The sequence below is a fragment of the Oryx dammah genome, unplaced genomic scaffold, assembly GCF_014754425.2.
Source record: "Oryx dammah isolate SB20612 unplaced genomic scaffold, SCBI_Odam_1.1 HiC_scaffold_26, whole genome shotgun sequence".
Taxonomy (NCBI): Eukaryota; Metazoa; Chordata; class Mammalia; order Artiodactyla; family Bovidae; genus Oryx; species Oryx dammah.
In genome coordinates this window covers 68,260,804-68,380,181 of record NW_024070210.1, presented here as the reverse complement: position 1 = coordinate 68,380,181, position 119,378 = coordinate 68,260,804, and the positions used below count along the sequence as shown (strand labels likewise).

The 119,378-nt window shown below is 42.6% G+C and overlaps 1 protein-coding gene and 1 long non-coding RNA gene across 2 annotated transcripts; one reads left to right on the top strand and one right to left on the bottom strand.

The window, feature by feature from the left end:
* Window positions 1-4,250: 4,250 nt before the first annotated feature.
* RASGRP1 (RAS guanyl releasing protein 1) lies at window positions 4,251-81,459 on the bottom strand. The gene is made up of 17 exons (XM_040226969.1): window positions 81,365-81,459; window positions 76,934-77,118; window positions 38,969-39,074; window positions 29,877-29,939; window positions 29,385-29,516; window positions 27,373-27,526; window positions 26,247-26,420; window positions 25,123-25,239; window positions 23,386-23,661; window positions 21,880-21,960; window positions 18,625-18,729; window positions 17,704-17,813; window positions 16,809-16,953; window positions 16,050-16,086; window positions 15,235-15,387; window positions 14,048-14,433; window positions 4,251-6,814 (listed from the first exon to the last, which is right to left on the bottom strand). Exons 1-17 carry the CDS (start codon window positions 81,397-81,399, stop codon window positions 6,680-6,682), a joined length of 2,394 nt encoding a protein of 797 aa, XP_040082903.1. The 5' UTR covers window positions 81,400-81,459; the 3' UTR covers window positions 4,251-6,679.
* LOC120853231 lies at window positions 29,479-30,386 on the top strand. Its single transcript, XR_005718743.1, has 2 exons — window positions 29,479-29,574; window positions 29,665-30,386. It is a non-coding gene; the product is annotated as an uncharacterized LOC120853231 (long non-coding RNA).
* Window positions 81,460-119,378: the final 37,919 nt, after the last annotated feature.

Sequence of the window (119,378 nt, the reverse complement as noted above, 5' to 3'; positions counted from 1 at the left end):
CTTATAGTATATAAAGAGAAAAAGATGTAGTCATATAAATTTTTTCAGTTCTACTTTAAAATCTGTAGACTCCTGGTGTATTAACAACTTTCTGTAGTCTAACCAACTCAAAAGAGAGAAAGCTGAGTACCTGTGGACAAATGGATTTGGCAGTGTTACTCTTGTTTTACAGTAAACCCATGGTAAAATCTAAAATGTTAAAATTTTAAATATTGTGTATACCATAGTCTTGGACATGTCTTTTTCAAGCTAACCCTTCAAAGAAATTTGTTCAGGAGAGGAAAACATAAATTTTATTTGTAAACTTAAAAAAAAATTATATTTATTGAAGAGAGAATTTCATTTGTGATAGTTGAAGAAAGTCTTTCCATATAAGGAGCTATGAACTCTGAAAAATGAATAACTTAAAAATATATAAGCAAAGACCGCTGGAGTAAAATATTTCAAAAAATTATTAGTTAAAATATTCATTTAAAAGCTTTAGATTTCTGGTTCATTTCTTTTCAGGAGCTTTAGTCACTGATACAGAATGGGTTTACAAGTATATTCAGCTTTTTTTAAAATCACTAATGGTAGAAAGATTAGTTTATTAATTTCTGTAGGATTTCTTTGTACCTGCATAGGCTTGCTGTTGGGTTATCTGCTTCTCACTGTAAATCTTATCCAAGTTTAGCTCTTGGCTCCTGGAATCATGCTCAAGCTGGAACCACTCTTATTTACACATTCTTAAAAACTTGACTTGAATGAAAAGTAAAGTGGTCCAGACCCTAATATCTTTTTCTTTCCTGTGGGGTAGAATTTTCATGATAATCTCTTTGCAAAAACTTCTTTTGTAGAAAATTACTCAGTAATATCTAGAATAGCAGGTAGTTTGGGGCCTTAATATTATAAGTCATAATGTGAAAATGCTTTATAAATTGAGTGCAGTCAAATGTAGAGTATGGTGAATGGCACTTCTATGCTTCCTGAAATCCAACACTTTTTTCTGTGCTATCTCATCATCATTCTTTTTGCCTAGTTCTTAATTTTATTTTTTCCTGCCACCTCATTTTCCCTCCCCACTTTTCTTCTCCCTGCCTTGGTCTATCCTGTGGTACCTGATAGCACCTACAGACATATTATTGGGAGTATCTAGATTAAAGAAGTAACTGATGTCTACCCATGCATAACTACTGCACCGTTACACATAAGCTCTCAAAGATGGAATGAGGTATTTCCTTTTAACCCGTTCCCTTGTTTTTTGCAGATCAAGGAAATCTTGCCTCACTAAACAGAAAAAAATGTTTTAAACCATGACTATTTCATTACCTTTTTGTATGTCAAAAGAAGGTATGGCTAACACCCAAAATATTTGAGATGGAAAATGTTCTGAGCAGTGATGCAATCTGTTCCTTGTCAGGGACACAGGGGTGGAAGTATTTGGAATGGGAATTGGAGACAGAGGAGGGGAGGTAGTTTAATCTCTCCTCTTAAGGGGCAATTGTTATCGTAACTTGATTATTTTCTATGAAGTGTTTAAGTGTTGAATTATTTTCTATGAAGACTTGAAAAGACACGAAAGGCAAAGGAGAAAAGGAAAGATACTTTGCATTTGAATGCAGAGTTCCAAAGAATAGCAAGGAGAGATAAGAAACCTTCCTCAGTGATCACTGCAAAGATATAGAGGAAAACAATAGAATGGGAAAGACTAGAGATCTCTTCAAGAAAATTAGAGATACCAAGGGAACATTTCATGCAAAGATGGGCACAATAAAGGATAGAAATGATATGGACCTAACAGAAGTAGAAGATTTTAAGATGTGTTAACAACACACAAAAGAACTATACAAAAAAGATCTTCATGATCCAGATAACCACAATGGTGTGATCACACACCTAGAGCCAGACATCCTGGAATGTGAAGTCAAGTGGGCCTTAGGAAGCATCACTACCAACAAAGGTAGTGGAGGTGATGGAATTCCAGCTGAGCTATTTTAAATACTAAAAGATGATGCTATGAAAGTGCTGCACTCAGTATGCCAGCAAATTTGGAAAACTCAGCAGTGGCCACAAGACTGGAAAAGGTCAGTTTTCATTCCAATCCCAAACAAAGGCAATGCCAAAGAATGTTCAAATTACTGCACAATTGCTCTCATCCTACACACTAGCAAAGTAATGCTCAAAATTCTCCAAGCCAGGCTTCAACAATACATAAACCACGAACTTCCAGATGTTCAAGGTGGATTTAGAAAAGGCAGACGAACCAGAGGTCAAATTGACAACATCCATTGGATCATAGAAAAAGCAAGAGTTCCAGAAAAACATCTGCTTTCTTGATTACGCCAAAGCCTTTGACTGCATTGCTGCTGCTGCTAAGTTGCGTCAGTCGTTTCCGACTCTGTGCGACCACATAGATGGAAGCCCAGCAGGCTCCACCGTCCCTGGGATTCTCCAGGCAAGAATACTGGAGTGGGTTGCCATTTCCTTCTCCAATGCATGAAAGTGAAAAGTGAAAGTGAAGTCACTCAGTCCTGTCCAACTCTTCGCGACCCCATGGACTGTAGCCTACCAGGCTCCTCCATCCATGGGATTTTCCAGGCAAGAGTACTGGAGTGGGGTGCCATTGCTTTCTCTGTTTGACTGGGTGGAGCACAACAAACTGTGGAAAATTATTCAAGAGATGGGAATACCAGACCACCTGACCTGCCTTCTGAGAAATCCGTATGCAGGTCAAGAAGCAACAGTTAGAACTGGACATGGAACAACAGACTGGTTCCAAATAGGAAAAGGAGTACGTCAAGGCTGTATATTGTCACCCTGCTTATTTAACTTATATGCAGAGTACATCATAAGAAATGCTGGACTGGATGAAGCACAAGCGGAATCAAGATGGCTGGGAGAAATATCAATAACCTCAGATATGCAGATGACACCACCCTTACGGCAGAAAAGTAAAAAACTAAAGAACCTCTTGATGAATGTGAAAGAGTGAAAAAGTTGGGTTAAAAGCCAACATTCAGAAAATGAAGATCATGGCATCTGGTCCCATCACTTCATGGCATATAGATAGGGAAACAATGGAAACAGTGGCAGACTTTATTTTCTTGGGCTCCAAAATCACTCCAGATGGTGATTGCAGCCATGAAATTAAAAGACGCTTACTCCTTGGAAGGAAAGTTAGGACCAACTTAGACAACATATTAAAAAGCAGAGACATTACTTTGCCAGCAAATGTCCATCTAGTCAAAGCTATGGTTTTTCCAGTGGTCATGTATGAATGTGAGAGTTGGAGTATAAAGAAAGCTGAGCACCGAAGAGTTGATGCTTTTGAACTATGCTGTTGGAGAAGACTCTTGAGGGTCCCTTGGGCTGCAAGGAGATCCAAATAGTCCATCCTAAAGGAAATCAGTCCTGGGTGTTCTTTGGAGAGACTGATGTTGAAGCTGAAACTCCTAAGGCTTGACTTAGGCTACCTGATGTGAAGAACTGACTCATTTGAAAAGACCCTGATGCTGGGAGATTGAAGGCCTGAGGAAAAAGGGAGAGGATGAGACGGTTGGATGGCATCACTGACTCAATGGACATGAGTATAAGTAAGCTCTGGGAGTTGGTGATGGACAGGGAAGCCTGGTATGCTGCAGTCCATGGGGTCGCAAAGAGTTGGACATGACTGAGGGACTCAACTGAACTGAACTGATTGAATGCATTCCACTGTGGAGTCTGAGTGACTAGAATCCCCCTGTTCCCCTTCTTTGGTCTAGTTAAACAAAAGTTGCCTGGGGATTAAGGAAAAATCATGGCTATCTTTAATTACTCTAAATGATCACTAATCATGAGCACAAATGAATTGCGCTGGGTGATCTGTATACTAGATTGAACAATCCTTTACCAGTTCCATCCACAGTTTCAAAGTTTCTCTTTTCTTGCTAGTTTTCTTAGAGTTGTGGATTTAAAGATGAAAGCCATAGAGAAATGACCACTTCAGACTTGTCTCCTTCAGTGTTAAGTGTTTATGGACTTAATATTTGGGGATCATATTTGGAGATCACTGTCATTATGGAATAAGATGGGAAATGATTTGAATATTTTTATATGTTACTAGTTCATGTTATATATTTAGAAATGTATACTGAGTAATTAGTTGCTTTGCTTTTCCTTTCAGGGCGACTGGTTTGGTTAATAGAATTAGGGAGTGGTCTCAGCTGTTGATTACAGTAAAAATTCAGATGAAGCATCTACATGTTTATGAACTAGAAGAAACACAGGACATCTTTGTTGTAGGGATTCTACTGTCTTTTATCATATAAATATTACACAAAGAAAACTTATATTAGGTATCAAAAAAAAAAAAAACCACCTTTACAATCTGTACATTTGTTTTTTTCCCCTTGCAGTTCTTTTACATTATACATCTTTAAACAGAAATTCACAAGTGCCCAGTAAAACAGGAAATCAATTACCAAAGAAAAGAAGTGACACTGTTGTTAATGAAACAAGATTTGTCCCTGTTTTGACGGATAAATATATGCCCAAAGTTATTTCAAGTTGATACAAGATACACAAATTTGTACTGTAGGCTTGACAAAAAAATTTGTTCCAGATTATTTCTGTAGATTCCACTAATCCCACGTTGCTCAGAGCAAATAATACTGATTTATACACTATACTTCTTTGGCCCTTGCTGGACTGTAAAGACCTGTGGAGAAACTACTGCTTCCTGTCCATTTCAGTGATAAATTCTGGAAGGCCTGAGACCTTCTAGCCATGTTAATTAGACTAAGGAGACAGTGACCTTTTGAATTCCTCTGGATTACAAATTTTTTACACACACTAACCTGGGCTCTGTATTTTGGATGGGATATAAGAAGAGTGAAAAAAATTCAATGGTGTTTTATAACTCCACATAAAGAAATTGAGCTATACTGTCTTTGGTTTGTATCAGAGGAAATGAATAAGTGAAGTATTTTAAGGATGACTGTAAACTCATTTGTTCAATATAAGGTAAGTAGCAAAGTACTTCCTACACGATTATATACCAAGTAGTGGACCTAAACAGCCCTGCCATGGGGATTTCTGAGTTTGGATGTAGAAAAAGGTAAATTTGTGTGTACAGTGCTCTTTTAAAACACTAAACACTAAGTGAAAGCTAGTTATTTGCTTTTTCACTAAAGCTCAGTACAAGGGGGTATGCAAATGGGAACAGGTCTTTCATGAAAGAAACTTCTTAAATGGTCCAAATCCTCCCAGGAAACTATACTGCATATATAGTTTGTTTCTGACTAAGACTTGGTGTTGCCAGTTTGGAACTTTTGGTTGTTGAGATTATATTCTTGGCAGTTGGTCAGCTTGTGTATGAATTTTAAGTTAGCTCGGCATCAGGCATCCAACCATGGAAGGTAAGCTCCCAGCCAAAAGAAAATGATCATATGAATTTTTTTTTAGAGAAATAGAGTCTGACAGAGAAGTTTGTGAACAGTTGCCCAGATAATTAATTGAGCCCATTTATCATTAACATTCATTAATAGAAAACTCACAGGACTCTCATGATTTTGCCAAACAATACAATTTACATTATAAGTAATTTCTTATATTGTAACAAACTGAACTTTGTGAATTTGTATACATGACCAAAAGTCTAAATCACTTCCACATCTGGAGGAAACAGAATTCCAAGCCACATGCATGTCTGATGTTGTATATACACAATATGTACATATGTACATGCTGTCAGCTATTATTGAAACCTCTCATCCAGTTAGCTTATTCTAAATAGTATTAATAGTGAAGACAGTACAAGCACAAATTCAGTTCAAAAAAGTTACTTCAAAAAAATGGCACATGTAAGTTAAGCAGACTTTTTTTTTTAAAAGCTATAAATTCTTAATTCTATCCATTGTAGATTATGTAAGGGGCAAATATGTTTGTGTTATATTTATTTTAGCCAATTAGCCAGCCATGTATGAGGTGGTAATAGCGACGTTTCCAGGTACTTAATTTGGCTATTTTATGATGAGTGTGAGACTAAAATTGAGTTGACTTGTAATTGGATAATGTCATGTTGTTTAATAGCTCCTTCCTGTCCCCATCCCCAAATTTATGGCTACATCTCTAGAAGTGCTCTTCTAGGTACATATCCTTCTTTGTGTAAGAATATAGTGAGGAAGGAAGGGAAAAGGCAAATTGATTAGATCTGAGGTAGTGAAGTGGGAACCAGATTCGTAAAGAATGCTGAAATACAGAGGAAGTGATTTTCCTTTTGGAATGTGGATATTTTTCCATCATAAGCAAGTTTTGGATGGAACAATGCCTCAGAAAAAGCCAGGGAAGGAAACATTCATTTTCCAGGGATTTTAGTTCTAAGGAAGAAGCAGCTGGACAGGTCATGTAGAAGAAGCTACCTTGTCAGAAAACTATAGTCATGTTTTCACCATGCTTTTGATATTAGTCCCAAGGGGAGAAAAAGTTTGTGGAATGAATGGCAAATATTTTGCATTCTTCAGCCTTCCTCCCTTTGATTCAACTGACTGGAAGAGAAAACCTTACTGCACAGTAAGAATCTTTTAAGTAAAAAAGTAGCTCCTTTTCTTTAAAGTACCCTTTTAAAAGCCAGTCAGTCTAAGGTTCTCCGGGTCTTTGTGTTGAGGTTTAGGAAATGAGATCTCTGATACACTCTACAGTTTGTGTTTCTTGAGTTTCTGGGCTAAGAACAGTCACCCTGCTCCATCTGAGCCAAGACATGATTGTTTCTTGCAAGTTGGAGGGTTTCTATCTTCTTCTGTGCATATTTCAGTTGGATCTTTAGAGCATTATTATCTGCTTTCAGAGTATTTATTTCCTAAAAGAAAAGGAGAATGAGGTATGTTAATAAAGCAGCAATAAATGGCAGATTAGTTACATCAGGAGTACTACACTTGACTGGCATCTTTTCACTGTAGCTGCGAAACTGTTTTCAAGGTAGTTATTTTGCCCTGAATAAAAACTAAGTTAAATACTTATCAAATGATCATGTGTATCAGTTTTATTATATTACATCTTTGTTATATCAAAGATGTGAGTGGCTAACAGGCAGAATAAACCATTCATGGGCAATAGATGGATAATAAAATCTTTGAATATTGTGTAGCAGACTTAAATGTGGCAGAAAAAGTCTTGGTCAGGTTTGAGGTATGAAAGCAATGACTTTGGAATATACTCTGTGTTATTACAGTTCACATGGGAGATTACATACATTATCATGTACTACATATTTTCTTCAAATCATTGAAAACTAACAGACTTGATAAAGGTGAGAATTTTATCCCATCTCCTTAAACTGGGATTTAATTATCTAATTTGCAGTGATTTAGTTACAGAGGCAGCCATTGATTTCCAATGTTACAAATAGAAATTCAGTTTTTATATGGCTGAGTAATATTTCATTGTGCATATGTATTGATATATGTATATGCATTTACACACACATCTTTATCAACTCATCTGTTGATGGACACATAGGTTGCTTCCATATCTCGACTATTTAATACTGCAGACACTGGGGTGCATGTATCTCTTTGAATTAGTGTTTTCATTTTCTTTGGATATATACCCAGGAGTGGAATTACTAATCAAATGGTAGTTCTTTTTTTAGTCTTTTGAGAAGTCACCATAGTGTTTTCCATAGTGGCTATACCAATTTTCATTCCTACCAACTGTGTACAAGGATTCCTTATTTCTGCACATCTTCACCAGCACTTGTTATTTTCTTGATCACAGTCATTCTAACAGGTATGAGATGATATCCCATTGTGGTTTTGATTTTCATTTCTCTGATTAGTGACATGGAACATCTTTTCATGTTCCTATCAGCCATTTGTATGTTTTGGGGAAAAAACCTATTTAGTTCTGGTTTTTAGATTTTGTTGTTGGTATTGAGTTGTATGAGTTATTTAAATATTTTAAAGAACCCCTTATTGGATACATCATTTGCAAATATCTTCTCCCATGCAGTAGGTTACCTTCTCATTTTATTGATGGTTTCCTTACTCTGCAAAAGCTTAGTTAATGTAGTCCCATTTGTTGATGTTTGCTTTTGGTGTCATGTCCAAAAATTCACTGCCAAAGACCAATGAGAAAGAGCTGCTTCCCTACTTTTTTTTTCCCCTAGGAGTTTCATAGTATTAGGCCTCATGTTTGTCTCTGATCCATTCTGAGTTAATTTTTATGAGAGGTGTAAGATGGGTGTCGAATTTCATTGCTCTGCATGTGCTGATCCAGTTTTCCCAGCACCATTTGTGAAGAGACTATCCTTTTTGCCTTTGGTGGTGATCTGGGCTCTCGTCAAGTATTAGTTCACTGTATCAGTTCAGTTCAGTCGCTCAGTCGTGTCTGACTCTTTGCAACCCCATGAATCACAGCACGCCAGGCCTCCCTGTCCGTCACCAACTCCCGGAGTTCACTCAGATTCACGTCCATCGAGTTGGTGATGCCATCCAGCCATCTCATCCTCTGTCATCTCCTTCTCCTGCCCCCAATCCCTCCCAGCATTGAAGTCTTCCAATGAATCAACTCTTCACATGAGGTGGCCAAAGTATTGGAGTTTCAGCTTTAGCATCATTCCTTCCAAAGAAATCCCAGGGTTGATGTCCTTTAGAATGGACTGGTTGGATCTCCTTGCAGTCCAAGGGACTCTCAAGAGTCTTCTCCAACACCACAGTTCAAAAGCATCAATTCTTTGGTGCTCAGCCTTCTTCATAGTCCAACTCTCACATCCATACTTGACCACTGGAAAAACCATAGCCTTGACTAGATGGACCTTAGTAGGCAAAGTAATGTCTCTGCTTTTGAATATGCTATCTAGGTTGGTCATAGCTTTCCTTCCAAGGAATAAGCGTCTTTTAATTTCATGGCTGCAGTCACCATCTGCAGTGATTTACACAGGTTTAATTCTGGGCTGTTGTTGGTTCCACTGGTCTATGTGTCTGCTTTTGTACAGTGTTTTTGCTACTGTAGCTTTGTAGTATATAACTTGAAATTAGGAAGTGTGGTACCTCCAGCTTCTTTCATCAGGATTACTTAGGTTATTCATAGTCTTCCGTTGTTCCATACAAATGTTAGGACTTTTTTTCTATTTCTGTGAAGAATTCCATTGGTATTCTGATTCAATCTGTAGATTGCTTTGAGTACTATGGGCATTTTAACAGTCCTTTTAAAAAATTGACTTTATTTACAGTGTTTTGTTAGTTTCTGCTATAAGCAAAGTGATTCAGTTATATACATATATATTCTTTTTCTATTCTTTTCCATTATGGTTTGTCACTGGATATTGACTATAATGCTCTGTGCTACACAGTAGGACCTTGTTGTTTATCTAATCTATATGTAATAGTTTACACCTGTTAATTCCAAACTTCCATCCCATCCTTCCCCCACCCTCTCCCTTGGCAACCACAGGTCTGTTCTCTTATGTTTGTCATTTAGGTCATATTTTAGACGCCACTGCTACTGCTAAGTCACTTCAATCGTGTCCAACTCTGTGCAACCCCATAGACGGCAGCCCACCAGGCTCCCCCGTCCCTGGAATTCTCCAGGCAAGAACACTGGAGTGGGTTGCCATTTCCTTCTCCAGTGCATGAAAGTGAAGTTGCTCAGTGGTGTCTGACTCTTTGCAACCCCATGGACTGCAGCTTACCAGGCTCCTCGGCCCATGGGATTTTCCAGGCAAGAGTACTGGAGTGGGTTGCCATTGCCTTCTCCATTAGATGCCACATGTAAGTGAATTTTTTTTGTGTTTTTCTGACTGACTTCATTTAGCTATGATAATCTTTAGGTCCATCCAAATAGCATTATTTCATTCTTTTTTACACACACACACACATATATACACACATACCACTATATCAATACCTCATCTTTATCCATTTATCTGTCAATGGATACTTAGGTTGCTTCCATATCTTGGCTGTTATAAGTAGTGCTGCTGTAAGGTGGTACTTCGTTGCAGTTTTGATTTTCATTTCTCCAATAATTGTTTCATGATGATGAGCATCTTTTCATTTACCTGTTGGGCATCTGTATGTCTTCCTTAAAAGAATTTAGGTCCTCTGCCAGACATTTCAACAGTCTTAATTCTTCTGTCCATGAACACAGCATGTCTTTCCATTTGTGTCTTGGGTTTCTTTCTGCAAAGTCTTGTAGTTTTCCTTGTATAAATCTTCCTTGGTTAAATTTATTCCTAAATATTTTGTTTTTGATGCTATTGGGAACAGGGAAGTTTTCTTTTTCAGATGTTTCATCCTTAGTGTGTAGAAACAACTGATTTCTATAAGCTGGTTTTGTATCCTGCAGTTTAACTGAAAATGTTAGCTGTGACAGTTTTGTTTGTTGATGTTTAATCTTTGGGGTTTTTCTATATATGGACTCATCATCTGCAAGTAGTGACACTTTTGCTGTTACTTTTCTGATTTGGATGACTTTCAGTACTTGAATAAATGGTGAGAGTGGGCATCTTCGTCTTGTTCTTAATCTTGGTGGAAAAGTTTTGAAATTTTCTCCACTGAGTATAATGTTAGCTGTCAGTTTGTTATATATGGCCCTTATTATGTTGAGGTATATTCCTTTTATCCAGTCTGAGCAGGGTTTTTATCATGAAAGAATGTTGTATTCTGTCAAATGTTTTTTGCATCTGTTGAGATGACCACATGATTTTTCTTTCATTTTACTAATGTGATATATAGTACATTTATTGATTTGCATATGTTGAACTGTATTTGCATCCTAAGAAATAAATCCTATTTTTCATAGTGTATAGCATCTTTTTGATGTGTTCTTAAAAAAATCAGGTTGCTAATATTTTGTTGAGAATTTTTGCATGTATACTTGCCAGTAACATAGGTCTATAGTCTGTGTTTCTTAGTGTTCTTATCTGACTTTGGTATTAGGGTAAAACCACCCTGATGGTTTGAAAGTATTCTATTTTTTAGAAAGCTTTTAAGAAGGACCAGTGTTAATTCTTTGAGTGTTGGGTAGAATTTTCCAGTGAAGCCGTCTGATCCTGGGTTTTCTGTGTTGGGAGGATTTTGACTACTGAGTCAATGCCTTTGCTTGTTATTGGTCTGTTTAGATTTTCTGTTTTTTTCTGGATTCAGTCTTGGTCATTTCTGGAAATTTAGACATTTGTTCTAGGTTATCTAATATGTTGGCATATTCATAAGTTTCTTATGGGTCCATGGATTTGTGCAGTAACAGCTGTAATGTTGCCTTTTGTTTTTTTAATTTTACATATTGAGGCTTCTCTCATTTCTTCTTAGTGTGAATAAAGGTTTGGCAGTTTCACCTTTGGTTAGGGAGCCTGAAGTTTTGGTTCATGATGGTGCAACTTTTTTTTTTAAGGCAAACAGTCTTGGTTAAATGATTATTCACAACTGTTAATTTTGTTCACCTTTTTTTTTTTTTCTCCTGGTCTCTCTTTTTCTTCCTGATAGCAGTGAATCAGCATGGAGTAGGCTAGCCAACTCCCTTGGCTTCACAGCCCTCTCTGAGGGCCTATGTAGTACTTTGTGAAGGACAGGTGGGTAGAAGTCTACTGGGTGTTGAGGTATAAGATGCACAGTCACTTTTGTTTATGAATGACCCATATGATTGTAAATAAAAGGGGAGATTTAAAAAGGAGTAACACACTACCATGATGCCAACGTCCCTGGGTTTTGAGACTTTGAATCTCGTGTTCTTACCTTGCTTATACTGTACTGATTACCCCCCAAAATATGGGGGTGATTTGAGATACATGAGTTACTTCTCAACGTCAGTCACCTAGATAGCTGTCTGTTAGCTACTGTGTAGTACTGAGTATTTGCTATGTGCAGGGTAACTGTGTAGTCATGTCACACTCTTTTGCAACCCCATGGGACTTCAGCCTGCCAGATTCTTCTTGCTGAGAAAGCCCATTGACAGAGGAGTGGAGTGGATTGCAGTTTCCTTCTCGAAGGGATCTTTCTGACCCACAGATCAAACCTTCATCTCCTGCATTGGCAGGCAGATTTTCACTGAGCCACCAGGGAAGCCCCAGGTACTGTGTTACATGGTGATAGAGGTGGGTATAGTATCAGACTGGCGATTTGAATCTAAGAGGCATTGTATTCTCTGTTATCCTGTGCTGGTTTAGAGGTATAAACATACTTATTGGCAGCCCACTCCAGTATTCTTGCCTAGGGAATCCTGTGGACAGAGGAACCTGGTGGGCTGCTGTCCACAGGGTCACAGAGAGTCGGACACGACTGAAGTGACTTAGCAGCAGCAACAGCAACATACTTACAATATTAATATGTATTGTACATTATTTTAATATTAAATATTATTTTAAATACTCTAAGACAAGGATAAAAATAGAGTTTACATGCTCTGGTATTACTGGGTGGGAATTAGTTCTGGACCTAACTTACTTATCTGAAATCTTTCTACCACTCACTCCTTGCAGCAAGAAGTCATTGTTGCTACCTACATTACTCCTTTTCATGAGCATGTAAAATGTCAGGATCTGAAGCAAGCTGTAGAGAGCATGGACAGCTTCTGGCTCTCTGTGCTTTACAGAGGACCAAACAGGTCACAGAGTGTAATAGCAGCAGTAAGAAATAGTTTGGACTAGGAGCCCAGATGTTTGTCACCAAGACTGAGATTCTTTCTACTTTATCAAGTTCACTTTTCAGAGTTTCTTTCATTGTTCTTAAAAGTTGATTCTGGCCATTTTACCCCTAGGGAGAGCTCAGGGTAGCCCACATTGTGCCACCTTCTGTTTCTTAAAGCATGTCCTAAATATTCTGAGTGAGAGTACTTTTCATCCGGAAAATCTGTTATTTTATCAAGTGTGTGCCTCCTAATATTATGTTCTTTGTTCTAGGCACCAAACCAAGAGTTTCATCTAACTTGTTTCTTTGATTCAATTCCTGGGGGTCTAACAGGGAAAGTGCAACACTGAGGACCAGGTAGGGAGTCCTGAAACCCTAATGTTGGTTTTGTGTTTGCACTGATAGGCCTCCAAAAACACATTGCTGACCTTGATGTTCTGGGCGTAAAAAGCAGACAGGCCTTCTCCCCTTTAATAAGGTGAATGATAATGTTGGAGCTCGTGTGTCCTTGCTATCTCTAAAATGACTAAGTTACCTATCTTTGTAAGAAGCTACCGTCCCATGACAAGAGATCTGTCTAGCCAGCTCTCACTCTGAGCTTTGTATTCTACACAAAAAGCAGTACATTAGTGATGACCCTACAGAATTATTTGGACAATGACCTGCTGTCTCCAGTTGTCCTAGCTCCTACTTTCCTTCCTTTCTTTTTTAACCTTGTCTTTTCTCATGCTTCCATTACGTACATTATAATTAGGACATTATGAGCCTAATAGGGAAAAAAAAAAACACCTCTTGGTACCACAGCTGTTACCAATTAATAGATTATATTGCTATATATAATAATCAACTGTGCCTTTACCAGCTACTGTTGATTTAGCTATTTTAATGTATAAATATATAAATCAGTACATCTCCTTAAGTTTTAGAGGGAAGCTCCCTCACTTTACATTAAGGAGAAGGCTTTCTGTGCAGTGAGCTAAATAGTCTTTCGATAGCATGATGTTCACTTCCCTTGTTTTAAGAAGATGCCCGGGTAACCTTCATGAAGTACTCCCCTCCGCAAACATAACTCTGAATAATGTAACAAAGACTTGTAGGGAGGGAAGATTTAGGCAACTTGCTTTCAAGTCTAGAGAAAGGGTGTGGTGTCACCACAGTAAAGCTGATCAGTAGAAACTGGTTTTCCTCAAGGAGCCTGCTGTGAACAGAGCTTTGGACCTTGGTACCAGCACTTTGAGACTGTACCTTTATGGCAACAGGGAGCCCTGTCTATCCTGTCCTAGATATGTAATACAAACCAGGGCCCTCATTGGTTTCTTTGAGACAAAGCAGAATCCTTTTCTTACCTTTTTCCCTTTTCTTCCCCTTTATCTTTCTAATAGTCAACCTGGTTGGAACCTTCAGTTTACATGTTCTTCCCTGGTTAGCCCCACTTTCTCAGAGTCTGAAAAAAAGAAAAAGGAAGGTACCTGTTCCAGCTCTTGGTATGTTGGGAGCCTGAGGTGACGGAGCTCCTCCTTTGATTTTATGAAGGATTCTTTGTTCTCCCACTTGACGAAAGCCCGCTTCCTGACCAAGACTGGGCTGGGGCACGGAGACGTAGGGCTGGGCAGCACATACAGAGTATCCTGGGCTGTCCTCCTTGGGGACGACAGCACAAAGTGACTGGAAGGGCTCTCACTGCCAGGCCAAGACAGTGCTTCAGTCTGGGTGGCCTTATGGGTGACAGTCCTCTTCAGCCGAACAGAAATTTTCTGTGAGGATACCCCCATGAGCATGATGGTCCGATCCTTACTCTCCTCACTGTGTTCCGCAGCCTCCCCGTTAGGAAATGTGAAAGGTCCTTCCTCAGGTGCTATAGGAAGAAGACATGTTGGTACTTTAGCTTAGAAAAGCAAGCACTCACAATTTACACATTAGTATCAATTGAGGCTTTTGCTACAGGTGTCCACGGGCCCAAAGTGGACTTACTTTCAGGCAGCCAGTTTAGGGAGTGAGGCAGCTGAAATCCAGAGGCCTTGCTGGCCAAGCTATGGCTGTTGGTGTCAGGCTTCATCCACCATGAGAAAAGGCCATCCTTAAAGGCTCCTTTCCTGTTGGTTGCTTTCTTTTGCTCCCCAAAAGGCAGAGTGCCTAAGATTCCATCCCAAGCTTTTTGTATGTCTAGGAATTTGATCTAAATCACAGAAGGGTTTACTGGGCATCACTGTTACCTACTAACTTGTGGTCAGTTTTTTCATTACAAGCAGACCTTTCCTTAGAGCACTTCTACATCAGTGTTCATTTGTTGCCCATAGTACACCCATGTTTAAGTTACCCATTCTTCTTCCCGGAAGTTCTAGGGAAGTCTCAGAAGTCCTAGCATCACTACTGGACAAAGCTCTGGGGACAGATGGCCTGCGGGTGCAGCCCCTTCCCAGGCTTCAGTCTGAGGCCCCAGACCTTCATGCTGTTCTCTGCCACCTTTCTCCTAACAACGTCTGCATTGTGTGTGACAGAACTGTGGGGCCCACAGGTGACAAGGAACGCTTAATAACACAAGGTGCATAATATAGTTTCCATTATGAGTAGGAAGGATAGAGGTAATCTTTCCTTTCCGAAAACTATATTCTTCCGACCAAGTTTTCCAAGAGGAATGTTCCTAGTGCCTGCTTACCATGGAGCAGATCTTTGGCTCCCAAGGAGCAAAGGTTGGACGTTGGCCCCACAGAGGTGCTGATCTCTGTGGGAGCTGTTGAGTTCTTGGCTCGCTTCTTGCACTCGAACACAACCAGGTCTTTGCACTGCTTGTGGCAGTTCATCCCACAGTCTGTGGACAAGACAGCCTGGTAAGGAAGTCCTTCAGTTTCTCCTCCAGCATCTCAAAGCCATACCCAGGTACTGTTCCTGACACATATGCCTTTCCTAAGTTCTGGAGCTTGGGCACCTAACATTTCTAATGAGCTTAGCATTCTTACTGGGTCACCCCTGGATCTCCCTTACGAGTCTGAGAATCAGAAGTGGCACCCTGTTAGAAGGGTGTCTTTTTTGGTCATCCTGCACATACTGCCCACTCTAAGGAGACTTCTAGAGACCTCTTTCTTCCTTTCAGTTAAATGTCTTTGCTCCTTTACTCTTGAACTTTTCTAGTCACAAGGACAGCTATGGTAAAAGGAAAGCTGACAAGGGCCTTTGGTAATCACTTATTTTCTGTTTCAAAAGTGATTCTGTGCCTGTCTTTGGAGACCCATGACCACATGAGAACATAATCTAGCAGTCACCCCAATTTCCAGGGCAATGCAGGCAAAGAGAGGATCTTGTAACAGAGGCTGCATAACTAGTCACTTAGGGATTCCTCTCTTTATGGTGGCAGTCACTCTCAGGGGTGCTCTAGGGAAGCCAGTTAGGGGATGAGGCTATGAGTCAAACATGCCTTATAGGAGAGCCCCTAGGACTAGGGAAGACAACATGCTGGACAAAGCTGAGCCTTACCTTTACACCGATACCCTTGTTTTATCACTCCCCAGAGCTGTGAGACAAAGAGGAGATGGTTAGAATGTGCTGCGTGTCCATCATCTTACCTGGTATGAACCTAGACACTGAGATCCATTCTTTTATTTTTCTGCATTCTCTGCCTCAAATGGGAGGGAAACCTCATTTATCTCTCATGTGTCTTTATTCCTCCTGGTCTTAAACTTAAAACAGGAAAAGTTTGTGCCAATCAGAGTTAAGTGTTTAAGAAGCTTATTACTACAGTGGGTTTATGACACAGGTCTGAAGTGGGTAGATCACAGGACAAATAGGATTCTTGAGACTCCAAACTAAAGGGCAAGAATATAGAATCCTGGGGTCAGGGAATAAGTTTAGGAGGAAACTGTTGGTCAGGGATGGGGCAGCCACCCAGGTGACTTCTTTTGAAGGGGGAAGGATGTCTCATATTTCTATTTTCTAACATCTAAAACAGCATATGGATATAATACTTAAAAAGTATAGCCTCAATTCAACATTTCCTTACCATTTTATTTGAGGCCCCACCTACCAGAGGCAAAAATAAGTCAGGAAGAAATGGGAAAAGATGAGTGAAAAGTAAAACCCACGCATTTAAGGACAAGGTTACCATAGGTGTTTCCTTAGACTCTAGGCTGGGACAAGTTGATAAAATGTGTGTGAGGTCTGTGCCTGATTAATCTCTTAAACTATCTCATATTCCTCCCCGAGTTCAACCCTGAAGCACTCTTAAGAACAACTCACAAATCCAGCACAGTTGTCACAGAAAGTGGGCTTCAGGTAGGTGGTCTCTTGGAAGTTGTGAGGAAAACCCAGGCCCAACTTGGAGTATATGGAGCTGGCCCTCATGAAGTAGGCTGTGATCTCGTCTCTGCTGATGAGGCCTTCCCTGCCAGCAAATGAAAAATGAGGTGTGAGTAGGGTTGGTACACAAGGCTCCTTGTAGGCTTAGAAACTCACTCTCTTTGTATCCTTGAGGGGTAGTACAGTATGTATTACCTGACAGTTACTTCCAGCAGCCCTCCTCTTAATGAGGATGCGTAGGTTGCATGTAATAATTAGGTAAGATGACACTACAAGAGCAGGTTTGGGTCTAACTAATTTAACCACTCTCCATTAAGACTTTAAAAAGAAGTGATGGAAATGTGAGTATAGGGAGACAAATACCTTATGCTGTAGTTTCTGGCTTTAGACAGTACATCTACGTAACGAACCCACCAATCAAACGTTTAGTTTCACACACAGAACCACCAACATAGAACTTATGTAATCTTGAGAAAAGTAAATATGCAAAATATTAATAAATATTAGTTTCTCATGATCTGTAAGGAAAGCAAGAAGGGATTTAAACTTTTTCTTAACTTTTTTTTTTTAGTTGACTGTTCCTAAACCAGCAGTTATGGAATCTTCAACTCAGGCATTTTAAAAAAGCATGCCTTTTTCTTATGGTCCACTGTGGTCCAAACTGAAGCCAGACAGGCATTTGCTTGATGATGGCTCTCTTAGTTCCAAAATTCATTCAGTGACCACAGTAGCATATGTAAACATATCTGAGTTTATAGATTCTTCTGGCAGAACATTCATGAGGCATTCTCATCACCAGGCTCATAACCACATATTCTCATGCACAAACTCTCACCTGTCTTTGTCCATCACACAGAAGGAAAATGGAAAACTTGCAGCAATCTTTTCAAATTCTTCCTGGGAAATGTATCCATCCTGGTCATGATCATAGTTCTTGAAGACAGACTGTGAAAAAAGGTGTTTCTTTGGTGATTACTGAGAGAGAAATCAATCATAGCCAAATGATGAAGAGGCTGGAACGCCTGAAAAAGGCCTCTCCTCAGTCCTGAGTGACAGGAACAAGGAAACCTGCTCCTTAAGCTGCTGCAGAGACTTGGTGGGTCACATCCCAGGTCTTTGGCAGGCACCAGCATCTAGAGGGTGGCTAGGTGCTTTCAATCCTATTAGCATGTCAATAGGCTGCTCCCCCGGCCCCCCACCCCCGCTCACTGTGCCCATAGTGCACCACGCCGAGGGACGTTCCCCCCCCTCCACTCTGCCCTCCTTTCACTGCACAGCTCAGGCGGCAGTGTAGCTTCTACTAGCAGCCTAGTCTAAAGTGCTCCCATCACTTGCTGGCTTGTACTTTTCTTGTTACACCAGAATAGTCCACAGGATAAAGAGAAATATGAAGGCATGTAGCACAGTGAATTGAACCAAGCAGTGCCAAACTTTTTAGATTCTCCTTATCACCTTTAACTTAAAGCTTTTCTAACCCCTCTCTGCCTGCAGATCAACTGACAGCCTTTAAATGTATGCTCTCTTGCTAGGCTTTTAAGAGGTACACTTCCCTCCATGAGGCCCAAGTGTGTTGGCAAAATGTAACTTCTGAACTGTTCTGCAGCCACAATATGAGAAGTGGTTCCCTGTGCTCACGTAGGAAAGTTCCAACTTTCTTACCCTTTTTGTTTCTACCGCTGTACTCCCCACCCGACCCCCAGAACTAAACCAGGCAGTACCTTGCTTTTTGCCTGCATGGAAACATGGCTGTACTTACATCTACCATCCTTTGGACGTGTTTGCTTATGGTCTTTGGATCAGGTTTGGGAGATACTCCAGAGGCCCAGTCCACTACTACTGGTGGCTTTGAAGGTGTTAGTGGCTAAAATGAAATATTTAGAGAAATCCCAATAACTATAATGCAGTCTTATAACCTACAGCTCGCTCTTTTCCCATTACCTGGTAGTTGCATCTGTGGATACCCCTCAACTATGCAGTGGCAGGGAGCAGAGGGCCCACATATAATCGAAATCTAGAATAGTTCTTTCTCCATTAAACTTTTTATTGAAGCTATTGACAGAGTAAAGTAGTAGTTCATTTAGATCTCCTCCCTGTAAAGCAACTAGAGAAAGAACGAAAAAATAAAATTGATAAACCTCTAACCTTTAGCCAGACTCATCAAGGAAAAAAGAGAGGGCTCAAATCAAAGTTAGAAATGAAAAAGGAGAAGTTACAACTGACACCATAGAAATACAAAGGATCATAAGAGACTACTACTACAACAACTATATGTCAATAAAATGGACAGCCTAAAAGAAATGGACAAATTCTCTGATACAATCTTCCAAGACTGAACTAGGAAGAAATAGGAAATATGAGCAGACCAATCACAAGTAGTAAAATTGAAATGGTGATTTTAAAAACTTCCAACAGACAAAAGTCCAGGACCAGATGTCTTCACAGGTGAATTCTATCAAACATTTAGAAAAGAGGTAACGCCTATCCTTCTGAGGCTCTTCCAAAAAATTGTAGAGGAAGGAAGACTCCCAAGCTCAATCTATGAGGCCACCATCACCCTGATACCAAAACCAGACAAAGATACCACATACACACAAATATTACAGGTTCATATCAAATATAGATGCAAAAATCCTAGATGAAATACCGAGTTGGCCAAAAAGTTCATTTCCATAACATTTTATGGAACAATACAAATTTTTTGGCCAATCCAATACTAGCAAACCAAATCCAACAATATATTAAAAGGATCATACAGTAAGTAGGATTTACAGCAGCAGTACAAGGATTCTTAAGTATCCACAAATCAATGTGATACATCATGTAAACAAACTGAATAATAAAAACCATATGATCATCTCAACAGATGCAGAAAAGGCTTTCAACAAAATTCAACAGCCATTTCTCATAAACTCTCCAGAAAGTGGGCATAGGAACTTACCTCAACATAATAAAGGTCATATATGACAAATGCACAGCTAACATCACTTTCACTCACTGGTGAAAAGCTGAAAGCATTCCCTCTAAGATCAAGAACAAGACAAGGATGTTCACTGTCACCACATTTATTCAACATAGTTACGGAAGTCCTTGCCATGGCAATCAGAGAAGAAAAAGAGAAAAAATCCAAATTGGAAAATCAGTAAAACTATCACTGCAAAGGACATGAAACTACACATAGAACGTCCTAAAGATTCTACCAGAAAGCTAGAGGTTGTCAATGAATTTGGTAAAGTTTCAGACTACAAAAATCTCTTGCATTCCTATACACTAATAATGAAAGATCAGAAAGAGAAATTAGGGAAACAATACCATTTACCATTGCATCAAAAAGAGGAAAATACCTAAGCATAGACCTACCTAAGGAGACAAAAGACCTGTATGCCAAAAACTGTAAGATGCTGATGAAAGAAACTGAAGATGACACAAACAGATGGGAAGATAAGCCATATTCTTAGATTGGAAGAATCAGTATTCTTCAATGACTACCCAAGGCAACCTACAGATTCAACACAATCCCTACCAAATTACCCATGGCATTTTTCACAGAACTAGAACAAACAGCTTTAAAATTTGTATGAAAATACAAGAGATCTCAAATAGCCAAAGCAATCCTGAGAAAGAAAGAATGAACTGCAGGAATTGGACTCCTTGACTATAGGCTATACCACAAAGCAACAGTAATCAAAACAGTATGGTACTGGTGCACAAACAGAACTATAGATCAGTGAAACAGAATAGAAAGCCCAGGAATAAACCCACACAATTATGATCAATTAATCTATGACAAAGGAGGCAAGAATAAACAATGGAGAAAAGAGTTTTCAGTAGGTAGTGCTGGGAAAACTGGATAGCTACATGTAAGAGAATGAAATTAGAACATTCTCTAACACCATACACAAAAATAAAATGGATCAAAAACCTACATGTAAGTCAGATTCTATAGAACTCCTAGAGGGAAGCACAGACAGAATACTCTTAACATAAATCACAGCAATATCTTTTTTGATCCACCTCCAGCAGTAATGAAAATAACAAATGAGACCTAATTAAACTTAAAAACTTCTTCACAGCAAGAAAACCACAAAACCACCAAAGACAACTGAGAAAATGGAGAAAATATTTGCAAACAAAGTGACAAGGGATTAATCTGCAAATATACAAACAACTCATGCAGCTCTCCTTAAAAACAAACCGTGTATATATTATATAAAAGGCAGAAGATCTAAATAGATCTCCAAAGAAGACACAGAGATAGCCAAAAAGCACATGAAAAGATACTCAACATCACTTATCAGAGAAGTTTGAATCAAAAGTACTTTGAGGTATCACCTCACACTGGTCAGAATGGCCATCATCAAAAAGTCTACCAACAATAAATGCTGAAGAAGGTGGGGGGAAAAGGGCGCCCTCCTACACTGCTGGTGGGAATATAAATTGGTACAGCCATTATAGACAATAGTATAGATATTCCTTAAAAACTATAAAGAGAACCACTATATGATCCAGCAGTCCCACTCCTAGGCATATATCTGGAGAAAACCATACTTTGAAATGATATATGCACCCCAGTGTTGATTGCAGCACTGTTTACAATAGCCAAGACATGGAGGCAACCTAAATATCCACAAACAGATGAATGGATACAGAGAAACAACTGATGTGAGGATGCTTTATAATCAACAAGAGGGCAAGGTCACTCCAGCCCACCATGCTATATCCCTTCTCTAACTAGTAAACTACTGTCAGATTCTCCCACTTCTGACATTCATGGCATGTTGTTATTTACTGTTCACATATGAGTCTTAACCCCTTGAGTACTGTGCAGGCTCTTTATGGTCAGGAAATATTCCTCATATGTACTCAAGTTTTCCGTATTCCTAGCACAATGTTAGGCATATAATAGAAACAATATGCTTCTTAAACTGAACTAAATTCTGTTCCAACTTGTAAAGTTGATGAGCAACTTGTAAAGCACCTGTTACATATGGGAGGCTTAATATGAAAAACTCACTGGGGCTTTGTGATTCCTGGGTTCCCGGGCATAGGAAAGTTCGTAGATTTCATCTTCAGTGTAGTAGAGATCTAGGGATAACTGCCAAGCAAAGCAGAACAGAGTTAATTGCTAGGATGCTGTTTGCCAGTGCTTCTTTCCTGGTGTTCCCTCTTCCAGGCTGTAAATTACTTGTTAAAAATTCACAAAGTTTTGGGGATATAACATCTACTCCTGGAGTAGGGCAAGCATTAGTTCTTCAGAATGTTTTTAAATTTGGAGAAGTTTCTTTTAAACTATAGTTAAATAGCTAAGCTTCTATGTAGAGCTTAGACCAAAGGCCCTATCTGGTCAGATGGTCCACACCTCAGGTGTTCTCTCCCAAAGCAGACTGAAAGGACAGTTTTCATGGCCAGATACTATTAAAATTTGATTCCAGCAACAGAATTCCATCTAGATGACATTATCAAATGATATTAACAGTTTTATATATCTTAGAACTTTAAAATTTTAGAGGACAGCAGTCTTAGAAATAATCTTGTTCTTAACCCAATTCTATGGATGGACTTCAGGGGGTTAAGAACTCAAAAACATGCACATTTTTTTGAGTGTGGTTTATGTATGTTTGGGGTAGAAGAATGTTCACTGCTTTCCTCACAAAATTTGTGATCCAAGAAAATTAAGATTGTGCCTGTTTTCTCAGATGTTACTGTCTTAAAGATAAGACCAGCCACAGTCACCTGGCCAATTAGTAAAAAGGCCGGGATTAGATACTAGCTGAATGCAAAGCCTGAGGAACTATCAGAATAGTCCCCTGAGGTAGGAAGAGGCTCCAGTGACTATTCCATGGTGCAAAGAAAAAGGAAAAAGAAAAAGCACAGATTAAAAATTGTACAATTTTAGTACTGAAAGAGAAATGAGAAGTCATCACAGAGATGAACCCCTCTGATTTCACAGAGAAGGAAATAGAGTTCTGTGCCCACAGTCACACAGCTGGTCAACTACAAAACCACAGTCTGGAAGGGAGTTCATCTGCTCGCACACCGCACCACGACAGGCACTCACCTGCCCTGGGCTTGAATGTCTCTGGAATCTAAGCCAGTGGTGGCAGGACCCAAACAATGAACCTGTTCTTGTTTTTTTTTTTAACTCACTGACATGTCCCCCCAATCCCCACCGTTTTTTTTTTTTTTTTTTAATGAAAACCCACTGTCTCCAACTCTTACCAAGGCTTGTATCCTGATTTGCTATCAGCTCCTCCCAGACAGCTTAGGACTGGCTTTTCTATGGGAAGGGAGTACTCCTAGAAGTTCAAGGAGCACAGCCCTGGAGCCCCACCACCTGGGTCTAAGATCAGGCTCTGCTGCTTAATAACTTGCAGCCTCTGCCAAGTTACGTATTTTTGCCTCAGAATCCCCCTCCGTAAAATGGACGTAACAGTGGTATCCACTTCACAGTTTTGTGAGGCTTCCCTGAGCTGATATATGATAAGGAAGTGCTAGTAATCTGTCTCCCACGGAACCTCACCGTCAGCAGGTGCACCAGGTCCTTGTTGGCCTCCAGGGGCGGGGCCACCTCCTGTAGCTGGACTAACTCATTGATGTGGTTGTACAGGGCCAGCAGCTTATGGACGTTCACCTTCCCCTCCTCCAGGTAGTCAGGCATGGCTTCGTACAGGGAGATGAGGTCCTTGAGGTGCACCCCCAGGATGGGGATCTTGAAGTGGGTGCACTCCCCATAAGCACGCCGGTAGTTGTCATAGTTTCTGCAGGAGGACAGCAGCTCAGTCATCTCACCTAGAACCTACAAAACAGAAAAGGAGAGCTGGTTACAGGTACCCTCCAGGCAGGCTCTGCTGTCTGCAGCAGCCACCTGTTTACTCTCAGCCCCTACCATGATCACACCTGGTCCCTGATGAGTCAGGCATGGGGCGATCCATCTCAGGGTGCAGGTCCTGACTCTCCAGTGACAACTCCAACTTAACGTTACATGTCACGGAGCAGACTTACCAAGCGCAAGGTGTACTTTACTTCATAGCTGGAAAATTCTAAGTAAGGTTTTAACATTTTTATGTTAAAGTTGTTCTTTTAAAAAATAAGTGATACAAGCACATGATACATTTTTTTTAAGGTGCAAGATTATACAGTGCATGGCAAGTGTCCCTCTGAACTCTGTCCGCAGTCCCCTTCCCTTGTGTCTTCCAGAGACAAGTGAAGTGTGCTGCCCACAGCTGGCGTACATTAGTGTCTGTGATTCTCGCTGCCCACAGCTGGCGTACATTAGTGTCTGTGATTCTCTCCCTGTCACCTCTGTGATTTGGAACAATATGTGCCTCTTCAGTTGTTCTGCCTGGTCTCAGCCAGCACGATCAAAAAACTAAAAGGTGATCAGATCACTGGAAGGTGTGGGTGGAGTGGCATCCTTCAACCCCAGTGTTGTGAGAGCAGGGATGGTTAATAAGAGACTTCCTGAAAGAAGGGTGAGCACCTGGGAAAAACAGATGGGGCAATGAGGCTAAGATATCTCTTCCCTAAGAAGACAGTCTCCTGTATCAGCTCAGAGGTGGGGGCTGGGGTTTGAGTTTAGTAAGAAAGGCCAGATGAGATGAAATACTCAGAGCAGTCATCATCAAACCCATATGATATATAGCTGCATTTGTATCTGCACTGTATCATAATGGTTTATATGTATAATAGTCCTGTATCATAAAGGGTTAGTCCCTATAAAATCTAATGTAGGAAAGTACATAGGACACTTAATAAATACCAATAAAATACCACCTATTACAAAATTGTACCTGAAAAGCTTATTTCCAACTATCTGGGAAAGTTCAACTTTCCAGAATGTCACTCTCCAGGGTTTCTGGCTAGTTAGATTTCTAATGTGTCACTATATAACCTTACTTGACATGCAAACTGGTCACTGAACCACCACTGTTCCTTGCTCAAGCAAGGGAGTCAGTACTAAAGATGGTGGCTCTGGACACTCAGTGGCCAGTGAGCATGGAGAAGAGGCACATGTTGTTCCAAATCACCAGCGGGAATGGGGGCGGTAACACTGGCCAGACTGACTCAGTCACCCACAAATCTGTGATGTCCCCACCCTGAGGGTTTTCTTAAGGGCTTCTCTCCTGGGTATTCTGCCTGGTTAAGAAAGGGATGGTGTGGCTTAGAAATGGTCTCTGGGTTGCCCCTCAAGGAGGAAACACTGACACTGGTCCTAGGAATGCTGCTGAAGGGCCCTAGAGGAGACAGGAGCACTGACCTTATTGATTTCATGCGGGACATGTGAACTTGTCTCCTTGAGCCTGGAAATAGAGCTGTGACATAACCCTCCGATCACGGCCATCAACGTATTGAAGTTCTGCAGCTGATGGAGCTTCTGTGACACAGAAAACATGCTAGCAGAGTCACTGTACATGTCAGTTACATGGGAGCTTGAGGCTGTCTCTTGTCTCTGTGCTATGAGTATTCCTAATTCTGGCCAAAGGCTAGTGATCAGGTATTTCAGTTTTCCAAACATTTCTTTTCTCAGGCTTAGTTCCAGACCAGCAGATTCCAAGTCTAGAAAAGCATTCCATCTTCTTCCTTTCATTTCAGCTGGTCTGCAGACCACTCTCTACATCAGTGGTTTCTAAGAAACACAGATTCTGGACCCAAGGCCTGATGTTTAGATTCCCTGGATTTGGGGCTGAGCTTTAGGGATCTATGATTTTAACATACCTTTAGTTAATATCAGAGCAGGTGGTCCATGTACCACACTTTAAGAAACACTGGTTTAAGAACATCTAAAGCTAGAAAAATATATCATTCAGTGTAATCTTTTATATCCTTTATCCCAAAGTAACCAGACTGCTTTATTTTTGAGGGCAACACCATGGCTTAAAAAGACTGTAACTAACTGGGATAGAGTGCTAGAGTCTCTGTGAAATTTCAGATATGTATTCACAGTATCTGCTTTTCTCTCATCAAATGCTTAAAACCTACTCCTTAAACACTAAACCCAGCCATTCAACATAACTTGGGCTTACAGACCTAAATCAAGCTGGCCCAGCTATACTGAAATCTGAATTACCCTTTCCTTTGCTAAGTGGACCATATTAGGTAAAACAAAGTTGGCTGGTAAGCATCTTCTGAAATGTGTTAAAGATTTAAACAGAACTAAAGCTGTACCCTGACTCTGAAGATCGCCTACGTGGCCCTCTCCATACTGATCTCATGTGGGATGTAGAAAAGTCATCACATGGAGATCTGAGAACAGGTGAAGGTGCACAAACCCCACCAGGAGATTCATGAGGGGAAAGCAGCTCTCAGGGACAGGCTACGCTGAGGGGAGAGGGAGTAATTTACCTGGTAGCCCAGGCCTCAAGTCTTCATCCAGTCACTCACCTGAGCCACCTGGATGAACTTGATGAAGACTTCAGCTCGGAGCTGGGGGGTGGGGCGGCTGAGAACCATCAGCTGCACCCACTGGGAGATGCCGTTGCACAGAGCAATGGACCGCTCCATGGTGGGGTTCTCCTTCACACAGCTATTCACGAGGTAATTCTGATAATCAGAGAACTGGGGAAAAAGAGACTCATCAGCACTGTGCTCCAGCATTCCTGGAGACCTGAAGGACATGCTACCTCTGCTGAGCTGATGACCAGAATCTGCTAAGGGACAGAGGAGCTCTTGGGCCTCCTCTCCTTTCCTGCTGACAAGGATGGCAGGAAGGACATGTTTCTTATTCCACCCACAGCATGCCCCTCTACATCAGAAGTCATTAGGCATAAATGGATGTGTACACATACTAGTTAACGCAAATATCATGCTGAGCAGATATGGATAGGATCTTGTTTAAACTCTAAAGAGTACAGTATAAAAGAAAAATCTCAGTACTAGTTCCAGCTCTGCTGCTGAAGGGGAAGAACAAAGATAATCTCACAAAATCTATTATGTCTCTCTCTCTCTCCAACGAAGCTCTGTTGGCTTCAACAGAAGTGAGTTCTCTTGCAGGGAGCTAGTGTTCTTTGGTATCACATACAGAGTTTCAAGGAGCAAGGTCTCAGTCAGCAGAGTTTATCTCTAGGATCAGGGGTGACTGGGGCCATGTCAGCAGCACTTCAAGAGTTTAGGTAAATTCTGAACTAGACCAGTAGCATCTGATTTATTTTGAAATTTCCCCCAGCCATCCAAAGCCTATTCTAGAATGAATTCAAACTCTTACAGGACTTATCCTCATTTGCGGGGAGGAAAATTTTAAAGAAAATTTCTGTAAGACTAATGATTATCAGGGGAAAAGTGTGTGTGTGTGCATAGTACTACCCGGACTTGGAGGGTGGAGCGGGGAGCAGAGCAGGAGGAACACAGCCCAGTAGTGTGCCCTGACTTGCCCAACTACACACAGGCTGACGGGAAAGCCCACCAGCCCAGACAGGACTTCAGGGGGAGGAGGTGGGCGGCCTGTTGAATTCCTCTGCTTACTCTCAGAGCTGTCGCAGGGCAGCTTTTCTCCAGCCCTGTGGGTACATACCGATATCCTCCGGAAGGACTTGAACTCCAGGTAAGTGAGGTGCTCAGACAGTTCTTCTGGCTCCAGATGGTCAAAGAGCAGGGAGACTTTCCGCTTCTTGCTGGTATTTGATTTTATCCTTTGGGTCAGTTTTCTGGACCAGTCACGTGAATTGCTTTTGTGAGTAAAAGTGAAAAGGGAGAAGACGGGGAAAAAGAATAAATCAAAATTGCTTTTCTAATGCAAGTAAATCCATGAACGTTTCTCACAAGAATATGCAAAGCACCATTAGCTAACTTTCCAGGGCCAAAACAATGCATTAACAGTGTCCTTTAATCAGCTTTTCCTGTGGTGACAGCTAGGGAGCCTTGATGGTTCCCATGAGCCTTCTGAATGTGCCATGGGAACTGGGTAAAATGTGCTGATCTTAAGGAAGTGGGAACGACGCAGCCCTGGTCACGGTGCCCTGGCCTTCAAGTCCTGGCCCCGTCACATATGTTCTCTCCATGTCCACTGTGTGTTCTTTCATCTCATGAGGGTGATGGGGACTCTATCTGGTTGGGGGCAGTTTGGGGGCAGTTTCCATGCCAGAAGAGCACAGAGAGAAGATGCCATGCTGAGGAATCCTGTGTAGGAACACACGGTCCCTCTGGGCAGACTTGTGACATTTTCCTCAAATGTCCCCAGGAACTGAAATGACCAAGGAAGCCTTGGTAACTCTAGAGCTGGCCCCACACACATTTTCTTGTGATCAATCCACATATTTCTTACTCAGTTTCCTTCACTAAGGAAGCAAAGAGAAAGGTAGCAGGTTGCAGACTGTGTTTCCCAAATGGGGATTGCTGAGAACCTTGTCTCCTGACAAAAGGGTTCTATGGTCAGACAAGTTTGGGAAATGCTACAAATTCTGCAGCCCTTTTAGCCAAAGAGCATATTACAGACTCTTGAGATGCATTGCAAAAGGGAAGTTCAGTTCACTATTTCTCACGTATATCTGGTCAGGCAACATCCCACTGACTAATTCTAATTCCTAAAGAACATAATGTGGAAAATATTGGTAGAGGAAAGTCAGCTAGGGGTGTATTGGGACAAGGAAGTCAGGGTTTCAAAACTGCCCCAGGCCCTGTGTGCTGCATTTTAAAAATGAAGATGTTGCTATTGCAAAACCTTTTATCTTTCATGTTGTTACATTTCTAAGGAAAGAAGTTCAGAGAGTCCAACCTGTGAAGGAGATTTAAGTGGGACTCTGGTACGTGATTTGGAAATCATTTCTATGTGGCCGTGGTACAAGGCACCAGGGGCTCTCATAGTCCAGCTTCTGCTGTCATTAACTCAACTAGCTCTGTATCCCCATGAGCCAGTCTTGCTGAGCCCCACTTTCCCAAGATAAAAGCATCTTTAAAATATATTTCAGCACTAGAATTCTATATCCTAGGGATCTGTATTATTCTAAAATAAAGCAACCACATTATGAAAACCTTAGCAGAAAATGAGTGTACTCTCCTCCCCCCAAATTAGGACAGGCATTCATTTTTTTCAGTCTGGGACCATCTCATAAATAAGAAATCCCAAGGAACAATATGAAATATTCCTGAGTACTCTTCCACCTCTTCACAGATTGGAGTGTCTCTCGCAGATGTACCATGTATGTTATAAACCCTCTGCGGGATCCATTTTCTAGCAGTATCTTATGTATTTGTAAGTTCAGGGTGCCTCCAGGCATTGGCTGCTGAAGAAGCACCAGTTTAGTCACTGCACTTTCAGTTTCTTTGGATTTGTACAAATTTTAATCAGCGTCTTGCTACCTGATTTCTTTTTCACTGAGACTTTTTTTCCTGCTCTCAGATATAAGCCACATGCAGCATTATCACCAAGGACTTCTCTTCTTTTCTGGTACATGGCAAGCTTTTTTCTTTGGTAAAGCCACTGAACCTGCCTGAAGGCTTCTTGGGTCACAGCAGGACACACAGCCTTGCTGAGCAGCGTGGGTTATATTACAGGAGGGAGGTGGTTTCGAAAGATAGGATACTCACATTTGTGTTGTGTCAATCAGGTGGCAGTGGAGCTCCTCGCCATTTGCTTTCACCAGTTCCTGAAACTCCTCCATGGTGCTTGCCAAGCTGGTATCCATCTTAAACATGATCCAGAATTCTGTTATCCAGTACCTACATGGTGGGAGTCACAAAACATAAGCCAAAACTGAAGCCAAGGACTCACATTTTGGTAAGTTCTTCCCACAAGGACTCAGAAAAAGACAGGGGCTGATTTGTCCTATATTCCTGGAAATAAAGACTTATATATTTCTCTCTACAGAATATAAGGAGCTGGAGTTGGGGTAGGGGGGAGAGAAGAAAACCCCACTGACAATCAGCTGTGGGTCCCCATACCTGCCCATATCAAATGCTATGCTTTGCTAAAGTGAATCATAATCTGAGAAGCCATGACAAAAGATTTAGGCCCAACAACATGGGGTTCTTTTGCTTCACCCCACCCCACAAAGTCCCAGATGTATGCAGAAATGTTACCTTACAAAATAGCAGATCTTCAGGCAAAGCCCTGGTGAATTCTTTGCCAAGGCATCCTTATAGGTAGGGCTGTGGTTAAGGGAAATGGAAGCCTCTGTTATAGAAACCAAGCAACTTCTTATCTTTGGAAGATTTGCTAAAACTGCCCTCCCCCAGCCCTCCTAAAATTTTCTTTTAATTAAAATGTTTTCTTACATCTCTGGACCTAGGATAAAACCAACTTGATGTGTGTAGCTGTACGCTTATTATCACCTAGAAGGGCGAAGTTTGTGACTTTATCTAGCCCATGCTAAAGTGGCTTATGGAAGAATGCCACAGCATCTCCTCTACAGAAGGAGGAAGTCACCAGCACAGCAAGGCACGAACAAAAAGATCTGGAAGAAGTGAAGAGGGGCCTCTGCCCACAGCCAAGACTAGGAGTCTAGTCTGCCAGAGAAAACAAGCTAAAAAGAAGAGCCCCTTTCTAGCAACTGATTTAAAACAAAAAACACCTTATGCAGTGAATTAGAAGGAATAAATATTCAGATATAATGAAAATTCAAGCAATAATAGGAAAATGATATGCATAGAGGGTGTCAGTAGACTGATCTTACAGGTTGTAATGGCAAGTCAGAAAAAGTCATGTGAATGACCCAAATACAGTTGGAGAGCATGTGAAGGATCAATATCATTGGGAATATTCCATGAGAATGATGCCATCCTAAGAACACAAAAGAACAGCAAAGGTCCACCAAGTTCACATGTCTCTAGTGATATATGGAAAGAATATACATTTATTGCAAAGGTCAAAGAAATGCAAAATCCAATCCAGTGATGAAGCTGTGTGGTTGTACTCTGTTCTATCAACATACTGAGGAATACTATGTGGGCTGTGTGCTATAGAAGCCACTGCCCTTTTTCTCCTCTTAAAAACCACCAGAACTCCGTGAATTCCAGCAGGTCACTGAGAGGACTCCACTGAGCAGCCAGTAGATGTCCCAATTAAGCAGGGCTGAGCAGTCTTCATTCAGTGGGTATGCATGTTTTAAACCTTGGAAAACACAGATGTAGATATAGTAAAGTAAAAGACAGTCTAAAGCTTATTACTTTTTTTTAATTAGGGAAGAGTCTGTGTATTTTGAAATCTTACATACCTGTAGTATTTAAGAGCATATTAGAATGATAGCTGTGAAACTTCAATTTGGAATATATAATTAAGGCTTTACACTTAAATTTTAAATTCAAACCTTACTAAGTTTATGCATAGCTTTGAAACACCTAAGATGTCAGCTTTACTGTTTATAATTTTAATCTACTGAAGTTAGAAGCTTATTTAGAATTCAAAAAGGTCCTTGAAATAGTTTAAAAATCTAAAATATAAAATTCATAATTATATAAGTATATACCTATCGATAATTACTTTAAATGTGTATGGAATAAATGTTTCAAACAAAAGACACAGAGTGGCTGAATGAATACAAAGGCAAGATCCACATATATGCTGCCTACAAGACATGCACTTCAGAATCAGACTGAAAGTGACGGGATGAAAAAAGGTATTCCATGCAAATGGAAATTAAAAGAAAGCCATGGCAGTGATACTTATATCCGACTTTAAAACAACGACTGTAACAAGAGACAGGAGGACATTACAGAGTGACCAAGGGGTCAATCCAAGAAGAGGATATAATAATTAAACATATATACACCAAACATAAAAGCACCTAAACATACACAGGAAATGTCAACAGACATAAAGCAAGAAATTGACAATAAAACAATAGTAATAGGGGATTTTAACACTCTTATATCAATGAACATCATCCAACAAAAAAATCAGTAGGGAAACACTGGCCTTAAGTGAAACATTAGCGTAGGTGTGTTAAGATATACAGAGAACATTCCATCCAAAAGCAGCAGGATACATACATTTTTCAAGTGCAAACAGAACATTCTCCAGGACAGATCACAAGCTAGGCCACAGAATGAACCTCAGTAAATTTAAGAAAACTGAAATCATACTCACCATTTTTTCTGACCACAATGCTGTAAGATTAGAAATAAGCTATAGAAAAAAAAAAAATCACAAATGTGTGGAGACTAAATAATATGCTACTATACAACCAATAGATCACTGAAGAAATCAAGGAACAAATAAAACAAGACCTGGAGACAAATGGAAACAAACCCACAAAATCTATGGGGTGCAGCAAAAGCAGGTCCCAGAAGGAAGTTTATAGTGACACAAGCTCATCTTAGGAAACAAACAAACAAAAATTTCAAATAAATTACCTAGCCTTAAAGGAACAAGAGAAAAACAAACACAACCCAGTTAGTAGTAGGAAAGAAACTTATAAGATCAGCAGAAATAAATGAAACAGAGGCTAAAAACAATAGGAAAGATCAATGAAACTAGGAGCTGTTTTTTTTTCCAAAGATAAAACTGATAAACCTTTCTAGACTCTTAAAAAAAATGGAGAAGGCCCAAATCCAGAAAATCAGAGATGACAAAGAAGTTACAATGAGTACCAGAGAAATGCAAAAGATCATAAGAGATTACTACTATATGATGATAGATTTGACAACTTAGAAGAAATGTACAAATTCCTAGAAATGTACAATTTCCCAGGACAGAATCAGGAAGAAATAGAAAATATGAGCAGACTAATTACCCATAACAAAACTGAGTTAATTTAAAACAATACAATGAACAAAAGTTCAGAACCAGATGGTTTTACAGGTGAATTCTACCAAATATTTAGAAAAGAGTGAACACCTATCCTTCTCAAATATTCTAAAAAATTCCAGAGGCAGGAATACTTCCTAACTCATTCTATGAGGCCAGCACCACCCTGATACCAAAATCAGACAAAAACTTCACATAAAAAGAAAATTACAGGCCAACATCACTGATAAAAATATGATGAACACAGATGAAAAAATCCTCAACAAACTTTAGAAAATCAAATTCAACAGTATATTAAGAGAATTATATATGACAATTAATTTGAATTTATCCAGTGGGTACAAGGAAAATTCAGTCTCCACAAATGAGTCAGTGGGATATACCCTATTGAAAAATTGAAGAATAAAAATCATATGATCATCTCAATAATGCAGAAAAAAATATTTGAGAAAATTCAACATCCTTTTATGATAAAAACTCTCCACAGTGTGAGTAATGAAGGAACATATCTCAACATATATGCCATATATGACAAGTCCATAGCTAACATCATACTCAATGGCTGCATAGCTTAAAGCATTTCCTCTAAGATCAGGAACAAGACAAAAGATGCTCACTCTTACCACTTTTATTCAACATGGTAGTAGAATCCAGCCACAGCAATCAGACGGTAAGAAGAAATTAAAGAAATCCAACTTGGAAAGGAAGAATTTAAAACTGTCACTGTTTGAAGATGACATAATACTATACATAGAAAAGCCTAAAGATGCCACCAAAAACTACTAAAGCTCATCAATAAATTCGGTAAAGGTGCAGGGTACAAAATTAATATATTGAAATCTGTTGAATTTCTATATACTAACAAGGAACTATCAGAAAGAGAAATTGAGAAAACAGCATCATTTACAATCATATCAAATAGAGGTAAAAGACTCATACTCAGAAAACTTTAAGACACGGATGAAAAAAATTGAAGATGACAGAACAGATGGAGAGGGATACTTATGTTCACGGATTAGAAGAATGTTGTTATGATGACCATACTACCCAAGTCAGTCTACAGATTCAATATAATCCTTATCAAAATACAAATGGCATTTTTCACAGAATTAAATAATTCTAAAATTTCTATGGAAACACAAAAGACCCTGAACAGCCCAAATAATCTTGAGAAAGAATAACATAGGTGGAGTTATCATGCTCCCTGACTTCAGACAAACTACAAAGCTACAGTCATCAAAATGGTATAGTATTGGTATAAAAACAAACGTAGATCAATGGAACAGAAGAGAGAACCCAGAAAATAACTTTGAAACTTACAGTCAATTAATCTAAAACAAAGGAGGCAGGAATATACAATGGAGAAAAGACAGTCTCTTCAATAGATGTTACTGGGGAAACTGGACAGCTCCATGCAAAAGAATCAAACTGCACTATGCAGTCACACCATGCACAAAAATAAATTCAAAACTGATTAAAAACCTAAAGGCCCCCAAACCATTGAACCTATAGAGGAAAACATAGGAAGTATGCTCTTTGGATATGTCTCCTCAGGCAAGGAAAACAAAAGCAAAAGTAACTGGGATTATATCAAACAAAAAAGCTTTTGCAAAATGAAGGAAACTATCAACAAAAAAGAAAAGGCCACCCACTAAATGATGGAAATATCTGCAAACAATATGTCCAACAAAGGGTTAATATCCAAAATATACAAATAACTCATACAATATTAAAAAAAAAACCTGAGGATCTGAATAGACATTTTTCTAAGAAGACATACAAATGGCTAACAGGCACATGAAAAGATGCTCAGCATCATTAATCATCAGGAAAATGCAAATCAAAACCACAAAGAGATCAACTCATACCTGTTAGAATGGCTATTATAAAAAAGACAACAAATGACAAGTGTTGGTCAAGATGTGGAGACACTGCTAGTAAGAATATAAACTGGTGCAGCCACTATGGAAAACAGTAAACAGGTTCCTTAAAAAATTAAAAATAGAACTCCTGGGTATTTATCTGAAGAGAAGAGATATATGGAGCCCTATGTTCAATGAAGCATTATTTACAATAGCGAAGGTATGGAAGTAAACTAAGTGTTCATCAAGAGATGAATGGAAAAAAAATACTTGGTGTACACAAACACAATGGAATATTACCCAGCCATAAAAAATAACAAAATTTTGCCATTTGCAACAACATGGATGGACCCAGAGGGTACACACTAAGTGAAAACAGTCAGAGAAAGAAAAATACTGTACTTCATTTATACATGGAATCTAAAAACACTAAACAAATGAATATAATGAAAATAGAGTTATGTGTACAGAGAACAAACAGGTGTTTGCCAGAGGGGAGGAAAGAAACAAGTGAAGGAGATTAAGAGTTACAAACTTTCATTTGTAAAAATAAATGAGTCATGGATATGAAACACACTGTATGGGGAATACAGTCAATAATTATATAGTATCTTTGTATGATGACATGTCATAACTAGACTTATTGTGATCATTTTGAAATGTACGTGTGTGTGTTAGTTGCATTGTATCCGACTCTTTTAGACTCCAGGGACTATATCCTGCAAGGCTCCTCCATCCATGGAATTCTCAAGGCAAGAATACTGGAGTAGGTTGCCATTCTCTTCTCCAGGGGATCTTCCTGACCCAGGAATCGAACTCACATCTCCTGCATTGCAGGTGGGTGCTTTACCATCTGAGCCATAGCAAATCACTGTTATGTGACAGGAACTAACATAACATCATAGGTCAGTGATACTTCAAAAACAAATAAAGAAAAAGAAATCAGATTTGTGGTTACTAGAGGTAGGTGGTGGAAAAAGGGGGGAATGTAGGAAGGCACTCAAAAGGTACAAACTTCCAGTTATAAGACAAATAAGTACTAGAGATGTAATGTACAACATGATAAATATAATTAACAATGCTCTATAGTATATGTGAAAGTTGCTAAGAGGATAAACTCTTAAGTAATCATCACAATAAAACTTTCATCTATTTTCAATTTTGTATCTATATGAGATGATAGACATTCACTAAACTTATGAATCATGCTTTAAACCTTAAACATTTATAGTGCTTTAAGTCAACTTTATCTCAAAAAAAGAAACCTGGAATAAAAAATAAAATCCAAGTTGCAGTTTAAAACCATTGTAAGTATTTAATTAATTGGCATTATTTTAATTAACCAAACATTTTTAAAGGTCTCTTACAAGTGCTTAGAGGGACAGTCTAGACCTATGGAAAGAACAGATTTGCAAGATAAACTTGAACCCCTAAAGAAAAACTATGACTGTGAAATTTGTACTTTTCATAAAAGGAGTTTAACTTAAGAAACCTAACTTTTGATAGACTTACTGCTTATAAAATCTATCCTTAAGGGCATGAAAACCAAACAGAAACACAGAACATAAAACCACACACACATACACACATCAACAAAGATAATCAGTATAAAAAATAAGCCCAGGTAAATTTCCTGAAGTGAACGGTTCCAATCCTTGCCTTTCTTTGGGCACAAAAGGGAGGAATGAGAATGAGATGGTTTTATGTTTCTTTATGACACATGTTACTCATCCCTTCAGTGCAAAGAGAGTCAAGCATAAGGCATATTCAAGAGAAAAATGTTGTAGAGTCTGTATTTTTATTATTTGATCTAGTAGCTGAAATTTTTAAGTTCTTCCTTATGAATGAGGAAGGCACACAAAAAGAGCCACTTTTCTTCCAAAACAATTGGGTGGACACATAAGTCAACACGGTGCCTCTTACTGTGGAGTCTGTCTTCTTCCTGGTTGCTCCCCATCCTTCTCTTCACATGCCTGCTCCCCTGTGCACAGTGCCGGCCACACTGTGTGCATCAGGATCTGTGAGCCCCGTTGGTCTTCATCTGCAGGCCAAGCCTGTGGGCACACAGAACGTCCCTCAGGAGGGCAGAGCCCGCCAAGGTCACAAAGAGCATGCCACAGTGGGGCCACCTGCGCGAGGCAGGCACTGCTTCTCACTTGAGGAGATGAAGCAAGCAGCAGCACGTGCAGGCCACGACTGAGGGTCAGGCGTCTGCGGGGGCAACCGTCACTGTTCGCTGGGAGCTTCAGGCGCCACATCTTCATAGGCAGTGCTGTGGCAACAGAGTGCCAGGACAGTTCCGACCGTACCTTACAGGCATCCACACTATGCGAAGCACATTGGTAAACTTTCTCCCTCAACCATGGAAAACCAGGAAACAACAGGAAACGATCCAAGCTTTTTTAATGGTCCAGAAAAAGGACCCCTCCAGTCTGGTGTGGGTCTGGCATGGAGGAGAGAGGGTTTCTGAGAGAGCTGAGGACGGAGCAGGCAGGGCACACTGGGTAAGCTGAGGGTCCACCATCCCCCTCTATCTGCAGAGGCTCTGAAGCAAGGTCTCATTTGCTTCTTAGGAAAGTAACTGCAGGGCTGGATAATAAAGGAGGAGGTGGCTGTGCCGATGAGCAGCCCCGCATGGGACAGAGGCCAAGGAGAGAGACTCTGGGGCCCAGAGGAAGGCGGAGGCATGGGAATGGAGAGGAGAAGAGAGCTAAGAGTCATTTCTGAAGCAGGAACCCTGGGATTGGGTGATTGGCTCCGTGGGAGGTGAAAGGCAGAGAGGATCGTAAGGGCTTTGATGTTGCTGCTTCAGGCCATCAGAGGGGCAACGGCATCATGGACTGAAATTGAAAATGAAAATACAGGTGTCAAAGCAGAACTAATGGGGTAGTAGTAGTGGAGGTGGCAAGTTAAGTTTTGAGTATATTAAGATTGAAGTGTCTATAGGACAAAAGAGTCCCAACATTTAAAAAAAATGGTTTGAGTTAGAGAAATATGGACTTGAAGGTCATCAGAGGAATGGTGGTGGAAATCTTGGTGATAAATCACCCAGGGAAAGTATAGAGTGAAGAAAACCAGAATGCTATCTCATTTTGAAGAGGTTCTCAAAGAAAAGTCTGGATGGAGAGCTGGAGGCGGGTGTCCCAGGAGAAGGGAGACCCAGGAAGGTGCAGTCCAGAGCCCTGGAAGGAGTTTGGAGAGGTGGGGTGCTGTCAACGATATTTCTACCGGGAGGTCTCTATAAACAAAGATGGAAAATAAGCTACTGGGCTTGACAACCAGGAGGTCACTGGTGACATCAGAGGAAAGTCTGAGTACAGGGGTGGAGGCCACAGTTGGGTGAAGGAGTAAGTGGGAGTTGAGAGATGGGAGATAGTGAGCGTGGACTATTTTAAGAAGTTTGTGCATCACATTTCTAACCCTAACAATGGAATGAAGGGGAGGCAGGGTTGAGAGTTTATTTTTAGGTTAGGGAGATGTGAATGAGTTTTAGACTGAGGGGCAGGTGCCACTGAAGATGCAGGATTTAAAAGGATAGGAAAGAGGGGGAGATAAACTATAGAGAAAGATTCTGCAAAAGTGGAAGGAAGGATAGCAGGGAGGAGGACTCTGGGTCCACAGTGGGGGCCACAAGTTAGTCCTTGGAGAACAGTTTTTTCTTTGGGTATTTAATTCCTGACACTACTGAGGACTGCTGGTACATGGGGTTCCAGTATGGTTTTAGAACGCTCTGTAGATTAGACATCCATTTATTACCTGTACCTCTCATTACGTGGACTCCTCCAAAGGCCACTGAAATGCCACTGAAAACGCCTTCTCTGAGAGGTTTATAAGCAGGCTTAGGGAATGGATTCAGTCCTGATGGCTTTTATGCTTTTGCTGAGTGCCATGAGATGAAAAGGGAGGGCTGGGGAGAGTGGTAAAGAATTAGAAGAGCTCTATAGCATGACTCAGTGCCCAGAACCTGGGCTTCAAGGTGCTAAACAGTCTCACCCCATCTATAGCCCGCAGTGTCATCAGGCATCAGAAAGAGAGAAAGCAGTCGTTTTGCCCACCCTACTCAATTTACAGCCCAAAGAAGGTCAGAATCCAGCAGGGTTTGCTTGGCACAGCCAGTGCCTCAGTCTAAAGCAGAAAGGCACCAGCTGCCCTGGTGTCAGGAAGCTCTCTTCAAAACCTGGGAAGGTTGAAGAATTAGACAGGAAAGCCAGAATGCAGCACCCGTGTCAATTTGCATGTGATGAATATGAATTTTGATTAATCTTCGGGAAAAGTATTTTTCACTAGCAAGAGCAAACGAAGAAGACCGTGTCTGCATGTTAATCTCTTTGACCTGTTCCCAGAAAAATCAGCATCAGTAACACTGCCTTGTCCAACAGAAGACACATATGCACACACAACACATATCCCCAGACACGCACGCCATTCCCTGAAAGGACACACGAACCCATTCACCACTCAGGGTTATGCCAAACCAACCAAAATGAAAGCATCATTTAAATTTCAAGATGCTTCTGAATCAATCCTATTTGCGGATTGCTGCCAGGCACTGAGCTAAAGGATATAGAGTGATAACTTTTTGGAGCAGTTCAGCAGAGGAAATGAGAATTCGGTGCATGGTCAGCATGACTTGCAACAGTTGGTTACTTCGACACAGGTTTCCGTCTGCATCTGAAAACACAAAGAGCAGCATCTGAGCAAGGCCCCAGAGAGGAATTAGTTACCCGACGGGGGACACCTGCCAACTCTCATCGCTCGTGGGGGAGACCAGAGTGCAGGCTCTGCAGGCACAGTGCCTCCTCCCTGGCCTTCGGCACGGCACATCCCTCGCTTCTTTGCTTTTCTTATCCTCCTGCTGCATACTCCCCTTCCCCAAATGCCTGTTTTGATGCTCATTAATCGCCCTTCGAGAAGGCGGCAGGATCGTGGGGAAGTGGTACCATTTGCACAGGTACACGTGAGTCTGCTGAAAGCAGAAGCAGATCCAGGTTTTGGGGCTCCCAAAGGGCATATGGTCGGGGGAGGAAGAAGTTCCTTCTAGGATCCCAGTGAAACGAGTTATAGTCTTAATAGACCACAGTTAAAACCTAAACTGCACAAAAACATATGACCATATGAATGCATTTCTAGGGCTGGCCCATGATCTTGGAAGGGCTTGTGCCAGTGAGGGGACCTAAACTGCAAGTCTCCCTAGTTTCATGGGCAACGTGTCTCTGGATGGGCATAAAGGAGGAAGACTATGGGCAAATGTGACTTTGGGAGATTATGGGTGGGTTTACAAGTACCTATGATGATCTGTATCAAAGAGCATGGGTAGCTTCTTAATTGGGCTTCCAAATTCCACTGGTACCAGACAGCAAGATTTTTTCCATACACTGGCACTGGGTATAAAGATTCCCCCTAGAGTGGTTTTCAAAATCTTTTAACACTTGTGGGAGGAAGTGTTAAGGGCTGGTTGTTCACAGACGTCTATTCTCTGTCCTTCACCATGGACTGCATTGCCAGTTCCCTTGCCAGTTAATCTACAGTTGGGTTCAGCCATTGGGAAGCATCAGCAAGAGATGGGAGGAGAGGGAAGTCAGGATATTTTTCTCCTTCCTTCTCTGCTTTGGTACCACTTTCCTGACAGCTGCTACAGGTCTCTTCGATAAATGATTACACTGTTTGGCCCCTCTTTCAGGGCTCCAGCTCTCACTGGGATCTAAAACTATTCCTCTCCTTTGACTTTAGTCCTAAGGATGGTAGCAACCTTTGGCTGTTGACAGTCTCTGGGTATCTGGGTCCAGTATCTCAACTGCACTCTGTGTAAGTAGTGCCCCTTCATTAAAGTGTATTCACTTAAACCATATGAATTCTGTTCCCTCTTGGGAACTTTAATGATTCAGTGGAAAATATCAAATTAAAGAATATACATGAATTTTTTAAAATCATTTTTTGCTCTTTAAAGCACATTATACAAAAGGGGTTGTCACTTTCATTCTTTCTAAGTGTACCAAATTGTAAATGAAGGACACAGTCCATCTGGGCTCAGAATTCAGAAGTCCTGGCTCATCCTCAAATGATGATCTAAAGTCATAGTTCATTGACCACAATAACTACATAGTTCATTAACTACTTGCGAAAACATAAGGAACCCTGATGAGATCACTCCCCTTCCCCTCACCAAATCCACCAGTTCACCTGCATTCTGTCACTCTTATTTCTTGCCTTCCTCTGTAACCATGGAAAGCACTTCAGAAGGCAATGCCTCCACTGAGCTCTGAGGATCTTTTTCTTAAGGACAGTGACACCATCTTTGTCCACTTTCTCTCCTCCAATATCAACTTTTCTCTCTCCTGGTTTACTTCCATTGGCATTTAAATATGCACCAGAACCTCCTATTTAAAACAAAATGAAATAAAGCAAAACCTGAAACCCTTGTCCACTCTAGCCATCTCTCAATTTTGCTCCCCCTTTCAGTAAAACTTCACTGTCATCTATTTCTCATCTCCCACCCCCTTTCAACCATTCCATTTTTGACTTCTACTTCCATTATCCCAGTAAATCTTTTATTTTCAGGGTCACTGATCAGGTCCATATTGCTATATCCAAGAGTTCATTCCTCTGTCCTCATCTTACTCTATGATTCAAGCTGCATTCAATCCAACCCAACCCAAGCTGACAGCTCTGTCCTCCTTCCTGAACACTCTCTCCTCTTGGCTTCCTCAGCATCACACTCTCTCAGCTTCTCTCTGTGGCTCTTGTTCTGTCTCCTGTTCCTTTGCTGAGCTCTTAAATGTCACCATGCTGTGGCTTAGTCCTCCCACTTCTTTTCCTTTTCTAACAATTTTTAAAAATTAAAACTTAAGTTTTAAATTTAAAAAATTAATTTATTTCTTCTAGGCAGAGAAATTCATCTATAGTCCTTTGGGATAAAATACCACTGATATGCTTGTGACTGCCCAACAGACATCTTCAGCCTTACTTGGTGAATCTATATAGATGTCTAATTTCAGACTTAACTCATCCAAGCAAAATTCTTGACCTCTCCCTTCCCCAGTTCACTTCTCCTCCATTCTTCCTCATCTCAAGAAATGGCACCACAACCATCCTTTCACTTACCCAAACAGAAAACCTAGGGGTCACTCTTTATTTCTCATTTTCCCTCATATCCAATCCATTAGTGAGCCTTGATTCTACTTTCAAAATAGGTCTCAAACCTCTCCATGTTCCCGCATCCTTGCCACCATTCTAGTTGTAATCATCACCATGGAGACCTACTTGACCTCCCTGTTTTTACTCTCATCCACCTACCCACCATCTGTTTTCCACAAAGCAGCCAGGAGTGAGCTCCTAAAACCCACAAATCAGGTCATGTACGTAATATGCTTCAATGGAGCCCATTACCCTTGCAATAAAGCACCGACTCCCGACTGCAGCCCACAGAGCTCTCCCCGTTCTGGTCCCTTTCAGTCTTCTGTTTCATTCCATACCATGTTACTCTTCTCCGTACTCCTGTCTATACCTCAAACACGCCAAGCTTATTCCCACTTTGCATGTGTTCTTTCCTTCAGTGTGGCCTTCCTTCCCTTGGACCATTCACGTCATTCATGTCTCGGTTTCGATGTCACATCCTCAGAATGGTGATCCTTGAACTACCTCTGTAGCCATGACCCTGCCCGAGCTTCTTCACAGCACTTACCAATGATCTGAAGTTATCTTTTTTATGTGTTTAGTTTTCATTTTTTGAGTCTCCACTAGAATACAAGCTTCGTGAGATCTGACCTTGTCTGTTTTTTTCATATCCATATCTCTAGGGTCCAGAACAGTGCAGATAACATGCAGTTACTTACAGAGTAAATGAGTGAACTATACCAAATAGGAGACCCCTTAACTTTTCATGTTGCTTTGGATATTGTGTTTGCTTTTTTCATTAGCTATTTCATTAATGATATTTAATTGTTGTTGTTATTCAGTTGCTAAGTTGTGTTCAACTCTTTTGCAACCCCAAGGACTGTAGTCCGCCAGGCTCCTCTATCCATGGGATTTCCCAGGCAAGAATACTGGAGTGGGTTGCCATTTCCTTCTCCAGGGAATACTCCCAACCCAGAGATCTAACCTGCTTCTCCTGCTTAGCAGGCAGAATTCTTTACCACTGAGCCACCTGGGAATGCCCAATGATATATAATATACACACTTATTTTCTTCTTGACCACAGCTTATAAAGTTACAATTAACAAAGTTATAATTTGATAAATCATTTTTAAGAAGTATTTATCTAGCCTGTTACAGTTCTGTAAATCTTTCATTACTTGTTCTAAACTTACCCTCTGGTGAGAGAGGGTTAGTACCACTAACTCTCTGTTTTCTGGCCCACATAATTTCTGTAATATATATCTCTTGCCACAAAAATTCTGTAAAACAAAACATCCCAAAATTCAGTGATGGAAAACAGTGATCTTTTATTTTTTCAAGTGTCTGTAAGTTGGCTGGGGGCTGGCTGATATTGGCTGGGGCTCCTCCCCTACATGCCCCCAGCTTCCCTGGACCAGTGGGCTAGCCATGGTGTGTTTTCATGGTGATGGCAGGGTGCTGTAGGGTAACTGGAACTGTCCAAGGCCTCTATCCTAGCCTTGGAATGGGCATGCTGTCACTTCCCCTTTATTCTGCTGGTCAAAGAAAGTCACTGCTGAACCTCCAGGCAAAGGGCAGGAACCTCAAAGTCACATGGACAAGATCACTGACATGGAGAAGGCAAAAAACTGGAGGAGGGGACAACAATCCACTCTGCCACAATTATGGGATGTAAGTTTTCAATTCGGCATCTGACAACATAGCTGTTATAATGCACCTCTCCTCACAGAAGCAGGAGTGTTCCTGTCCCCATACATCATGGCACAAAGCAGGAAGATCTGAAATGTATTTGTAGGGCACACATCAGAATGTTCACAGGAGTCACGGACACAGTCGCAGACACACTCAGTATGGACAGAATCTAAAACCGGTTCTCTCAACTGCTCTTTGTGGTTGGCAAGCATCTTTCCAAGGACTCTCACGTATTAGGAAAAGGGGCTTAGATGTGTCCTGAGTCAGATCAAAACATATAGAAAGATATAGAAAGATTTAGGGACCCAAATAGGTTTATTATGGAGAAGACTCAGGAGCGGTATTAACGTTATCTTCAAATATTTGTAATGCTATGTGTAGGTGGAGGTTTAGACTTCTTCTGTAGGGCCACAAACTGGGGAACCAGAGAGGATGAGTAGGAAAAAATGACAGGAAAGAGAACTGGGCACAACACAGGGTAGAAAAGTTCTAACCCTGAAGCCTGCCCAACAGTGGAGCCATTCCCCTCACAGACGCATTCAAGAGGAGGTGGGCCAGGACATTTAACCACATCACTGAATCTGGCTTAGCAGCTGCTATTTACTGAAATGAAAGTAAAAGTGTTAGTCACTCACTTGTGTCCAACTCTTTGCGACACCATGGACTGTATGCACTGTAGCCTGCCAGGCTTCTCTGTTCCTGGAATTCTCCAGGCAAGAATACTGGAGTGAGTTGCGATTTCCTTCTCCAGGGGATCTTCCTGACCCAGAGATTGATCCTGGGTCTCCTGCATTACAGGCAGATACTTTACTGTCTGAGCCCTTAAGTCCTACTCAATACCAGGGACTCTGCTAAGTACTTTAACAATTTTACTTCTAATTCACACAACACATCTAATGGTGTCGGTCCTGCTTATAATTTATAGCTGAGAAAATCAACAGACAGAGAGATGAGTTCCTTTGTTCTGTCTGGGTCAAAGAGACTACAGGTGGAGGAGCTAGGATCTGGCTGCTGGTTGGTTTGATTCCAGATCCCCAGCTCTCCACGACACTGCACAGCCATTTGTCAGAACAGGGAATTCAAGTATGAAAAAGCGGAAATGGCTAAAGTATAGATAAGCTTTATGATCTCTTCCAGTCCTGAAGGCTACAAGACTAAGAGATGCCATTGGCATATTGGATTGGAACCAATTAATGCACATTTGAAAGGACAGCTTTTTGCATCTGACGATTTCTGAAAAGCTCTCCTATATGCCTTGGTGGATGGGCTCTGATCATTCAAGTTGCCTTTAAAATAAGAAGGGTGCTGTGCCTAAGACTCACAGTCATAGTCACTCTCCACTTTTACCTTGCACTCTCCTCTTCCCCAGGGTTCTGTGATGCCCCCACCCCCCACACTTTGGGCATGTTAATCCTCACATGTTCTGTGGGAGGGCGGGCTGGCAAATGGTAAGGCTGGGAGGGAGTGACTCATCCAGCAAAGGGAGGCAGAGACAGAGGAGAGAAGGTGCGTCTCGGCATCTCAGCTGACACCCCGCTCCTCTGTGCCCCCTTTTCCACGGGAGAACGTCCTGGTGTGTGCATTTGCCCTCGTTCCCACCACTGCCTCTCCCTGATGTGACCTTCAACATCTGTATGACTGCATCAAGGAGGCACTTGCCTCCTGCCCTCATCTCAGAGAGCAGCGCTTCTTCCTTCTTGAGGGGAAGAGCCTCCCTCTGAAAGGCAGATCTCAAAGTGGGTGATCCAGGGGATCATCTTCCAGTCTTCTGGATTTTATTTTGATAGTTTGGTATAAATGCTATAAGCTGATTTAAATATTTCAGTGAATAATTTAATTTTGTTTGCAGCTTTAGGCTTTTGAAAAACACAGGGTGTCATACTAAAACTTCTAATAAGTGAAATGTGCAATGCATAATAAAATGTGCGTATTTTCTCATTTCCATCTGCTTCTCCTTCTACTTCAGAGGAAGCCTGCTCTAAAAGGTTAACCTCAGTGGGACATAAAGTGTCAGCCTTACGTACTCCATCACGCGACCTGAGGAGCAATGTGTGCTGCTAGTCAAAGACCCACCCGACCTGTGGCCCATCTGCTCCACAGAACAAACAGGAAAGCCATGTGGCTTCTAGAGACATCTCTCTGTGAGCCAAAAACGGGGTTTCCATCCTTCGATTCAGTGCTGGCAGCAGCCACGCTTCATGGGATCCAAGCATCTCAGGGTGGAAATGACTCTAGCTACCTTCCACCTCAACCTTCTAACTGATGCACGACCCCCTCCCCTAAAGGCATCACAGGTAACAGGCCCTACCTGTACCCTTCCAATGACAGGACACAACTCTCTAACTACTCCACAGAGCAACTTTTCACTCTATTTCAATTAAAAACATTTTATCATTAACTGACTCAGTGCAAGGTATGGTCCTAGGTACCAAAGGAGGTATGAAGAGCTACAAGAAAACCCTTGTCCCCGAGGAGCCCAAAATCTAGTGGGGAAATAAGACACACACTCAAGATACTTGAACATCATCTCAGGCGGTCTATGCTAGAGGTGAAACCCATGGAGACCATGCTGAATTGGTGGTAAAGTTCTGGGGAAGAAGAAACCCTATCCAGTTGTGGTAACTCGGGAAGCATCTCTTGATATCTGAAGTGAGGTGACCCAACGTTTCAAGAGGCCATCTGGTCCAGCCCTCTGCCTCTCGGTTGGCCTGTGGACGCTGTTCTTCCTTTCTGTGGTTTGATCTTAAATAAGCTGTTTGCCTCCCAGGGTGACTGTCTTCTCCCTGGTGATAAGACTCCTGTGAGAACAAAAAACCTGCAAAGGGCTGCATTCTAGGCCCCACTTCTTGCTGACAAACGGTGGGGGCGACTTTCCTATGTGATGGCTTATCTGGGGGGTGAGGTGGGAATGACTCATTGCAAGACGGACATAGAACATGTCCACACCACAGAAACTCCAGATCAGAGTCTCTTCTCCCCCTCTGTTTTGGTTACCATGGAAATCTCTTGAGTGTGAAAGGATTTGGTAGCTCAGTTGGTAAAAAATCTGCCTGCAATACAGGAAACCCTGGTTTGATTCCTGGGTGGAGAAGATCCCGTGGAGAAGGGATAGGCTACCCACTCCAATATTCTTGGGCTTCCCTAGTGCCTCAGATGGTAAGAATCCGCCTGCAATGCAGGAGACCTGGGTTTCATCCCTGGGTTGGGAAGATCCCCTGGAGACGAGAACGGCTACCCATTCCAGTATTCTGGCCTGGAGAATTCCATCAACTGAGGAACTTGGCAGGCTACAGTTCAAGGGGTTGCAAAGAGTTGGACACGACTGAGCGACGTTCACTTTCAAAGGCAGAAAGTCAGAAATTGGTATCCCGAGGGTAAGAAAGCTGTCAACACTGGGTAGGGGCGGGGTGCTGGGCTTAGTTGCTCAGTCATATCTGACTCTTTGCGACCCCATGGACTATATCCCGCCAGTCTCCTCTGTCCATGGAGATTCTTCAGGCAAGAATATTGGAGTGGGCTGCCATGCCCTCCTCCAGGGCATCTTGCCAACCCAGGGATTGAACCCAGGTCTCCCGCATTGCAGATGGATTCTTTACCAGCGGAGCCACCAGGGAAGCCCACACCAGGTGTGCTGAAACCAGAGGCCAGAAGATGGTAACGGGAGAGCTTGTATCAGAAAGCTGGGGGGCAGGGTTAGATCTAGAGCCTAGAGCAGGGCTGCCTCTGCTAATGCAGATCAGTAAGTCCAGAGACAGAAGAGGCTGCTCCACATAGAACCTGCCAGGTACACCCAGAGTTCTGAAGGGACTCCAAGGCGATACATGTTCCAAAGAAATGAACCCTACTTGACAGCAAGACTGTTATACTCATCAAATCCTGTCTGGAGAGCATAGAGAAACTGGCAAGCTGGAAACAAGTTTACTGGTATGTTGTTTGCTTGATGGATGGATGTTTTACAGCCTACAGCTGCAGCTGGGGCAGGCAGTGCATGTGAAGAAGAATGTGGTGGCACTCACATACTTTGAACTCTCAGAGCTTCTGCTACCGGAGCAGCTTACGCCATGTATCAGTACCACCTTAATCTTTGTTTGTTTCTGGTCCTCAGCCCCTCCAGATTTGTGGGAAGACTACAATTAAGAGAAAGTAAGTGATTTGCTATGAACGGAGTCTCACTTCACAGGGCAGGTGTGCTAACCAGTGTGGCTGCTGCTGGGGACGCGCTGTTTAAACAACGGCTGTCCTTGAAGAGTGAGGGGGACTCTGACTTGCAGTGTTTGCAGATTTCTGTGGTGTTAACGTTCCCACTAAGGCCAACTCCAAGCCATCAGTATGAAGTCAGAGTGGGGAGCTGGGAGGAGATGCTGGCAGGTGGCTTTCAGGCCGGGTGCAGCTGCTCCTAGATGCCATGGCTGCCACTCGCACCCATGGACCTGGGGTCAGCTTCCTTCCTACCTGGGCATCTCGTTCCCAGTGCTCCCAAATTCACTTTCCTCCTGATCTCGTGCCCTCTGGGCTTGCCTGGGATTAACTGACCAGCTAAACTCTATCACTGCAGGCCCTGGGAGGAGAGGAAGACATACGGGAGCACCCTTTTAGATGTCTTCATTGTAACAGTGACTTCTTGGAGTGCTTACAGCTCTCACCCAAGGATGAGCATTTTAATGTCGAGTGGAAATCTGGGACAAGGGAAGTGCCCAGCTGCCCATGCCTTGTTCTGGGTCCCTCTGGGGTAACTTGGTACATCATACCCAGACCCATAGTTGAGTACCCAGACCACATGACTGAGAAAATGTAGGTCTAGTTGGAATATTTTCCATTCCTTGGCCCAATACACTGTCCAGGAGCTCTGAAGACCTTGGTTACAAGTAGGTTTTAATCACTTATTTGCACTGACTGGCGGACACCATGATGTAGACAATACAAGGCCTCTATTTAACCATGACCTGCAATTTCACACTTTTGCAACAACCCTTCAAGCAGCATCCCACCCAAGTGGGAAAGGGCCGGTGGGCTCATGTCTTCTCAGTGGGGCTGCTGACAGTCAAAGCCAGGGATACAGAGGACAGGAAAACCTGGCTCATCGATCCTTGATTTCATCTAATCAGGCTTCTCTCAACTAGTGTCCCAGATAGGCCGACCTGGATGCACGTTGTAAAGGAAAGGGACTGTATTTGCTTCCCATGAGTTTTTGGATTTATTCACTGCCAGGGCTGGGGAGCAGGAGGTGGAGAGGGCGTTCAAGTTGCCTAGCATCTGGCTAGACACACCCATCCATGTACACGTACAATACATGTACATGCACAACACGTGCACACACAGCTGCCCCTGACACCCCCAGAGGCTGGAGAACCCTTAAACCCACCGCTCGTCCTGACCACACGAGGGCTATCATGGGCACCATTTGGCTAGCATGACCAGACCCTGGAGAGCCTGTGGCCAGTGGCTGCACAGTGAAAATGCCCAGTCCCCTGAGAGCTCACAGCCCCCATGTGGCCCACCTCTCTCTCCTCTTGCAACAGACTCTCCACTCCCTCAGCCAAACCAGTCAGCCCTGGGGACGGTCCTCCCTGGGCATGGCTCTTCTTCGAAGCATGAAGCTCTATGTAAAGGATGACCTAGATTTCTTGGATGAGCGACTGCAATCTATAAATGTCTAACCATGCGCACAAAATCGCCTGAAGTGGAAAAGAGCTTTTAGCTCTATTGCCTTGACTGAGCCAGCCAATGGCCTTCCTTGGGGACTGCAGCCTCCATCCGGACCATCAGGTCTCAAGAATGAGGGGTCTGGGAAAAGTGAGGGAAGCTGCCCTCTTCACTTCTGCAAACTGGAGACAGTCTTGGGTGTGGGCGTGGGGAGGCTGCACCAGCACTAACAGGCAAGCGGTGGAAAGATGCGTGACAGGCGCTGGGCGGGCCCGTGTTGGGACTCTTGGACGAAGCTGTGACCGCACATTCTAAGAGCCGCTTTGGAAGACAGCACCAGCTGAATACCCTGGGTGGTATGTTCCTGGGGAAAATCGGATTATCTGGCTAGGTAGAGACGCTGGGATTTGAGTCCTTGGTGAGCTGCTGTCAACGTAGCCTACTTGGCTCACGGGGTGACTGTTCCCTGACAGGAATGTGCCTGGTGGGGAGTGGACGGCAGTAGGGCCCCAGCTCAGCTTCCCAAGGAGGATGCAGAGAGCTGCCCACAGATGGCTGGAGGCAGGCCAGCCCGGGAGGGGATGGACCCAAGACAAAGACACAACACAGAGGAATCGGGCAGGGCGCACTGTGCGCTCTCTTGCTCACTGGAGCGCGCTCGTATTGCTGCAGTCTTGTCTGCTAAACCCTGGGCCTTTTTCGGGGCATGTTTGTTGACAGGCTGAATAGGTATTAAGAAGCAACTTGGGAATGTTCCAAACATTGACTCAGTGAAATAACACAAGGCCTGAGACTTACTGGATAGCCATGAACTCAGCCTTCTTCAGAAAGTTTTTCTCAATATTGACTTGATCCTAACAGCAACCTAGATAACCTCATTCCAGTGTATCACAACAGGGCTGACAACACAGTCTCACTGCAAACTCTGCTTTCACCATAGAAACTGTCCTTGGCTCATAATTCTCTGCAGTGAACAGTCCTGGACAAAAACCATCATTGCACCACCATGTAGTCAAGAGAACTGAGCAAAGCCTTCTGTAATCAGAAGTTATTCTGAAAGCCTCCTCACCCCTTCGTTGGTTGTAGTTAGGATTAGATTACCTTTGATTAAATATAGAAAAATGCTTAGTAATCCATTAACCACTGTAACAGTGGTGACTATCCTTACTTCTCTTGCTGGATTTGGAACAATGTTTTGTTTTTCTCTTTGCTCCTGTTAGGCTTTGGGTATTCCAGAGTGGGACAAGGATTTTTCATGAAATACTTCTTTATAACCAAAACTGAAAGAGGGATCCACAGCGGGTGGTCACACTGTGCCCATGAGATGGGGCATGGTTTCCTCTAAGCATGGTCCCCATCCATGGCCAAGGGAGCAGGGGCGTCCGAGTTTCTTTCCAGTTCTAGGTTCTAATGCAACCTGTCCCTCAGGCCCTCAAGACAGAAGGATTTCTCAGGGTTTACTGAGGCACTGGAGGGAAATCTGCATGAGGGCCCAGGAATGACTTTGAAACAGAGAACTTCACAGGTGGGAAAGGAATCTCCTACTACAACTGAAGCAAAGGAAAACAGCAAACTGCCCTTCAGTCAAGTGCCAAGAGCCAAATAAGAAAATGCTTCACACATCCCCAGTCAGGAAGCAGGGCTGTGCCACCGACTTACAGACAGCAAAAACGCAACACTGAAACTCTCAGGGCTGGTGTCAACTGGAACACGCAAGAGCCAGGAGCCGTGTCTGGTACTGCTGGAAGAAAAACATCTAATGGGAACAGATGAACTACATTCAAAGTCTCACCTGACTCTCCCTTGCTCACTGTCTCTCTGTTTCTCTTTTTGTTAAACACACATGGAATGTTTCCTGGGTACCAGGCACTATCCCGAGAGTCTTCACATGTGTCAGCTCTACGAGATAGGTGGTACTGTCATCTGATAGATGAAGAAACCGGGGTAAGGTAACTTGCTGGAGTTCAGCTCCTAGGCAGCAGTCCTGGGATCTGCACCCAGCTCCCGGCCCTGGGAGAGCTCTGTCATCTCCAAGCCTCCACGTGCTCACTTACAGAGGAAGAGCTTGATAGCATCTTGCTTCCATCCCTCTCAGCAGAGAGATAATCAGGAGATCCATCAAGATAAGGAAAGCGCTTTGATATCTTTTGGGGAAAAACAAGGTCCTGAACTAAGTCCAAACCACTTGATATCTGGGTGACTGGAAGGTCACAAATGCCTACGCCGCCTGACAGTCGTCACGTAGCGCCCAAACCTTCACTGCACTGTTGAAGTTCTAACAGTGCACATTTATGAGCGCTTTCTCTCCTCACAGGTTAGCTCATCTCACACCAACTCTGCGGGATGAGTACTATCTTTATTATTTGATAGATAAAGAAACAGAGAAAGGTGAGGTGAGCTGCTTAAAGGCACACAGTGAGTTAGAAGTGGTGAAGCTCTTTGACTCAGCCCCACCCTTGCCGCTGTATCCTCCCGTCAGTCACTCTGGGTCATGAAGATTAAAGGCACCTCCTTTCTGGCTCAGCTCTGGAGGGTTCTGGTGCCAGTGAACCTGGGAAAGTAGCTCAGCATCCCCTACGCCTGTGGGTGGCAAGGCTATTGCAGTGTAAGTTCTGATCGTTGTTTTGTTTTTTCCTTTTTTGTAGTACAAGTGCCTGACCTAAGCTTTGATTGCCGAGGCATCCATTTCAAAGAGGCGACCTTGGAAGATGGCTATCTTGCAAATAAATGCACTGCCAGCCACAAGACTAGATAAAAAGCCAGGCTGCTGATTGGCTCTCCACGCCAGGCTCCTTGGTTTTAGAGACTGTGGTTGATTTCAATAACTGACCATTGAGCTACTTGTTTTTTCCTTTCATCATGCTTTAAACTCCAGCCCTTATGTTTAAAGTTCACCAATGAAGAGAGAGATCTGCCCCCACCCTCAATCCCAATAAATGCAGAACCCCTGGCCTCTTGCTCCTCTTTTTCTTTCCTTCCTTCCCTTTCTCTTACCCTCCTCTCTCTCTCCCCCCACCTTGCTGTGTGGACTGCCTCTGGCATGCTGTGTAATTTCCAGGTCTTGTAAGTAATAAACTTTTATTTTTTCAAATTTTCCTGATGGCTATTACTGAACGGTATCTTGTACTCATAATAAGAACCAAAAAGGCTGGTCCAGCCACAACACTGGTAACTGACAGGCTGAGACACGCACAAAACAGCCGTGACACAAGCATTCTAGTTTTCGCCACACTCACGCTGCTGTTTCACACGTGAAGAAGCAGACTCAAGGCAGGCAAAAAGAACCATCGGTGGTCTCACAGTTAGGAAGTGGCAGCAAGTGGCTACAAATGATTGTTCTGGTTACTTTCTCCAGGAATACAACAGTACTATTATATTTATAATATAAAATATAATATTATGTCAATATAAATATAGGACTCAGCCCTATGTTCTGAGTCCAGGGCTGTAGTCTCTGGCAGACCTGCACTGCCTTCTAAATGAGGATCCTCTGAGGATAAGGACAAGGGTTTCTTGACTTCCTGTCAGTTCCCTGCAGTCTCCAGTCTCCTGCTGTGCTTAGAACTGGGCCATTTCTTTCACCCAAATCACAGGGCAGTAGTCTTATCTACATCCACGGTAGACATGTTCCAGCACCCCCAGTGGATGCCTGCAAGCAAAGATAGTACAAAACCCTAAATACAGCACGTATGCTTTTTCCTATTCCAACAGCTGGGCAGAGTCTGCAGTGTGGATCTGCCGGATGATTCATGTCCCGGGCAGGACAAAGCAGGACAAAGTGTGAGGTTTCATTACCATACTCGGAATGGCATGCAATTAAAAAACTAAAAATAGAGTTACATATGATCCTGCAATCCCACTCATGGGCATATATCTGGAGAAAGCTCTAATTTGAAAAGATACATGCACCTCAGTGTTCATAGCACTATTTACAACAGCCAGCACACGCAAGCAGCCTAGATGCTCACTGATGGATGAATGGATAAAGAAGATGTAGTGTGTACAAACACACACACACACACAATGGAATATTGCTTGGCCATAAAAAGAATGAAATAACATCATCTACAACAACATAAATAAACCTTGAGATTATCATACTAAATGAAAGTTAAGTCAGAGAGGGACAAATATCCTATGATATCACTTATATATGAAATCTAAAAAATAGATACAAAATGAACTTACTTATAAAACAGAAATAGTCTCACAAATTTATGGTTACCAAAGGTGAAACAGGAGGAGGGATAAATTAGGAATTTGGGATTAAGATACACGCACCTCAGATACACACCACCATATATAAAATACATAAACAACAAGAATTTACTGTATAGCACAGGGAACTGTACTCAGTCTTTTGTAATAACCTATAAGGGAAAAGAATGTGACAAAGAATATGTATATATATGTTAGTAGATACATAAATAACTAACTCACTGTGCTGTATACCTGAAATTAAAAAGATATTGTAAATCAACTATATGTAAACAAATTATAGAGCACATATTAAAAATGTCACATAAAAATAAAATAAAACCTACAAATTGCTTATTTCTGGAATTTTCCATTTAATATTTTCAGACTGTGGTTGACTGTGGGTAACTGAAACTTCAAAAAGCAAAGTCTTGGATAAGGGCGGACCGCTCTGTGTAAGAACAGATGTTGACTAGTAGCCAATGATAAACACAGAACAGTATCAGTTCAGTTCAGTTCAGTTCAGTTGCTCAGTTGTGTCTGACTCTTTGCAACCCCATAAATTGCAGCACGCCAGGCCTCCCTGTCCATCACCAACTCCCGGAGTTCACTCAGACTCATGTCCATCGAGTCCGTGATGCCATCCAGCCATCTCATCCTCTGTCATCTCCTTCTCCTCCTGCCCCCAATCCCTCCCAGCATCAGAGTCTTTTCCAATGAGTCAACTCTTCGCATGAGGTGGCCAAAGTACTGGAGTTTCTGCTTTAGCATCATTCCTTCCAAAGAACATCCAGCACTGATCTCCTTCATAATGGACTGGTTGGATCTCCTTGTGCACTTATAGGAAGAGTTAAATGTCTTTGGAAGAAAGATGTAGTGAGGGTTTGTGTTTTGGAGATGTGAGAGAATACAAGGAGGTGATGGTAAGGGAATGACCACAGTTTTTAGAAGAAAGGGTCAAAAGAAATCAAGGAACTATAAGGACAAAGCAGGACCTAAGATTCAGGCTCTTTGTTCAACCTGTGTTAATGCCACTGGCACTTAACTCCATTTACAGATCTAAACACAGCAACCCCTTGACTTGGTGATAATCAAGAGATTCCCAGGTATCTTTACGGGTTCTCAACTTTAAAGTCACTGTACAACAGAACAAGCCTCCTCAAGTGAGAAAAGCTTAGACTACAGTTTAAAAACGCTTCCTGGGCCTGCAATCTTGAAAGGAATTCCCAAATCATCCACTGAAAAATTGACATTTTCGAGACTGAAATGGCAAAGGAAGATGCCTGAAGAAGCTGATATCCTAAGTGTTTGTGAGATCTAACAGGCTGATGCCAAGGTTTCGTGGCTTGTGTCTGATCAGCAGCTTGTGGTCAGCTCTGAAGTCTGCTCTGAGCAGAACAGAGCAGGAGGGAATGCCAAGGGCAGGCTCACCAACCCCACATGGCACTGAAAACGCCATCAAACAGCCAAACACACCTGAACTCAGCACTTCCCATCACACGATTCTTCCACATGCTCGGCCACATCTGACCATCGCATCCACTGAGGTGGGCAGGGACACAGCCACTTGGCAGATGAGAGAGGCACAAGGACAGGGCTGATGCTCAGGCTGTCTAAGTGGTGTCTGTGCGGACAGACGGGCCTGTGCTGTTCCAGTTAGTAAGCATTTTGAATGTCACCCTGGATGAACAACTGGCCCATGGAAAACATCACCAGCAGGGACAGGGCTGCTGCTCCAAGCTCAGATGCTCTCATCACAAGTCCAGGATCTTTGCTCTAAGACAGCTGTGCCTGGTACTGAGCGGGGTGCAGATAACCAAGGTCCTATTCTAGCAACCGTCCAGAAGCTTCCAGCTATAACATGGTACAGAACACAAGAAGGGCCTGGAGGAAGGTACGAACAAAACACTAAGGCAGTGTGGGGGAAGGGGAAAGCTAGATCTGACTAGAAGAAACGACTTAACTTTCATGGAGAGGTGGCATGTGAGGTGGGTCTTGAAGGAGGGGGTCAAACCTTGACAAACTAAGATGGAGGTAAAGACATTCTGGGTGAGGGAAGAAATGGTTTCTACTCTTGGAGATGAGAGAGTTCAAAGTATATCCAGGAAAGGATTGTGAAGCCAGCTGGGTTGAATCAGAAAGCACCTGTAGGTAGGTATGGAAACATGGGTCAGGGTCAAAGTGTTGGGGACCTAATATACCAAAGTGGGGAGGGGCCCTTACTCTGATCTTTAAAATTCTGCAAAAGCAGATGGTCTATCCACACAAAGAAGAAGGCAGCAAACTCTCACCCAGTAATCTTTTAAAACTGCAGGTAGTCGTGTCTTACAACCTGAGCCCTAAAGGCTCGTTTCAAGGTGGATCATTTCTAAAGAGCCTAGAACCTTAGTTTCTTTTTGCATCTTTTCCCTAATTGCATTGCTACCAAGGGAATGCTACAGAGTATGTGAGTAGGCGTGTGAGTGTGTATGTGGGCATGTATGCATGCTTGCTGCTACAGTGAGGTCATATCAGAGCATGAAATAAAGGCTGGTTTTGCCTAATTTTGCTGTAATTCAGGAAGCTCAGTTACTTGAAGTTAATTTTCCTCCCACACTTTGCCAGCATGAGCATCTTAACTCTCAATTTCCTTCCTCGTCATCAACCTTCCCAGACTGCTTTAGAAGCCAAGGAACCATACAGAAGGCCATCTGATTACAAGAGAGCCATGACTCTAGGGCTTCCCAGATCTGTCACAGGGATGCTGGCTCGTCCACTTTCAATCAAATTCAGACCCCAAAATGTACAAGACATCAGCAAAGACGGGACTGAACGTTGGCAAGGTTTGGCTTCAGATGCTTGACTAAGAGTTTGGTCACAGCAGGGTCAATATTATTATTTCATCTTTGTCCCCTCCTAGGCACCAGCTGGCAGCTGTGACCCTGATTCATGCTCGTGAGTCAGGTAAAATTATGACCCCATAGCCATTTTGGATGAGTCTAGAGCAGACGGATAAGCAGGAAACACTTCAAGGCTTTCCTCACTTAGTGTTCCCCTTTACCTCCCACCTTTCCACACACCTGGTCACCTGTGGAACCCATAGGAAAGATCTATCTGTGTTAAGGTATTGAAGACTTCAATTTCCCTTCACTCGTATTTGCATAATAATCTGTCATTCTGAGAGAAGATAACATAATGAAAAAAATCCACCAGGTCAAATTTTCGGCTTTAGTGGGTGACTTTGTTTTGTTTTTCTAGTGAGGTGGCCTTAATGTTAATGGAGAGTTTCAGGGCAAAAGAAAAAAAAAAAATCAAAGGTTTTCTATCCTAGGATGAGTATGTTCAGACTTATCCAGAAGCAAGTGAATATATTAAATCTGACTCACATTTCAAGTGAAAAGAGCTTAAAAATAAGACAAAACAAAAAAATAAACCAAATGACCTCCCTCAAAATAAATCCCAAGGTCTTATCTCTTATCTATTCCATCAAAATATTCAGGGATGGACATAGAATTTATATTTTAAAAAATCTCTCCAAAGGTATGATGGTTGCTCAGGTTTGCTTAGATTGCTTTAGACCACTTAAGTTTATTCCTTGCTAAGGAAGGGGCAGGTCTGCAAGCTACTAAATAACCTTTGAAGACATTTCTAATTTCAGCAGTCAATGGTGAGGCCTTCCAGTTGTCATCAGGACTCATGGGAAAGTGAAGTGAAAGTGAAGTTGCTCAGTTGTGCCTGACTGTTTGCGACCCCATGGACAGTAGCCTGCACCAAGCTCCTCCATCCATGGGATTTTCCAGGCAAGAGTACTGGAGTAGGTTGCCATTGTCTTCTCCAGGGGATCTTCCCGACCCAGGGATCGAACCCAGGTCTCCCGCATTGTAGACAAACGCTTTACCATCTGAGCCACCAGGGAAGTACTTAACAAATAGGTGATCTGGTGCCAACATTTACGGACTCCTCAGTGAGGACTGGTTAGTTCTAATTCATAAAGCACAATCAGAACCAGATCAGAAATCAATCTGGGGGACTTCCCTCGTGAATCAGTGGTTAAGACTCTGTGCTCCCAATGCTGGGGACCTGGCTTTGATCCCTAGCGAAGGAACATGCCACATGTGGGATTCCACTAAAGATTCCACATGGTGCAACAAAAGATCAAAGATCCCATATGACACAACTAAGACTTGCCACAGCTAAATAAATAAATAAATAAATTTTAATGAAAGAAATCAATCTGGGGTAAACCAGAGGACCACAAAACTGTTCTGACCCAAGGGAGTTCCTACTGTTTAGCAAACCCCTCTCTTCTTCGGGCTTGCACAACCACAGTCTAAGGGGATATTTTATCTCTGAAGCCAGAGATCAGGGCCCTGCATACACTCCAACATAAAGATGCCCATTCTCCCAGGCCCTTCCACAGGCTTTGCTGATTAAGGGTCTTTGCCTATCTGGGACATCTTCTCTCTCCCCTCTGCCCTGGAACCCTGGGAATTGTCCACTCTTCTCGGGCATCAATGTAGGGATGACCCTGCTCTTTGGTGTTGAGTCAGGGGCATTTTATCCACAGTAGGAAAACATGTTTTTTTCTCCCTTTTCCACCACCCAATTCTTGGGCCTTTTACCACTCATAATATTTCTGCCAGAGAGACGACCCATGAGGAAGTGAACACCAGTCATTTTATACTATTTCAGCCACTCCAGTAAAACAACTGGAACAGATTCAAAAGTATGATTAAAATGAAACGTGTGGGTTCTTGGTCAGTTTCAATGAACCTCTCTTCTGCACCAGCGTTGTTTCGCGAATTAACTTTCAAGGAGTTTGCCATTTCACCTCTTTGGTTCTCGTGGTGCTTCATAGAGCATTTCACTAGCACCAGATCACCTGATTAAACAAGGATGTTCTTGGTAGAGTCTTAGTTATCTCCCCAACCCTGCCAGTATTTATCGGAAGGAGGGGCTCTGGTTTCTGAGTCACTACACATTTTGTTCCTCAGATCTTGGCCCTCACTTATTTGATCAACACACAATCACAGAGGAACCCAAAGAATTAAACCAGAGGTGAAAGAGAAGTTAGTCATTGCTATCTGGTAGGCCCTGAAAAGTCTTGGCTTTGCCTTCTAGCAAGCTCTACCACACGGGACCGGATGTGAAAAGATTTCCTCTCACTTGGAAGTCCTTACAGAAGGAACTTTTTATGCTAGCCAGTTTGCATGTTTGTTTGTTTTTTAAATAACTTTTTCTATCTTATTGAGGTACAGTGAAAAGCATATGTTTTAACATATAGTTTTATGTCTTCTGACAAATACTTACATCCTGATAACCCAAACCCCTCTCAAGATTTAGCATATTTCTATGACCCAGTAAGTTCCCTTATCTTCCTGGTCAGTTCCTCCTACTCACGCAACCATAAAACTATTTTTCTTTTTTTCTTTAAATCATAAGTTAGTTTTACCTATTTTAGAACTTCATATATTGGAATCATACAGTATTTTTTTGTGTGCAATGCTTCTTTCACAAAGCAAAACATTTTTGCAATTAACCAGTGCTGACTCTTTCAGTGGTTCAATCCTTATTGATGAGTAGGTATTCTGTTGTATACATGGCATATTGTTTATTCTTTATGATGTGTGATATCTGGGTTGTTTCCAATTTTGGATTTTCATGGCAAAAGCAATTAATAGAATGATTTAAAATTCACAGTCTGAAACCGTAATTACTTTTTCATCAACCTAATATTATGGACATTCTTGTATAAGTCACATCATACCTTATATGTCATAAGTCCATGATATGACTTATACCTTTCCTTTCTCTTGCATGAATGCCTAGGGGTGGAATTGAAGGGTCAAAGGGTAGGTGTATATTTATTAGAAATGGCTAAACAGTTTTCCAAGCTGATTATATCATTTCATAATCTCATTCATAATGTTCAAGGGTTCTAGATGCTCCACATCCTCACCAACAGTTGATGCTGTCAGTCTTCTGATTTTATTGTTTCCATTTATCTATCGAGTTACTCTTCTGTTTACCTTACTTTAAATCCTTCAACACATTTATAACAGCTATTTTAAATTCCCTACTTATTAATTCCAACATTTGCATCATTTCTGAGTCTAGTTTTATTAACCTTTTTTTCTCTTTTGGTTATGGTTCACATTTTCCTGCTTTTTAAATTTTCCTGTAATTTTATATTATATGCTAGGCACTGTGCATACAACGTTGAGAATCTGTATCATGTTAATTTATAGCCACATTTAATTTACGGGGGCTTTAAAACTGACCCTGTCAAAGCTTGGATTTAGGCTTTGTTAGGGTGGCTCAGGAGTAGCACCTATCCCAGGGCTCTAGTACTCCTTCTCTGGTGGTGTGATCTTTTGATGTCTCAACTGAATGCCTCAGGTGTTATCTCCTACATTCTGGCTGGTTCCAAACTGCAATATTTCACACTATAAGACCTCCTTTGACTTACAGAACCCCAGTAACTATTTGGTACTATGGAGTCTTACCACATTTGTACACAGTTTAACATTTTGCAAAAGTCTAAAGGAGATCCCTTTTTTCCAGTACCCTATTCCATAAATTCCAACCACCCCAGAAGCCCTGAACACAAACTCTACTTCCTCTGCCAGGCAAGATGCTGAGTTCCAGTCTTCTGTGTAATAATTTTTAAAGCGTTTCCAGGAGAATGTCAAGATGAGTTCTGAGGTTGTCTTTCCATTTCATCCATAATCACAAGTCTGTCCTATTTTCTAATACCTAAAAATAGTTGTTTCACATGTTATATCCAGTTTTATAGTTGTTCACAGCAGAAAAATACTTCTAATACTCAATAATCCTTTAGAGCCAGAACTGTTTTGATATTTAATACTTCTATAAATCAGAAGCCTCAGTTCTTTGGTGAAATTTTAGTTTATTGACTCTGTATCTGTTCTTCTGGAGGTAAACAACTCATACTATCTCTTCTATGCATAACATTATCAAGACAAACACATGCTTAACACTGTTAAGATTAAGAACTGAACTGAAAAAAATAGAATTTGAAAAAGACAGTAATTTGTTTTCTTTTCAGCTGCTGTCATCTTATATCCCCATATAATTTATTTCTATATCATTCTTTAACTATTTATATTCTCTGTACTCTTTCTAGCCTTCCATTCTTATCTTAAAACCCAGAGACTAAACCTAAATTTAATAATACCCTATACTCTATACTGTTTGGCCAGATCTTGCTGTAATAGACAGATACTGTTTTAATGTGCCCAGAACATCAGCAAACATGTAGCAAAAATTTTTTCCCCAAATTCAATCATGTTCTAAAATTACTCCACCCCTGTGGCCATAATTAATTGGTTTAGGTAGTAGTAGCCATCTACCCCAATTTGAACTAATCAAAGTTCTTCACTGACAGTTTTTCACTAACTTGAGGAAAAAAATATTAAATCTCTAATGGTTAAAGACACAGGATTTGAAGCTGTTAAGTGCCACATTCTATGACTTGGGAGGAAACAAATCTTCAGTGAAAGAAAATGATAAGCTGATAAGCAGAGAAGCAAGTCAGACAAAGAAAAAAGAGACAGAAAATACATTCTGGTTTCTCATGATAGTGTTCTAGTCCCTAATTCTAGAGGTTTCCAAGGCCTACAGGTATCTTCTACTCCTGTTCTTCAGTTATATCAAATATCTGTATTCCTTCAATAAATTCCATAAGAGTCCATATTGGATTTATCACTGCCCTAATATTTGGAAAACAATGAGAAAATCACTTTTTTGGGTCTTACTGACTAAATACCTATTAATATAGCTCATATTCATGTACAATGTAAACTTACAGTACTACCCGCTAGGTCACACTCACAAGCTCATACTTGCATGTGTCCATTAGGACAACATCTGGGAATTTTTTTGACCCAGCCATTTTGATCAGATATCTCCATCTTGTATCTCCATGATGCAATTATGGATCCTCTGATAGTCTGCATTATTAATCTAGGAAGATGATACACTAACATTCAAGTCTATAAACTAACCCTAAACCCTAACCCCAACATTTTGCTTATCTACTATTTTTGATTATCTACTATAACAACAGTGTTAATTGCTCAGTCATGTTTGACTATTTCCAACTCCGTGGGCTGTAGACCACCAGGCTCCACTGTCCATGGAATTCTCCAGGCAAGAGTACTGAAGATTCCCCTCCCCAGGGGATCTTCCCAACCCAGGGATCGAACCCAGGTCTCCTGCATTGTGGGCACATTCTTTACCGTCTGAGCCACCAGGGAAGCCCTGTCTACTATAATAGTTTCTGATAATATTTTACATAAATGATTTCATTCTACTTAAGATATGCACTTCACAACAAAACAGAGGTTATGTATTAAATTTCATGTTGATAAAAACTGAGTCTCAGAAATGTTAAGAAACTTACTAAGTGCAAAATGTTCTCATGTGTGAGCATTAGGACTAGAACTCATAATTCAATCAGGGTATTAGTCCCTTAACTGGAAAAGTCTATTTCTATGAATGCAATTTCAGATTATGTTAACCTTTTGAGAAGTCACATGGCACTACTGGCTCATACTGAATTAATAATCTACTAAAATCCTTTGATATTTTTCATAAGATGACAATCTATTTTTTTTTCATCCAGAATATATACAAAGCAATATTACTAAATGTAAGTGCAAGACATTTATTCTTATTGAAGTGTCATCCAAGTTCTTTGTTCTTCCTTATTGATCTTCCTGAACTTTGATTTTTACCTAATCCATAAATCCATCTAATCCATAGTATTTCCATCAGTGTGTCTAACAAAACCACAGATTGTGTTTAAATTTGATGAAATGTCCAGAGCCACTCATAAATGTTTACATCTGCAGAATGACACCCATCCATGCCCATGTTTGTATGTACACACTTTGATTTTAATTACTAACCAGCTCTGAATCTATCCAGGTCTATATGCAGTCTGTATTTGCCCATCCAACGTTTACTGAGCATTTAGTTTTGACTGCAGCAGAGCCATCAGTGCCTCACCCATATACTCTTAGGCCTTCCCATTATAGTATATGCCCACCCAACTTCCACCTGTCTGAGGGCTTCCTTGGGAGGCCCCTTGCATCCTCACCTGTGTGCAAGGCAGCCCAGACATGGTGGAGAATTACCATCCCTTAGAAGCAGTCCTTAACCATGTAAGTACCCCAGTTCCTTTGCCTTAAGTAAGATAGATCCGGAACCCCCTACCCTGACTCCAGAGCAATAACCCACTTGACAACACACCCCGCGTAAACGGCCTTCCCAGCTTTCCCTAGAGTTATCTTTGACGTTAACTATTCGGATTCAAACTCTTGTCTCAGGATCTGCTTCTGAGAAAACCAAGCTAAGACACTTGATTTTCACCTAAACAAAAATGACCTTTAAAAGCCTTACCATTATTATCTGTTTTGCAGATGAGAAAACTACAGTAAAGTAAGTCGCCTAAGGCCCACAGCTGGTAAATAGAAGAGTTAGGAATGGATTCCAAAGACCACGATGTAGTGTGGCCTCACGTGGCCTCTGCTGTAATCCATTCACTGCCTTCTTGGGATCAAGTTCTACCATGACCATGGCATTCCCGTGATTAAAGCTGTGTGTGTGTGTGTGTGTGTGTGTGCGTGTGTGTGTGTATGGGTGGGTGGGGTGGGGTGGGGTGGGGTGGGGTGGGGTGGGGTGGGGTGGGGAGGAGAATAATACATTCTCTCAGTCACTTAACTCCAAGTCCTTCCTCTGCCTCTGACAGTAGGATTGAAGATTAAAGTTTGCAGTTCTGTTTTTGGTCTTTCTGGATACTAGGAAATCAGCATCTCAGTGGTGAACAGGGAATGGGCTGACTGTGGGATATCACGTGCAGGACATGAATAAGTATTTCAGTGCTATGCAACCAAAGTTGTTGTTGCTTAGTCACTAAGTTGTGTCTGACTCTTTGGGACCCCGTGGACTGTAGCCCACCAGGCTCCTCTGTCCATGGGACTTCCCAGGCAATAATACTGGAGTGGGTTGCCATTTCCTTCTCCAGGGGATCTTTCCAACCCAGTGATAGAAACCATGTCTCCTGTATTGGCAGGTGGATTCTTTACTCTGAGCCACTAGGGAAGCCTGTGTAACCAAAGTATCTTATTCTGGACTCTCTTTTCCTTCTTTAGGACAGGCATAGCACTCTAATTCATCACCCAAGAAATTAGACTAGATTCCTTTGAATTTTCTGGAACTTAACCATCTGTTTTTCTTAGCTCTGAGAATACTTTTCTCTTTAAGATGTCAATATGGAAAATTATAGGCATACACCACAGTAGGCAAAAACAACGTAAGGGACCTCTATGGACCTACCCAGCTTCAACAATGATCAGTACATGGCTAATCCATCTATACAGCCACTCACATCTCCCTCTCATGTTTTTCAAAAGCAATTCCCAAACATGATATATCATTAGTAACTATTTCAGTATGTATTTTTAAAAAGAACTTCTAAGAAAAAAAAAATGCATCATTAATCTGCCTAAAATAAAATCAATAGTAATTACTTAATATCATCAAATATCTAGTCACTAGCATATAAATTTCCAAGTACATATAATTAAAAAATAATTATGAATATATGTGTGTGTATATTTAGAAAAATGGTTCACAGATTATGACTGGTTAACATATCCTTAAATCTCATTTAGTCTAGAGAATCCTCCTCTGTCTTTCTTACAAGTTTCAGGGTACACTTTCTCAGTTAACTGAAGCTAAGTCTATCTCAGGCAGACTTGGTGCTTGCTGGCCAGGTAACAGGACTCTGAGCCAAGGGGACAGAGAGGCTGGGAGAGTCATGGGCACAGTAATTGCAGGGAGGGGGTCCTTTCAGGTTTATTTAAAGCAGTACCAGTCAGGTGAACTCCAGTCACCAAGCGCTTGGCTCATCCTTGGCAATAGCAGAGGACAAAGTCCAGCAGCCAGGAATGTGGGAACTACAGCTCTCTTCTGGGAAGCAACAATCAGAAGCTAGAGTGACTCACTGTGGCCTCAAACACCTAGGAGTGAGGGTCAATGAGGAACCCACCAAAGCAGATTTAGATGGAGTAAATCTGGAGCTCAGGATGCTAGTGAGCTACGGAGAATGAGGGAAGGAAGCATGAAAACATCCCTACGCATCTGGCATTAAATAAGTGAATGCAGAATTAACCAAAATAATTAACTGTTCATCAGATTTAAGGATGCTCTGCAGCTGTAACTAACAAGTCAGTTCAGTCGCTCAGTTGTATCCGACTCTTTGCAACCCCATGAATCGCAGCACGCCAGGCCTCCCTGTCTATCACCATCTCCCGGAGTTCACTCAGATTCACGTCCATTGAGTCAGTGATGCCATCCAGCCATCTCATCCTCTGTCGTCCCCTTCTCCTCCTGCCTCCAATCCCTCCCAGCATCAGAGTCTTTTCCAATGAGTCAACTCTTCACATGAGGTGGCCAAACTACTGGAGTTTCAGCTTTAGCATCATTCCTTCCAAAGAAATCCCAGGGCTGATCTCCTTCAGAATGGACTGGTTGGATCTCCTTGCAGTCCAAGGGACTCTCAAGAGTCTTCTCCAACAGCACACTTCAAAAGCATCAATTCTTCGGCGCTCAGCCTCCTTCACGGTCCAACTCTCACATCCATACATGACCACTGGAAAAACCATAGCCTTGACTAGATGGACCTTAGTTGGCAAAGTAATGTCTCTGCTTTTGAATATGCTATCTAGGTTGGTCATAACTTTTCTTCCAAGGAGTAAGTGTCTTTTAATTTCATGGCTGCAGTCACCATCTGCAGTGATTTTGGAGCCCAAAAAAAATAAAGTCTGACACTGTTTCCACTGTTTGCCCATCTATTTCCCATGAAGTGATGGGACCGGATGCCATGATCTTCGTTTTCTGAATATTGAGCTTCAAGCCAACTTTTTCACTCTCCTCTTTTACTTTCATCAAGAGGCTTTTTAGTTCCTCTTCACTTTCTGCCATAAGGATGGTGTCATCTGCATATCTGAGGTTATTGATATTTCTCCCGGCAATCTTGATTCCAGCTTGTGCTTCTTCCAGCCCAGCGTTTCTCATGATGTACTCTGCATACAAGTTAAATAAACAGGGTGACAATATACAGCCTTGACGTACTCCTTTTCCTGTTTGGAACCAGTCTGTTGTTCCATGTCCAGTTCTAACTGTTGCTTCCTGAGCTGCATACAGATTTCTCAAGAGGCAGGTCAGGTGGTCTGGTATTCCGATCTAACAAGACAAACTCATAAATCATAATGCTGGGACATTTCCTGGCTTCTTAAATGTCGTGGCCCCACTTAAAATGGGGTTGTTCACAAGATTACAAAAACAAGTCCTGGAGGACAGAGGGTAAGAGACATCAGTGCAGGGAAGCCAGACATAGTGACCTTTGCTCCTTCACCCAAGAAATTCCCAAATGATTTCACCCCTGGCTGCCTTACTGCTCTGGTTATTCCACTCTCACCTTCACTCTAGAACTGCCAATCTCTGCTTCCTCTTCCTCCTGAAGAACAGTGCCTCTGGTCCCCATTCTCTGTTTATGTCAATTAATCACTGTTGTCTCTACAATGGAAGCTCCATCCTGGCAGCATCTTCTGCCTGAAGACTTTGGTAAGAACCTCAGCAGTTTCCCTAGGGCCCTGGACCACTCTCTGGAAAAACCAAAGCAGACAACATGGCCTCCCCCACACCACTGCCAACCATCTCTTCTACTGCGCAGAAGATTCACAGATGTACCAAACTGTAGCATCTTTGAGTTTCTACTAGGTATCTTTCCCAGTTGTTTCTTCTTAAGAGTCAGCAAGTTAACAAGGCCCTAAGATTCTTCCTGGTTTCTGAAAGGAAAGCTTCCCTTTAGCAAAAGCAATCTGACTTTTCCTATTCATTAGGGAAAAAAGAGCTCACCTCAAGACTTTTAAGTTAATGGGAGCATTTGTTTCCTTCGTTTATTATAACTATAATCAGTCATAGTTATCATAACTCAATTAGCATTTAGCCCTGAAAAGAAATGAGTAACTACTCTTCTTTTCTTGTGATATCTTTAATTCCTCATTAGAATCATTTTAGTTGCCAAGCAACCTTCATTTTTATGTCTCATACATGAAGAGATTATGCCAGAATTATTTTTTAAGATCAATTTTAGAATGGAGTAGCAACTCTGTATGCTAGTACACCTCTTTATATTGATTTCAAGATCATAATTGTTTACAATGTGAATTATGAAAAGCAAAGAGTTAATTATAGCCAACCTACCAGAAAAAGTTAATATGATTGCAGAACATAAATATGCACAGAATAGAATCTAGGAAGACACACCCAACTGTGTCAATAGTGTTTATCTTGCTTTTGGTGGTAGAATGGATGAATGCAATTTTCTTTTTACAAGTCTGTGTTTTGTAAGCTTTCTATAGTGAATGTAATTTTAAAAGCTATTAAAATTTTAAAAGTAAGACATGAGAACTGAGTTACAATTAGATGTTTGTAAATACAAGAAAATGGATGTTAGCTAAACTTACTGTGGTAATCATTTCACAGTATATATCAATCAAGCCATCATGCTGTACACCTTCACCTTACACGGTGATGTACGTCTATTTCTCGAAAAAGCTAGAAAAATGTAAGTATGTGAGTTAGTCAGATCTTTGTAAATACAAGAACTTATGAAGTGGCACGGAGAAGGCAACAGCACCCCACTCCAGTACTCTTGCCTGGAGAATCCCAGGGATGGGGGAATCTGGTGGGCTTCCATCTATGGGGTCACACAGAGTTGGACACGACTGACGCTACTTAGCATAGCATAAAGTGGCAAATTTTATGTTATGTACACTTTACCACAATAAAAGCACCTATGCAAGTACAACATAGATTCAGTCTAATAATTTAGGGAAAAATGGATTTAAATTTGGTTGGCCTTCTAATTCCTCAGCCCAAGAATACTGACTCTTCTAATAATCAAAAGTACTTTCTTTAAAAATATACAAGTTCCCAAAGGACTTTCAAGTTCACATTCAACATCATAATTGAAGCCTGATTATGGCATTTTCAGTCTCAGAAATCATTTCAGGAATATGACAACAGGGGAAACTGAGGCTCTGAGTTACAGAATGATAAGTCTAAGTGCTCTGGATTTAAGCCAATGCCAACTTCAAAAACAAAACTGAAAGTTTCTTATTTTTTCACTGAAAACCACCGACAAACTTTTACCAAACATCTACAACAGTGGAATATGAAATTACATCATAAAAAGTGAAGTGAAGTCGCTCAGTCGTGTCCGACTCTTTGTGACCCCGTGGACTGTAGCCTACCAGGCTCCTCCATCCACAGGATTCTCCAGACAAGAATACTGGAGTGGGTGGCCATTTCCTTCTCCAGGGGACCTTCCCGACCCAGGGATCGAACCTGGGTCTCCTGCATCGCAGGCAGACGCTTTGCCCTCTGACCCACCAGAAAGCCCTCATCATACAATGGATTTAATAAAACTTTGATTAAAATGACAATGGAGGGACTTCCCTGGTGGTCCAGTGGTTAGGAATCTGCTTGCAATGCAGTGGACAGGGTTTCAGCCCCAGTAGGGGAACTAAGGTCCCACATGACGTGGAGCAACCTAGCCCATGCGCCACAGCCACTTAGCCCTTATGCCACACCTAGAGAGCCCGCACGCCACGCCGCAGCAACAGGAAGAGCCCGCATGCTGCAACCAAGGCCGCAGCAGCCAAATAAATGGACGAATAACAAAAACGACAATGGAACAGTCACCGAAGCTTTGGAACAGGGACTTTTTGTTTTTCCAAGTTTAGAGTTAATACAGGAAAAGATAACAGAAAAAAGAAAACATCAACAATTTAACTACATAAAAATGTAAAATTTCACTTCATTAATAACCCCAAACCAACATAAAAATGGAAAGGAGTGAGGAAAAAGATTGCCAGTAGAAAATACCCATCAAGCAGTTAACAGGCTTAAAAAATAAAATAAAAAGCTTTTGCAAACCTCTAATAAGGAAATCATTAAGCAAATGATAACTAGGCAAAGGATATAAACAGTTCACAAAATTAGAAATATAGTATGCATTAAACTTATGAAAACACATTCAACGCTTGCTTTTCTGTATCAATAGTACCTGTTACCACATGGAGAGATACGAAGGCAAATGATTAAGCAGATGGAATCAGAAACAAAGAGTGACAGCATACAATATATAAACACATGAAGAACAGAGCCACAAAACTGAGGTTTGGTTGACCAGAAATAAGGGAAAATTTAATCACGGAGAAGTTTTAGAGGAGGTAAATTAAGAGATAAAAACACAGAGGGATAACTTTGACTCTAGAATGAGAATCTCTCAGTATTAAAGTTCCACTGTGACACCTTTTTAATGTTATATAGGTTTCAGGTATACAGCACTGTAATTCAGTGTTTGTATACACTACACAGTGACCACCCCCAACAGTCTATTTACCACCTGTTATCATAAGGTCCGTCTAGTCAAGGCTATGGTTTTTCCAGTGGTCATGTATGGATGTGAGAGTTGGACTGTGAAGAAAGCTGAGCGCTGAAGAATTGACGCTTTTGAACTGTGGTATTGGAGAAGACTCTTGAGAGTCCCTTGGACTGCAAGGAGATCCACCCAGTCCATTCGAAAGGAGATCGGTCCTGGGTGTTCATTGGAAGGAATGATGCTAAAGCTGAAACTCCAGTACTTTGTCCACCTCATGCAAAGAGTTGGCTCATTGGGAAAGACTCTGATGCTGGGAGGGATTGGGGGCAGGAGGAGAAGGGGACAACAGAGGATGAGATGGCTGGATGGCATCACCAACTCGATGGACATGAGTTTGAGTGAACTCTGGGAGTTGGTGATGGACAGGGAGGCCTGGTGTGCTGCAATTCATGGGGTCGCAAAGAGTCGGACACAACCGAGCAACTGAACTGAACTGAACCATACAACTTACCCCCTCACCTCCTTCCTCCAACCCCCACTCCCCTTCTTCTCTCATGACCACAGAACTGTCACTTCTTTAAGAAAATATCTCAACTTCACTGATACATAACTCTATCTCTAAGGTATATTGTTCCTTTTCTTTGAAGAACACATGGAGAGTTGTTCTATAAGATACTTAGATGAAAGAAAGAAGTAAAACAAAGGCAAATAATAGTTCTCCTAACCAGGTAACACAAAGTAAGAGTTCCAGTTTTCAGCTTCCTACCTTGGCCCTTTGCCGTGTAAGCATCCTCTGTAGCTGGGGAAAGTGCTAGTAAATGTTTAACAATGTCCTCTTCAGGGGTGGGTTGAGAAGAAGCCCTGATTAGTAGTGTTGGCCCATTTCCTTGGTGTGAATACTCCCAAAGCAGGCAACATCAAGCTCCTGGCGTTTCTTCATGACCATGGAGCTGGGAAGAGATGCAGCTGTGTCTACTGGCTGCAAGTATTAGCACATGCCTGACATGTATGTGCTATACATGAGAACCGTACTGCTACACAGCATTCACGGGCTTCCCTGGCGGCTCAGACAGTAAAGAATCTGCCTGCAATGCCAGAGACCTGGGTTTGATCCCTGGGTTGGGAAGATCCCCTGGAGAAGGGAACGGCTACCCACGCCAGTATTCCTGCTTGGCGGACTCCGTGAACTGAGGCGCCTGGCAGGCTATGGTATGTGAGTTGCAGACAGTCAGACATGACTGAGCACAGCACACACACAGCATACGGCATCCGTCCCATACAGACACAATGAACATCATCTCAAGATAATGGATGACAGTAAAATGTGATGACATATTAGGAAATGATGAGTTTTGAGGGTTTATTTTTGATATAATTGTATTTATATAATTTAATTTTTCTTGATGGTTGTGTTTAGCAACTGGCTGGCCAAACTCCTGAAGATGTAACAGAGTAAAAGTAAGGCTTTCAAGATTGTGACAGCATCCACTCGAGTGTGGTGCCCTGTGTATCTGCAGAGGCTGTGTGAAGCTCACCTGCTTCCACTCTCACTCTTCCCCTGCTGTCTTCCTCCTAACCACTTTAGGACAACCACATCCAGCTGGCAGCTCAAACTATCTGCAGACCAAGGCACTAAGTCCAGCAGCCGTAACCACTCCAGGAAGAAACAGGCGGGTCCTGCCCTCAGGAGCTGGGCCAGAGGGGAGGCCCGCACTTCAGATGCTTTTCCCCGGTGGTCTCACCGCCCCTCACTGCTGGTTCAGCCAACAACTGAACATAACATATTGCTCTTTTTTGAGGGGCCATATTGTGTGACATGTAGCATCTTAGTTCCCTGACCCCGGATCCAAACCGGAGCCCCCTACATTGGAAGCACAGTCTTAACCACTGGACTATCAGGGAAGTCCCCTGAACATACTGCTTTTGCTTTCACAATACTTCCTAATGTGTTTCCATCATGAATTTAATAACCTTCATGTCAACAGAGGGCCTTAAAAAGTCTGCTGGAAAAGCAGCATTCCTGGAGCAGTGCTCAGAGGCGGCACGGCTCCAGTTCCCCCGGTTAAGCCACTACTTCCGAGTCTTGACCTGTGGGGAACAGGCACACGCTAAGAAGCCAGGCCCTCCAGCACCACAGTGAACTGGGCTGAGCGTGGCGTACAGATGGAAATGCAGGTTGGGAATGCTGCCCTTGCGGGCCAGGAACCAAACTACAGTAACGGCAGACACCCACTTTCTGTTTATTCCACGGCCAAAAGACTGACAGGCGAGAGTTTTCAAGAGAGTTCCTACAGCTGAGAAGGGATAGAAATGCAGGTAAATCTGAAGGAAGTGGGCACAGTGTTACAAACCTGCTCAGGGGCAGGGGCCTTTCTCTTGTTAGATCTGGACGGACTGCTTCAGACATGCCCAAGAGGCTGGCTCCACCTCACGACTGTCCAGTTCACAGAGCTGAAAAGCTATTTGCTCTATCGTTTTTCAGAGGATCTGTGTTCTTCAAGCTTTCCATGTTTCCTTAGAAAGCCTGAGAAAATGCTCTGATATGTCCAAGAAGCAGGTATGTGTGCTGTAGGATGGTGTTTCTCAAAATCAGTTTGTGGGTCACCTCCTCAAAGCCACAGTGACTGCAGGCTTAATGGAAAATCCTGGAGTTGACCCCCAGGAATCTGAATGCTGAACACACCTCACAACGACGACTATTCCTGTTAAAGTTGGAGAACTCCGGTAGAGTGGAGAGAACAGGACTCTGGGACGAGAGTCCGGACCTCAGCAGCTGGGAGAGCTCCCACTCATGAGGGAGGCCACTTTCCACAGGTTAATAATGTTCCTGAGCTTCAAATGCCCATTAATTAAAAAAGCAAAAATAATATCCACCTCACAGGGTTGAGGTGGATGTGAACACGGAGGAGACCAGTTCAGGATGTGACCGTGGATGAGGCCAGTTCGGGTAAAGGTCCAGTGCTCTGCTGAACAGGCAGAAATTAAGTGTCCAACCACCGTCAGTCCCCTGTCTACCTGTCTCTCTTTTCCTTTCAGTAATCTCACTTCTCTGGCTGGCGTTTCTGAACTAAAATGCTCAGCCCTCCTGAACACTGTCAACCTTACGCATGTACACTGTGAGGACCACCTCTGTTCTGCTGCAGATGGAGGTCTGCTCTAAACACCATCGCACAACACAGCACAGATGTGAGTGGAGGGGCCTTCCCATCTCCTCCTTTCTCAGGCCTGGCAGTCACTGTGTCTCACACCCAGGGCAGACATGCCAGCCTGGAAAAATGCAGCAAAAAGGCTCCCTGGAGTACACAGCATCCTCATCACATGAGTTCACTCCAGAGGGATAAGAACGGTCATACGTGGGAGCTGCTCTAATGCCCAGAAGCTTCAGGACGTGGGTGCCTTAAGGACCATCCTCTACAGTGAAATCTTGCAGCTAAGACTCCCAGAGATGGGACTTCCACTGAGGAGGCTACTGGTACCACTGTGGTCTTCACAAAGGGCCTGTACTCACAACGGCCAGCCTTCCTGACCCTACACTTGCTTTTGTTCCTTGGAGTTGCTGGTTCTTGGGTCTGAGTGCCCTTCAGTGTCATGGCCCTTGGCTTCTGGCCTTGTGCCTCTGTTGCCTCTGGACATCTGGCTTTGGTGCAGACTAAAGCTGCAGAGTGTGGAGGAACCCTGAACCTTGCCTCTGCCATGGAGGGAACTGTAGTCCCAACAGGAGTGTGCGTGCTTTTTTGGTTCTAACTTTAAAAATAGATGTAGTGTTTTATCTTTAATTAGCTGAGGTCTATACAATGCTTTTAACAACGGATGTCTATACAAAGCTTTTAACAACCAACTGCAGGAAATATACCTGTCAGTGGTGTGGGAAGTAAACCTACCAGTCTCGGGGGTTTCTTCTTTGGGAGACACAATGCATACACTAATTTTAATTAACTCAGAATTTGTTTGAGAGAGAATTTCAGGCAGATACCTGGTATATAGATAGGGCTCAATAACTATTTCCTGCATTGAATGGAATTTAATTTCTAATCCAGGGGACACCAAGCCTGCAGATCGTGGGCACAGAGAGCAGATGTGTTCTGTGTGGCCTGAAGGGCTCCCCTGAGTGAGGGGAGGCCTGCCCCAGGAGGAGAACCCAAGCATGGCCCAGCTCAGGTTGCAAGAGTCTTCTGGGAGGGGAGACATGAAGGAAGTTGTTTTAATTCTCATAGGTTTTATTTATTTTCTTGTTTGTCCATGGAGATAGTAATACCAGACCTATTTCACAGTTGTTTTTAGTTTAAAAGAAAATCAATACATATAGCCTTCAAACATACACATACACGATAAATAAGATACCACTGTGTTTCCTCTCTCATTGATATGTAAGGCAAAGACGCTGAGGTTCTTCTCACGCCCCACCTGGGAGCAGGAGGACTGCTTGCTGAGGGTCCCTTACTGGGACATGCCTGCAGTTTTCTTTCTGATGGTGTCACAGTTGTCTTACGTTCAGAGGGGGCCAGAAATGGGATATCTGAAACCTTCCATTTGGCTCTCAAAGCTGGCAGCTCTCTTACAAAGTGAAAACATTATAAAGAGCTCAGATGATCTCATAGGTCTTTCCTACCTCTGAAACAGATGGTGTGATTCACATACATTTGACATAAACGTACCAGGTTGTGATGATCTGCCTCATTATGCTCTGTGGAAGAGTGGATTCACCAGCAATAATACGGTGAGGATGTAAAAGCATGACCTCTGCTTAAAACAGAAGGTGGGAGTGGGTTGTTTCATGGTGAAAGCAACACACGATGACTCAAGACTCTGAATTTCTAATCACAGATCTGTAACCTTGTGTATGACACTGGGAGGCTTACTAGTACCTTCAAGAGTACTCTTAATTTGCACGTGCTGGTCATCCACCCTTAAAAGCCTTGTAATAAGTCCTTCCTCTGAGAACAGTGTGGGAGGTAATTAATGGTTAATAATTCTAAAGGGGAAGCCATCTGTGTAGACTGCCAAATGCCCAGGATGCCTTAGAGTCTAGTAGCTGGAGCTGCTAGAAGAATGTAAATCCCACACTGCTTTTCCGCTTTGAGTCAACCGTCCAGCCAGGCTGGCACCATTGAACAGAGTTTCTGCAAAGAAGGTAATATTTTCTATTTACTCTGTCCAGCAGCAGGTACCACTCATGACTCTTGAGCATTTGAAATATGGCTGCTGAGGCTTAGGAACTGAATTTTACATTTGATTTCATTTTAATTAAAATGTCTACATAAAATAGTCACATGTGGGTAGCGGCTACCATATTGGATTGCAAAGCTATAGCCAATTCAAAGCATCTACACCACGGTGAGGTTGAGAAAGCAGTAAAAAATAAATTAACTAATAAATTAACTAATCAGTCTTTATGTTCAAAAGAGTTTTTTTCCCTCTACCTTTTTTTCCAAGTTGGTGGGAGGAGTGGCTGAAACCTGAGTGTAAAGGGAGAGATTACCCCCCCCAAAAAAACTTCCCCCACATTTCAACAGTGCTATTTCCCTCTTTTCATGGGTATTCAAATAAGAAGACTTCTAAACTCACGAAGAAAAACTAAGCCAGACTGTTTTATTCTAAAGCAAAACTCTTCTATACTAATCAGAGAAAATAACCAGTAAGATGTCTCAAAAAAATTAAAAAAAAATTAACCTCGCTCATTACTATTCTCTGATCATCTCCGAGGAGACCTACAAAGGCAGAAGTGACACGGCTGGCTGACTGTCACTGTCCCGCTTGAATCCCCAGCCCCACCCCCTCCAGCTCCACCCCCCTCCTCCATTGGACAACTCAACTGATAACCAAAGTCAAAATCACAGACGAAGGTGCTGGCTCCCATTCCCTCCAGACATAGGGTGTCTTTTCTTTTCTGCCTCTTTCATGTAAATTCTGTGGCAGGAAGCCCTTCAGGACATCACGTGCAAAGCCTTGCCTTGAGATGGCACCTTCCTGCCTCCCGCAGCATTCTCACAGTCCTGCTCAGAGATTTGAGCAGAGAGTGGCTGCTCTCCCCAATATGCGTCCTCAACCCTAGAGTGAACTTACTCCAAGTCTTCATGGTTTACCGAATTTATTCTTCCTGCATGCCTTAGCTTATCATTGCCCTGTCTTTTGCATATTTCCCCCACTAAAGAGTGCATTCCTCAGGACTTCTAAGCTTGAATAATGGAAAAGGGGTTCGGTCACTGTAATTCTCCTCATGCAACAGCCAGTCAGGTGCAATTAGGGGCTTAATTAGGGACTATCTATGCTTCATGATAATGGTTAACAGACCATTAGACTCAATGGGATTTTTATACCTTTGGGATTTTAAGGTACTTTTCAGTTCAGTATAACCCAGGAAACATCTTTAGCCCTCTTAGGATTGATTCATTGAGGGGATGGGTTAGGCTTGCTTATTTTGCAGGGGTTCAGAATCCCTCCTGTATTTTTCAGGTTGACGGCTGGACGATTTGAAGGTTAGAAAAACAGCCCTGAACCCAGAGGGCAACTGCATGACTGGCGCAGGAGGAAGAAAGACGGCAGGATTGTTGGGTCCTATTTCCTCAACAGTGAAATGGAAAGAGGATAAAAATGCTCATTCATGAAATAGTCACAGTGCCCTGCCAAACACCGATAAATAAGACAACCATGACTGTGTGAGCAGCTTTGCAGCTTATGAGTTGGGAACCAGGTGAAAGTCAAGTGCCTGATGAACAATGGCTCATCACCGCCATGCTTCCCCCCACCCCGCTGGCTTCTAGTTTATGTCCTTGTATGGTTATTTTCCAAAGAGGTTAAATAGAAAGCCATTTATTTTGCTCCTGAATTCATCTTTAGCTGAAAGACTAAAGTATAAATAAATAACAATTCAATTAGAATTTAATGCTGAATTAGTAAAAAAAAAATATGCTCATTCTTTTCCAAGTTAAAAAGTCTAAGACAAAAATGCAGTGATTCTCGAAGTGAGATTCTTGGATCAACTACAGCAGCATCACCTGGGAAACTGATAGAACGGTAAGTTCTTGGGCCCTACCTTGGACCTTTGCGAACAGCCAGTCTGGGGGTGGGGCCCAGCAATCTGGGTGACCACAAAAACCACCACATGATTTCACAGGAACACTTGAGAACCACTAGTTTAAATCAATGTTGGAATCATGGAGACTATTCAGTGCTTTGCTAAATCCAATTAAAGGAGAATCGCCAAAATGTCCAGTTTTCCTAAGTCTACAAATAAAGTCTGACCGAGCACTACACAGATCCAGTGAAAGTCGCTGAGTCGTGTCTGACTCTTTGTGACCCCATGGACTATATAGTCCATGGAATTCTCCAGGCCAGAATACTGGAGTGGGTAGCCTTTTTCCCCTCCAGGGGATCTTCCCAACCCAGGGATCGAACCCAGGTGTCCCGCATTGCAGGTGGGTTCTTTACCAGCTGAGCCACAAGGGAACACAGATCCAGCCAATGAATAAATCCCTCATTCTGAGTTCTAACAATCCCGTAGTCATGCTACCTGGGATCCTATCAAGCACCTGGAATCTGATCAATTCTTCCAGGACACCTGGAAGGTGCCAGGGTGGGGTGGTCTGGGGCTTCTGAGCTGACCCACACAAGCTCATCGGCTTCCCAGTGGGAGACAGAGAGGTCCCAAAGGGGCAGAGTGGGTACCAGTGATAACAGAACTCCATGAATTTTCCATCATTCCTTTTTCAGGGAGGGGAACAAATGTTTAGTACTTTTCCATCACTATTTCACATGTAACAATCAAAAGAGCGTGCCTACAATTTTTTTTTTTTCAAATAGGGCATCTTTGCCGATAACCCTCGTCAGCTGCGCGAAGCTGCTCACCCCCATGGTGTGTCGGGTGACGACAGAGGGCGGCATCCAGATAACTCCCTGCTGACACGTCTGGCTGCTCCTTTCAGATCCCCAGTCTTTGATCGCACTGCTCATTTGCCAGCAGCTCCCAGGCACAGACGGTTTGGCCTTACTCAGCCCTTTCCTACTCCACCACAGCCACCCTTTGAGACTGTGAGGGGAATTATTCAGACTTTGCCACCCAATGATCCAGTCTGCTGTCTGGTAACAGCGTTTGCTCGTCTTTGTGTGCCCCCAAGAACACAAGAACAGAAAAGCGCCAGATGCACCATTTTATGATATTTTTCATCACGAGAAAAACCTCCATCCTGAGAAAATTGGAAACACAAACTCTCCTCACTAACTTTTCTCGCTTTAAATCGCACCTCTCATCACGACCTATTACACCCACACAGTCATGTGCCATAGGCACTGTCTCCAACATTTCAAAGGCTCGAAAGCTATTTTTAAACCCCAAATGCAATGTAGGTTGCTATTCTATAAAGCACTTTTTAAGGAAGAACAAAGTAAAAGAGCCCCATTTATGCACGTGGGCAGTTTGCGAACTCACCAAAAGATTGAACACAGCTGTCGATGAGATCGTCCAGGCTGGCTCCTTTGGCGAAATGTCCCAGAGGCACCATCATTCGGAACTGGGTGATCTGGGCCAGGCCGGGATGGGAGGGAAGGGGGCTGCTGGCGGGTTTTGCCTCTAGTCTCCCTTTAGGGGCTGCTCTGCAGCCATGAGATGGTTTCCTAGGGAAAGAGAAGAGGCAGGGAATGAGAGCAGAGCAGCCAGGGGACAGACCACACTGACAGCTCCGCACTCTGTAGGCAGACAGAGCAGAAAAGGAGATAAAACAATTAATCCCGGGAGTTGGGCAGATAAGACATACCCCTCCCACTTGGTAAAGGCACCAAGCGGACTGGTTGGCTGTTAAAGGGATATCTCCCAAGTAAATAGCAAGGTGAGATTCCAGGGCTGCAAGCTGGGCTCTTCAGCCTGAGACTGGGGTTGCTTTGGCCCGCTTTCTCCAGTTCTTGAAGGGGAGAGGCAGATGCAAGACAATCCTGGTAGGTTTTAGCTCCGAGCAATAAATTTTCATTTTAGCTCAGAGACCACTGACTTGGGTCTTCAGAATTGTTTTAGTTTGGTCCCATCTTCAGCTAAATTCATCCATCTTGAGCAATACCAGAGTTATTGTCGAAAGTCAGGTGGCCTCAAAAACATGTTTAAGGATGTGGGGAGGAAAAGACAAAGACTGAGGACCTGTGTGCAGGGGGTGAGGGTTATGGAGGTGGTGTTTAGATAATAAGCTAAATCTTGGTGGGTTCTAAGATTCTGTTTTTCATTATTGATAGTCATTGAGTCATTTTTATCATTAAACATCATTCTATCAAGTCCTTACTGATTATAAGAGCTTTATCCAGACGTGAATGCAAAAGGACAAGTCTGAATCTGGAAATGGCTTAGTAGCCCAATAGGGCAGCTTCATCCACTTTCACTTAGCTTTATCTTTGGTCATGACCTCAAGAGTAAAAGTCAAGTTGTTGCAAAATATCAATAGGTTAACTGAGCATTTTATTTTTTCCTCCATTAAAAAAATAAACATAACATACACAGAGACATATCTATCATCTCTGAAGGTTTACTAATGATGGGTATTGTTGCTCCTTTGAGCAGCTTCTCCCCTGCTTACTGTGTCTCTGGCTATCATGTTTATTACCAGAGAAATATACCTCAGATCCATAACTTCAATTACACATATTTGATAAACATATGACGGCAACAATTAATCAATAAGTACTTATTCTATGAGTAACACACATGTGACAGACCAGAGAGGACCCGTGAGACAGTCTGTGAAGGTACTCTGCAAACTACAAAACACACTCTTTATATGTCAGTTGTTGTAGTATGAAGGTCATCTGCAAGTTCCTTAATACAAAAATCTAGCTGGAGAATGAGAACCAGACCAAGAAAAGATAGCTCTACAAATCTTAAATAACTGGCCCGTGAATGTCAAGGGCAAGAAGAGTGATGTTCTCAGAGGAGGGAGAACCAGTTCCAGGTGGAATGTGGGGGAAAGCTGTAACTGATAAGATGTAATGTCACCCAGAAGGGGCTGAAGAAGTACTTGGATCAAAATAAAATATTGACATACACATGGATTTGGTGAAACCACCCTGTTAAAAGACAATGGGACCACTTACTGCACAACCAGACTCGTGGAGGGAACATCAGGCCCTTCGAGTTCCTTTTCAAAGTAGCTCCAGAACACTGGTCTGGCATTGGCTGCTGCCACCTGTTCTGACCTAGGATGGGCTCAGTGAAGTCCAATCAGAAACTGGCTCTTAGGATCTGCTAGCCCAAGGCAGTGATTGCTGAAAGATCAAGTTGGTATTATAAGACTTGATCAAGTTTCTGGCCACTGCTGATTTTCACCCAGGCCCTGTGATGGCCCCAAGATCAGATCAGTATCTGAAAATGAAAGGAAACAGTAATGGCCACCGGAACGAGTACCTCTGATAACAGCAGGCTCTGTGAGGGAGATTTACATAGTCTTCAAAGCTTACAGCCAAGATGTTATCTCCATTTCATGATTTGAAACTGAGTCTAAAAGAGGCTAAGTGACACAGACAAGGCTGTATAACTCATACGTACTAGATCTGGGACTTGTACTTGACACCTCTCTGATTCTGTTTAATAAAAATTTACTGTGCCTGGAACTGTGCATCTTTCACTACTTCAGAATTAGCAAAAAGCTGGATAGCCCCTCCGAGGTCATTCTCCCAGCCCTTCAACCATGCCTGCGGAAGTCCAAGCTTGGAAAGACAACGGGATGGGGCCCCAGTGCCGAGCCAGGTAGAAGCCAGGCCTCCTCTGCCCATGTCAGGCTCTCTTCGTACCGCAGAAGCAGTGATGATCCTAAAGTTGGCACTGGTTATCCACTGTTGGGATGAGTCAGCTTTTAGCCTTAGCTGCTGTCTGTTCACCTTTAAGACGTCCTCCCAAGGCAGAGTTGGGAAAGATGAAAAGAAAGTCCTTCTGGTTAGAAGTCTTTTTTCTAATCTCACACGCCTTCCACATTCTCTTAAGCTCGGAGAGATGAGGCCACGGCAATGAGGCTGTCTCCATATGCATCTCTTCCCACTAGGACGGGGAGGTGGCTGTCCACCTCTGTCTCTCGACTGGCCAATCCCGGGAAAATTCCATTTTCTCCCTCATTGATAGCATCAACCATTCAGGACTCTGAAGACTGCCCTGACTCTAATCTGAGTAATGTTTCCCAGGGTCACCTGAAGGGGAAACCACTGTGGTCCAGGAGGTGATTCTCAAAGGCAGACGCTTTTGCCAGAACTAGGAGGGGCTGGTAACATTTACCCAAAACGAAGGGAGTATTTAGGGAGGAGGAAGGTCAAAGGAAGGTGAGAGATGCAGTTGGCAGAGAGGCTGCTGAGACTCAGAGGGCTTGGGCAGGAGAAACCAGGGAGAAGAGAAACTGCTGAAACCCAGACAGCATTCAGAGAGGCCTGGAAGATGAGACGTATGTGCACCATAAATTAGGAAACTGGGCAATTTTGTTGTGCTGTCTCCTGACTGGCTGCTTTGTGACAGACCTTCAAATTGTTCTGTCTTTTCTGGTGAAATGGCTATACATAAGAATTTATAAACCACTTTCTTTTAGGCAGGTCTAAGGGTATTTTTCCAATCCATAGAACCAACAGCCTCTAGTCTGCAAACGCCTATGTATTTTTAAAGGATGGTAGGCAAATATTTCCTCACCAGCTTAACAAAAAAAAAAAAAAGCCGGAGAGAAATAACCTGTAAGTGTTCCCTGAGGCTACAGCTGGTTAAGGCCCTACCTAGTTTGCTGAAGGAGATTTTCAAAACTCTGAACTGATTCAGGTGCAGTCCTCTCCAGCCTCAGGAACCTCAGTGGAGGTCACACTTTCGGGCTGAACTTTTTATGAAATTCAGCCCAGAAGAGTGAGGGGAGAAATGGACAAAGAGAACGAAGGGAAACTCCCACAGTTTTCTTGACAGTGAAAGATGGCTTTTATTGGCTTCTAGTGAGGATTTCTTCCAGTCCTGTCCTCTCCCTCCTCCCATAATACAGGCTGAATTTAATTGACCGGAGCCCCCTGCTCTCAATCCCAGGCAGAAAACAGCGCTGGACCTTCACGGGCCGGGCAGGGGAGGGCAAAAGGGGCCAAGAGGCCCCGCTTTTAGTTCCAGGAGGTCCAGCAGGGCAACGCTTCCTGCTTGACGGGGCATGTTAGGTGCAAGAGTCTGCGTGGATGGAGGTGGGAAGGGCCCAGCTCGCCCGGCCCTGCGCTAAGCTCAGGCAGCTGGCCGGTTCTGGCCCTCTGGGGAACAAACTCAAAGTTGCCCGGCCCTTCCGGGCCTCTTCACCCTGCCAACAGATTTTTGACTCACGGTCACTTTTCCGTCATTTTCTGTCACCCCAAGTCCCTCCTGAAACATGTCCCTAGGATCACGGTGGGTGAGGGGAGTGTAGGTTTCCCCCCAAACGGTTGCGTGCCTCGCCGACCCCTGCGCGCCGGCGGCAAACGCAGTTGTCTTTCCAGACATCCGCGGAGCCGGACGGACCGCCAGGTGGCGCTGCCGGGGCCGCGGCAGGTGCGCGGGGCGCGGAAAGTCCGCGAGTGGGAGTCCCATGGGCCCAGCGCCGAGGGACCCCGGATCCAGTCGCTTACCGCGATTCCGGGGATCGCCGGATCAACTCAGGGCGCCCGTCCGCACAACCGGGCTCCCTCCCCAGCCCGTCGGGCGAGTTGCGCTGGGCGACCCGGGCGCGTCCGTCCCTCGAGCCCGTCGCCCTGGACTAACCCGAGACCCCAGGAGGCCGCCGCCCTCCGCCCCTCGGGCCCGCAGCTTCCCATAGGAGATGGCGCCGTGCCAGCCACCCGGCGCGGTGCCGGGGTCGTGCGCGCCGTGACCCCCGCCCCAAGAAAGGAAACAGGCGCGCCTACTCACCGTGGAGCTTCTCTCGCTTTGCCCAGGGTGCCCATGGCCGCAGCCGCGCTCCCCGAGCCACCTCACCCAGCGCGGCGGGACTGGCTCAGCGCGGCGCGGCGCATCGCCGCCGTCACCGCCGCCGCCGCCTGCCGAGCTCCTCCGCCCCGGTCTTCTCGTCCAGGCCGCCCACCCGCCGCTCTCCCAGCTGGGCGAGCCCGACCGCGGCGCACCGCAGCACAAACTTTGTGTGAGCGCGCCCCCTCGCCCTCCTCCCTGCGCGCGCACACTCTGCCGCACCACCACCTGACAAGCGCTGATGGTTATCGCCCGAGGAAATGTGTGGCGCTCTTCAGCTCTTCCCCGAAACCTGCCCTCACTACTCCGTAGTCCGCGGAGGCCTGCGCCTCCCTCCACTCTCGCCTTTTGCTCCCGGTGCCTGCATCGGCCCGGGGCTGAAGTCGGAAGCGGAGGTGGAGGGGCGAGGAGGCTCCAGGTGCCCTGGATCCCACCCAGCCCGCGCCAGGAGTTCGGGTGGGAGCCGGAGGAAACTGGCCTCGCTCGGTGACTCTCAGGGCAATCCCCACCTCCTTCGCCTTCCCGAATTTCAGTCCAGGCTCCCGAAGACCCCTTATCACCTTGCCAGCCTCTCTTGTATACAGCGGAGCGCAGAGTCGAGGGTGGGGTAAGGAACGAAAACAGTTGTGGGTCCGCCTTAGCCTGTGCTTTTGAGTATCATCTTGTTAGTAATTAGCAACTGGGCTGGAGATACTTGTTCTGCACCCCGAGGTACACTCCAGATACGATCCATATCAGGGGAGACGCAGCTGCGCGGCCTCTGTTGGGTATGGAACTGAAGGGCGCAGAGCTGCGGAGGAGTGGGAGAACTTTCCGACGGCAGATCTGATCACGAATTGTAAAAAGATAGTGATGACAATAGCAAATGTTGACTGAGTACCTTGTGCTAAGTGCTTTCCTCATTTACACCGTGTCCCCCAAATACCAAGAGGTCACTGTTTTAAAGATGAAAAATATTAACATGCTTCCCATCATATAACTAGTACACACCAGAGAGAACCACGACCTGTGCTGAGATCTGGCTGACTCCCTGTAGTGGCTGCGGGACTGTCCTAATAACATACTCATTATCACCGTCACATGCCTTAACTCCAGCCTCATTAGTAAGTTCCTTCCCAGCCATGATGTTTTGGACCTTAAAGCCTCATATGTATATGCCACCTTATCCTAAAAAAGGAAATTCAAGATAGCTTACAAAGTTGCATAATTCACCAATAGAAGTGTATGAAATGAAATGAAGTGTGAAATTAAAGTACATAAAATAGAGACAGAAATGAAAGGTTGCTGGTCTTTCGTTTTTTAAAATGCAACTCATAGAACAAGTGGGACCAAAGACTTTTCTCCTGGATTTTGAGTAGTCATGTTCAAAAAGGAGGCCTTGTCTAAAGTTCAGTTTCTGTCAAAAAATTGACAGAAATGCAAGACCAAAAAAAAAAACCAATTGCTCATGAGATCAACTCTTCTGATGCTGAGACCAAAAAGAAGTTTGAGAATGCTCATGAACATTGGGTAACAGACCGAAGTTCTCAGTCACAGCTGTATACACAACTGAAGAATATTTGGATGCTTAATATTAAACTATGACAGTCTTCCAGACTTACACTGAATATGCATATGTATATACGCTAAGATGATAAACACACACCTTTATATGAATGCACAATTATATGTAAATATGTTTAAATAGACTGACTACTGGGTGTATACACATAATACTGAGCACAGTTTCAGGCAGTTGCATACAGCTATACGCCCGCAGTTCATTATGTAATAAGTACAGAAATGATTAGCTATTAGTTCACTCGAGAAACGAGTCTTGCTGAGTTTTCTAAAGAAAGAGGCCTGCATCTGCCTAGGAAGTTGCTTTTTCTCAGGCTTCCTGAAAGCTGTGCATTCTGCCTGCACCTGACTAGGTTTCTGGGCCCAGCTGAACTCTTTGAAGGGGCTTTCTGGTTGTTCCTACTTGAGCAATTTGTCTTTTCCAAACACCTTAAAAATCAGATGTTAGCTCCATCTCTTTATTCATCTTCAGCCGTGTGGTCAGTCTCCCCGGTCCTGTCTGAGGCGCTTCTGACCTCAGGAACAAAGCACTCCTTCTTTACTTATGTTCTCTTATCCTTTTTTCTGCTTCTCTAAACAACCCTCTGATGGGCAGTAGTCAATGTCTCTGTAACAGCTGAGAAAGTTTGGGGACCACTGTCGTCTTCTGCTTACCCTTTGGGTAAGGTCGTTCCTTGGGATCCTTTCTCTGAAATTCTTTCTTCTCCCAACCAGAGGCTCTTCAATGATATCCCTGGACCTGTTGCTCAGCTTTTTGTATCTGAGAAGCCTCTGCAACTAAAAATGCCTGCTCTCGTCAGATTTTCTAAATGACCCACTACTCAAATTAGATGGGTTTTTTTTTCCCCCAAATTAGGTATTTTTAATTTCTTCTATGACTTCAACAGGACCCAAATGACTCCTGAGTCTGGATATCTAACCTTGATATCTAACATCCCAAAACATGTTTCCAACTGGTCACCTCCTTGAATTGTCCCTCAAGGCTTCCTCTCCATCTCCACCGCCACATGTCTTGGCCCCAGTTATCTCTAAACCTGAACATGTGTCATAGCTTCATAAATGGCCTTCCTAGGCCATGGCACCCCACTCCAGTACTCTTGCCTGGAAAACCCCATGGACGGAGCAGCCTGGTGGGCTGCAGTCCATGGGGTCTCTAAGAGTCGGACACGACTGAGCGACTTCACTTTCACTTTTCACTTTCATGCGTTGGAGAAGGAAATGGCAACCCACTCCAGTGTTCTTGCCTGGAGAATCCCAGGGACGGGGGAGCCTGGTGGGCCGCTGTCTCTGGGGTCTCAGAGAGTCGGACACGACTGAAGCGACTTAGCAGCAGTTCTCTAGTCCTTTTTTCCTGTTGTTTTCAGAATTACCTGATCATGTCATTTCTTTGTTTCCAAACTGCTGAGGAAATTCTCCTGTTGCCTACAGAATAAAAGACAAAGTTCTTAATGTTGCTCACCTTCACAACTAACCAAACCTGTTCTGCCTGGCAGGTACCTGACCTCTTAGGTCATGACCTGGTCACTGCCGGTAATTGCTGTGCCCTTGCAAGCCTCAGTGCTTTTGCTCCTGTACTTGCTCCCACCTGTCATCTCTTTTCACCTAGACGCACAAAGGCACAGTTATACCAAACTCATGTCAAACTGGCAATTCGACCTATAGAACACACACAGGGCTGCTTCCCAGGGGCAGAGGGATTAAAAACCCACCTTACAGAATCTGCCTTATGACTGGTTAGGCTTGGAGAAGCTATTGTCTGCCAGAGCTTCCACTACGTGGTCTACCATTTTTTCCATCCATTTGAGATACAATCACTGGTTCCCTACTGAAGTGTCAATGCTTGGCATTGAGAACCTGAAGGAGACCAGGACAGACAAGAGCCTTGTTCACATGGTCTGACACGTCTAATAAATAGACAGGATCCAAGTCCAAGTATGCCATGATGTTACATCCTGATTTCCAGAAGCTGCCCCTGCAGTCGGGTTACCCCTGCCCTCATGGGACACCATGGGCTATTGAGGTGCCCACATGCATCAGTGAAGACAGATACGCCATTTACAGGTGGCTCAGACGGTAAAGCATCTGTCTGCAATGCTGGAGACCCAGGTTCAATCCCTGGGTCAGGAAGATCCGCTGGAGAAGGAAATGGCACCCCACTCCAGTACTATTGCCTGGAAAATCCCATGGACAGAGGAGCCTGGTAGGCTACAGTCCATGCGGTTGCAAAGAGTCAGACACGACTGAGCGACTTTAGTCAAATCAATCAAGCACTACAGGAGAGTGAAAAGAGATGGAGACGGAAAAGGAGGGAGGGAATGTTGCACCACCATTTCCTCCTTTGCTGAGTTGCGCTTCTGTTTCGGAGTTGGGAGAATTGGCCTCAGGATTTTATTATTGTGACTGGCTGCCCTGCAGGGAACACTGCATTCCTGTTGCTGCTCACCTTGACCAAAGCTAGAGAAACTGCCCATGTGAGAAGCAGCTTCATGTGCTACGGACCTGTGGTTTGGTGCCTTGCGGTTGGACTCCTGCATGATTCTTTGTCCTCAGCATCTTCTTGTGGGTGCAGCCCATGGTTTTCTGAAAGTCTTTCCATCCACGGGCCAGCTCTTCTGGAGAGCATTCTATCTTCCTCAGGTACCCCCAGGATTCTCCATAGGGAGTTTGATGAACGTCATGTAAAGGATATTTTCAGATAAATCACCCCATACCTAGACTCTGCACATATCCACTTTTGTTTTCAGCTGAAGGATGCTGCTTGTCTTTGTTGAAGTCCCTTCCCAGAGGCCCAAGCTCCCTTACAAGTCATATTTCTTTACATCATGGAGCCCATATTTTTCATTTGATTTTGGAATTGTTTCAGGATATTAACAAACAGATAGAGATAAATGTTGTCGCATGGATTTTGCTTTTAGGGGGATGGGGGTCCCTGGAAAACTTTGAACAGAGGAGGGAAGGGATCCAAATTGTGCTTTACTGGGTCTGGCTGCTGAATTCCAAAGTGACTCATGGGAAGTAAGGGCAGGAGGTTCTCCGTGGAAGGGACCTTCATAATTTTCAGCTTCTGGGTCTGCCCTGTTGGTGGCTGTCAAACAGTTTTTAGTATTATTCCGTGGTGAGAAGTGTAATATCACATGTTACACTCTGTGACTCAGATGTACATTTGTGCTATGCGTCAAACTGAAACACAAGTTGTGTGAAACACGATCCTTTCAAAAATTTTTTAAATGGTATTAAAAAACAAATGCAGATCAGGACCCCTAACATTGATCCATCAGTTGGATGGGATCATATTATACAAAATGCAGTTCCAAGGCTTCCTCTCATGATAATAATACATCTCAATAGTTATCTCTGGGAAAGGGGAACTAGGTGACTCTGAGTAGGGGGACTGTTGCTTTCCATTGTTTCCCCTTCTGTAACTTTTATTTTTGTATTGTGTGCAAGCATCTAATCCGTCAATAAATCCTATTTTGAATCATTCTGGCATAGAATTTCTTGCTTTCTGATGCTGGCCCAAATGGCTAAAAAAAAAAAAAAAAACCAGAGGCTGAGACCAGGAAAGGTAACTTGTCAGTGAAACTGATTTGTTCAAGTTTATATATATATATCAAAGAGTATGTTTTCCACAAATACTTGGGAGGCAGAATAGCACAGCAGTTCAAAGTATGAGCTCTGGAGTTAGAGTGATTTTGAATTTCAGTCGTCATGCTTCCTTTGCAAATTAACTTTTCTACCCTCAGTTTCCATACCTGTAAAAATGGGTACAAACAAGCCCTACCTATGCAATTTTACTAATGATTACATGACATGGTTTATGCCTGGCATGGACTGACCACTGTGGACACATTGATGTTTTTAGTGCCTGGTTACAGGAACAGGAGGTGAATGTTTCAGAAACCTAGTGTTTTGCCACATTGAAGGGATACCTGCCCTCGTCTTGGTTGATGGGGAGCCGACTTCTCAAAGGAAGTGAGGTGTGGGTTAAGATATAAAGGATGAGATGAATAGTGAACCAAAGAGAAGTGAGGAGCGAGAAGAGGTGAGGCGAGGCTGGTATTTCAGAGACAAGGAAGATGCAGAGGTAAGGAAGAAGCAGAGCCTAGGGCTTTGCTCTAACTAAACACAGGAACTTACTCTGATTCTCTCCCACTCCCTGCCGATACATAAATAAGGCTCTCAAGTCTGACAATCTCACTGCCTTTGCAGAAATCGAGAGGTTTCTCATCTTGAAGAATCCCCTGTGAGCTCCTTGAATCCCTTGCTCCACTTTAGATGTGATTCAATTAAGGCTACTTCCCAAGTTTGCCTTTGGTTGCTTGAGCTGAGCACCACTGCAGAGGGCTGGGTTAATTACCATTCAACACTGAGCTTCTTTTCAAATGGCTGCCCTGCAATCGGAACAGCAACAGTTGAAAAGCTAAAACTAGTTTAGTAATGCAACTGCTATTTTTAAAATCCCTATTGTGCACCCAGCACCAATCTAGCACTAATACTACTTAATCACTTAACACCTACAAAGACACAGGTAAAAGCTTGAAAAAGAAAAAAAAAAGTTAATAGAAAGATTCAAATGGCCTGGACCAACCAAAGGATGTGGTTTTCTGAATACAAAAACTGTTTAATATGTATTCAAAAAAGTGCTGTGATAAGCATAGGATTGAAATGAAAACTCCTGAGTATTAATAAAGACACTTGCATGTGAGCAATGGAGAAAATAATTGTAAATTAATATAGGTGGGTGCTTCTCATTCTCACACTGGGATCATCAGCAGACATGTGCTTAGTCCTTAAGGGTCTAGAAGACTTTTTTTTTCCCTTTAAAAGGGGTCATATTTAGGAAATACTAAAGTAGGCTGCTTCACACACCACTTACATTTTTACCAATTGATCTGACAGTGTTGGTTACCCCAGCACACTCCCCTATGCCAAAGCCTAGTTTTCCATCCCACACGGGGTGTTGTGTCTTTTTATTCAGTTGGATTCTTTGTTGTGGGAATAGAGAGTGAAACTCTCATAGGCAGATAACACGTCTAGGAAAGTGTAAATTGGGATGGAATAGTCTGACTTGCCTGACTCTGACATTACCTCTGGATGTAGAGTTATGAAGTGAGCCCAACTAAAGAAGAGTGTGACTTAATCTTGTAGGCAGACTTAACCCCTGTATCCCCTGGCTAAAGAGATGGTGTTTCACAAAAAATCAAGTCACACCCAAAAGAGCAACATAAAATTAGAAGTGCATTGATTAAAAAACAAAGGTGAAGTTTTACATTTCCTCCAAGTATTGATCAAGATTGATCTGCCACCATGTCTAATTGGCAACAGACTCAGACACTTTGGTTGAAGTAATTTCTTGGCATTCATTCAACTGAAAGCCAAAATTTACTGTAAAAGGAAACTATCTTTTTATTTTGTGTTGTTTTGTTTCTGCACCTTACATCAAACCGAGAAAACTTCCCTCTGAACGGTGTGTGCAGCTGGGGGAGTCAGCCTGGTGGCTTCGTAAGTATAAATAGAGACCTAACTGTCACCCAAGGCAGTCAACCAAGTGTTCAGCTTAATTGATTTTTAAACTAAATCAATTGGTGAAAAAGATTGCCATATGTTGTGATAAATCCAATCAGTGCCCATTTATGTGTGATTTTCAAGTCCCCAGAAATGAGGTTTGGCTTCCTGAGGAAGGTTACCTCATGCTGGCTCTCAATTTGGCTCATGTATGTGTGTTCCCAAGGCAGTGTTATTGCTCTGATATTGCCTGTCTTGGATGAAAGTGTGAAGAAGTCTGGGTTAGACTTGTTATGGAAATAGACAAGTTCTATATTATCAATATTGCAATTGTTTAAAAATTCCTCTTTTCTAAAACACTGAAGTATAATTGATTATATTGATTATATTTGATTATAATTGTTAGTTTCAGATGTACAGCACAGCGATTATATTGATTATATCGATTATAACTGATTGTTAGTTTCAGATGTACAGCACAGCGATTCAGTTACACCCATACATATATATATATGTATCTGTTTTTCAGATTCTTTTCCCTTATAGGTTATTACAAAATACTGAGTATAGTTCCTTGTGCTATATAATAAAACCCTATTCAAAATCTAAATTGCTGTGACTTTTGTTCTGTACCAGCCAGAGGAAGCACATGGGTCCTGTAGGAGGTGGGGTCCAGGTGGGTGAGTTTGCCCCAGGTTCTCCCCACCTTGGACCACTCTAAACTAAACAGGAGTGGCAGGGCCACAGTGTGATATCTGGGGGCTCCTTCCTCCATACAAATATATTTTAAAATAAATTCTATGATTGTGTTGGCATAAAGATGAATAGAATCCAGATCAGATTCGTTATTAGACACACAATCTTTGGTTTTTTAAAACTAATGAAAACCTTTCTGTGGGCGCCTTCTAAGTATTGCAAGCTCTCAGCCCCATACCTCCTGGATGAGTCGGCCCTGGGAATGAGCCTGGTTCCTTCGGGAAAGATAGAGGGCTCTTTCCTGGCTCTGAGAGAGTAGTGGTTTCTGGCTTTTGGGAGATGTTGGTATAAAATAAGGGGAAAAGCGAGTTTCAAGGAGGGACTCCCTCTGTCCCTTTTGAACATACAATAGGCAGGCATATGAAAGGTGACCTGTAGGGCAGTGAGGTGAGAAATGGCACGGAAAGTGGAGGTTTGCCTGGGGATGAGAAATAAAACTAGGGGCTTTGCAGGGTCATTCAAGGCCACAGGGCCTAGCTTGGAGGAACCAAAAACATAGTGTTTACTGACCAAGTGGCTGCTGGTGTAGGGAAAAACAAATACTAGTTCTGTGCCAGAGAGTAAGTACCTACTGCTTTCATGTTAGACCTGGACTTGGTACTAGAGTACTCAGAGACCCAGCCAGAAAGGGTCTGGCAGTCCTTGGTCTATTGCAGAAAGCAGGGTAGACTACTGGGAACAATGGGTCAGCAGTGAAAACAACCAACAAACTAAACCAAAAGGGGTCAACTTACATCTTAAGCTACGCGGAGCTGGATTCTACGATCAAACAGAATGTTTTTTTTTTTTCCGTTTATCCTAGATTCCTCATGCTGATTCTATGAGCTGACATATTGAGCACTTCCTACATGGCAAGTACTGAGCCAAGAAATAAGTACACATTATTTCACATCATCCTTGCAAAAAGACTTTATGATGATTTACCATGGCTGTTCTCACTTTATATAGATGGTGGGGTCGCGGGAGGTTTAAGGCTGAAAAAGGCTAGGTGACTCACCCCAAAACACACAACTAGTAAAATGTGAAGCTGGGTTTCAATTCAGTGTGATTTTGGAGCCCAAGCTTATCACCATTTTGTTACACCTCCCACTCGTGATATATTAGATTTTACACTCAAAACAGTTGAGTTCGTTGGCTATAACCTATTAGAAAATTCTGGGTGAGGTAAAGAGGATCAGTAACCAGAACTAACCATATTGTTCATGGCCTCAATGAAGTGTTGAGCTTTTAGCTGTCTTATCAACCACAAGTTATAAAACAGAGCATCAAAGGATCAAAATTTTGGTCGAGTGACACTGCTCCTTTAGAGCTCAAACTAGAACTGCCTCTGAAAAGATTTGGCCATTGGTTAGGGGAGGGAAAGCCACTGAATTAAGACTTCTTCAGGCTCATGTTTTCACTTTGAGCCATATGAAAAGTGAAAGTATAACTATTGTCAATGTGCTATTAACGCATTGGTCAGGGGCTTGTTACCTTATTGTGTCACTTCTCAGATAACACGTACTACATCTCTAGTGTACGTGTGTGTCTGCATCTGTGAATGTTTCCTTAGCAGACTGGGTTAAAAATGCAGTTCCTACTATGATTTCTTACCCATGATTCCTTGTCTAGAGACTTTGGTCTTCTCTTGGAAAAACAAAACAAAACAAAACAGGGAATTGTTGTATCAAGTGATTCAAGCATTATTCCTTCAGGCTTTCTTACTACAACCCAAGAGCTCTGATTTGTTTGCCTGTTTGTTCATTTGTGCAAATAGAGTTTTAGCTCATCATTATACTTCAAATAAAAATCTCATAACTGAGTTACTAACGGAACTGTACTCCAGTCTTAAAATTTACCCTCAACAGGTGTTTAGATTATTTTGTCTAGTTCCTCAGTTTCCCATCCTTTCCTGGAATATCCCAGAAAGCCAAGGTTCCCCGGATCCCCCCTCCTTGTTGTCCCACGTAGTATGCCTACAGCTTCTGATGCAGATTTGGACACTGAAGAAGAAGGGACTCTTGCCTACCTTGATCTCAACATAGAGCAATTGCATGCTGGGAAGTTCCTGACTCAGTGGTGCTGCTTCTCCTGTTTCTCAGCCTCTCTGGGAGACTCACAGGTGACACATCAATTCCCCTTCCTTGCTATTTCCATCAGTGTCTCACCTTTCCTTTTACTCTTCCAAGACATCTGAGGACCACTTCTTATTTTACTCTTCTGTCTAATGTGATGTCTAGGATCTCTGCCAGCCCCAAGTGCACGTGTGCATGTTAAGTCACTTTAGTCGTGCCTGACTCTGTGTGACCCTATGGACTGTGGCCTGCCAGGCTCCTCTCCATGGAATTCTCCAAGCAAGAATACTGGAGTAGGTTGCCATGCCCTTCTCCAGGGAATCTTCCTGATCCAGAAACTGAACCCTGGTCTCCTGCTTTGCAGGTGGATTCTTTACCATCTGAGCCACCAGGGAAGACCACCAGCCCCAAGAGTGCATGCCAAATCCTGCCCTTACAAACACTGGAACCCACGCAGGAAGGGTTAGATGGCCAAGCATCCAACATGCCTGTAAAATGGGGGCTGGAGATAAGGAAGTATGTGGAGACACATCAAGTAGGAAGCCTTGCCTACTTTCCAGCTTCTGTTACAAAGAAGCATGATGGGTTCAGTCTCCTGAAAGCTTAGCTATGCCCCATCCTATTTCATCCTCCTGGGAAAGAGTTTTTCCCCTTGTGTTTTTTCTCTTGTCACTTGGAGGCAGGGGGTTGAGCCACCTGAAGTTGACAGCAGTCTTACTATTTGTTACACCATGACTTTACTAAGGCTGGTAGGCATCTGAGAGTCAGGGCTTGGCTTTTGATTCAGACTCTCAAGACCCAGTGTTTTTAGCAGATGGAGCTCTTTCTGAACAGCAAGTCATTGTTGAGTGACATGGATAGGACCAGGGCTAAAGGAAATTAGGGTTTCAAAAGACTGTCTAAAACAAAAGACCTTTCTGTCCTTGGTATTCAGGATTTCATCCCTCTCTGAACCAAGGTTGCCCATTTTGCTGGTAGAAAGTACATGAAACTCTGCTGTCTGGAATCCAAGCACACTCTGATTTGCAGGTCAGCCACCATAGGAAAGGTGCCAAAAAGTTGCTTGCCATAAAGTTCATCAGGAAAAGGAAGAAATCAATAACCCTTTCGAGTCTTATCTGCGCTTACTCTCACCTTGTATTTCATGAAGGGCGTGGCTGTTACTACAGGTGCAAATCAAATAAAAAATAACATCATTTCAGGATCTTTGATGAATACAGATGCAAAAATTCTCAACAAAATATTAGCAAAGAGAATTCAACAACACATTAGAAAAATCACACACCACACCCGAGTTGGATTCATCCCAAGGACACAAGCATGGTTCAACATATGCAAATCAATTAGTGTGATATTCTACATCAATAAAAGATGAAAACCATGTGATCAACTCAACAGATGCAAGAAAAGCATTCAATAAAGTTCAAATACATTCATTATAAAAACTCTTACCAAAATGAGCACAGGGAAAACATATCTCAACATAATAAAAACTATTTATGGCAATCTCACAGCCAATATAATGCTCAATGATGAAAAGCTAAAAGCCTTCTGGCTAAAATCTGGAATAAGACAAGGATGTTCACTTCTCTTTAACATAGTGTTGGAAGTCCTAGTCACAGCAATCAGATAAGAAAAAGAAATAAAAGGTATTTGAATTGGTAGAAAAGAGGTAAAGTCATCATTTCATGCAGAGGACATGATACTATATATAAAAAACATGAAAATTACTAGAACTGATAAACTAATTCATCAAGGAAGCAAGATGCAAGATTAACATACAGAATTAGTTGCATTTCTTTACATTAACAATAAAATAACAGAAAGGGGATGTAAAAAAACAATTCCTTTTAAAATCACATCAAAAAATACTTACAAATAAACCTCATCAAGGAGGTGAATGACTTTTATGCTGAGAACTACAAAGTATTAGTAAAGAAAATTGAAGATGACTCAAAGAAATGGAAAGATATTCCATGTTCTTGCACTTCAAGAATTAACTAGAGTCTTTTTGTGTTTTTTTGGTTGCACCTCGTGGCATGTGGGATCCTAGTTCCCCAATGAGAGATAGAAACCATGTCCCCAGCAATTGAAGCATAGAGTCTTAACCATGGACCATCAGGGAAGTTTGGATTGGAAGAATTAATATTGTTAAAATTACCATATAATTCAAAGCAGTCTACACATTTAATGTGATCTCTAACAAATTATCCATGACATTTTTCACAGAACTAGAACTAATAATCCTAAAATTTTTACACAGGGCCACAAAAGATCCAGAATTGCAGATGTAATCCTTAGAAAAAAGAAGAAAGCAGGAGGCATAACCCTCCAAGACTTCAGGCAATACTACAAAGCTATAATAATCAAAGTACAATGATATTTGTAAAATATATGTATAAATCAATGGGACATAATAGAGAGCCCAGAAATAAACCCACATGTTTATGGTCAATTAATCTTTGACAAAGGAGGCAAGAATATACAATGGGGAAAAGACAGTCTCTTCAGCAAGTGGTGTTGAAAAAGTTGGACAGCCAACTTTAAATCAATGAAGTTAGCATACACCCTCACACCATACACAAAAATAAACTCAAAATGACTTAAAGACTTAAATAAAAGACATGTCACCATAAAAATCCTAGGAGAGAATATAGGCAAAACGTTCTATAACATAAATTGTACCAATGTTTTCTTAGGTCAGTCTCCCAAGGCAGTAGAAATAAAACAAAAATAAACAAATGGGATTTATTCAAACTTACAAGCTTTTGTACAGCAAAGGAAACCATAAACAAAAGGACAACCTATGGACTGGAAGAAAATATTTGCAAATGATGTGACCAACAAGGGCTTAATTTCCAAAATATACAAATAGCTCATGTGACTCAATATCAAAAAACCAGAAAACTCAGTCAAAAATGGGCAGAAGACCCAAATAGATATTTCTTCAAAGAAGACAGACAGATGGCCAATAGGTACATGAAAAGATGTTCATCATCATTAATTCTTAGAGAAACACACATCAAAAATACAGCGAGGTACCACCTCTCACTGATCATAATGGCCATCCTTAAAAAGTCTACAAGTAGTAAATGTTGAAAAGGGTATGGCAAACCCCTCTTACCCTGTTTTTAGGGAATGTAAACTGGTGCAGCCATTGTGGAAAACAGTATGGCGGTTCCTCAAAAAACTGAAAATGTAGTTGCCCTATGATCCAGCAATCCTACTCCTGGAAATATACCCAGAGAAAACTATAATTCAAAAAGATCCACACGCCCTTATGTTTATAGCAGCACTGTTTACAATAGCCAAGACGTGGAAACAACCTAAACATCCATCAACATATGAGGGATAAAGAAGGTGTGGTAAAAATATATAATGGGATATTAAGTGTAAGTTGCTCAGTTGTGTCCAACTCTGTGATCCCATGGACTGTAGCCCATTAGGCTCTTCTGTCCATGAAATTCTCCAGGCAAGAACACTGCAATGGGTAGCCATTCGCTTCTCCATGGGATCTTCCTGACCCAGGGATCAAACCCAGGTCTCCTACATTCCAGGCAGATTCTTCACCACTGAGCCACTAGGAAAGGGGATATTACTCAGCCATAAAAAAGAATGAAATAATGCCATTTGCACCAACATGAATGCAACTAGAGATTATCATACCAAGCAAAGTAAATCAGAAAGACAAATACCATATGATATTACTTATATGTGGGATCTAAAATATGACACAAATGAATTTATCTACAAAACAGAAACAGTCTCATAGATACAGAGAACAGACTTGTGGTTGCCAAGTGGGAGGAGGTGGGGAAAGGAAAGGATTGGGAATTCAGGATTAGTAAATGTGAATTACTATACTTAGAATGGGTAAAAAACAAGGTCCTATTGCAGGGCACAAGGAATTATATTCAACCTGTGGTAAAACATAATGTAAAAGAATATGAATAAAGGATATATATGGATAACTGAGTCACCCTGCTGTACAGCGGAAATTAACGCAACATTGTAAATCAACTATCAGTTCAGTTCAGTCGCTCAGTTGTGTCCGACTCTTTGCAACCCCATGAATCGCAGCACACCAGCCCTCCCTATCCATCACCAACTCCCGGAGTTCACTCAAACTCACATTCCTCGAGTCGGTGATGCCATCCAGCCATCTCATCCTCTGTCATCCCCTTCCCCTCCTGCCCCCAATCCCTCCCAGCATCAGAGTCTTTTCCAATGAGTCAACTCTTCGCATGAGGTGGCCAAAATATTGGAGTTTCGCCTTTAGCATCAGTCCTTCCAATGAACATCCAGGATTGATCTCCTTTAGAATGGACTGGTTGGATCTCCTTGCAGTCCAAGGGACTCTCAAGAGTCTTCTCCAACACCACACTTCAAAAGCATCAATTCTTCGGCATTCAGCTTTCTTCACAGTCCAACTCTCACATCCATACATGACCACTGGAAAAACCATAGCCTTGACTAGACGGACCTTTGTTGGTAAAGTAATGTCTCTGCTTTTGAATATGCTATCTAGGTAGGTCATAACTTTACTTCCAAGTCAACTATACTTTAATAATATTTTGAAAAATTTCCTTGAGGAAAAAAAAAGAATGAAAACAAAATAAATGAATTTTTAAATCCAAAAAAAAAAAAAAAAAAAGGCTGAAAGGAGCTCCAAAGGAGCCCTATGGAGCTAAAATCAAGATGCTGATATAACTACTTTCCTTATGGAGGCTCCAGGGGAAGATCAGGTTTTCTTTCCTTTCCAGCTTCTAGAAGCTGCCAGAACTCCTTGGCTGTGGTCCCTTCCTGCACCTTCAAAGTTCAGCACTCCAATCTCTACTTCCACCATCATATCCACTTCCTCTGACTTTGTCCCTCTTGCCTGCTCTTAAAAAAAAACCCTTGTGATTACACTGGGCCAACCAAGATAATCTCCCCATCTCAAGACCCTTCATCTCCATCTGCAAAGTCGCCTTTGCCATATAAAGTAGCAGATTCACAGATTCCAGCAGTCACATTTTAAGGGGGGCAATATTCTGTCTGTCACACATTCCCAATCCCTAAACACATTCCACTACCTGTTTTCCTTGATTTTGTTGTTCAGTCACTCAGTCATGTCTGACTCTTTGGGACCCCCATGGACTGCAGCATGCCAGGCTTCCTTGTCCTTCACCATCTCTTGGAGCTTGCTCAGACCCATATCCACTGAATCAGTGATGCCATCCAACCATCTCAGCCTCTGTTGTCCCCTTCTCCTCCTGCCTTCAATCTTTCCCAGCATCAGGGTCTTTTCTAATGAGTCAGCTCTTCACATCAGTATTGGAGCTTCAGCTTCAACATCAGTTCTTCCAAGGAATTTTCAGGGTTAATTTTCTTTAGGATTGACTGGTTTGATCTCCCTGCAGTCCAAGGGACTCTCAAGAGTCTTCTCCAACACCACAGTTCAAAAGTATCAGTGCTCAGCCTTCTTTATGGCCCAACTCTCACATCCATACATGACTGCTGGAAAAACCATAGCTTTGACTAGATGGACCTTTGTCGGCAAAGTAATGTCTCTGCATTTTAATATGCTGTCTAGGTTGGTCATAGCTTTTCTTCCAAAGAGCAAGCGTCTTTAAATTTCATGGCTGCAGTCACCATCTGCAGTAATTTTGTAGCCCAGGAAAATAAAGTCTGTCACTGTTTCCATTGTTTCCCCATCTATTTGCCATGAAGTAATGGGACCAGATGCCATTATCTTAGTTTTTTTAATGTTGAGTTTTAAGCTAGCTTTTTCACTCTCCTCTTTCACCTTCAGCAAGAGGCTCTTTAGTTACTTTTCACTTTCTGTCATTAGGGTGGTGTCATCTGCATATCTAAAGTTATTGATATTTCTCATGGTAATCTTGATTCCAGCTCGTGCTTCATCCAGCTGGCATTTTGCATGATGTACTCTGCATATAAGTTAAATAAGCAGGGTGACAATATACAGACTTGACGTATTCCTTTCCCAATTTCTTTGATTTCTGTACATGCAAATACTTACTGTTATAAATTGAGAGATAGGAGCTCGGTTTTTCTTTTTTCTTCTTTTAATGAGAGGCAGAATAAGTAAAAGCAGAAAGAGAAAATGGAAGGTTCTGGGGTATCTATTCTAGTTCTGGCTGAAGAACTGAACTTGAGACCTGCTGGATAGACAGTGATGATCAGAAAGGGATGGAATCATTTAAGAAAGACTGTGTAGCTCTGGACACACAGAGGGCTGCTTTAGGATCAGGGGAAATGTGACTTAGAGTTACCTGTTTTAGCCAAGGACCCAGAAGACTTCCTATGTACAGCAAATGGCAGTGTACAGTGAGAAGAGACAGGTGAACGTGTACATCAACTGTACTCCATCACAAGCAAAACAAGGCCCCATTTAGAGGCTCCCAGAAAGTCTTCCTATGACATGGAGGCAGAGGCAGAACAAACGTACGTGTGTGTGTGTGCATGTGTGTGTGTGTGCGCGTGCGCGCTCCACTTATCAATATATTATGAGCACATTTTCCATATAAGTAATTTCCTTCTGTGATATATGGGATATCCCAATATTATATGTTTGAAGATGTACCAGTATTTGTCCAACTACCCCTCTTTTGCTATGGCTTCTCATTTTTCCCCCTATTTTAAATCGTAGTAGGATGAACATTCTTGAAACTCAGAAATTCACAATTGCTTTCTTAGGATAACTTCCCTGAAAGTGGAAGATCTGGATATGAAGGGGATGGGACTCATTCTGAGGTTTTTGAAATATGAATTATAGTTCCTTATCTATATAATGAAAGGGTAAGATGAAATTGATGACTTTCAAGAATTTCTTTCCTTTTTCGCCACTAGATTCTTCTTCCAGAAGAAACATCTGCTGAAAATTGGGAAGTGAATGAACCAGAGGTGAACCCACTCTGGTTTGAAAGGCCCATCTGTTACTGTCTCCCTGTCTTCTCAGCTGCCAGGGGCACTGAGGAACTTCCAGGTCCCTGAGGTACACAGTTTGCAAACCACGGGGTGAGGTGACTTCACAATCCTTTCCCCTGACATCTTGCTATCCGGTGCCTTGCTGTCAATGTCTAGACGGGTTTGAGATCACCATTGCTGGGGCCTGCCATGCCCTCTTCCTAAGTGGGCAGTAGGTACTTGTTAGTCTTTGATAAAAGCCAGTTCACAACTGATATGAGGCAGCAAGGATCCTGCAGGCCAAGTTGAAAGGTAAGAAACTGGGGCACACCCACTTGAGGAAGATGAGTCTGGAACCGAGATGAGACAGATGAATTAGGGGAATTCCTGTGACTCTGCACTTGGGGAATGCAGATTAATATATAATAAAAATATCATCTCGAAAAATATCATCTTCCACCTTCTTTTTTTTGTAGATGAGAAAATGGAACCAGAGTAGGTAAACATCTCACCCCAGGACATATCCAGCAACTTGGTGGTATAATCAGGTATCCTGAAAACGACATACAGGCTTTTTTGCTTTTACTCCTTTGATCATTCCTCCCACCCCCTATAAAGGGAAAAGAACAGAGGGGAAGAAAAAACTAACATTTACAACACCAATTATAGCCAGACAATGATCTAGACACCTTCCTTATACTTTGCTCATTATTAGGATAAGGTATTGCGCTAATGTGCATGTGTGGTCTTTGCCTCAGAAGCTCATTCTGTGCTCCATAGGCACCCAGGGGTAAGTGACCTTGCTGCAATTTGAACTCAGTCTCTCATTCCAAAGACCATTCTGTCCCAACTTGAATCTATTTTATTAAGCTAGAAAGGTACCTGTTGCCTACATATCAGATTACAGAGGAATTTGGGAAGTATTTGAAGACAAAATAAGGTAAAAGGCAATAAATAAGAAACTGATAATCAAAGCTATGGCTTCTCCTGTAGTCATATACAGATGTGAGAGCTGGACCATAAAGAAGGCTGAGTACAAAAGAATTGATGTTTTTGAACTGTGGTACTGGAGAAGACTCTTGAGAGTCCCTTGGACTGCAAGGAGATCAAACCGGTCAGTCCTAGAGGAAATCAACCCTGAATATTCCTTGGAAGGATTGATGCTGAAGCTGAAGCTCCAATACTTTGGCCACCTGACGCGAAGAGCCAACTCGTTGGAAAAGACCCTGATGCTGGGAAAGATTAAGGGCAGGAGGGGAAGGGGGCAAGAGAGAAGGAGATGGTTGGATGAAACCATTGACTCAATGGACATGAGTTTAAGCAAACTCCAGAAGTTGATGAAGGACAGGAAAGCCTGGCGTGCTGTAGTCCATGGGTCACAAAGAGTTAGACACAACTTAGTGACTGTACAATTAGCAACAAGACTCTAAGTAGGATGTAGACACAGTGATTTGATTCAAAATCATCAATTTAGGAGTACGTGACCAGACACTCTGCCCAGAACATGATCTTAGGAGGTCCTTCTTGACATGAAAGTTGGTGCTGCAGGAAGTGGTATAAGAAATAGAGAGAAATCCTCTCCCTCAAGTCAGATTCCTCTTGGAAATTCCATGCAGAGGATGGCATTCCATCAACATACTAATGTCCTCTCTGCTCAGGAACCTACAGTACACTTCATAAGAACATGAGGTTTAGGTATAGGTCTCCAGTCATTCAGAAGGCTTGGGTACCCAAAGTGCAGACACAGGGATGTAATTCTTGGGGAGAGGGGGCGGTTGTGGAGGCCAGGGTAGGTACACTGCTACCTTGAGCTTGAACTCTAGCACCACCTCTGGTGCAGCCCAAATCTACAGCAGATACTGTGGCCAGAGCCCTGCTCTGCTTCTCCATTCCTCCACAGAGTGGATTCCCTCTGGATTCCACTGTCCTTTGCTTAGGTCACTAATACTTACTTACTTAGCCTTTTATTCCTGAAAGCTCCAAGCTGCTACATCAGTCTGGAATGCTCTCCATTGCCTCCCAAACTCACACCTCCATAGAGGCCTGTCTTCTGCGGCCTTCCTGGCAGCATCACCCTCTGTCGTTTTCTCTGTGTGCATCAGTTACATCCTTCCTCTCTTAAACCTCCGAGATTGTCACTAGCTGCTATATTATATTGCTCTCTAATTTTTTCATGTGTGTGAATCCCACTGAACTCATAGTGTACACATATCTTGAGATTAAGGCAGAGGTGTGGTGATGAATTTGACTTTCGTTTCAGTGCAGTAAATCTTAGAGAATGGAGAGCAGGACTTTAAGTCAGAGTGCCCAGGGTTACATGCAGATTCTGTCTGCCTTGATCAAGTTACTTAACTCATCTGGGCTCCAGTCTCCATATCTGTAAAATGGGCACAATAGTGGCTCCTACCTCACGGGGCACGGATTAAATCAGAGAATTCATATAAAGTGCCTGGCATATTTCAAGTCTTCAGAAATGTCAGCTGCTATTATTTCCATGTGCCAAGCACCGAGTAGGCCATTTTCATCCATCATCTCATCTGTTTATCCCAAGAACTTTGTGGGGTGATGTAATAAACACCACTGGTTGCCACACCAGCCAGCTACTGCTTCTTCCTCATCCATATAAACCTTTAGGTTTTTGTCCTCCTGTCACCCTGTCTTTGGGGAGGGTGAGTCTGCCCTCAGCCCAGGGGTAACTGCTGAGTATTTTAACCCATTCATAACCTCTGCCACCAGTGCCTGGGTCATAGATGGCCATGTGATCACATTCAAGGGAGTGAGAGGTTTGGGAAGACTTCCTCAGTAATGAAAAAGAGATTTTGCGACAAAGATTTGATCCCTGGGTTGGAAAGATCCCCTGGAGAAGGAAATGGCAACCCACTCCAGTATTCTTGCCTGGGAAATCCCATAGAACGAGCAGCCTGGTGGGCTACAGTCCGTAGGGTCGCACAGGGTTGGACACAACTGAAGTGACTTAGCATGCATGGAGGGAAGAGATATTCCTTCTCGCTGCTCTGGATGCTGTGGTGTCTGGATGTTTGCCTGGTACTTCTATGTAAAGGAAACCAACACAGATGGAGGAGGCCAGGGCCAAGCGAAACAGAGACAGGCCCCAGGTCATGGTGTACCTGTGAACCTGGTGACAGGTGAGATGATTGTTAAAGCACTTGAGTCATGCTTTTCCTGTAACTTGTGCCACCAGAAATAATACGCTAGTAATAATACACTAATACATGTAAGTATTTTGCTCCCAGGACTTCCCTGGTTGCCCAGTGGTTAAGAATTTGTGTGCCAATCCAGGGTGCTCAGGTTCAATTTTTGGTCCAGGAACCGAGATCCCATATGCTATAGAACAACTAAACCTGTGTTTCATGACTACTGAGCCTGAGTGCTCTACAGCCCATGCTCCTCAACGAGAGAAGCCACTGCAATGAGAAGCCTGCACACTGCAACTAGAGAGTAGTTCTGCTTGCCACAACTGGAGAAAGCCCATGCACAGCAGTGAAGGTCCAGTGTAGCAATAAATAAGTGAACAAATTAACTAATTAATAAAAAAGTATTTTACTTGCTATGTCCCAGACAAGGAAACAGAAGTTCAAAGGGATTTGCATTATTCACTCCAAGTCAGACAGATAGCAAGTGGCCCTGCAGAGCAATGTCCTACCTCCCTTGTGGCCTCCAGGGCCTAGGACATCACAGGACCAATAACTGTTGTTTGACGAGTAGGCAGCATCTCAGAGACTCCTGATGCTTGCCAGTCTGCCTTACTGCAGATGGTCCAAGACTTCTGGGGCCAGGAGCAGGGAATGTGACATTCTTGGGAGGTTTTAATGACATTTCACCACAGTGTGCATGGCGAGTCTCATGAGTTCTCTAAAAAGCAAGAAGAGTCATTATCTAAAGTGATTTATGCTTCCAGGGCATACTTCAACACACTCAGCTTTGTCATAAATAATGATTGCTCCTTACTTAAATGATAGACTTTGGTTTGGTAGTTAGCGCTTCTTAATGTCATTTTCGTTTAAAAAGATGAGATTCATACTACAAAGGCTTTACGAAGTCTAGGTCTCCTTTTCTGCTGTAAATTGATCTTGATGTTTATCTCCACTCTAGGGTCCTCCACCTGTGGGTCTAGTAGGAAAGCTTGGGGTGGGGTAATAGAAAAACAATATCCAATTGCAATGGGAAGAGGATGTCTCAGATTTTTCTTATCTGAGGAGTCTGTGTCATGTCTTAATAGATGCCACTCTGACTTTCATCAGGAGATAGAATACCAAAATACACCTTTAATTCTTTTGGAAGCTCACCAAGGGAAAGTAACTACCAATGACGTACTACACAGTCTCAGAGGCACGACTGGGATCTGCTTTGTGTGTCTGCCTCTTGCCAAGCTCTAACCAAGCTCAGTCCCACTGAACATGCACCTGGGTAGAACTTTAAGGAGAGTGACCTTGACTGATAGGGCCAAATGAGGAAGTTAGGGGCCAGTGGGCTAAGGTTGTAGCTGGGGAAATGCCTCAGTATTATACCCATGACTGCCAAATCCATTGTTAAACTCTCCTCCTATGTTAAGAAATAATCATAGGCAAGAAGCCAGTAATAATAAGGGTGACAGTTAATACTTACTGAGCACGTAACACACATCAAGCTCTGTTTTAAACTCTATACAGATATTGTTTTTTTTTTAAACAACAGAAATTTGTTATCTTACAGTTCTGGAGGTCAGAAGTCCCAGATCAACATGGCAGCAGTTTCGATGACGTTCTCTTCCTGGCTTGTAGATGGTCACCTTCTCCTTGGGTCCTCACATGGCCTTTTCCCTGCTCGTGCTGTGGGGGTAGTCATATATATATATATATATGTAAATTGTAATTTTAAAAATATTTATTTTATACTGCTGCATAGTTGGTTAACAATGTTCTGTTAGTTTCAGCAAATATATTCAGTTATGCATATGTGTGTACATCTATATATATCTACAATTTTTCAAATTATTTCCCATTTAGATTATTATAGAATACTGAGCAGTGTTCCCTGTGCTATATAGTAGGTCCTTGTTGATTAGCTATTTTAAATATAGCAGTGTGTACATGTCAATTCCAAAGTCCCAATCTATCCCTTTCCCGCACCCTTCCTCACTGGTTATCATAAGTTCACTCTCTTAAGTCTGTGGGTCTATTTTGTAAGTTCTTCAGTATTTTTTTTTTTTTTAGATTCTGCATATATAAGTGATATATGATATTTGTCTTTCTATGTCTGGCTTGCTTCATTTAGTAATCTTCAGGTCCACCTACGTCACTGCAAGTGGCATTATTTCATTCTTTTTAGTGGTTGAGTAATATTTCATTGGCTATACCACATCCTTTTTTATCCATTTCTCTGTTTATGGATATTTAGGGTGCTTCCACATGTTGGCTATTTGTAAGCAGTGCTGCAATGAACATTGGGGTGCATGTATCCTTCCAAACCATACTTTTCTCTGGAGATACACCCAAGAGTGGGATTGTGGGATCATATGGTAGCTCAGCTTTTAGTTTTCTAAGGAATCTTCATACTGTTTTTCACAATGGCTGTACTAATTTACATTCCCACCGACAGTGTAGGAGAGTTCGCTTTTCTCCACACCCTATCCAATATTTATTGTTCGTAGATTTTTTGATGAGGGCCATTCTGACTGGTGTGAGGGTATCTCTCATTGTAGTTTTGATTTGCATTTCTCTAGTAATTAGTGATCTTGTGCATCTTGTCATGTGCCTCTTGGTCATCTGTGTGTTTTCTCTGGAGAAATATCTATTTAGGTCGTCTGCCCACTTTTTGATTTTTTTTTTTTTGAGCTACATGAGCTGTTTATAAATTGTGGAGACTAATCCCTTGTCAGTCACACCTTTTGCAAATATTTTCTCCCATTCTGAGGGTTGTCTTTTCATTTTTCTTATGTTTTCTCTTGCTGTACAGAAGCTTTAGAGTTTAATTAGGTCCATTTGTTTATTTTTGTTTTCATTTCCATCCTTTAGGAGATGGCTAGGAAAAGACATTGCTGCGATTTATTCAGAGTGTTCTGCCTATGTTTCCTTCAGTTTTATACTATCAGTTCTTACATTTAGGTATTCAATCCATTTTGAGTTTATTTTTGTGTATGATGTTAAAGAAGGTTCTAATTTCAGTTTTTTTTATCTGCAGCTGTTCAGCACCATTTGTTGAAATGACTGTTTTTCCTCCACTCTATAGCCTTGCCTTCTTTGTCACAGATTAACTGATGATAGCTGCATGGGTTTGTTTCTGGGCTTTCTATCCTGTCCCATTGATCTGTAAGTCTGTCTCTGTGCTAGTACCATACTGTTTTGATGACTGTAGCTTTGTAGTATAGTCTGAAGTCAGGGAACCTGATTCTGTCAGCTCCATTTTTCTTGATCAAGATTGCTTGGTTATTTGGAGTTTTTTTTTATGTCTCCATACAAATTTTCAGATTTTTTTGGTTCTGCTGCTGCTGCTGCTAAGTCACTTCAGTTCTGTGAAAAATGCCACTGGTAATTTGATGGAGATTGTATCAAATTTATAGAATGCTTTGGGTAGTACAATTGTTGTGACAATATTGATTCTTTCAATGTCAGAACATGGCATATCATTCCATCTGTTTTTGTCATCTTCAATTTCTTTCATTAGTATCTTACGGTTTTTGGAATACAGGTCTTTTGTATCCTTATGAAGGTTTATTCCTAGTTATTTTATACTTTTTGATGTGATGGTAAGTAGGACTGTTTCTCTAGTTTCTCTTTCTGATCTTTTTTTGTTAGTATGTAGAAATGCAACACATTTCTGTGTATTAATTTTGTATCCTGCAACTTTACCAAAATCCTTGATGAACTCTCTGTATATTGTAATTTGAATTCACACAAGCTGTGTTAAACAGTCACAGTTTGTATTAATTAGAATATCTCTCACAATAATAATAGTAGATACCATTATTATAGATGAGAAAACTGAGGCACTGAGATACAAAGCAACTTATCCAGGGTTTCAAAGCTAGGAAGTTTCAAAGCTATTTCAGAATTTAAATCCTGGTTGAGAATCCAGCTCTACTCACCACTCTCTAGTGCCTTAATAGCCAAGATTGTTCGTGAGGAAGAACAGATGGTTGGAAAATGGTAAGCAGATGGTGAAAAGCGAACACTTTGATCAAGCTCATTTCATTTCTCCATCTTAACTGTGCCTGAGAGGCAGTGGGGCAGTGGGGAAGGCCTGCATGTTGAGATACCTGGAGCCCAGTTTGGATCTGTTCTGACTTGTGTTTAAGACCCATAAAGGATAAGCACCATCCTCCCCTCTTTTTGCTATTTGGGCTGAAATGTAACGACCTACAAACTTTGAAGTATATTTGAATTGCCACTGGTTCACAACCTTTAGGAGAAAATGAATCTACAATTCTAATAAGTTCTCCAGGTGACTCAGATACAAGTGGACTTTAGATTGGCCGGTTGATCCCTGGGGTTCCTTTCAGCCACTTATTTAGTGACAGCAGATTAGTTACCCTGGTGGTTGTATTTCTGGTCTGCTTTTGTCTGTAGAAAAGATCAGGGGCAGTGGGAAAAGCAAGGCTGAGAGTCAGCAGTTTGTGACTCTAGCCACTGTTCACTGCCTCCAATCTATTTTTTCTTGTAAAGTAGGATAATGGAGAAGGCAATGGCAAGCCACTCCAGTACTCTTGCCTAGAAAATCCCATGGATGGAGGAGCCTGGTGGGCTGCCGTCTACGGGGTCACACAGAGTCGGACACAACTGAAGCAGCTTAGCAGCAGCAGCAGGATAAAAGAGACAAAAAATCAAAGGCATGAAATGAAACAGCTGCTCGGTAATGTCAGCAGCCACCCCCTCATCATTACAGCCACATTCTGGTCTATGTTGCCATGCTTGAATTAAGAACAGAGAAAAGTTGGAATCTAAAGAGTCCCTAATTCTTTTTCTTTTAAAGTTTGTTACTTTTATTGATTGTGGTAAGAACATTTAACATGAGATCTATCCTCTTATCAAAAATTTGTAAGTGTACAATACTGTATTGCTCACTCTAGACACAATGGTATACAGCAGATCTCTAGTAACTGAAACTTTACACCCACTGTATGGTAACGATATTTTCCCTTCCCCTTAGCCTCTAGCAACCATTTTATCCCCATTTCTATGATGATTTTAGATACTTCATATAAGTGAAATCATGCTGTATTTGTCCTGCTGTGACTGACTTATTTCACTTAGTATATCGTCCTCTAGGTTTATCCATGTTGTCACTGTATGGCAGGATTTCCTTCTTCAAAAAAACTGAATGATATTCTATGGATCTTGACAATGATTTCTTGTATATGACACCAAAAGTGCAAGCAAAAAAAAAAAAAAGCAAGAATAGGTAAATGGGACTATAAAAGTACACTAAAAAGAATCTCAGTTCTTAAGTATCTTAATAGAATTTAGAACTCTCTCCATATTAGTTTTCTCCACCCCTCTCTTAAAAAGATTTTGTCCGAAATCTACTAGTGTGGATCTAGCGTACACATGGTGTGCTTGCAGACATACCTTCCATATCCTTTCTTTGGACTGCTAATTGATATTTTCCTGTTGGTTCAGGTACATCTTAATGCTCCAGAAAGTCTCTACCAATGAATTAAAGGTGTTTTGTAAGTCCTAGTCCCAGGGTTAGGGAGGGATGAACTGGGGGTCTGGGGTTAGTAGATGCAAACTATTACACTTAGAATGGATAAACAACAAGGTCCTACTGTATAGCACAGGGAACTATATTCAATATTCTGAGATAAACCATGATGGAAAAGAATATAAACAGGAATATGGCAACATTGACTCAATGGACCTGAGTCTGAGTAAACTCCGGAAGATAGTTAAGGACAGGAAAAAAAAAAAAAAAAAGATCATTAAGGACAGGGAAGCCTGGTGTGCTGCAGTCCATGGGGTTGCAGAGTCAGACACGCCCGAGTACTGAACAGCAACAATAACAGATGAATAACTGAGCCACTTTGCTATACAGCCAAAATTGACACAACATTATAAATCAACTGCACTTCAATAAAATAAATACGGAAATAAATAAACAAATCCCTAGTCCCCTTGCAAGGAATCTTTTAAGACTTTATTTACTTTTAAAGCTTGCTCTTTTTGAGAGTCAGCATGATCTGGCATCTGGTCTAATCTTAATATTATACCCTAGAACAGAAGAGTAGGAAAGGTTTTTATTATTAGCTATCTATTGTCAGAGAATGATTTTTTAAAAAGGTAAAACTATGACTCTCACACAAACTGAATACACATCAAACACTTTATTCATGAATATTGAGAGAACTAGTAAGATATCGGTCTTCCGTGGTAGCTCAGTGGTAAAGAACCTGCCTGTCAAGCAGGAGATGTGGGTTTGATCCCTGAGTCGGGAAGATCCCCTGGAGAAGGAAATGGTAAACTTCTCTAGTATTCTTGCCTGGGAAATCCCATGGACAGTGGAGCCTGGTGGGCTACAGTCCATGGAGTCACAAAAGAGTTGGACATGGCTTGGTGACTAAACAATAACAACAACAAATAAGATATTACAACTAGTTCAAAGGCAAAGCCAAAGTCCAGTTATGCATATAGCTAATCAGAAATGCTGATTTAAATTTGCTGCTGCTGCTAAGTCTCTTCAGTTGTGTCCGACTCTGTGCGACCCCACAGACAGCAGCCCACCAGGCTCCTCAACAGCCTTTTCCACAGGGTGAAAATCAGTGCCCCCCCCCCGCCCCCGCACCCCCCTACCCATCTGACACACACAGGAAAAAATTCGTTTGATTTTTCATGGACAGGAATCATTTGCATTGCTCTCAGCTTTCCATGAGTGAAAGTCTGTCTCTGCAGAGTTGTAAAATCTTTGAAGACCAAGAAAGGACAGGCCTCTAATGAATCAGACAACCCTAGGAGGGTCTTCAAGACAGTATCTTGCATTTCACTGAGAGAATACTCAATAATCTTGCACATTCAGAGTTTTTCCATTTTTTTTTTGACCCTGCTATATGTTTAGATCTATAGGGATGCTGAACGTTCTTTGAAATCATGGCAGGAAATCCTTGGTGGCACTGATTTCCTCTCGGCCACGTTGTTATGCAGTTGAAAACAAGTTAAAATGAACGTGAAGTTATCCCTGAAGCTGGTACTTGCCCTGCATTTCCTGCTTCTTGTCTAGCTGTCCCGGCCCCTGAGACCCAGTGCTGGTGACCGGGCCCCAGGAGATGGCTCTGCCTCGCTTTCCCCGACCCGCAAGCACCTTCTCAGGGAGTCCACGGAAAAGAGGTCAAGGATGAAAAGGGAGAACAAGGGGCAACTCTAGTCTAGATTAGAACTCAAGTCTTCTGATCACTAATTTGCCTCAATTTTTTAGAAAAGAAGTAATTCTAGAGGGAATGTAGGGAGGAAAAGTTGCTGTGTGTGTGTGTGTTGACCAAGATGCTCTCTTCGACCAAACTTTGGCCAGGCACCTCTCTCTCCAAGCCCTTTCTCTAGGAAGTCCTGTCTTGGGCCTATTTGGTGTGGTTTTAGCAAGAATCCTGATGAGTCAGTTGAGCAGGAACCCCCGACACCCTTGCTATCTGGTGTGCCTCGTCCCCCATCTTTGATATCTAAGTGACTGGCCTGCCTTCCCAGGTAAGAATCTTGTTAGAGCAGTTTAGCAAGAATACCCCTACCTTTGATGTCTCCTCTTAGTAATTTTCCATCCAATGGACCCTCCTGGATTCAGTGCCCACCTGTCCTGAGCACAACAGACCCAGCAGCCCATCTCTCCCTACAGAGAGTAAATGCAGGGGGAGGAGATAGGGTAGCTTCCACTCAGGTTTATGTTCCATTTCCAGGTGACATGTAACTTCTTAGCTCCAGGCTCTTTCTTTCCTCTCAGTGAAGGGGACACCAAAACAGAGAGTCTGGGACAAAAAAAGTAACGCTAGCTCTGCCACTCACTATGCTAGCTGAATAGGGAATTTACCTTTCTTTCCCTCAGTTTTCTAGACTGCGAAATGGACATAATAAGAGTACCTATCTCATAGCATTGTTATATGAGTTTATTAACATTATATTTATGAAATATAAACATTAGTATTTATAAAGTATTCATGTACATTTCATGTATATGTTTGGTTTTGTTATTAAATAACTTTTTAATAGTTAAAAGTATTTTCTTACTCTTTAAGAGAACTATTATGAATATTTTTAACCTAGGTAAAGTGATATAAATGGTACAAAGGACATCACAAGCAGTGAAGAATGGGAATAATTTGAGGAGAGGTGCTTTTCTCTGCTCTGAGTGGTTAAATCCTCAAGAAAGCGTTCTTCACTCTGTAATGTCTGCTGCTGAGTCGCTTCAGTCGTGTCCGAGTCTGTGCAGCCCCATAGACGGCAGCCCACCAGGCTCCCCCGTCCCTGGGATTCTCCAGGCAAGAACACTGGAGTGGGTTGCCATTTCCTTCTCCAATGCATGAAAGTGAAAAGTGAAAGTGAAGTTGCTCAGTCGTGTCCGACTCTAGTGACCCCATGGACTGCAGCCCACCAGGCTCCTCCGTCCGTGGGATTTCCCAGGCAAGAATATGGAGTGGGGTGCCATTGCCTTCTCCGCTGTAATGTCTAGCAAGTTGGTTTTGCTCTTCCTCTGAGCAAAAAAGAGAGGTAAAAGAGATGGTAGCCGACTGGACTTCCCAGAAAGGTGACTCAGAAGTGCTCAGGGTTAACCGCAAAGTGCGAACCAAACGATGGAGTGGGGAGTCGTCAGGCAGCCAGTGTCCCCAGGAGGAAGCCTGTGAAGCTGGGAAACATCTGCTGCAGGGGCCCCGGAGAGAGTGGAGGTGGGAAAGGCAGAAGAGGTGGGAAAGGGGGAATCCCTTTTCCATCTCTCAGCAGGCACTCAGGAGGATGCTAACCAATCTCGCTCTTGAGAAGCCCTCCTAGAAGACACACATTCCTTGTCTGTGGAGGACAGTCTGGACCACTGAGGAAGTGATAGCTGCAGCTTGCAGGTGAGAGAAGGGGCTGCCCTCTTCCCTCAGTGTCTTAAACACTGAGACTGTTTCCTGGAAGAACCACTCCAAGAGTACAGAAGGAACCTTAGAGATGAGAACCTGATGGGGAGAAAAGTTCTGGGAGGCCCAGGCCATTCTGGATCTTGTGAGAAGGAAAGCAGGTTACAGAAAGCAGCCAGTCTCCTACCCCCTCCCTCCACCCAGGGTGAGGACAGAGAGGAGAAAAATCACCTTAAAATATGACTGCCTCTGGGAATGACCACAGGCAAGGAAGCTCAAGTGTTTCCCCACGTGGGAAATGTGTGCAGTAAATTGGATCAATGAGTTTTATCTGGATGTAGAAGGGGTCGGGCCAAGAGGTGTCAAAATTAATTCTTCTGAGGAAAGTTGTTTAGCTTGATAACTGGGGAGCTCCCACCACTGATAAGTGTCATGCTACTTGTCACACTACTGGTGATGACAAAGTCGTGTGATCAAGAAGGCCTCTCTCTGCTTGTGCTGTGGATTTCAGTTGGTTGGTGAATTAACAGTCCCCTTTTCCTTAACGCCACCATCATTGTTTCTGGCAAACACAGGGTGGCCATTCCATCTTATGGAGAAGATGTTGATCTCCTGAAAGCCAGTTCTCCCTAGGGATTAGAGAAAGGTCTCTTTGGGGCAGGGGGGGCCACAGGATGAAGAAAGGAAGGAGAATCATCTCATTGCTCACACCACTGACATCAACCTAGATAAATGAAAACATGTAGGCGGAGGGGAAAACTGAAGACAGAAGCTACCTGGACTTTCCACCAGAAGCTGGAGATAGAAATTCTATTTCTGTACTAATCTTCCCTCTTAATGCCTGCTTCAGATCTTTCAAGTTTTACCTACCCCCTTTATAGGCTTCCTAATAGCATGCTGGCTGTCCAGAAATCTTTCTGAGAATTAGTATTACTTCTAGAAATTAGTTTGGGCTTCCCAAGTGGCTTAGATCGTGAAGAAACTGCTTGCAGTGCAGGAGACCTGGGTTTCATCCCTGGCTCAGGAAGATTCCCGGGAGAAGGGAATGGATACCCACTTCAGTATTCTTGCCTGGGAAATCCCATGGACAGAGGAGCCTGGCAGGCTACAGTCTATGGGGTCACAAAGAATCTGATATAACTGAGTGATTAACACTAAGAGAGGATCAAGCAAAATAGAATGAAGCATGATTTTTTTCACTAACTTACTTGTCACTGAACGATTGTTTTTTAACATGGTCCAAGACATTTTCCAAAGAATATTCCACTGTAAGATATTAATAAATAACATACCCCAGAATATGGTCAAATTTTGAGGAATACAGGGTTAATATGAATTATATAGGTTTCCTTGTGGTAAGATTGCTCAAGTGAAAGTGAAAGAGAAGTCGCTCAGTTGGGTCCTGCTCTTTGTGACCCCATGGACTGTAGCCTATCAGGCTTTCCGTCCATGGGATTTTCCAGGCAAGAGTACTGGAGTGGGGTGCCATTTCCTTCTCCAGAGGATCTTCCCGACCCAGGGATTGAACCCGGGTCTCCCGCATTGTAGGCAGATTGCTCAGGCCCTTTAATAAAGTGATGGGTATTATATAAATCAAGATGATCTACCTAATGAACAGTAATTCCCAAGCTTACTCTTGGAGTTTCAGGACACAAAAGTGATAGAAGGAACGTGTTTTAAGATAGACCAGTTATTTCTCAGCTGGTAGATTTCGTTATTTGGAAGGTTACTTCTATATTAATAGTTTTCACCAGAAGCACACCACAGGGAGACATCATGGGGCAGTGAATTGACTCGTGAGTCAGGAGATGTGGCTTCTAGTCCTTCTAGTTCTTCTTACCAGCAGGGGCAAGAGTACTAATTTGCTAGGCTTCAATTTTATCATCTGTAAAATTGGAGAGTAGAGGCTTTACTTTCTTCGCAGGGCAATGGTTGGGATTGGGAATCAAACGAAAACTCTGAAATAACACAAACATAAATTGGTGGCAGTTGTGATGCCTGGGCTGAGAAATCACTTATCTTGTTTGTCTGGATGATGCCTTGGGGCAACCCTGCCTGTTTCTGTTCTTAATCTATTCTGTATTATCAACAAAAGTCAGAATACCTATTTGGCATAAAGCACTGTTTGCATTGAACCTAGAAAAGCTATGCAGTCTTCTGGAAATGCTTAAATTCCCTAGCTGGATGTGGTGTCATCAATTAGGGGTATTATGCAAATACATAACTCATTCTTCGTGTCTGGACAAGTTCAGTCTGCTGGTTTTTTCCACCTGTTGTTTATCATCATTAATGAAAGATTTCCTTGTTAAATGGACCAGTGGAGCAAAACCTGTGCCTTCAGGAGCAGAATTTGATATCAGGCATATCTGCCTATCGCTTCTATGAACTCCACTTTCTTCCTTCAAGATCTGGTTTTGACTACTTTCCCAAATATAGCATTGGTTTGGGTCACTTGAGGACGGCCCTGGACATTTTCAGACTGGGAGTCATCCACCTCTGTTGTCTAAGACACTAGTACTAAATCACTTCAGTCGTGTCCAACTCTGCGCAACCCTATGGACCATAGCCCTCTAGGCTCCTCTGTCCAGGGGATTTTCCAGGCAAGAGTACTGAATTGGGTTGCCATTTCCTTCTCCAGGGGATCTTCCTGATGCAGGGATTGAACCTGTGTCTCATGTCTCCTGAATTGGCAGGCAGGTTCTTTACCACTAGCGTGACCTGGGAAGCCCTGTTGTCTAAGGGTATCATCAAACCTGCACCAGAAAAGGATGTGTTTCCAGAGACATTTGAGTTTGGCAATTGTTGAAGCATGTGTTCTTGACAGAGGTGGGTCAGGTAAACAAAGTTGGGAGTCAAGGGCATAGCATACCAGAAAACCAGAGCAAATATGGTTGTAGAACTTGAATAATAATACTATTCATGGCAATTACTTTGTATCAGGCACTGTCCTATGCACTTCCCATAGTTTAAGTCCTTTAAATCTCAGCATAGCACCATGGGGTGTGCCTTTATTAGCCTGATTCTAGACACGAGGAAAGCAGCAAGTTTCCTATGCCCTCTCCAGGGCTCTATTTCCAAGGATAATAAGTGATGTCCCCAAATGATGGACGTATCTGGCAATTGACCTATGCTGCCCATAGTTCTGGGGAGACTCTCCTGGCTATGGTCAGTTGATTCCTGGATAGATACCTGATGCAAACACAGCCAACTCATTGGCAAGTCATAGACACTCAAGAATTTGGATTGGGAGTCATAGAGATAGGGGTATCCACCAAAGCTCTGGGGACCAGGCAGCCAGTAGATGAGAAACTAGAAGGAGCTCTTCCACTGAGCAAGGCAAAGAAGGAAAGAGCCACGTGAAGCTAAGAAATGACAAGACTGCTTAAGCACTCTAATTCTGGGGTCTCACAGGCCAGGGTTCTACTCTGGACTCAGTTATCTGTGAACATGGACAAATTGCCTAGCTTCTCTAGGATTCAATTTCCTCCTGTTATAGGAATGATGGTATTGCATCAGGCAAATTGCTCAGCACAGTGCCTGACACAGGATATGCACTCAAAAGAATAGCTATTATCATTATTGTTACTATTTATGATGGATTTTCAGTTCTCCTAAGGCTTGACTTAATTTCTTTTCTACGATTCCATCATCTTGTTTACTTATCATAAACCTTTTACCAGAGTGAGACGATAGAAATGCATGAGTTGTCAAGGAACACAGCAATAACCTTCTCTCTCATTTTTCAAAAACAAACTTAATTTTTACAGCAAGACTGATCAGACGGCACAGAGATTTCCCATATATTTCTACCCCCACACATGCGTAACCTTCCCCATTACCAACCTCCTCCAAAGTGGCACATTGGTTATAACTGAAGAACCTATGTTAACACATCATCACCCCTCAAACTCCATAGTTTACATTAGGGGTCACTCTTGGTGTTTTATATTTTATGGGTTTGAACAAATTAATAATGATATGTATCCATTCTATTATAGCGTCATACAGAGTAATTTCCCTAGTCTAAAAATCATCTGTGCTCCATCTATTCATCCCTTCCTCCCTACAACCTCTGATCTTTTTACTGACTCCATAGTTTTGCTTTCTCCAGAATGTCAAAAAGTTGGAATCATACAGAGTGAAGCCCTTTCAGACTGGTTTCTTTCACTTGGTGATACGTGTTTGAGCTTCCTCCATGTCTTTTCATGGCTTAATAGCTTATTCCTTCTTTGGCACTGAGTAATATTCCACTGTGAAGATGTAACATGGTTTATTTATCCATTCACCTACTGAAGGACATCTTGGTTGCTTCCAAGATTTGGTAATTATGAATAATTCAGTTCAGTTCAGTCACTCATTCATGTCCAACTCTTTGTGACCCAGTGGATTGCAGCATGCCAGGCCTCCTTGTCCAATCATCTCCCGGAGTTTACTCAAACTCATGTCCATAAAGTCAGTGATGCCGTCCAGCCATCTCATCCTCTATCATCCCCTTCTCCCACCTTCAATCTTTCCCAGCATCAGGGTGTTTTCCAATGAGTCAGTTCTTCACATCTGAAGGTGGCCAAAGTATTGGAGTTTCAGCTTCAGCATCAGTCCTTCCAATGAATATTCAGGACTGATTTCCTTTAGGATGGACTGGTTGGATCTCCTTGCAGTCCAAGGAATTCTCAAGAGTCTTCTCCAAAACCACAGTTCAAAAGCATCAATTCCTCAGTGCTCAGCTTTTTTTATAGTCCAACTTTCACATCCATACATGACTACTGGAAAAACCATAGCCTTGACTAGATGGACCTTTGTTGGCAAAGTAATGCCTCTGCTTTTTAATATGCTGTCTAGGTTGGTCATAACTTTTCTTTCAAGGAGCAAGCATCTTTTAATTTCATGGCTGCAGTCACCATCTGCAGTGATTTTGGAGCCCCCCAAAATAAAGTCTGACACTGTTTCCACTATTTCCCTATCTATTTCCCATGAAGTGATGGGACCAGATGCCATGATCTTCATTTTCTGAATGTTGAGTTTTAAGTCAACTTTTTCACTCTCCTCTTTCACTTTCATCAAGAGGCTTTTTAGTTCACATGAAATTATGAATAAAGCTGATATAAATATCCATGTTTAGGTTTTTGTGTTCATAAAATTTCAACTTACTTTAGTAAAAACCAAGCAGTATCACTGCTGGATCATGTGCTAAGAGTATGTTTAGTTTTTTAGGAAACTTCTAAACTGTCTCTCAAAGTGGTTGTGCCATTTTGCATTCCCACAAGCACCAAATGAGAGTTCCTATTAATTTCCATCTTCATCACTTCAGTGTTAAGGATTTGGCCACAACCCTCCCCTTTTAAGCTCAGCTCTTTAGAATATGTATAGGATTGGTTCTTCATAGAATCACAACAAAACGATGGCAATATAAGTTATTCACTTTCCCTCCATTCCATCTCCTTCTTTCCTCATCAGGTATGGCAATATAGTATCAGTGATTTATTATATCCTTACTGTGTACTCAATACTTCACTGGACTTTGTGTATGTGTGTGTGTGTGTACACGTACACGTGTGTGTGTATGTGTGAGCGAGAGAGAGAGAAGAGGAGGGAGAAAGAAGCCCTGTTTCTGGCCAAAAGAGTTGATGGGTTTGTATGAAAAACTAAAGTAGCAAATTCCAAACAATAAAAACCCTTATGACAGTATATCAAATACAACACAATTCTTTAGAGACCAATGATTCTTAAATGAGGGTCTACAGGTACACCAAGAAACAGGCAAATCCAAATCCAAACCAAAAAGACAGATTTCCCATCCTCACTTCCAAAATTTCAAGTCCAAACAATCTGAGGAGGGGGATAATAAATATTTTAAGAACTCCTCTGAAAATTTTGCTTTGCCCTGGATTTCAGAAGCACTGTTGAAATATACAGTTAGGCTTTCTGGGGTTCAGAGTTGTCTAGTATGTCTTGATAGGAGGTTGAAAGTTAGACTTGGATCTTAGAAGATGTGAGCTAGAGAAACAAAGGAGGGAAAGATTCAAGGAAAGCAGGAGCATGTGCAGGGAATTTGGCCTCTTCAGGGCACCTGTTAAAGGCTGGCAGGCGGATGAAGGAAGAAGACTTATGAAACAGAAGCGGCAGGCCCAAAGGGGAGAACCACTGGAGTGGCATGCTTACGTCTTGCATTTATATTTGCGGAGTCAGCATCATCTTGGCCTATTTTTGTTGCAGTCTTTTGTGAGGTGGGTGGAGCAGTGCTCCTCTTGGCCCTGGTGGTAAAGTGAGGTAACCTCGAGTTAGCTCTGAGGAGGTCTCACTTCTGCTCTTAGTCTCTGCTGTCTGTGCCACAAAGTAAAACCAGCCCCAAGTGAGAGAAGGGGACCAGTGGTGGTAGCTGCAGTGCTACCTCATCTTTGCAAGAAAGTTCTGGATTGGCTGGTTCAAGACACCTGGAGAAGTCACTTCAGGCCAACGTGAGCCCAGCCTGGGGCTTGGTGGTGGCTTCCAGGAAGTTGGCAGCTCAGCTGACTCACTTGGTTTTGTGGTGCTGACAGTCTCTACAGGACAGGTTTATGGAGGACATAAGAGTCTTAGCTCAGGAAGGCTTCTGAGAAACTAGACCATATTTAACAGAAACATTGGCCCTCTGTCTTTGTTATATATAGCTGTGCGTGAACACAGGGCTGCCGGCTCCCTCTTTCCAGGGACCAGCCGCCTGTGTGCTAATCTGATGTGGAGTCTGTCTTTTCTGAGGGATCTCTTCCTCTGGGACCTGGCCTCCTGCAGCTTTGCCCCATGTGCTCTTCTGTGTGTTATCTCAGAGTCTGGACATGGTCTTTCGACTTTTCCCTTGTCAGGTCTCACCTAGCCTGTGTTATTTGAGATCAAGCTCAGATCAAATCGATGCAGAGTAAGCCCTGTAGCAAATATAGCAAATGTTATAGCAAATTCTATAGTATTGGAGGCTGTGACTGCTCTCGGAATCAAAGCATTGAGGGCCCAGGGACTGACACTATCAACCATGATTAGAATTTCTGATATTCACTGACCTTCGTGGCTATCTAAACACAGAGCTCCTAGATATATCCTGCCTTAGCTGAAGTCCCACAGTGAGGATATCTTGGTTTGTGATATGGAAGGAGGGGAGAAATGCTTTCTCAGTAGAGGGCCTTCCAGGCCCTGTAGCCTTTAGGTCATCCTCTGTGAGGCGCTGTTGTTCAGTCACTCAGTGTGTCTGACTCTTTGTAACCCCATGGACTGCAGCACACCAGGCTTCCCTGTCCTTCACCATTTCCTGGAGCTTGCTCAAACTCATGTCCATTGAGTTGGTGATTCCATCCAGTCATCTCATCCTCCGTTGCCCCCTTCTCCTCCTGCCTTCAATCTTTCCTAGCATCAGGATCTTTTTCAAAGAGTAAGCCAAAGTATTGAAGCTTCAGCTTCAGCATCAGTCCTTCCAATGAATATTCAGGGTTTATTTTCAGTAGGATTGACTGGTTTGATCACCTTGCTGTCCAAGGGACTCTCAAGAGTCTAACGTATTCAGACTCAGGTATTCTTTACCTCCAGTGTTCAGGTATGATCTGCCTTATTGTCATTGTCCTCCCCAGCCCTCACAAAGAGCTGCATCAGAACAGCAGTCCTATGACTGAGAACCTCAGTGAGCCACACTCTCTTACTAGAAGTGAAGACAAGAATATTTGCTATGTGAGAGAGATTTTTTTCTTCCTCTCAGTGTGCACAGACTTGATGTCATTACTGGGGAGCCCTAGGTTGGGTGTGTACTCAGGTAACTCATGAGGAGGAAACATCACCTTTCTCTTGGAGCATGAAGTAGTCCCCAGTATTAGACTTATAGGACTGCAGGCCTCTTTTGACTAAACTGTGCCACTGAATGAGTGAGTCCACATTAGTAAAACAAGCCTGAGTTCTCCAGAAGTATTTGTGGCACTGTTTAGAAGTGTGGTGGACCTCCATGATAAGCAGTGAAGAATCTCACTGTGCCAGTTCAGGGTGTCACATCTCTCAGGGGCCCAGCACAGATGGGACCTCTGAGGGGCATTCTATGAGGTGCTATACGTTCCTTGTGTATAAGTTCCTTGAGGCATGAAGGTGAAGGCCTCGTCTGTCTTGTTCATCATGGTGTCGTCAGTGCCTGTAGTAGTTGCTCAGTAAACACATGTTGGATAAATGAACTGTTTGTCTTTGATGAACCATATATGGTGTTAGAGGTATGAGTTGGGTAATATATGGGTGCTATGCTTGAAGAGTTCTCAGGCAACTATGTAAGGCAAATAATAGGGGAAAAAATACATAATGTAGTTGTTGTTCAGTTGCTAAGTTGTGTCTGACTCTTTGTGACCCCATGGACTGAAGCACACAAGGCATCCCTGTTCTCCACTATCTCTTGGATTTTGCTCAAGTTCATGTCCACTGAGTTGGCGATGCTATCTAACCATATAAGTATAATATAGTAACATAGATATATAAAGGTCCCAAGGGAGTTTGAGGAGGGAGTTAATTGTGTTAGGGGGCATGAATCAGTGCTTTATGCAAGAGGCAAACTTGACAGGAACATGTGAAAGTTTGAGAAAGATGAGAAAGATTGAGAAACATCATACAGTCAGAAAGACTTTATGCTTCACCGTAGGAATGGGAGACAAGATGAACCTTGGGAGAGAAGCCCCACACAAGCATGATTTCTATCGCTGAGGAACTCTCTGTAAAATGGAGGGTCAGGGCAGGTCTCTGTGAAAGGACATTAGAAAGCATAGTTACAGGATGTTACAATGGGACCAGTCCTACCTCTGTTGTGATGAAGTACCAACATAATAATTATCAGCTGCCAAAGGGAGTAAGAGACAAACCTGCCACATCCTCACACTCGGTACAGAAGAACTAACTCTGAGGATGTGTCGCACGCATTCCAACTCCTCTGGCTGGATCAAAGACTTTTCAGGGCAAAGCTGCCATAAGTGTTGCCCTGTGTCCTATGGACCAGATGAATGCCACTTGGGAGAGAGATGAGATGGAGCCATCTCAGCTCCTGTCCAATCAGAGAGGTCCTGTCTTGAGAAGAGAGGAGAAATTCTGTTGAAAGCAGCCAGAGGTGCATTGCCCCATGTCCAGGGGATGAGGGAGGAGCTGTAAGAGGCCACCG

Bases quoted from the DNA above. Each gene is read 5' to 3' on its own strand.
- RASGRP1 (XM_040226969.1), bottom strand. From the start codon at position 81,399: ATGGGCACCCTGGGCAAAGCGAGAGAAGCTCCACG. The intron at 18,730-21,879 runs GTGAGTTTTTCA...ATTTCATTTTAG, and splicing joins CCAGGAATCACAAAGCCCCA to CCACTAACACCTTCAAAGCC. The intron at 15,388-16,049 runs GTAAGGCTCAGC...TCTTGTCCACAG, and splicing joins ACAAGGGTATCGGTGTAAAG to ACTGTGGGATGAACTGCCAC.